The sequence below is a fragment of the Coregonus lavaretus genome (genome assembly GCF_964263955.1).
Source record: "Coregonus lavaretus genome assembly, chromosome: 13".
NCBI lineage: Eukaryota > Metazoa > Chordata > Actinopteri > Salmoniformes > Salmonidae > Coregonus > Coregonus lavaretus.
The window spans coordinates 6,598,471-6,742,649 of NC_140000.1; the positions used below are offsets into that span (position 1 = coordinate 6,598,471).

Here is a 144,179-nt window from a genome sequence, read left to right on the forward strand (position 1 = left end):
CTCCATCCCTGCGCCTACTACTCTCGTCGTCTTTCGTCTGCGGAGAGGAACTACGATGTGGGTAACCGGGAGCTTCTTGCGGTGAAGCTTGCCTTGGAGGAGTGGCGCCACTGGTTGGAGGGGGCGGAGCAACCGTTTATTGTCTGGACTGACCACAAGAATCTTGCTTACGTGCAATCGGCTAGACGTCTCAACTCCCGTCAGGCCAGGTGGTCTTTGTTTTTCGGACGCTTTAATTTTTCCCTGACGTTCCGACCTGGATCTAAGAACGGCAAGGCGGACGCCTTGTCCCGGATGTTCTCCAAGACGGAGGAGAGTGGGGCCAAGACCGAGACGATTCTTCCCCGGAACTGTGTCGTGGGAGCAGTTATGTGGAGGATTGAGGAGGAGGTTATGGCGGCCCTTCGGACGCAGCCCGGTCCCGGTAACGGTCCACCCGGTCGGTTGTTTGTGCCTGAGTCGGTTCGTTCTGCTGTCCTCCAATGGTCCCACGCCAGCAAGATGGCTTGTCACCCTGGCGTGGCTCGGACGATGGCGTTGCTTCGCAGACGATTTTGGTGGCCTGCCATGGGAGAGGATACTCGGAGGTTTGTTGCTGCCTGTCCAGTGTGTGCGCAGAATAAGAGTGCCAATCGGCCCAGCTCTGGACTACTTCACCCCCTCCCTATTCCCCGGCGACCATGGTCGCATCTGGCCCTGGACTTTGTCACTGGGTTGCCCTCTTCTGAGGGGAACACGGTCGTTCTGACTATCGTGGACAGATTCAGCAAGTTCGCCCACTTTGTGCCCATTTCCAAGCTTCCCTCTGCCTCTGAGACGTCCGAGATCCTGGTTAGGGAGGTTTTCAGGGTCCACGGGTTGCCCAGTGACATCGTTTCCGACCGTGGTCCTCAGTTTACCTCTGCTGTCTGGAAGTCCTTCTGTTTAGCCATTGGAGCTACAGTCAGTCTCACATCTGGTTTTCACCCCCAATCTAATGGTCAGGCGGAGAGAGCCAACCAGAAGATGGAATCCACGCTACGCTGCCTTGTCTCCTCCAACCCCACCTCCTGGGTCTCTCAGTTGCCTTGGTTTGAGTATGCCCACAATACTCTCCCTACATCTGCCACTGGGATGTCTCCCTTCCAGTGCCTGTATGGCTACCAACCTCCCTTGTTTCCTTCTCAGGAGAAGGATCTCTCAGTGCCCTCTGTTCAGGCCCACATTCGTCGTTGCCACCGGACCTGGCATCGGGCCAGAAAGGCCCTCCTTAGAGTTTCTGACCGGTATCAGCTCCAGGCGAATCGTCGCCGGATTCCCGCTCCCACCTATACCATCGGAGATAGGGTCTGGTTGGCCACACGGGATCTTCCTCTACGGACTGAGTCTAGGAAACTGTCACCGAAGTTCATTGGTCCGTTTGTGGTGGAGAAGGTGATCAATCCTGTTGCAGTTCGACTCAAGTTACCGAGAACGCTCAGAGTCCATCCCACCTTTCATGTCTCCTGCCTCAAGCCTGTTCTCCTCAGTCCTCTGTTGCCCCCTCCGCCTCCTCCTCCTCCCCCTCGGATGATCGGAGGTGGTCCTGCCTACACGGTGCGACGCATTATGGATTCCAGACGGCGGGGCCGGGGTTTCCAGTATCTCGTGGACTGGGAGGGGTATGGTCCTGAAGAGAGGAGTTGGATTCCTCGGCGACAGATCCTTGATGCTGACCTCCTTCGTGACTTCTACCGCCTCCATCCTGGCGCTCCGGGTAGTCCGCCCGGTGGCGTTCGTCGGAGGGGGGGTACTGTCATGAACCCTGCATCCTGAGTCGGTTCCTGCCTGTGTTGTCATTTTCTGCTCGGAATCTCCAGTTTCCTGAGGGTTCTGGAACGCTCCCTGCCTGGTTGCCGGGCGACGTTGCTAGGCGGGAGCTCTCCTGATTAACTGCACCTGCATCCCATCAGCGATCTGCACACCTGGTCCTGATCATCACCCTTTTTAAGCTCTGACCTGACATCCATTCCCTGCCGGATCGTTAGCCATGAACAGTATGTTTATCAGTGTATCAGCCTTAGAGCTTCTAGCGTTAGTTTTGTTGTTTTGCACCTTGTTGGCTTGCTGTGTACTTACCTCCGTTTTGTTCTATCTGCAGTCACTCACCCGGAACCTTCACCCAACCCCTGCCTGGTGGTCGGCGGCTGCCGAGCCATTATTGGACCTGCCACTGCACCCTCACCAACTCATCTCCGCCGCCCGCTCTGTTCCCTGGATTATTCAGCATCGCCTTTGAATCTGTTAAATAAACACTCACCTTCGTTTCAACTCACCTTGTCCTGGTCTGCTTCTGGGTTCTGGCTTTGTAACCCGTGACATATTAAGTGTTTACGTTCCCAGTGTTTCCAACACCATGATTTTAGATGTCCGGATCCGTATTAAGTGCTTAGAAGCTAAACTCTGATGTTCGTCACTCTCTTTCTCTACAGGGTGACCATGGTCCTACTGGTGACAGAGTAAGCTCTCATCGATCTTGTGGAGAGTAATAATGATTATAATAGTGTTTATAAACCATGTACACTACCGGTCAAAGTTTTAGAACACCTACTCATTCAAGGGGTTTTCTTTATTTTTACTATTTTCTACATGGTAGAATAATAGTAAAGACATCAAAACTATTAAATAACACACATGGAATCATGTAGTAACCAAAAAAGTGTTGTGTGTGCAAATCAAAATATATTTTATATTTGAGATTCTTCAAATAGCCACCCTTTGCCTTGATGACAGCTTTGCACACTCTTGGCACACTCTAGTCACCTGGAATGCATTTCAATTAACAGGTGTGCCTTCTTAAAAGTTAATTTGTGAATTTCTTTCCTTCTTAATGCGTTTGAGCCAATCAGTTGTGTTGTGACAAGGTGGTGGGGGGGGGGGGGGTATACAGAAGAGAACCCTATTTGGTAAAAGACCAAGTCCATATTATGGCAAGAACAGCTCAAATAAGCTAAGAGAAATGACAGTACATCATTACTTTAAGACATGAAGGTCAGTCAGTATGGAACATTTCAATAACTTTTAAAGTTTCTTCAAGTGCAGTCGCAAAAAGCATCAAGCGCTATGATGAAACTGGCTCTCTTGAGGACCGCCACAGGAATGGAAGACCCAGAGTTACCTCTGCTGCAGAGGATAAGTTCATTAGAGTTACCAGCCTCAGAAATTGTAGCCAAAATAAATGTGTCACAGAGTTCAAGTAACAGACACATCTCAACATCAACTGTTCAGAAGAGACTGTGTGAATCAGGCCTTCATGGTGGAATTGCTGCAAAGAAACCAGTACTAAAGGACACCAATAAGAAGAAGAGACCTGCTTGGGCCAAGAAACACGAGTAATGGACATTAGACCGGTGGAAATTTGTCCTTTGGTCTGGTGTCCATATTGGAGATTTTTGGTTCCAACCGCCGTGTCTTTGTGAAACGCGGTGTGGGTGAACGGATGATCTCCACATGTGTATTTCCCACCATAAATCATGGAGGAGGAAGTGTTATGGTGTGGAGGTGCTTTGCTGGTGACACTGTCTGTGATTTATTCGAGGCACACTTAACCAGCATGGCTACCACAGCATTCTGCAGTGATACACCATCCCATCTGGTTTGGGCTTAGTGGGACTATCATTTATTTTTCAACAGGACAATGACCCAAAACACCTCCAGGCTGTGTAAGGGCTATTTTACCAAGAAGGAGAGTGATAGAGTGCTGCATTAGATGACCTGGCCTCCACAATCCCCCGACCTCAACCAAATTGAGATGGTTTGGGATGAGTCGGACCGCAGAGTGAAGGAAAAGCAGCCAACAAGTGCTGAGCATATGTGGGAACTCCTTCAAGACTGTTGGAAAAGCATTCCAGGTGAAGCTGGTTGAGATAATGCCAAGGGTGTGCAAAGCTGTCATCAAGGCAAAGGGTGGCTATTTGAAGAATCTCAAATATAAAATATATTTTGATTTGTTTAACACTTTTTTGGTTACTACATGATTCCATATGTGTTATTTCATAGTTTTGATGTCTTCACTATAATTCTACAATGTAGAAAATAGAAAAAATAAAGAAAACTCCTTGAATGAGTAGGTGTTCTAAAACTTTTGACCGGTAGTGTAGTACGTGAGTATATATTGTACAAAGAATACATCACATCAAATCATCCAACAGCCATAGGTTCAGCTGTCAAACTTTATTTTGCTCAACCTACAGGGTCCAAGAGGACCATCTGGACAAAAGGTATGTTTTTTTATTTGATGCATCATTAATTAATTAATTAATTAATGTATCCATCCATCCATTTAGTCATGCACATGGTCACATACTCACCAATTTAACCAATTGCAGTGGTGGGAATTAAGTCATGTGACCAATGTGTTTCTGTGTCCTAGGGAGAGAAAGGAGCGGATGGAGTGGACGGGAAAGACGGCTTTGTGGTTTGTTTGTCTTCTAGCTCTTCTCTAACACACGGCCCCGCATTATTAAACATTTAACAAGGGTTTCACTCTGTAAACTTACAAACAGCAGCAAAACACGGCAATCAAGGCCTCATAAAGTGTGAGTGACCAAGTAAAAAGGGATTCAGGCTTCGTCCTCACGGGTCTCCTTTTATATACACTCATATTCCAGAATTATTAGAGGGGTTGAGATGAAAACAAGATGAGAATGAAATACAGGTGAATGATGGCTCAGCCCATGCTGAAGGCTGTTAGTGTTATGTAACACCTGTATCTTCTTCCATAGGTTCTGGACCTATTTCAGTTGAAGTCGGAAGTTTATATACACCTTAGCCAAATACATTTAAACTCAGTTTTTCACATTCCCTGTCTTAGGTCAGATATGATCACCACTTTATTTTAAGAATGTGAAATGTCAGAATAATAGTAGAGAGAATTATTTCTTTCAGCTTTTATTTCTTTCATCACATTCCCAGTGGGTCAGAAGTTTACATACACTCAATTAGTATTTGGTAGCATTGCCTTTAAATTGTTTAACTTGGATCAAACATTTCGGGTAGCCTTCCACAAGCTTCCCACAATAAGTTGGGTGAATTTTGGCCCATTCCTCCTGACAGAGCTGGTGTAACTGAGTCAGGTTTGTAGGCCTCCTTGCTCGCACACGCTTTTTCAGTTCTGCCCACACATTTTCTATAGGATTGAGGTCAGGGCTTTGTGATGGCCACTCCAATACCTTGACTTTGTTTTCCTTAAGCCATTTTGCCACAACTTTGGAAGTATTCTTGGGGTCATTTTGCATTTGGAAGACCCATTTGCGACCAAGCTTTAACTTCCTGACTGATGTCTTGAGATGTTGCTTCAATATATCCACATACTTTTCCTTCCTCATGATGCCATCTATTTTGTGAAGTGCACCAGTCCCTCCTGCAGCAAAGCACCCCCACAGCATGATGCTGCCACCCCCGTGCTTCACGGTTGGGATGGTGTTCTTCGGCTTGCAAGCGTACTGCCTTTTCCTCCAAACATAACAATGGTCATTATGGCCAAACAGTTCTATTTTTGTTTCATCAGACCAGAGGACATTTCTCCAAAAAGTACGATCTTTGTCCCCATGTGCAGTTGCAAACCGCAGTCTGGCTTTTTTATGGCGGTTTTGGAGCAGTGGCTTCTTTCTTGCTGAGGGGCCTTTCAGGTTATGTTGATATAGGACTTGTTTTACTGTGAATATAGATACTTTTGTACCTGTTTCCTCCAGCATCTTCACAAGGTCCTTTGCTGTTGTTCTGGGATTGATTTGCACTTTTCGCACCAAAGTACATTCATCTCTAGGAGACAGAACGCGTCTCCTATGACAGCTGAGTGGTCCCATGGTGTTTATACTTGCGTACTATTGTTTGTACAGATGAACGTGGTACATTCACGCATTTGGTAATGCTCCCAAGGATGAACCAGACTTGTGGAGGTCTACAATTCTTTTTCTGAGGTCTTGGCTGATTTCTTTTGCTTTTCACATTATGTCAAGCAAAGAGGCACTGAGTTTGAAGGTAGGCCTTGAAATACATCCACAGGTACACCTCCAATTGACTCAAATGATGTCAATTAGCCTACCAGAAGCTTCTAAAGCCATGACATCCATTTCTGGAATTTTCCAAGCTGTTTAAAGGTACAGTCAACTTAGTGTATGTAAACTTCTGAACCACTGGAATTGTGATACAGTGAATTATACGTGAAATAATCTGTCTGTAAACAATTGTTGGAAAATTACTTGTGTCATGCACAAAGTAGATGTCCTAACCGACTTGCCAAAACTATAGTTTGTTAACAAGAAATTGGTGGAGTGGTTGAAAAATGAGTTTTAATGACTCCAACCTAAGTGTATGTAAACTTCCGACTTCAACTGTATATAGTATAGCGCAATACTTTTGTCCAGCCACGTGAGGCACTATGTGGAGCATAACAAGGTGCCAAATAAAAATGGTCATATAACCGATCCAGGTGTATGGTGGTCTCCCGAGTGGCACAGTTGTCTAAGGCGCTGCATCGCAGTGCTAGCTGTGCCACTAGAGATCCTGGTTTGAATCCAGGCTCTGTAGCCAGCCGTGACCGGGAGACCCATGGGGCGGCGCACAATTGGCCTGGCGTCGTCCAGGGTAGGGGAGGGAATGGCTGGCAGGGATGTAGCTCAGTTGGTAGAGCATGGCGTTTGCAACGGCAGGATTGTGGGTTCGATTCCCAGTATGAAAAATAATGTATGCGCTCTGGATAAGAGAGTCTGCTAAATGACTAAAAATGTAAATGTAAAAAAAGGATATGAGCCAGATTGATCATATAGGTGTTTTATAGGCTAAGTGTACTCTCTTGTTTAGCACTAAAGCCTCATTGTCACATCCCTTTAGAATCACCCTGGGAGATTTGCCGTAAAGAATGTCCCACCCCCTCCTCCACAACCACAGCGGGTCCTGCATCACGGCATGTTTTTCAGAGCAGATCTACAGATGCAGATAACTGTGTAGTAGGCGCAGATTACGAAATACATTAGAGAGTTATTTTTCTCTGGAAACCTTCAGTTAGGTCACTCATGTTACTGTTATTCCTTGAAATGTCCAGTATGATGTCATCATTTCCCAGACTTTTTGCCCCAAAGCCAAGAACCACTTGGCAGCCAATAGCGCTCTATGAGCCAGGGCCAGTCACTAGACTGACATGTACTACAAACAGGGAGTAAGAGTAGTACACATTATCCCCATAACTCTGTCCTCAGCAGACTTCATTGTCATTCCATTTTGCTGTTAAAACAGTTGTGCTTCATTCTGCGGTTTAAAGCAATTCAATTAATTTGAGTGTGTTTTTTCTGGCATGGTTGGGGTAATTAGCCAGGCAGATAAGAACAACCACTTTGTTTGTTTATGTCTGAATGATGCATGAGTGGGAGTTTATTTGTTTGGGGTATTTTGGGGGTCTTTACAATACTCCCACTTGGATAGAATATTATTAGATAAATATAATTGATAATGATAGAGAAATGTTGTTAATTATATCTGAAGTATTCATATTTAAGTTCAGACTGGTTGATGTTAGTAATGACTGTTTCCTCTGATCTGAAGTATTCATATTTAAGTTCAGACTGGTTGATGTTAATAATGATTGCTTCCTCTGATAGGGGGAGACAGATCCTCTGGGACAGAAAGGAGATGCAGGATCTTATGGATTACCTGGACAAAAGGTAACTCTCTCATACCCAGCACCTTGATTGCCTGTTCTGCATTTAATGTGTGAGTGACTTAAGTTTCTATTTGACCTTCCTGTCCACAGGGAGAGATGGGACCACCTGGGGAGCTAGGGGTTCCTGGAATGTCTGGAGCCAATGGAGCCAAGGTAATCAATCAATTTATAGATTGATCAACCAATCAAATCAATTAGTTAATCAATTCATAATTCAATCATTTGATCATTCAATCTATCTATAGATCATTCCATCTATCACACAGGAGAGCTTTCCTATGTGGCTGTATTGTTTTCATCTGTTCCTGTAGGGGGAGCCTGGACCAATGGGAGGGCCTGGAAATAAGGGTGACCGAGGAGACGATGTAAGAACACCACCACCTCAATAACTCTATAGTCATTAAGTTGCAGTTTCTGATAACGGTTGTGATAAGTGCCCAAATGTATAGGTGTATTTTTAATAGTTGAATGGAGAAATGATGCCGTAACCAATAACAATTGGACAATGACCTCAGGTACCTGTCCACCTTTCTGTGTTTTACAGGGGGACTTTGGGCCATCTGCAGCGCCAGGCACAAAGGTTTGGAACTCAGCTAGTTCTCGAATCAGTGCAACACCAGGACCAGGACAAACACTGTCCAGATAATCTGACACAGGAAGACACATATCTTACTAGATCAGGGTTCCTCAACTAGCAGCCTGCGAGCCGAATTTGGCCCGGGGGTGGTTTTATTTGACCCCCCAAGTTTCGCGACAAAAAAAAGAGTGTATCTTTTAAATTGTTGGACATAGACTAAAAACACCAGGAAATCGTCTCCAAGTGATTTTAATTTAAGAAATCTGTTCCCAAGTATTCCCACACATAATAGAGAGAAATGTGATAGAATATACAGTTGAAGTCGGAAGTTTACAAAAACCTTTTACATTACATTTAAACTCAGTTTTTCACAATTCCTGACATTTAATCCTAGTAAACATTCCCTGTCTTAGGTCAGTTAGGATCACCACTATATTTTAAGAATGTGAAATGTCAGAATAATAGCAGAGAAAATGATTTATTTCAGCTTTTATTTTTTTCATCACATTCCCAGTGGGTCAGAAGTTTACATACCTCAATTAGTATTTGGTAGTATTGCCTTTAAATTGTTTAACTTGGGTCAAACGTTTCGGGTAGCCTTCCACAAGCTTCCCACAATAAATTGGGTGAATTTTGGCCCATTCCTCCTGACAAAGCTGGTGTAACTGAATCAGGTTTGTAGGCCTCCTTGCTCGCACACACTTTTTCAGTTCTGCTCACAAATGTTCTATAGGATTGAGGTCAGGGCTTTTTGATGGCCACTCCAATACCTCGACTTTGTTGTCCTTAAGCCATTTTGCCACAACTTTGGAAGTATTCTTGGGGTCATTGTCCATATGGAAGACCCATTTGCGACCAAGCTTTAACTTCCTGACTGATGTCTTGAGATGTTGCTTCAATATATCCACATACTTTTCCTTCCTCATGATGCCATCTATTTTGTGAAGTGCACCAGTCCCTCCTGCAGCAAAGCACCCCCACAGCATGATGCTGCCACACCCGTGCTTCACGGTTGGGATGGTGTTCTTCGGCTTGCAAGCGTACCCCCTTTTTCCTCCAAACATAACGATGGTCATTATGGCCAAACAGTTCTATTTTTGTTTCATCAGACCAGAGGACATTTCTCCAAAAAGTACAATCTTTGTCCCCATGTGCAGTTGCAAACCGTAGTCTGGCTTTTTTTATGGCGGTTTTGGAGCAGTGGCTTCTTCCTTGCTGAGCGGGCTTTCAGGTTATGTCGATATAGGACTCGTTTTACTGTGGATATAGATACTTTTGTACCTGTTTCCTCCAGCATCTTCACAAGGTCCTTTGCTGTTGTTCTGGGATTGATTTGCACTTTTCGCACCAAAGTACATTCATCTCTAGGAGACAGAAGGCGTCTCCTTCCTGAGCGGTATGACGGCTGCATGGTCCCATGGTGTTTATACTTGCGTACTATTGTTTGTACAGATGACCGTGGTACTTTCAGGCGTTTGGAAATTGCTCCCAAGGATGAACCAGACTTGTGGAGGTCTTCGCTGATTTCTTTTGATTTTCCCATGATGTCAAGCAAAGAGGCACTGAGTTTGAAGGTAGGCCTTGAAATACATCCACAGGTACTCCTACAATTGACTCAAATTATGTCAATTAGCCTATCAGAAGCTTCTAAATCATTTTCTGGAATTTTCCAAGCTGTTTAAAGGCACAGCCAACTTAGTGTATGTAAACTTCTGACCCACTGGAATTGTGATACAGTGAATTATAAGTGAAATAATCTGTTTGTAAACAATTGTGTATGTAAACTTCAGATTTCAACTGTAAATGTAAGCAAGGCTTTAAGTGATTGTTTTAGTCAAGCATTATATCTGTTTGGGTTTCTTGCGGTCAATTTCCTGACCATCTGCTCAAGAAAAAATTGGCAAAAAAGTTGGTTTAGCTTTTTGTAAACACTTTATTTGATGTTTACATTATGGTAAAATATCCTTGTTGACCAACGGGAAGTTGCTGTTTAGCTGAACATTGCTGTCATATCCAAGCTGGTGACCTCTCTCTCTCTCTCTCTCTCTCTCTCTCTCTCTCTCTCTCTCTCTCTCTCTCTCTCTCTCTCTCTCTCTCTCTCTCTCTCTCTCTCTCTCTCTCTCTCTCTCTCTGTCTCTCTCTCCTATTTCTCTATCCCTCTTCCTATTTGTCTCTCTTAAGGGTGAAGGGGGAGAGAGGGGACTGAGAGGTGCTCCAGGAGTAAGAGGTGGTCAAGGGGAGACGGGTGAGCACAGGGTCATGAAGGTCAGGCTGGAGACGTGGGTTCACAGGTGAGTGTCCTCTATTACTCGGTTCCACCAACACCTTCTCAGGGAACAGGCTAGGCTAGCTCTCTCATATAGGCTATTGCTAAATACGGGTTCATGTTTTCCCTCCAGTCATTTTCGCAACCCCTCTCTTCATTATTATATATTATTTTCATTTCTTTCCCCTGAAAGGGTCTGAGTGGAGTGTCTGGGCTCAAAGGGTACAGAGGAGAGCCAGGTTCTCACGGACCTGCGGTAAGATGGCCAGTCATTTAATGATTTCAATGATGACACAGCTATACCACGTGCTAACACATGCAAACTGTAGTACATGTTTTGACCAGGGTCTCCCCCCCAGGGTGTTAAGGGCCCCAGGGGGCCTCCAGGAGCCCCAGGAGATGCAGGGCCCATTGGGAAAAGGGTGAGGGACTTCTGGGGTATGGGAGGATAGAACGTTTGTATTGAAGAGGTTATCTGATTTATAATGAGGCTAATATTCTGAATACACAATATTATCTTAATTCTCACTTCAGGGTGATGATGGAACACAGGGAGAAGGCCAACCTGGATATCCAGGGTTCCAGGTCTGTATTTCTTCAGCAGTGAATTTCTGAACAATAAGTAGGCATTCATGTTTTTATTCTTAGTTGTAAGTATGATTTATCAACATTGTTTGGACCAAATATCCAGGGACCTCATTTGCCTATTTCAGATTTTTCTTTCATCTTCTTACAAGGGTACCCTGGTCTGAGGGACCTGCAGGTTTAAAGGTCTGTCTGTCTATCTGTCTATCTGTCTGTCTGTCTGTCTGTCTGTCTGTCTGTCTGTCTGTCTGTCTGGATACCCTGGTCTGAATGGACCTGCAGGTTTAAATGTCCGTCTGTCTGTCTGTCTGTCTGTCTGGATATCCTGGTCTGAGGGCACCTGCAGGTGTCCGTCTGTCAATCCCAACACTCTTACATTCCATATGTGTTAAAGCTGACAATCTGAACAGTCTGCTGCCAGTTAGGGCTGTCTGTCACTGGCAGGGAAGCTAGAGCTTCAGTATGTATGTGAGAGCACTATAGTAACTCCATAAGATTAAGTTCAGGTAAAGCTGAATCCCAATTATTCTTTTTTTGTAACTTTAGTCTGGACAAGGGTTTGTACCAAATTATTTTCCAATCGTTTCGTTCTGAACAGAAACACTATTATTTTCATTCCATTCCACTCTTCCGACCAGCAAAATAAAGTTATGAACCGGTTTAGCTCAGTAGATTACTTCATCAATCAGTGCGGATAGAGCAGGCAAGCTAGTTGTTTACATGAGTGGTGGACAAGTGTAGCCTATGACGACTAACATTTTGCGGGTGGGGAGACAGTGAGAGAAGGTTGAGGAGGAGGCTTGAAGTGCTAGGCATCTTGTTATGACATGTGTTATCTGAATTAGGTCCACAGAATTATACCTAGGAGGAGCGGCTTCTATGGAGGAACTTTGAATGTCCTTTGAGCTAGCTAGCTAACAAGCTTGTGTGTGCAGAGCGGCACCAGAATTAAAAACACGTCTTTCCTTTTTATAGTTAATATATCCAATGTGAAATGTGATAACTAGGCCTATAGAATCCTTGACTAGTGTCGTAGTAAATATAATTTGTTATAGATTGGTCTGACTAAAATGTTCTGTAAGACCCATTTGGAGCCTGTTTTCAATAAATGCTGTTCCAGGTCAGAGAACAAAAGGACAGAGAACACCTTATCTTCTCACCAGATGGCCTAGGAATGCGATAATAGGACAACATCCCCACCTCCGGCCATAGATCAACAGATACTCCTCAACGAGTTCCCTGGACACACACAGACATTTCACTGCACGCACACTCATTCTCAACTCCCCTGTCTACTGGTCGGGTGCCAAGGGCAGAGGACTCTGCCGTGCACCAATGGGGCTTCTACTCTGGACAGAGCAGACCCGCCTCCTACGCCTCGGGAACCAATCAAGGGACTAGAAGAAGGACCCCTTCCTTTATGTTAGATTGTATAAAGTAATGCTGAAAACTCTTTTTTATTCATCCCTTCTCAACTGTCTCCATAAGAGGCAATTGAATGGGTCCATGCATGTAGCTTGAACAGTACCAGCTATCTCTGTTTTAATAAACTGCCTTTTGCTTAAGCAAATTCCTCTCTGTCTAGCGTCGTTGGTTTTGTACTTCCTCTTTTAATTTTGTGTTCACCAACACTAGCATTGGAAAAGTTAATCCAATCTTCTCTAGCTAATTAAAAATCTCTCTCCCTATCTTCTGAATCATGCTTGTAACGTCGGTACAGTAGCTATGCTTTGGAGGGGGAGTGGCAGGTAGCCTAAACACGCACACACACTGGTAAAGATTTTCAGATTGCAGGTAGACACTGGAATACGTTTCTGAGTGACAGAGTGAGGGCTTTGGATTTGTAGGACTAGAAAAAAATACCTGGAACGTAATACTTTTAAAATAACAATTCTGTGACATCCAAACAACACTTGACCAGATGGGACCAGATGTGACCAGAGTTTCTAAGATGAGAAATTAGACGTTTCTTTGTAAGTGGCAGTTGGGGGGGGGGAAATAGCATTTGTATAGCATAAGTGTCAATGAGGAAGCTGTGACTCTGGCATATGTATAAAGTGAAACATATCTCCAGTTACTCAAGCTGTGTTGAAAACTTTTTAATCAAAGCTTCAAAGAGAGATTCAAGTTATTTTTAATATTGTCCTGCTGGTACTTAAAGAACCACATGATTCAAGAGAAATATGTGTTTGTTCCGGACTTCACTTCAAGACACATAACGCCCTGACTAGTCATATATCCACATACATCCTCAGGCATGTGTTGCAGATGTACAATTAAAAAACTGATGGATAGTGGTAAGAAGTTGCTGAGAACTCCTTGAGAACTTCCACTGAAATTATCTTTAATTTCTCTCACATGATAAACAGGAAAGTCCCAGCTCATCAATAAACACATTATGAAAAAACAAAGCAAGCGATTGATGTGTGCAATTATATTGGAAACATACTGGTGTGAAGTTTCCTTTGTAAGAGGCATTTGTCGTCAAACTGTGGGTTTTGTTTTTACTCTCTCTTTCTTCTCCCTCCCTCTGTCTCTGTCTCTGTCTCTGTCTCTCTCTCTCTCTCTCTCTCTCTCTCTCTCTCTCTCTCTCTCTCTCTCTCTCTCTCTCTCTCTCTCTCTCTCTCTCTCTCTCTCTCTCTCTCTCTCTCTCTCTCTCTCTGTCTCTCTCTCTCTCTCTCTCTCTCTCTCTCTCTCTCTAATAGGGTATCAGGGGATTCCCCGGCTGAAGGGTGATGTCGGCCTGCCAGGTGATCGCGGTGATGATGTAAGTTGACCTTAGATCACAAAGAGTTCAGTACTGTCCACTGCCACCAAAGGGCCAAACCAGGTGCATTGTAATCTCTCTGTATGGTATACATTTTATAGCCTAGCATGGCTAATACCTGTGTGCTCATTCATACTCCTTCCATATTGATTCCACAGAACGACCAGCCAGGGCGGGGAGGCCCCCGGGGGCCAAAAGGATACCCTGGTCTCACAGGAGAGAATGTAAGTTCCACAACAACACTGAGTTCACAGTAAATATTATGACATTACAGCTCTGAATACATAGTTGACATATTTTTCAACTTTATTATGACCTATGCTTTATGAATATGTTAAGTAGTACCTACTAAGTACCAATACAAATATGCTATCTGACTCATGGCTTCCTGTCCTTCCCTACAGGGATCACCAGGCCCAGTGGGCCACCTGGGGGCAGACGTGAGTAACTCTTAAATAATGGAGCAATTGTAGGTGATGGGAAGGAGCAGAAGTCAAACCCGCTTTTCATCCCTGGTTGTGTGTAATGGGGGAGTGCAGGAATAAGAGTTAAGGAAGGTTGGGGTTTGGCGCTCGTAGGGATGGGCGAGTGTGGGGTGGGCTGGTTTGATGAGGTTGGTCAGAGGTAAAAAAAAAAAAATGTGACCTCTCTGTTCCTCAGTCACAGGGGATGTGTACTAAACCTTATCATAGTGATTTGTGTCAAACAGGTCAGCAGTCAACACTGCTTACCCTGAATGACGACAGTGTATATTTCACTCCCTTAGATACCAGTCACAGACACACACACGCATGTACACACAAACATACACGGAAATGGACAGTCACAAGATTCTCCTAAATCTCCCTGTAATGCATTTATCTGTCTCAGGAATGTGAGATCCTGGAGGTCATTCAGAAACTCTGCTGTAAGTATATCAAGTGCTCAAAATTCAGTCATACCTTAATTTGAAGGGAGTGGTTATTTTCCAGATGAACATTGTGCTGTGCTGAACATGTTCTTGTAGTGAAACAAAACTTTACTCAACATAGATTTAGAAGACGTGTCAGTGAGACTGAACACAGTCCCTACCTCAACTGCTAGAAAATGCCCCTGCACTAGTCATCTGAACACGTCTCCTTTAAAGGCTAAAATACGACTAATGCATAGTTTATCTTCCTAGCTAAACAGTTCCTTTGAAGGATAATTTATCCTGGGTTGAGTTTGGGACAAACTTTGTGAAAGAGATGCAAAACGACACACACACAAACACTCACACACACACGCAGGCAGGAAGGCACACATGCACACACACACACACACACACACACACACACACACACTCACTCACACACACACACACACACACACACACACTCACTCACACACACACACACGCACACGCAGATACACACACACACTCAGGGGGACACATCATTGTGGCGGTAGCTGTGGATGTAATGTAGATATAAGAATTCTGTAGTTCAGTGTTGTGTATGTTTAGAATGCAAGTGTTTTTAAATGATGTGGCTGCGATCAAAGACATCAGTCAGGGTGGATCTTGATGTAATGTCTTTGTTTTTCTCTTGTAGCGTGCTGTGGTAAGTTCCTGGACCCATACAAAGTTTTAGCTCTTAACATTTACACATGGATTTATTTTACATCCTTAAATGACCTTCAATTAAAATTTTCAAGATTCAATTTTACTCTGTATGCCAGCGAGAGACTCTGAGAGACACCAACTGACATCCACAGTATGTATTGTAAATAGTCACATAGATATACAGATGTAGGATCTTAAATTGAGACAGTTTGCTACAGCAGGAAAATAATCCTGCAGCAACAGGGAATGTGAATTATTATGTGGATTATAGTTAATGGGCATTTTTTGTAGGGGTAGATACATTTTTAATTAGGGCAAATCAAGTCTGACATTTTAAAGTGGAAATTACAAACATTAGAAGCCTTTTTAAACCTTGAATACACTACAAGTTTGCATTTCCTGCTGTGCAGAAACATTCTCAGCAACAAAAGAGTGATCAAATTAAGATCCTTCATCTATACTATTCATATGGTGTATGATGCTGAGAATATATCATGATATTATTATAATGATAATGTAACTGGCATTCACAGTGTGCGAGTGTGGTCCGGTGAAGCTCCTCTTCGTACTGGACTGTTCAGAGAGCTTTGGGCTGCAGAACTTCACCCTGGAAAAAGAGTTCATAATTCGAATCATCAACAAGATTACCAAGTTCAGCAAAGACAAGGTGGGTGAACGTTTGTCCTGACTTCCCTGGGTGAGAGAGGGGCCTTAACTAAATTGTGTTTCTCTGTGTGTGTTTCTGTTTGCAGAAGGAGCTAGGATCACGAGTGGGTGTAGTTCAGTACAGCCATGATGGCACCCAGGAGCTGGTATCTATGGAGGACCCCAAGATCACCACAGTAGCACAGCTCAAAAGGTTAAAAACATAACCAGATAATAGTCAAAAGTCCAAAGTATAGCAGTTACCTGATATCAGTTGACTGACTAACTGTTGTGTTTGATGCCCCCTACTTGCAGTGCGGTGATAAACATGCGCTGGATTCCGGGTGGTACATACACGGGAGAGGCGCTGGATTTTGCCCGGCAGGCATTTGGCAGCTCCCAGCTGGACCGAAAGGTGGCCATAGTCTTGACGGACGGACGGTCGGACACCCGCCGGGACGCCAAACCGCTGTCCTCCCTCTGCTCTGTGCCAAATATAATGGTCAGGGATGGCAATGGGACTGGGCAATGGGATGGGGAGAGTGGGCATTGGGCTGAAGGACATGTTTAGGTTGGGGGTGAAGAGATGAATGCAGGACTAAGGGTCCATTTCATTAGACATAAAGATAACCATCTCTCGCTCCTCCAAGTCAGCCATTTTGTGTCAAAGCCTCAGTATGTCCTCCATCTTGGCTCCTCAGGTGGTGGGCATTGGCATTGGAGACATCTTCAGACGGGCGTCCTACGCCACCATGCTGGAGGAGATCACCTGTCTGGGCACAGCCTCACCTGGACTCTACCTGAAGATTACAGAACATGCGCAGCTGCTGGAGGACTCCTTCTTCAACAACGTTACTGGCTATATCTGCCAAGGTAGACTATGTACAGGCTAGCCCTAATTTATAATATCAAGAGCTAGCTACATGCTATGTTCCTTTGCTCTCAACTAAAGTCTGTGTTGTGTTTACAGATAAGAAATGTCTTGATTACAGCTGTCCAGGTAAGACTGCTCCTCTCCCTTGTTTTTATGGTCACAGTTTCCTATGCCTTACAATACGTTATTTATTTAGCATTCAGCCTAGTACTGCAATTGAAAGATTTAATGGAATGTATGTACATTTATCTGAACCCCAATTGTTGCCCTAAAATGGTCCACTCTTCCTCCAGCCAACTTCCAGGAGGCTACAGACATAGTCTTCATGTTGGACGGCTCCTCCAGTGTGGGCCAGGCCAACTTCTACAGAGCCAGAGAGTTTGTTGAGAGCATGGCCACCAAGCTGTTGTCTTCGGACCGGGGAGGGCTGCTCCGCCTGTCTGTCATGCAGTACAGCGATGGGCAGCAGCAGAGAGTGGAGGTGCCCTTCACTGCCAGGGTTGAAGATGTCCAAACGGGGCTAGCGGCTACGCGCTACATGGACGGGGCCACCGACTTACCGGCTGCCCTGGCATTCCTGTCCTCCACCCTCCAGAGGGAGGGCCGCTCCGTTGTTGCCAGGAAAGTGGTGGTGTTCACAGACGGCAGGTCTGTGGCCTCTGCCCGGGCTGCTATCCCCAGAGCCGCCGCCGCCGCCCTGGCAGAGAACACACAGCTGCTGGCCGTCACTGTGGGCGAGGGCTTTGATGAGGAGGGCGTGTGCCAGCTGGTGACGGGACAGGCGAACATGTTTGATTACCGCGTTGTGGATAGTCGTGTCCACCGAGTGGCGCTGTACAGTGACCTGGCCAGACGGGTTGTCATGCAGAGTCTGTCTAGAAAGCTCTCTAAAGCTCTCTGAAGCTCTCTAAAGCTTTCTGAAGCGCTCTAAAGCTCTGTAATGCTCTCTGACACTCTCTGAAGCTCTCTAAAGCTCTGTAAAGCTCACTGAAGCCCTCTGAAGCTCTTAAAGACCTCCCTGTTACTGAAATGTCTATGCATTGTCCTGTAGTGTCATGTATTAGACCCTTAAGAAATAAGATAGATATGGTGGGCATGTTATACTTTTTGTGTTTTCCTTCTGCCTTTGAGGGCCTCCTGCTTTGCATGTGAAATAAAATGAATATGTTTGTCATAAGAAGCACTTGGGTAGATTAATAAACATTACACTGTAAGTTTGGCGATAAGATTAACAGTTTTCTTTTGCTCAAATTTGCTGGATGTGTTGAAAAAGGTTTCAGAAAAGAAATCAAGGAAATATTGGACAAAAAACAAATTCTGAATACAAATCAATTTAGGATTTTAAAATACATGCAGGCCAGCAGGGCCATTTAGTGAAAGAATGACCCAGACATGTCAATAAAATGCACTAGAGGGCAGTAGAGCAAAGAGGTCTGAGTAGATGAGCTCTACCACATACAGTTGGAAAATACTGCTATTCTGTTAGTGATAGTTGTTGTAGAAGGACCTTTTACAGATCTGTCCAAAAAGACACTAGCCTTCCCCTCGTACTCTGTACTTATCTGAGGGTGTTGTGCTACTGACCTCAGGATGTACCCAACTTCAGCACCATGGACAGAGTTAGAAAACCACCTGTTTGAAATCCCAGACACCAATCAGTATACTCATTCATTCCTTTATGAAATAGCATGTATTTACTCTGAGAAAAACAAGAAGCAGGGATCATGAAAACATTTTATTTTCTATAGCTGTGTTTTGTTACCGTGAAAATGAATCTGTAATGATCTGAAAATAGGGATAATGATCTCAGTGACTGTAATGGTCAGTGGGGTCCTCTATCTCAGAGAGCCACTTCTGAATCTCTTCTTCTCTGTCTCCTCGCTGCTCTTCTTCTCTGTTTCCTCACTGCTCTTCTTCTCTGTCTCCTCGCTGCTCTTCTTCTCTGTCTCCTCACTGCTCTTCTTCTCTGTCTCCTCGCTGCTCTTCTTCTCTGTCTCCTCGCTGCTCTTCTTCTCTGTCTCCTCACTGCTCTTCTTCTCTGTCTCCTCACTGCTCTTCTTCTCTGTCTCCTCACTGCTCTTCTTCTCTGTCTCCTCACTGCTCTTCTTCTCTGTCTCCTCACTGCTCTTCTTCTCTGTTGCCTGGATCCTCTTCATGTCATCCCTGCAGCGCAGCTCCTTCAGCTTCCTGTAGTAGACCCTGCAGCTGAAGCCCTCCATAAAGCTCAGGGTGATGTGTGTCTGCAGAGAGGACAGGCTGGGGTAGTACCACAGGCAGCTGGCACACTTATACAGCAGCTCCCCATTGAACTTCTCCAGGGCAGAGGAGGCTCTGAGGAAGCGGAAGTCTAGGTGGTCCGTGACCGACGGCTCCTTGGGCGCCACTGACCTACTGCCTCCCTTCCTCACTGTGTGTCTGTAGGAGATGTCTGCTGGCTTCAGGGGAGGGCAGAGAGCGTGAGGGTGTTTTGAGCCAAGTATACTAGTGGGTTCTGCTGCTCTTATTGCCTGAGCGTGAGAAGGACTCCACTGAGTACCTGGTGTTAGAGATAGAATGGGGTCCTGCTGTCACACTATGGCAATCCTGATTCATATTTACTGCAAATCAAATGGGATGTAAATAAATGTCATGATAGTGCTACGTTTGACAAAAATACTTCAAAGCGCTTACCTGTTTTCTTCCTTAGCCTTTCAGAGACAAAAGGTTATCTTAAGAACATTTGTGAGGACTTCATGTTTTTACAATAAATGGACCATGGAACCATTGAATAGAACCTAGCCAAGTGAATGGGTCTTGTGGTTTTGCAAATGTTCTAGAAATGATTGGAATTCCAAATTCCAAAAGCAATGATGTCATAATGATTTCTTTGTGTATGATGATGAACTTCAATCCATTCATGGTTCTGTTGATGTTATTAATAATAATATAAAAATGTATTAAACTTTTATAGTGCTATTCATTACATAAATAAATATCAAAGCGTTGTGAAGCAACAACAAAAAACAAGCAATTTAAAAACAACAACATAATTAATCATCATGAGTAGATCGACATCAAGAGATGGTTTAGTTTAGTTTATTAGGATCCCCATTAGCTAGCTACTGTGATGAGGTGGTGTTGAAGGATTCAGGCGCAGGAGGGTAAATCACAGAATAACAGGCTTTAATCCGCAAAATACAGGTTTACGCAGAAATGTGTCAAACACACTCCAGGGCACAAAACAGGTGCACTGGAAAATACAAGGCACACAGGAAAATACTCCCATCGAACAAAATACACAAGCTCCAACGAGCTTCACTAACCTTCACAATAAACAATCACCCACAAGGACAAGCGGGCAGAGGGAACACTTATACACAGACTAATTATGGGATTAGAACCAGGTGTGTGATAATGAGACAAGACAATTGTGATGATGATTGGGGCGGCAGTGGTTAGTACTCCGGTGACGATGAAAGCCGACGCCTGCCCGAACAAGGAGGGGAGGCAGCCTCGGCCGAAGTCATGACAGTACCCCCTGAGGGGCAGATTCCGTGTCGAGAGCCAGACCCGATCCCCCGGTACGAAAACCGGGGCCTCACTGCGGTGACGGTCAGCATTGGCCTTCTGATGAAGCACGGCACAATGGAGGTGAACGTGGGCAGCGTCCCAAGTCTCCTCCGCGCGCTGAAACCAGTCATCCACCGCAGGAGCCTCGGTCTGGCTCTGGTGCCAGAACCGGTTGGTAACCTGAAACACATTGGAATGGTGTTAGGTTAGTAGAGGAGTGGCGGAGAGAGTTCTGGGCATATTCTGCCCATGGCAAGAGCACCGACCACTCCCCCGGCCGGTCCTGGCTGTAGGACCGCAGGAACCTACCCACATCCTGATTTACTCGTTCCACCTGCCCATTTGACTCGGGGTGGAACCCAGAGGTCAGGCTGACCGAGACCCCCAGATGTTCCATGAACGCCTTCCAAACCTTGGACATGAACTGGGGACCTCGGTCGGACACGATATCCTCTGGCACCCCGTAGTGCCAGAAGACGTGAGTAAACAGGGCCTCCGCAGTCTGCAGGGCCGTGGGGAGACCGGGCAGAGGAAGGAGGCGGCAGAACTTGGAGAAGCGATCCACAACGACCAGGATGGTGGTGTTACCTTGGGAGAGGGGAAGATCAGTCAGAAAATCAATACTAAGATGAGACCATGGTCGTTGTGGAACTGGTAATGGTTGTAGCTTACCCGTTGGGAGGTGCCTAGGGGCCTTACTCTGGGCGCACACCGAGCAGGAGGAGACGTACACCCTCACGTCCTTAGCCAAGGTAGGCCACCAGTACTTTCCGCTCAAGCAGCGCATTGTACGGCCGATACCTGGGTGACCAGAGGAGGGTGACGTGTGTGCCCAGAAGATCAGACGATCACGGATAAGAGCAGGCACGTACTGTAGCCCAGCTGGACACTGAGGTGGAGATGGATCTGTGCGTAATGCCTGCTCTATATCCGCGTCCATCGCCCATACTACCGGCGCCACAATGCAGGAGGCCGGTAGTATGGGGGTGTTGTCTCTGGGCCTCTCCTCTGTGTGATACAGCCGGGACAGTGCGTCTGCCTTCACGTTCTTCGTACCCGGAATGTATGATAGTGTAAAATCAAACCGGGTGAAGAATAGGGCCCACCTGGCCTGGCGAGGATTCAGCCTCCTCGCTGCCCGGATGTACTCCAGGTTACGGTGGTCCGTCCAGACGAGGAAAGGGTGTTTCGCCCCTTCGAGCCAATTCCTCCACACGGTCAAGGCTCGGACAACAGCCAACAGCTCCCGATCACCAACGTCGTAGTTCTGTTCCACCGGGCTGAGCTTCTTAGAGAAGAAGGCACAGGGGCGGAGCTTGGGTGGCGTACCAGAGCGTTGAGACAGGACAGCTCCTATCCCAACCTCAGACGCATCCACCTCCACTACAAATGGTAGTGATGAATCGGGGTGGGCCAGTACTGGGGCTGAGGTGAACAGACCCCGTAGTTTGCTGAAGGCCAGGTCAGCCTCAGCAGACCAGCGGAGCCGGGACGGCCCACCCTTCAACAGGGAGGTAATGGGAGCTGCGACCTTGCCAAAGCCCCTGATAAACCTCCGATAGTAGTTGGCAAAGCCAAGGAACCGCTGCACCTCCTTAACCGTGGTTGGAGTCGGCCAATTACACACGGCTGAAATGCAATCTCCCTCCATCTCCACACCTGAGGTGGAAATGCGGTATCCAAGGAAGGACACGGACTGCTGAAAAAACATACACTTCTCTGCCTTAGCATAAAGGTCATTTTCCAACAGTAGGGCCAGCACCTTGCAATTCCCACGGGGGGCCAGTATGAAAAATAAAAAAATTATGTATGCACTCACTAACTGTAAGTCGCTCTAGATAAGAGTGTCTGCTAAATGACTAAAATGTAAAATGTAACACTGACAGTTTGGTCCACTTTCCAAGATTATTCCGGTTAAAATATTGGTTTGGTGTGGGGGTTGTTTCAGACCCTAATCCACAATCTAGGGTTTAGATTATGGCTGTAGGCAGGAATCATGTACTGGTGACATCAAATCAAAAAATGTTGTAATTCTTTTTCTTTTTTTATGGGGGGTAGATCAGCTTAATATTGCAGATAGATTGTAACATCCATCAATGTAATTGTCTGCATCACTTCCAATCCCCCATGTTTTTATATACAGTGGGGAGAACAAGTATTTGACACACTGCCGATTTTGCAGGTTTTCCTACTTACAAAGCATGTAGAGGTCTGTAATTTTTAGCATGGGTACACTTCAACTGTGAGAGACAGAATCTAAAACAAAAATCCATAAAATCACATTGTATGATTTTTAAGTAATTAATTAGCATTTTATTGCATGACATAAGTATTTGATCACCTACCAACCAGTAAGAATTCCGGCTCTCACAGACCTGTTAGTTTTTCTTTAAGAAGCCCTCCTGTTCTCCACTCATTACCTGTATTAACTGCACCTGTTTGAACTCGTTACCTGTATAAAAGACACCTGTCCACACACTCAATCAAACAGACTCCAACCTCTCTGACTCCAGCTGTGTTAGGACATCCAGCTGTGTTAGGACATCAGGGATAAAATTGTAGACCTGCACAAGGCTGGGATGGGCTACAGGACAATAGGCAAGCAGCTTGGTGAGAAGGCAACAACTGTTGGTGCAATTATTAGAAAATGGAAGAAGTTCAAGATGACGTCAATCGCCCTCGGTCTGGGGCTCCATGCAAGATCTCACCTTGTGGGGCATTAATGATCATGAGGAAGGTGAGGGATCAGCCCAGAACTACACGGCAGGACCTGGTCAATGACCTGAAGAGAGCTGGGACCACAGTCTCAAAGAAAACCATTAGTATCACACTACGCCGTCATGGATTAAAATCCTGCAGCACACGCAAGGTCCCCCTGCTCAAGCCAGCGCATGTCCAGGCCTGTCTGAAGTTTGCCAATGACCATCTGGATGATCCAGAGGAGGAATGGGAGAAGGTCATGTGGTCTGATGAGACAAAAATAGAGCTTTTTGGTCTAAACCCCACTCGCCGTGTTTGGAGGAAGAAGAAGGATGAATACAACCCCAAGAACACCATCCCAACCGTGAAGCATGGAGGTGGAAACATCATTCTTTGGGGATACTTTTCTGCAAAGGGGACAGGACGACTGCACCGTATTGAGGGGAGGATGGATGGGGCCATGTATCACGAGATCTTGGCCAACAACCTCCTTCCCTCAGTAAGAGCATTAAAGATGGATCGTGGCTGGGTCTTCCAGCATGACAACGACCCGAAACACACAGCCAGGGCAACTAAGGAGTGGCTCCGTAAGAAGCATCTCAAGGTCCTGGAGTGGCCTAGCCAGTCTCCAGACCTGAACCCAATAGGAAATCTTTGGAGGAAGCTGAAAGTCCGTCTTGCCCAGCGACAGCCCCGAAACCTGAAGGATCTGGAGAAGGTCTGTATGGAGGAGTGGGCCAAAATCCCTGCTGCAGTGTGTGCAAACCTGGTCAAGACCTACAGGAAACGTATGATCTCTGTAATTGCAAACAAAGGTTTCTGTACCAAATATTAAGTTCTGCTTTTCTGATGTATCAAATACTTATGTCATGCAATAAAATGCAAATTAATTACTTAAAAATCATACAATGTGATTTTCTGGATTTTTGTTTTAGATTCCGTCTCTCACAGTTGAAGTGTACCTATGATAAAAATTACAGACCTCTACATGCTTTGTAAGTAGGAAAACCTGCAAAATCGACAGTGTATCAAATACTTGTTCTCCCCACTGTATATATATATATATATATATATATATATATATACATACATACATACATACATACATACATACATACATACATACATACATACACACATACATACATATACATATACATATACATATATATATATACATACACATATACACACATACACACACACATACAGTGGGGGAAAAAAGTATTTAGTCAGCCACGAATTGTGCAAGTTCTCCCACTTAAAAAGATGAGAAAGGCCTGTAATTTTCATCATAGGTACACGTCAACTATGACAGACAAAATGAGGAAAAAAAATCCAGAAAATCACATTGTAGGATTTTTTATGAATTTATTTGCAAATTATGGTGGAAAATAAGTAGTTGGTCAATAACAAAAGTTTCTCAATACTTTGTTATATACCCTTTGTTGGCAATGACAAAGGTCAAACGTTTTCTGTAAGTCTTCACAAGGTTTTCACACACTGTTGCTGGTATTTTGGCCCATTCCTCCATGCATATCTCCTCTAGAGCAGTGATGTTTTGGGGCTGTTGCTGGGCAACACAGACTTTCGACTCCCTCCAAAGATTTTCTATGGGGTTGAGATCTGGAGACTGGCTAGGCCACTCCAGGACCTTGAAATGCTTCTTACGAAGCCACCCCTTCGTTGCCCGGGCGGTGTGTTTGGGATCATTGTCATGCTGAAAGACCCAGCCACGTTTCATCTTCAATGCCCTTGCTGATGGAAGGAGGTTTTCACTCAAAATCTCACGATACATGGCCCCATTCATTCTTTCCTTTACACGGATCAGTCGCCCTGGTCCCTTTACAGAAAAACAGCCCCAAAGCATGATGTTTCCACCCCCATGCTTCACAGTAGGTATGGTGTTCTTTGGATGCAACTCAGCATTCTTTGTCCTCCAAACATGACGAGTTGAGTTTTTACCAAAAAGTTATATTTTGGTTTCATCTGACCATATGACATTCTCCCAATCCTCTTCTGGATCATCCAAATGCACTCTAGCAAACTTCAGACGGGCCTGGACATGTACTGGCTTAAGCAGGGGGACACGTCTGGCACTGCAGGATTTGAGTCCCTGGCAGCGTAGTGTGTTACTGATGGTAGGCTTTGTTACTTTGGTCCCAGCTCTCTGCAGGTCATTCACTAGGTCCCCCCGTGTGGTTCTGGGATTTTTGCTCACCGTTCTTGTGATCATTTTGACCCCACAGGGTGAGATCTTGCTTGGAGCCCCAGATCGAGGGAGATTATCAGTGGTCTTGTATGTCTTCCATTTCCTAATAATTGTTCCCACAGTTGATTTCTTCAAACCAAGCTGCTTACCTATTGCAGATTCAGTCTTCCCAGCCTGGTGCAGGTCTACAATTTTGTTTCTGGTGTCCTTTGACAGCTCTTTGGTCTTGGCCATAGTGGAGTTTGGAGTGTGACTGTTTGAGATTGTGGACAGGTGTCTTTTATACTGATAACAAGTTCAAACAGGTGCCATTAATACAGGTAACGAGTGGAGGACAGAGGAGCCTCTTAAAGAAGAAGTTACAGGTCTGTGAGAGCCAGAAATCTTGCTTGTTTGTAGGTGACCAAATACTTATTTTCCACCATAATTTGCAAATAAATTCATTAAAAATCCTACAATGTGATTTTCTTGAGAAAAAAAATCTCAATTTGTCTGTCATAGTTGACGTGTACCTATGATGAAAATTACAGGCCTCTCTCATCTTTTTAAGTGGGAGAACTTGCACAGTTGGTGGCTGACTAAATACTTTTTTCCCCCACTGTACATACATACACATACATATCCTTTAAAAATATATATATATTCCCCTTTATTACTTTCCAACCCCGCCACCCTTTCCCCACTTGGAGTAAACTAGTGAACAACAACGCCTAGGCCTCTACTTCCAGCCCATACCCACTATCAACATTTTATGGACACAGTCAATTTTACAGTAATTACATTTTGTTTGTTCTTTCTCCTGAACTTCTTCTACTCTCAACCTCTCCGATCATTTTCATGATGTCCATCCGGTTTGCTTCTATATGCCATATCTTTCTAACTGTGCTCCTTCAAAAAAGCTCCCAACCTACAACCCATACACTTATTATGGACACAGCGTGCCTACATTATTAGTTATCTTGTTATTGTTTGTTGTTAGTTGTTATTAGTCCCATCCTTCAATTCCATTCAACACCTCCCATCTATCTTTTAACACCATCCATATAGGATTTCTATTTGCCATATATATTTCAACTGTACTGTGATGTCTTACAAAAGTTCTGAACCTTTCTATTCTCATTGTTTCTACAGATTGTGAATTGAAAATAAACATTATTATGTTATTGATCGATTGACTATGACTTTTCAGATCACCCAGTAGTGCTATCTGCAGGGTTAGCTCCAGGTAAATATTGCAATCCTTTAGCCATTCCTGGACCTGTGTCCAAAAACAAGCTACAAATGGACAGTACCAAAACAAATGATCTAATGATTCTGTCTCTTCGCAGCAAAATCTGCAGAGCTGGGAAGATTGTATCCCCCATATAAATAACATTCTATTGGTAGCAAGAATTTTATATAAGAATTTAAATTGAAAGATTCTAAGTTTTGAATCCGGTGTCATTTTGCGTATCAGTTCATAAACAAATACAATTTTACATGACATCATTAAGAAGCAGTGGGCAGAGATATAATGTTATTTAATCTCCCCCTGGCTCCACCCATATGTAGGATGACAGCACTTTGTGTTAGAGGGACTGTCACACATTGTGACTCTGGTGAAGATACACAGCAGACAGCACAGCATGGCAGCTTTTGTCTCGGTGAGTTCCTCTCTTCCAGGCATTTACACAACTTTGTTGACTCTCAATGCTTTGATACAAGCATTGTTTGCGAGTTGATCATTTGGGAGTTTGGTAACAGATTGTTGAATTGTGCTAAGTAAAGAATGTATACTTCATTTTATCGTTTCCATGGTGAATTGTAGGATTGTTTGATAGAAGAGGAAAATAATTGAGGCCTAGTCTTATAATTTAGCAATGTTTTTCTCTTTCCACAGAGACAACATATTACTGTAGGCTACTGTAACATTTTCTGAATGTATCATGTTATTCTTGCTTTATTTGCATATGACACAAATACTATGCATAGAACCAAAACATATAGTTATTATAAAAACGTAAGTTATTGTTTAATATTTTTTATAAACTATGCTGAGGAAGAGTGAAACACTTTTCTCCGTAGAAATGTCATTTAAAAAATGGTGGCCAACGTAATGTGGTGATAGCCTTTAATCCAGTGTGCGACATACAGTGGGTTCATTTCATACCCCCCCCCCCCTCTAATTGACTTACTATGTTGTCCCACCTAGCTATCTTAAGATGATTGCACTAACTGTAAATCGTTCTGGATAAGAGTGTCTGCTAAATGACTAACATGTAAAATAAATAAGCGTGTCCTGGTTTAGAAGTAGGTCTATGATGCGCTTGATGCTCTCCAGACTCTAGAGAGCTGTCCTGATATCCTATTGGTGGAAGGAAGTAATTGACAGTTGGCTAGGGCCAACATGTGTGTTATCACTTCTGAATTTAGCATTGTGTTCTTTATGGAGAGAGGCCTCTAGGGTCTAGACCTTTAACCAGGTCTACTGGACTTTAATTTTTACAGGGAGGAGCGTGGCCAGCTTTTAGTTATTTGTTTATCATCCTCACCCACTTACTTTCCTCAACGTCCTTCTTTGAATGTCTTTGGGAACTGTCTCAGCATGTCTGTAATGTTGAATAGCTAACCCCTATGGCAGTCTCTTTTACATTGACCTCTACCCTTCCTTACCTCTCTCTCAGTTGGCCACGTGTCACCACTGCGGCGTATCTTCCAGACATGGCCTTGTCTACAGGGAGTCCATGGCGGCTCTATCCAGGAATGTCATGGCTCCCAGTTACACCAGGAGGCATAGTTCACTGGTTAGAACCCTGCCACTGAGAGCTAGGGGAAGACTTATCCCCCAGAGGCCTGTTGGGGAGGCCAAGCCTCACCCTAGAGCTCCAAGGTAAACCTCTTACTCTATTACCTAGTATTATAGAGATGTTTGGGTTTAATGGCGCATGTTTTGAATTGTTGAATTTAATAGAAGTCATTTACAGTGTATCTTTAATGTCACCGTTTTTTTTTGTCCGTCTTTAAAATGGCATCAAACTTTTAAACTCTCTCTTCAAAGGCCCAATCCTCCAGAGTTCATTGCCGTATCTTCCACCAAGCCAGTCAGCGTGAAACATTTTGTATTTGTGCACCTAAGGAAGCTCTTTTCATTGGGTGACACCCAGAGGCGCAGAAAGAGTGGTCTGAAGCTTTCCTCCTGAAGTATTGCAACTATAATTGGATGGTAAACATCAATTGGCTTGATGATCCACAAGGTGGCGCTCCAGTAATTCAGTTGGAAAAACAATTGGTGGAGGAGTCAGCAGGAAGATGCTCAACTGTCAAGACAAAGACATGCAGGTACTCAGACCTCTCTCACCTGAGAGGGATTGAAGTATGGTGACTGCTGGCAGTATGGTGACTGCTGGCAGTATGGTGACTGCTGGCAGTATGGTGACTGCTGGCAGTATGGTGACTGCTGGCAGTATGGTGACTGCTGGCAGAAGGTGACTGCAGGCCTATACCTTTGGCAGGAGTCTCCATGGCGACCAGTAGGCATTTGGGTGAGATGGTTCTGGCATTTTCTTGATGACCAACTAAGTGTTGGATGGAATGCAAGGCAATATTTTTGCAACACTTTAGCTTTCTATATATTTATTGTTCTGAGGTATGATGTGCAAAATCAGACATACTATTTCATTTAGTCACATGGTAGAACACTTTTATCAGTATCAACTTTTAATGTGATTACGTTTTTGAAATATAATTGAAAGTCTGTAGAGTCATATCATATTGTTGCCTCCAGCTCAGGCGAAGAAGAAGCCATTGCGTATCCTGTTTAACAGTAAATTGTATTGGATTAAAGTGTACGCTTAATGACTGTATTATTATTGTTGTCAAATGTTGAATGCAATGTTCAGCAGTATAATATACCCGCTTGTTTAGAAATAATTATGAAATCAGAGTTCTATGCAGAAACTCATCTAATAAAGACTTTAAAGCTATTTGGATAAAAATACATGTTTTAGATGCGTTTCAAGTTTTGTTTCAAATTATTACTGAACCTACTCAGACACTAGGGGGAGACATAGGATAGATGCTAAAACATTGATTTGGCTCAACCAAAAACATACGTGTTAAATGGTCCCCTGAGCCATGGCTGGCAGTTTTTCTTATTTTACTTGTCCAATAGCAATAAATATCTTCATTTTTACATGTTCAGAAATTATATTTAAAATTACATGTATTTTTAATTAAATGTTACAACCGGTGGCTGAAATATATTATCTCCCCAATTTCGTGATTACGATCTTGTCTCATTGCTGCAACTCCCCAATGGGCTCGGGAGAGGCGATGGTCGAGTTATGCGTCCTCCGAAACATGACCCACCAAACCGCGCTTCTTAACACTAGCTCACTTAACACGGAAGCCAGCCGCACCAATGTGTCGGAGGAAACACTGTTCAACTAACAATCGTTGTCAGCCTGCAGGTGCCCGCCCCGCCACAAGGAGTCGCTAGAGCACACTGAGCCAAGGAAAGCCCCCCCGGCCAAACCCTCCGCTAACCCAGACAATTGTGCGCCGCCCTATGGGACTCCCGGTCATAGCCAGTAATGACACAGCTTGGGATCGAACCCCAGGCTGTAGTGATGCCGCAACACTGCGATGCAGTGCCTTAGATCGTTGCGCCACTTGGGAGGCCCTTGAAATATAAATGTTGATCCAACTAAGGTCACCTTTGATGTTCAGAGAGAGAAGCAGGTATTAAGTCACCTCCTACCTGTAGGAAGAGAACCCCTAGTGAGCGTTTCTAATGCCACAGCATCACTTCCAGTAACTGGCTATAGAAATAACCTGATACCAAGTTAAGGGGATTACAATGTTTACAGACTCTGCACCTTTGGTCCCTAGAGGGTTGCCTCCCAGCATGTGGGGACCAATCTTATTAATCAGTAGACACGCACACAAACACGCATGCGCACGCACACACGCACACACACACACTTGTATTGCCATCCTGATTGATCATTGGGAATGCATGCGGCAGTGGACATCTACATCTGACACCTCTGAAGTGGTTTCCATATCAGTGGATAATCTAATGACATTCTTTTTCCTTATCTGTTGCAATGGAATGGAACCCTGCGCCACTCGCAGCGGTCTAAGGCACTGCATCTCAGCGCTTGAGGCGTCACTACAGACCCCCTGGTTAGATTCCAGGCTGTATCACAACCGGCCGTGTTTGGGAGTCCCATACTAAGGCACTGCATCTCAGCGCTTGAGGCGTCACTACAGACCCCCTGGTTCGATTCCAGGCTGTATCACAACCGGCCGTGATTGGGAGTCCCATAGGGCGGCGCACAATTGGCCCAGCGTCGTCCGGGTTTGGTCGGTGTAGGCCGTCATTGTAAATAAGTATTTGTTCTTAACTGACTTGCCAAGGTAAAATAAAAAAACTTTACAAAACTACTCTGTTTACATGGTCCACGAGATGATGATGATCAGAAGTAAACATGTATTTTCATGGGACTAAAAGTGCTCAGATGACTTTTATATGTAGGCCTGTTTTATGCACTTTATCTTTTGACTTTCTTAGAACAACTGTGCTTACTCTAAGAGGTGACACAGCGATTGATTGTTTCTTTTTTAAGCCACTATGAGCATATATTTCCGAACAGAGTTTTAAAAAATTGCTTTTCAATGACTATTTCTCAAATACAAACCCTGTTTGACTATTCTAAGGAGATTCAAACTCTAGCCTTGGGAACAATAATGATCTTGAAGTATTGAGGTAATCTGTCAGGATTATGCTGCCAACTCAAACATCAGGGGGCAAACTCTACATGAATATGAATCAGTTAATCTCTCATAAACTCCTTACAGGCACCAAATACATGTAGTTACTGATGACAGATTCCCACCATATGCACCTTGTTAGAGTGGCTTTAGGAAGCATACTTACAATAAATTCAACATCACTCTTGGAAAATGTATATAAAGTGCTGTTCAGATTTTCAAAGGTGGGGTCAAGTGTCTCAGAAAACCAATATGAGTTAGTGCTCACTATTTTGTGTTACAATCAGATGAACTCATGTGCCAAAAAGCTTGACAGTAAAACCAGAGATAGGCCATATAGCTAAATCAATAGCCTTGGCATGGCTTTGGTAAAACATTTTACATTTTAGTTATTTAGCAGACGCTCTTATCCAGAGCGACTTGTTCACAGATACAGCATCATACTTGTAGCACAATGTAATGACCAGACACTGAATCAACACAGCATCCTTGCTCTTTGTCACTAGCCCCTCCGGGATAGGCGTGTCGTACACGCTCATTTGTATTTTCCGCTCTTATCATTGGTCAAAGGAGACCGGCTAATGGATATGAAAGGAGAACATAAACTGCCAATCAAAATAGGGCGGGTTATGCTCTGAATGTAAAAATCGCAACGTTAGGTTAGTAAAAATGCCAGTCAGGCGTGTTAGTGGCCGTGACACGTCAAAAAGGGGTATTTCGGTATTCGATATTCAAATTCTCCCAGAGGATAGGGGACAGAAATTTGGACAAATGGAAGAAGAGGCAAGTGAACAGATGCGACCCCTCTTGACATCAGTAAGTACCAAGTTGTGGTCACGTTTTTTGTTTTGTTAACCTTTTCTAAAGTTTCTGGAAATGACTTGTTAGCTTGGTGGCTAGCAGTTCAGTTGAGGGCGCATTTCTCAAGAGAAAGGAATGGGCACGAAATGGGGGTGGGGGTTCATTTACGCTTTGCCACCAAGGCATATCGAGATGGAAGTGACACTAAACTTGTAGTTAGCTAACTTACAGTAGGAAACAACGTCCTTGCTGTTACTTCATACGTGGTATAAACGTGAGACATAGGTATGCAAATATGTTTTCCTTCGTAATTGTTGTTGGGTACCATGTGTGTGCCAGGAAGTAGCCTAGCTGTCGTCGGTCTCTCTAGCGGTGATTCAGAGGCAAAATATGTTGAAACGGAGAGAAAAACGTTTTATTATTATTATTATAAGGACATGTGCGCGCGCCCGGGGTGGTCAGAGGGTATCACCTCGTGGACTCTCAATCTCTCTCTGTCTCTCATGTCTTCCCCTCTCTCTACCGTAGCTACAGGACGTTTACTATAGATACAACTTATTATGGTACATTCAGTGTTTAAATCCACCGTTTCATCACTATTGGATCCCTGACCTCAAATTATTTCGTTGAAGATACTGAGTTATCTGAAAGGCAGTTTCCCATGCTGTCCCCACAGGGGGATATTTCCATGTTCTCCTCCTGACATAAGAGTTCAGCAGTGTCATATTAATTCATTATTTTCTGTTGCAAAATGTTTTGCTACAGTGTGCCCTAATGAATAAGACCCTGATGATTGTGTGCAGTTGGGAGAGATGGACCATATCCGGGCCAGAACTTGGTCGAGTTGACTGGACCACATCATAGTAGTCAGTTAACATTACCTTTATGAATTATGAAACCTTTGTGCTTTGTGTTTTTTTTTTTAATTACATGAATTCATCAAAATTCACAAAGATTGACATTAGCTGATTAATATTCTCATAGAACAAAACATATATAAGATCTCCTAAGCCTGTGTTTGCAACAGATCCTTATTTTCGGTGTTTATGCAAAAACCGCAATTAATTTCCCCTATAGACAAGTTTACGCGCTGTATCACGGGTGGCGCCATAACTCCACACAAATGCATTTCATTTCCGCCGGAAGTTGTTTACACAACGTCTGCCGGTGTAAACACAGCGATGTCGACGCTAGCTTGGGAACACGGTTCTACTACTTTGACTGGAGATGGCGTTACTCTCCTCCACCCGAATTCAGTGCAGAACTGGGAGGATAACATGACGACGTGGCCCAACATAACATACAGCAAGATTTGCTCCTACTTCGTGCAATCCATGGCAATAGATGGAAAAGCAATGGACAATCTGAAAGCCTCCGAGGCATATCAATATCTGCACAGCAACAAAGTCGGTTGTGTCATGTCATACAAACATGATCGTTTTGTTTATCTGAAAGCAAATGTAGAGCCTAGCCAGTGTTTGAACAATGCATGGCATAATGCTTGGGTGCTGGTAACTGAAGCTGGAGAAGTCAAAACTGCGGGATGTACGTGTGTTGCTGGACCAGGGAGATCTTGTTCCCACTCAGCTGCGATCCTGTGGAAGGTAATTATTTGACCATTGTAGCCTAGGCCTATGTCTTTTTTTCAAAACGCTATAAATCCATAAATTTGTTATTAAAAAAAAAACACTATTTTGTGTTTTAATTTTCGTGTTTGCATTTATGAGGAAAAAACAATGTTAGGCCTACGACAGTTCTCCATTACGGACGTGAGCGCTCTGAAAGCGGCACTAAAGACTTTCAAACTTTCACAGACACCTCAAAACAGAAAGAACAAAGCCTTTAAAGCGAATTTTGTTTTGTATTAATTGTATCTTAATTTTAATATAGCAGACAGACAATAGATAATGACAACATAAGGCTCCGGCCTGAACTGGAGCTTATGCATGAACCGAACACTTGTTTATGAATAAACAATTAAAATGTCTCATTGCAATATTTTACATATTCATAATCATTACTTTTGCTGGTTCTTTGAGACAGCTTTTAGGTGCCGTTTAGATAAGCGCGCTCATAATTGAATTGAATTATGATAATAACGCATTTTCTTCATATTCGTGTTACATCATATGACATGTGTGCAGTGAACCCATTATAATATCTATGCACTGTTTTTACTATATCTCTCTAGGTAGAAAATGCTGTGAGACAGGGGAAAACCGGGCGTGCCTGCACAGACGGACAATGCTCGGAGAGTGCGCATCACAGCGAGCACAGCTAGAAAGGTGCCCATTCGCTCAACCACGGCGCCTGACAAGTTTTTGTCAGAACACTTACACCCATCCTTCCGTGGCAATGCCGCAACCCGTCAAGGAGCGGAGGGGGAGGAACTTGCAAGGGACTATTTGGAAACTCTGGGCAACAGCATTGAAACCAAAGGCTTAGTGGTGTGCGAAAAGGAACCGTGGCTTGCAGCATCTCCCGATGGAGTGATAAACAACGACATTCTGTTGGAGATCAAATCACCTGTGATGGGAAACAAGTCACTTGCAGAATTTTTGGCAACAAAGAACTGCGAAATCACAACTGTGGCAAACGGAGATAGGGTAGATTACCATATTGCCTGCAATGGTCCAAAAGGCTACTACAAGCAGGTACAAATTGGGATGCACTGCACAGGGCTTCAGCACTCCAGGTTGGTGATCTGGAACAAAACTGAGCACCTAGAAATCGAAGTACCCTACGACCAAGGCTTTGTCCAGGGGCATATCATAAGGCTGCGCACATTCTACTTTGCCCACATGCTCCCGAAAATTGTTGATGATTTTGTTGAGGGAAGGTTACAGTTCTGCAGTAAATATCTCAGCATTTTAAAACCAAAATAAACTGCCTTATTTAGGTCATGCCCACAGGAGCCAACAGATGTCCATTGTTTACATGATCTCTTTATGCTGTGCAATATATCAGTGTGCCTACTGTTTGAGTGAAAATAAAGTTTGATGTAATTTCAATCCTTAGAGTGCTACAATTTATTTTAACACAGTTCATAATTCATAGTAAGCTCATACTGTACATAAATAACACTCGATTAATGAATTGTTTTGAGGAAACTAAACAAATGGCTTCAACAAGAAAGATTGTGTGTTTAATCTCAACAGGTATTAAAAAGTAAAATACAAAAGCAGCCCACACAATTACATCACTATGAAAATATTCATATATAATATTTAAAAATACAATGCACGCAGTATTTGTTGTGTTTATCTGTATTTAATGAACAACATGGCTGGGTGTTTGTAGACAGGGACATAGGGCAAGATTCTAAACCTCACTGATCAGTGGACTCTTCAGGTTAACTAGGCCAGCACAGATGGTTAAGATGTTGTCCAGTTTCGGTGCCATGCTGATGGGAACATTCTGGGATAAAATCTTAAACACCTTCAGTCTCTGGATTGCTCTTTCCACATGTATGCGGACATTGGCTACCCATTGGGTCTGGGCATCTCGAAATTTTGGTGTAGCAGGCTCGGCCTCACAGACAGGCTGACAGGTTTCTGGAGCATCTAAAAAGGGGAAGAGAAAACATGGATGGAGCAAAATTAATGCAGGCATAGAGTCCTCTCACTACAAACATCACAATGGAAAAATGTGTACTACAACATTGCACTCACACGCACACACACAATCATCATCACAACAGCCTGCCACCTTGCATTGTATTTATGATGTAGACTAAGGCACACGCAGGCAGGCACACACACACACACACACAATTAATGATGTAGCTATCGTGGGCATTGTTTGTCACATCTCCAAAACAATCAACTGCCTTAGCAAAATATCGGTAGCAATGTTAATGTATGACAACTTCTTCATAATTAACAGTATTGTCAGCTTCATAGCTAAAGTTGCTGAACTTACCCTCAGATTCAAGTCTGCGTTTCTTTATCTGGGAGGAGGCAGTGGTCCGCTGGGTGAGTTGACGCCTATTTGGCTGGGGAGGGCGATTGTATCCCAACCACAACTCTGGGAAAGGATTATCCTTGGTAGGTTTTTGGTCAACAAAGTGATAGGAACAAACAAAAACGTTGAGGGGTGGTTTCTTTAGATTCAATGCCTTCAGCCAGGTCCTTGATTCCGAGTCGGTATCAGGCTTGCGAAAAAATGTTAACAATGGAGCGTATGGTCATTGCCTCTTTGTAGCTGGTTTGTGGTCGTAGCACTCTCTATCTAACCACTCGTTCAGGTGCTTTCTCGAGTTTTTGCAACCAACTACCGCACACGTCGTTCCCGAACCAATTTTCTTCATGTTGTAATTGTAATTTTTATATCCTCTTTGTCACTGCGATATCAGTGCTTTGTCGGCACAACGGAGCTAGCTAGCAAAACAAACCCAGCCCGGCAGAACGGAACTGGATTGCATCGACGGGAGGAGTTCAGGAAGTAGAGCGGAAACGGCTCAAAAACTTGTCTATAGGCTTTGTCCAACGAACCAATGGCGGAGTTAGTGCCTACAGAAAGACGCAATTACTATTTCTCTCAGTACAGCCTCAAATGGGCTATAGACCAGAAAAGAGCCCAGCTGGTAACTTGGGGTTTTACCGCCACATAACCCCACTTGTACTAAGTAAGCCTAGGCCTAGATCATATGGTCTGTTGCAGACATGTCAAATCGCTAATAAAGAACAGGACCAGACTTGTTATAAACCTACACATAGCCTACACCTGGGTAAAAAAAATGCATTAAATTTTTTTTTTTTATTGTCACATACACGGTGCAATTACAGTGAAATGTGTTGTTTTCAGGGTCACCCATAGTAGTAGAGCGCCTCTGGAGCAAATTAGGCTTAAGTGCCTTGCTCAATGGCCCGTAGACAGATTTTTCATCTTGTCGGCTCGGGTATTCGAACTAGTGACCAACGCTCTAACCGCTAGGCTACCTGAGTAGGTGTGGTGGGAAATTATAACCCCATTTCCCACACTTTGCCATGTGAATGTATGACGCAGCACCTTTCCTCAGATCATATATTCACCTGGTTTGAATATAGGTTGCTATTGGTACAGTAGACCGTTGTATAGTAAAACGATGCTGCCGATTACATGTAGTTTGTGAATGAGTATTGGAATCCACTGTGTTCTGCCTCCTTGGTGATGCTTTCTGATTACGTTTGTGGGACTGCACTCTTGTGACAACCTTATCTCTAGTGGGTCATTTGGAGAGGGCGAAAGGACAATTGAAAACAAACAAGGCCTAAACTTAATGTTAGGTTTACACAAAGCAACTTTCACACCACCTGCTCTGATTCTCCTCACCTTAGCACACATGCACTCCCTCACGCATACACCGCCGCAACTGCTGCTACCAGAATCTTATTATGTTTGCTGAATACTGCACAATGTAAACACTTGCCCCCTTCCCAAAAACACGTGTAAATATTGGACTATAAATTGTGCCTTCCTGTATTATACTTATGCAACAAAACAAACAAGAAATTCTACTGAGCCATTTACTTTGTTTGTATTGATGTATTTTATTTCTTATTATTGTTGTTGCATTGTTGAGAAGGAACCTGCAAGTAAGCATTTTGTTGGAAGGTGTATACAAGCCTTTTACAAACGAGGGGTCGCGACCCCATGCGGGGTCGCCTGATATGAAAAGGGGGTCTCGTGAGAATTTAAACCCCCCCAAAATCGTCTTTGTATCTCAAAATCATAGTAATGTGCTTAACCTTACAAATCTAAATCAACCAGAGATTGCCCTTAGATCGTGGGAAAAGGCCACAATTGACCGCTGTGCTTGAATCGGAATGATTCAAGTGCAACAGTCAAGTAGGGCCTTTCGAGCTGTTGTGACCGAACGCTGCAGACGACGCATTCACGGGTCACTACGGAGGAGTTTTGGTTCCTGACTCAAAGGGAATAATACTCTGCCGTCTCCCTCAGCGCATTCAAACTCATGGTACCCTTCGCCAGCTCATATCTGTGTGAAGCTGGATTCAGCAGTGCTCTCGTTCATTAACACCACCAAATATCGATCCAGGTTGGATCGATCCAGAGATGAGGTGCTCACTGTTGACCACGGCCCCTGACTTTGAGAAGCTCTGACGCGACATGCATCAATAATAATAATAATAATATGCCATTTAGCAGACGCTTTTATCCAAAGCGACTTACAGTCATGCGTGCATACATTTTTTTTTTTTTGTGTATGGGTGGTCCCGGGGATCGAACCCACTACCTTGGCGTTATAAGCGCCGTGCTCTACCAGCTGAGCTACAGAGGACCACATCAAGCACACCCATCTCATTAGTGGTGGTGAGATAATGGTCCTTTCATGACAAGACAATTACATAATTATTTTCACATGGTTAGGGAATTTTCAGATATCAAAATGGGGTCGTGGACGAAAAAAGTTTTGGAACTCCTGGTATATACCATGTATATCCCGTGCATACGACTAGTAAAACTTGAAACTTGCATCCCTAATGAGTTTGGTCTGCCTCTGCTGCAGACCTGTTTGGCTGAGGTAAATACCATAGCAACCCAAAGACGCTTCCTTGCTGTGTAGACTCTGGGGCGTCAAAGCTTATCTTATTGCGTGTGGAACCTGACCTGACCTCTACACGACACACAACAACATGACAGTGTGTGTGGGGCATGTTATGTAGTATCACTGTGATTGTCTTTAAAGTTTGAAGTGCTCAATGCTGTCACGTTCAAGACAAGGTTCCATTACTGACGCTGTCTGGACTAGACATTGAATTATCAGACTAACTCGATGGTAACTGTGAGATTTTTAGTAGTCTCAATCTCTTAACGTTGTTGATATGCAGACTAGTTACTAGCTAATTACCAGGCTCAAGGCTGCTTTATTACAGTGGGCATCATCTGTGATTGCTAATCCCACACTACAAACTTTACCCTTTACAACTCTGATTTGGGTCAAAAGTGTTGCTGTAAATGGGTGGGTAAGTGGGCACATGTAAAGCCCTTCCTAAAGGGAGCTTTGACACCAGGAAGCATCATTGTGCCTGTCTGGACACTCAGCAGCTCTGGTGCTGGCAGGGCTGAGCAGACAAAGGCAGGGGTAAAGCCAGCTGACTGGCACCCACACACTGGGAAAGTCAGCACTCAGTCCCACACACACTGGGGACTGGTGGACACCGTCATGAGCTCAGCAGGTTGAGGCCTACTGCAGTCTGGTGCTCCATTCTTTTACTTTTAGGTAGTGTGTGTTGTGGTGAATTGTTAGATATACTGCACTGTTGGAGCTAGGAACACAAGCCTTTCGCTATAACATCTGCTAAACATGTGTATGTGACAATTAAAATTTGATTATTAGAATCTCAGGTGCGCTAGATTAGGGTTGAAGTGAACCTACAGGACGGGAGGGTTTAGAGCCCTGCTTTAGAGACCTTATTGGGACAAATCAAAACCAAATGTTAGTCTATTAAAAGAGGTGACAAAAAAGTTTTTTTTTACTTTCAGAAGAGGGTGAATTGCACAGAATGAATTCCACAATCACACCTTTCCTATCAGATGTAAATGGGGTCTCTAATGGACTTTCTATGACTCACACAGACCTGCCTCATTCAGGATGTCACTATGATTGGAGGCTCAGAAAACTGCCTCTACAGGGACCCCTTGACCTGTTATTACACTGTAGCTGAAGTGGACATGTTCGTTGTTTCATGGTCTATTGAGTTCCGTTTGGTGTATTAAGGTTAGGCTATGTTTCCCACGGCGGAGGCTGCTTTCTATCTGTCTCATTTGGTTCTTCCTCTGACTGTTTTCAGTTCCCTGTTGAGTACAGTGAGTCGTCATGCAAATTAGTCTTACTGACTTCCCCCTGTCGCAGACAGCATGCAAACACTTAGAACAAAGAGGGTGAGAGGGAGCAAGTGTAGGGTTTTCTGTACCACTCGTCAGCAAGTGTATGGTTTTCTGTACCACTCGTCAGCAAGTGTAGGGTTTTCTGTACCACTCGTCAGCAAGTGTAGGGTTTTCTGTACCACTCGTCAGCAAGTGTAGGGTTTTCTGTACCACTCGTCAGCAAGTGTAGGGTTTTCTGTACCACTCGTCAGCAAGTGACAGAACCTGTTAGTAGTCGATTCACACTATTTCAATTTAATCCTTTCCAGAAAAGTTTTTCTTTCAGGATGCATTGGCAGTGTTTAGACAGGCAGCTAATTCTGATCTTTTTTTCACTGATTGGTCTTTTGACTAATCAGATCTGAAAAAGATGTGAAAAGATCAGTGATTGGTCAAAGACCAATTAGTGGTGAAAAAAATCAGAATTGGGCTGCCTGTGTGAACGCAGCCATATTCACCCATGATATTTATTGCTCCTTTTTAAAAACATGTACTCTTTTACTTTTTCTGCATGGTGTTGAACGTCTCCCTCACACAGACTTAGTGCGTCCCTGCTATCAGGAACGGAATAATGAACCTATTGAGAGACTGGACCCTGAGGAACTCCATCTCTCTCTCTCTCTCTCTCTCCCTTTGCCTTCTTCCAAAGCCCCCCTCTTTTCATCTACCTCTTTAATGGCCAACCCCCGCCTTTATCTCTCCCTCTCTCTGAAGTGGAAAGACCGTGTGTGTAAGCCAGACTGAGATGGAGATTGGTTGATGGAGGACATTAGAATATCATAGAGCCTGACTGGATTGGTTGCTGAGCGAGCAGCCGGTTACTAGAGTGCATCGGTCTGTCTCCTTTTTTCCATGCACCTCTCACTCTTTCTTTCTCCACCTCTTCTCTCACTTGTGGGATGCTCTTTGGGAGATGCATAGATTCTGAAACGCACATAAGCACAGTGGAAGCTTAACACCTAGGATACATTTACATTCCTACCCATCCAGGGAGGGCAGGCAGTAAGAACAGAAGTAACCCTGCCTGCGGTGATTCTTCCCCGTTATGGAGAAGGGGGAAGGAGAGCATGTGCTGCAGACGGTAAGTCTATTTACGTCTGTGAGGAGAGAGGAAGAGCGATCGGGGGAGACAGGAAGCAAGAGAGGGGAAGATAAACAAAAGAGGTGGGTGGCAGTAGTGTGAAACGGAAAATAGTTTCTATTCAGCGTTTGGTAGGTTTTGCTACATCCTTGAGTCTACCTTTCACGGTTAATAAAATGCTTCACTACCTTTTTTTATTTAACATTTTATACTATGTGTGTGTGTGTTGTTTAACTATCCTTGTGAGTACCAGAAGTCATCACAAGGATAATAAAACAAGGACATTTTGCTGGTCCCCATGAGGAAAAATGCTATTTTAGGTATAGGGTTTAAGGTTAAGGGTTAGGTAAAGATTTAGGGAAATTAGGATTTTGGAGGGGAATCAATTCTTTGTTCCCCACAAGGATAGCAATACAAAACCGTGTGTGGCCTCAATGTATTACTATATAGGCCTAGATTGCAATCTACAAGTAGCCAGGAGTTTACACAGTGGGTTCATGTTGGGTTTGTATCAATTTCTCTTCAGCTGGCTGTCCTAAAATGGAACCGGGGATCGAGTGAGAACAAGAGAGAAGCAGTTTGAGTAACTTGGTTGGTTTACTGACTAGCATGATACAGCACTTGTTTCACAGTGAATGGTTCAATCTGAGCCTTTGAGGATATGACAGGTTGTGAGTGTTTGCGCTCGCCATTTGTTCATATTCTGATATCTCAGATGGCTTGGTGGTGATGGTGTGTTTGTCTTTGCATGCCTTTTATATAATTATCCTGATCAAAGCTAGGGTTCTCCACCTTGGGTAGGTGGAAGGTTCTCAGAACGTTCAGATTAGGCATCAGGAGACTGTCATCAGTAAAGGGAAGGGAAAAGGGAACACCTGGTCAGTTGGCCAACTCAATGCATTCAACCGAAATGTGTCTTCCACATTTAACCCAACCCCTCTGAATCAGAGAGGTGGTGGGGGGCTGCCTTAATCGACGTCCACGTCATCAGCGCCCGGGGAGCAGTTGTTGGTTAATTGCCTTGCTCAAGGGCAGAACGGCATATTTTTCCAGCTTGCCGGCTCGGGGATTCAAACCAGCAACCTTTCGGTTACTGGCCCAACACTCTTAACTAACAGCGTAGCAGTACAGTAGAACGACTTTCATGTTTTCTTCCGCTGTTATTTTTATCAGAGTGGTTTAGACCTCTTTAGTGTTATTGCGAAATGGGTGTGTGTAGGCCTACATGATTTGTGTATCACCCAGGCCTACCCAGAGCGAATAAAGTGTCAGCAATAGCAGCACCGGTGGGTCGTAGCCTGGAGACAGAGCTAAAGAAAGCCCCATGGGTTGTCCTTCTGACTGCTTGACTGAAACAGAATAAAGGGATCTCACAGGGGACAGTATCTCATTCATAGGGTGTTACATACTCTCATAATATATATATATATAAAAATACAAAACAGAAACCTTATTTACATAAGTATTAAGACCCTTTGTTATGAGACTTGAAATTGAGCTCCGGTGCATCCTGTTTCCATTGGTCATTTAACATTTAAGTCATTTAGCAGACGCTCTTATCCAGAGCGACTTACAAATTGGTCATCCTTGAGATGTTTCTACAACTTGATTGGAGTCCACCTGTGGTAAATTCAATTGATTGGACATGATTTGGAAAGGTGTGTGTGTGTGTGTGTGTGTGTGTGTGTGTGTTACCAGTCAAAAGTTTGGACACACCTACTCATTCAAGGGTTTTTCTTAATTTTTACTATTTTCTACATTGAAGAATAATAGTGAAGACATCAAAACGATGAAATAACACATATGGAATCATGTAGTAACCAAAAAAGTGTTAAACAAATCAAAATATATTTTAGATTCTTCAAAGTAGCCACCCTTTGCCTCAACCAGCTTCACCTGGAATGCAAGCCGATGTCCTATGAACGAGTGGCTGGTCCATTGAGTAACGTTAGCTACCTGTTGACACCCATTCTCAAACGGATACACCTCAACAGGGGCGGTACCACATCCTGAAATCGCTATGAATTCTGGATCTTGTGGTTTGCTTACAATCAGGGATTGTAGATGGTGAGATGCAGAAACGCTCGTATTTGCGTGTAATGAAGACATTAAAAAAAAAATCTGACGGATGTTAATAACATATTAATGGACATATACAGTGAAAGCGCAGGGGAGAAATGTCCCTTTAACACGGGGAGGCAATGGAACTATTATGTAGGCTATACCAACTTACGGGAACTAACAATAAATTGGCAGTTGAATATGTGTTAGTAGGTCTACTGACGGTCGCCAGTGATGTTGGCTAATATTTAACATGACAAAAATAAGAAACTGAAAGTCTGGGTAGCCTGTATTAAGACATTCGAGAGGGCCCATCCCTGCAAGTTGAAAGGCCTTACAATACAAATTTTGCATAATGGCACAGTGTTTCATACACTTTCCTGTGGGAAAGTTGATATGCTTCAGTTTGCTGCGATTTGACTGGTTTCACATTTAGTCTCCAGCGATTTATAAGGTAAAATATATCTAAAACAAGTGTTATTTATATTTAAAATTCCATTTATCCAAACAAATTACTCATTCACCAATGCTCTTATCAATGGCTCTTATCAAGTTGTAAATTACAGTGACTAAAGAATTGGTGTTATTTCTATTGGGGGGGAAAAATCTAATCTCCTCTCACCTTTTTCCTTCGCTTGTGGACTTCATTGCACAACACAACCGCTGTCTGTGACCAGGCGAAAAATATACTTTCCAAGCCAAACCTTCATACCATAATCGCTAACCACTACACACAGTCTACATCGTTGTCACCATATTAGCTAACGCCATAGTCAACATAGCTACTAGAACTAATGTGTTAGTAAACCTAATACAACCGTGCAGTTTAGCAGTTACACCAGCGGGCCCCGGGGGCATTAAATTAATAAAACCAAAAGCTTACCTTGACTCGGAAGAGTTCCATTGTTGGATAGCCAGCTAGCTAACATGGCACCCTCTCTGTTTGAGTAGGCTAAACTAGCTAGCTGCATTCGCTAGCTAACGAAGTGAAAATGAAAGAAATACAGCGAAATATATCTAGCTCTCTCTCTTGCGTCTCCTTCATTTTTGGAGAAATTAATTTGTTCAAATCTGTTTAAACTACTGTCTTAATCTCTACTTGAGTCAACTACTCACCTCATTTTATGCAGTGCTAGCTAGCTGTAGCTTATGCTTTCAGTGATCCTTAGATTGGGTGGACAACATCCTCCGGAAGTTGTCATAATTACTGTGCATGTCTATGGAAGGGGGTAAGAACCATGAGCCTCCTAGGTTTTGCATTGAAGTCAATGTACCCAGAGGAGGACGGAAGCTGTCCTCCGGCTACACCATGGTGCTACCCCAGAGAGTGCTGTTGAGGCTACTGTAGACCTTCATTGCAAAACAGTGTTTTTAATTAATTATTTGGTGATGTGAATACATTTTAGTATAGTTTTATCTAAAAAGGAGAACTTAATGTTTCACTATTTTTATTCGATCTCGACCCAAAACGAATAGCACGCTATTCTCATGCTTACGTTCAAGGTCAGAATACGCATAGAGAAAAGTGCATTAAAAAGGGCATTGCATTCCATTTACGCGCACTTAACTCAGGTCGGAATCGGGCCCTAACAGAATGACTGCAATTGAATTGGCTACAATGGGAATTCATAGTAGTCACAAACCAACTGTGGGTCACCTGCTACGGTCCTCCCTTCCACTGGCATACTGTTATGTTCAGCTCAACAGTTTTTTCTCTGTGTCTTGTGGTGGTCAAAGCACGAGTGTGAAAAACAGTCTGGACAACCTGTCTCTCTCTCGTTAATGTCACCTCTCCCGGCTCTTATTGACACCTACCCATGAGCCCCCCCCACCCCCCTTTCCATTTACTGTAACCAGCCCTCACCCACTGTGGACCGGATGTCCATGGATGTTGAAAAGTAGTTGAAATTTGGTCATTCCAAATCTCAACCAATCATATTTGTACAGTAGAGCACAAGACAGTAAATAAAAGTAGAGTCCAATTTACTGTACTGAACTACACTGAGTGTACAAAACACCATGCTCTTTCCATGAGACTGACCAGGTGAAAGCTATAAGCCCTTATTGATGTCACTTATTAAATCCACTTCAATCAGTGTAGATGAAGGGGAGGAGACAGTTTAAAGAAGGATTTTGTTAAGCCTTGAGTCAATTGAGACATGGATTGTGTATGTGTGCCATTCAGAGGGTGAATGGCCAAGACAAAATATTTAAGTGCCTTTGAACGGGGTATGGTAGGAGGTGCTAGGCGCACCGGTTTGTGTCAAGAAATGCAAGGTTGCTGGGTATTTCACGCTCAACAGTTTCCCCGTGTGTATCAAGAATGGTCCACCAACCAAAGGCCAATTTGACACAACTGTGGGAAGCATTGGAGTCAACATGGGCCAGCATCCCTGAGGAACGCTTTGGACACCCTTCTAGAGTCCATTCCCCAACGAATTGAGACTGTTCTGAGGGCAAAACGGGTGCAACTCAATATTATGAAGGTGTTCTTAATGTTTCGTACACTCTGTATACTCTACTGTAATGTACTGAACTATGCTGTGCTGTACTGTGAACGCCAAACTTAGACGTCTATGATTGGTACGGATTTGGTCCGAACCAACCAAATTTGGTCTTGTTTGGGGGCAGAGCTTATTAAAATAATAGCCAGTGTTTTCAATAATACCCAAACATGCAAAGGAGGATACTAAATTGTTCTACCTTTTTGTACCTATTAAGGATACATCCCCATGAAGAGAACGACAATTTATAATTCTGCTTTTCTGTATAGTACAGATCAGGGAGCCATGATGTCATTCTGTTACCGAGTGTTAATCCACTTCACTTACTGTAGTTATATTTAATCAAACTCAATGTGTCATATCATCGCTGACACCCCATTCTTTCTGCAGACGTCTTTTGAATATTAATTCAGAGTAGATATTTAACGTGAGTTTTAGGAAAAATAAACATTTTCAGTGGAATTTAGGGGTGTAACGGTACACGTATTCTTACCGAACCGTTCGGTACGGGGACCTCAGTTTGGTCCGCACTGTGAACCCGAATGAATACATACAAATGACTATTGAGTAAATCTGAGCTGAAAAAAACATTTCAGGCTATTCCATTAAAACAACTAGAGCCTATGCACATGTTGTAATCAAAATTCTAATCTTAATTTGCGCATTTCAAACTGTCCTTTCGTGAGGTGCAGCCGGGGACTAGTTCTGTACGATGGTGAGTGGTAGGGTATATTTAAACCTGAATTGGAGGATCCTCCATTGTTTAAATCACCAGTTTGGGAACATTTTGGTTGTAAACGTTAACAGTAAAATAATAAAACGTTAACAGTATCTTGTTAACCAGTAGCCACGCTCAACAAGACGAGCCTATGCAGCTGCCAACACCTTATACAGTGCATTCGGAAAGTATTCAGACCCCTTGAATATTCCAAATTTTGTTATGTTGCAGCCTTATTCTAAAATTGATTAAATAGTTTTTTCCCCTAATTAATCTACACACAACCCCATAATGACAAAGCAAAAAAAAATACAAGTCTGGGCTCAGGCTGGCTCCAATCAAGGACATTCCGAGACTTGTCCCGAAGCCACTCCTTCGTTGTCTTGGCTGTGTGCTTAGGGTCGTTGTCCTGTTGGAAGGTGAACCTTCACCCCAGTCTGAGGTCCTGGGCGCTCTGGAGCAGGATTTCATCAAGGATCTCTCTGTACTTTGCTCCGTTCATCTTTCCCTCGATCCTGAGTAGTCTCCCAGTCCCTGCTGCTGGAAAACATCCCCACAGCATGATGCTGCCACCACCATGCTTCACCGTAAGGATGGTGCCAGGATTCCTCCAGACGTGACGCTTGGCATTCAGGCCAAAGAGTTCAATCTTGGTTTCATTAGACCAGAGAATCTTGCTTTGTCATTATGGGGTAGTGTGGGGGTGTGTGTGTAGATTGCTGAAGATTTGTATTTATTTAATGCATTTTAGAATAAGGCTGTAACGTAACAAAATGTGGAAAAAGTCAAGGGGTCTGAATACTTTCCCAAGGCACTGTATGCCCAGTATACAGTGCCTTCAGTATTCCGGAGCAAGACGGAAACGCAAATACAACACAACATCGCCTCCCTTCTGCATTCAAGCAGCCCTTGGCAGCCTACTCTGACCGGGCCAAAGAAATTACAAGAGCGACAGGTAGGCTATGTTTATATTTTTTGTCTTTGGTTTATAGCTGTGGATATGCACCTCTGCGTTTGAGAATAGGGGGTTTCAGCACCTTGTGTAAGTGCTCGAGCAACGTTTACGAACTTCCCTCTTGCACCCATTTCAGCAAACGGGTAGGCCTAGTACCTGCTCTGTATAAGCAAGCCAAAGTTTTCAGTGAATTGGCCAATACCCCCCGGAGTGGGAGATGTACCGTGCTATATACACTCCCCCTTTATGACAGCCACAAGTGCGCATCTGGCACTAATGGAGGCAGTGACATGGTGCGTTTGTAACCAAGATGGAAGTGAGAATTTGCCACATACAACTGGGAAAAATTCACACTCGTAATTTACTTGTGTGAAACTCGTCTTTAATCCTGAGCACCCACTTACATTAACATTTTAGTCATTTAGCAGAAGCTCTTATCCAGAGCGACTTACAGTAGTTGAGTCCATACATTTTTATTACTTTTCTCCCACATGATGACCTCTGATGTCACCCACTAAGGAAATGGCCTCTATAACAGCATTTTTGGCAGTTAAATGCTAAAACAATTTAAAAAAATAAATAAAAAGCAATCTATTAATGTGGATTTTGAACTCTATAATTTGGTTACAATCATGATAGCTGTACTTTTTAGTTAATGATTGACGCAGCTTGTTAGCCATTAGCCAATCAGCGTTACTCAACAAGTTCAAATCACATGAATGCATCCAACTGGTATTTACGACTTCACAACTGGTAAATTCCCACATGGTTACAAACGTAGCGTCAGAGTGGAAACTTGAGGCCCACCATACAGTTGAAGTCGGAAGTTTACATACACCTTAGCCAAATACATTTAAACTCAGTTTTTCACAATTCCTGACATTTAATCCTAGCAAAAATTCCCTTTTTTTTTAGGTCAGTTAGGATCACCACTTTATTTTAAGAATGAGTGATTTATTTCAGCTTTTATTTCTTTCATCACATTCCCAGTGGGTCAGAAGTTTACATACACTCAATTAGTATTTGGTAGCATTGCCTTTTTTAAATTGTTTAACTTGGGTCAAATGTTTCGGTTAGCCTTCCACAAGCTTCCCACAATAAGTTGGGTGAATTGTGGCCCATTTCCTCCTGACAGAGCTGGTGTAACTGAGTCAGGTTTGTAGGCCGCCTTGCTCGCACACGCTTTTTCAGTTCTGCCCACAAATGTTCTATAGGATTGAGGTCAGGGCTTTGTGATGGCCACTCCAATACCTTGACTTTGTTGTCCTTAAGCCATTTTGCCACAACTTTGGAAGGATGCTTGGGGTCATTTTCCATTTGGAAGACCCATTTGCAACCAAGCTTTAACTTCCTGACTGATGTCTTGATGCTTCAATATATCCACATACTTTTCCTTCCTCATGATGCCATCTATTTTGTGAAGTGCACCAGTCCCTCCTGCAGCAAAGCTCCCCCACAGCATGATGCTGCCACCCCCGTGCTTCACGGTTGAGATGGTGTTCTTCGGCTTGCAAGGCATCGCCTTTTTCCTCCAAACATAACGATGGTCATTATGGCCAAACAGTTCTATTTCTGTTTCATCAGACCAGAGGACATTTCTCCAAAAAGTACGATATTTTCCCCATGTGCAGTTGCAAATCGTATTCTGGCTTTTTTATGGCGGTTTTGGAGCAGTGGACTCTTCCTTACTGAGCGGCCTTTCAGGTTATTTCGATATAGGACTTGTTTTACTGTGGATATAGATACTTTTGTACCTGTTTCCTCCAGCATCTTCACAAGGTCCTTTGCTGTTGTTCTGGGATTGATTTGCACTTTTCGCAGCAACGTACGTTCATCTCTAGGAGACAACGCATCTCCTTCTTGAGCGGTATGACGACTGTGTGGTCCCATGGAGTTTATACTTGCGTAATATTGTTTGTACAGATGAACGTGGTACCTTCAGGCATTTGGAAATTGCTCCCAAGGATGAACCAGACTTGTGGAGGTCTACAAAAAAAAATTCTGAGGACTCTTTAGATTTTCCCATGATGTCAAGCAAAGAGGCACTGAATTTGAAGGTAGGCCTTGAAATACATCCACAGTTACACCTCCAATTGACTCAAATGATGTCAATTAGCCTATCAGAAGCTTCTAAAGCCATGACATCATTTTCCAAGCTGTTTAAAGGCACAGTCAACTTAGTGTATGTAAACTTCTGACCCACTGGAATTGTGATACAGTGAAATAATCTGTCTGTAAACAATTGTTGGAAAAATTACTTGTGTCATGCACAAAATAGATGTCCTAACCGACTTGCCAAAACTATAGTTTGTTAACAAGAAATTTGTGGAGTGGTTGAAAAACGAGTTTTGACTCCAACCTAAGTGTATGTAAACTTCCGACTTCAACTAACAATCCTGTCACAACAGACAATGACAGGAACATTGTGAATGGCATTTAATTTTCCTGCTGTACTGAATCGAACCGTGACCCCAAAACCGCAATACGTACCTAACCGTGGGTTTGGTGAACTGTTACACCCTTAGTGGAAATTGTTAAAAGTAGTCCTTGTGAATAGTTGTATGGTTTGTTTAACTTTGCAATCAATGTACATTTTTTGGCATACTTTTTAAAGTAACAAATCTGAGTCTCTGTCGTTCTGTTACTGTGGAATTGCCCAGACCCAGACTTGTCAGCCCTCCAGACATTATTCCCAGAAGAATGCTCTGCTTCCTGGGCCCTCCCCCTCCTATGGATTGCCTCACTGTTTGTTTTAGGCTACCATGGAGCCTAAAAAGGTGTGTGTTTTTGTGTGAGAGTAATGAAATGAAATGAGAAATGTAAAACCGACTAATAGTCGTCTGCCTTGATTATCAAAGCCATCTGTTGTTTTGGAGCTGGACTGTTTCCTTCTACATTGTGTTCTCAGCATGGACGCCTTGGACGGTTATGTGTTTGGAGGATTACACCGAGATGTCAGCGTTGGGTCACAGGGCACATGAGGACACTTTGGTTTCTGACTGTAGCTTATTGCTTTCACTTTCTCCCATTCTTCTCTGCAGATCCTCTCAAGCTCTGTCAGGTTGGATGGGGAGCGTTCCTGCACAGCTATTTTCATGTCTCTCCAGAGATAATAATAATAATAATAATAATATGCCATTTAGCAGACTCTTTTATCCAAAGCGACTTACAGTCATGCGTGCATACATTTTTGTGTATGGGTGGTCCCGGGGATCGAACCCACTACCTTGGCGTTACAAGCGCTGTGCTCTACCAGCTGAGCTACAGAGGACCACAGGAGATGTTAGATCAGGTTCAAGTCCGGGCTCTGGCTGTGCCACTCAAGGACATTCAGAGACTTGTCCCGAAGCCTCTCCTGCGTTGTCTTGGCTGTGTGCTTAGGGTCATTGTCCTGTTGGAAGGTGAACCTTCGCCCCAGTCTGAGGTCCTGAGCGCTCTGGCGCAGGTTTTCATCAAGGATCTCTCTGTACTTTGCTCCGTTCATCTTTCCCTCGATCCTGACTAGTCCCCCAGTCCCTGCTGCTGAGAAACATCCCCACAGCATGATGCTACCACCATCATGCTTCACCGTAGGGATGGTGCCAGGTTTCCTCCAGACGTGACGCTTGGCATTCAGGCCAAAGAGTTCAATGTTGGTTTCATCAGACCAGAGAATCTTGTTGGCAAGCGGGCTGTCATGTGCATTTTACTGAGTGGCTTCAGTCTGGCCACTCTACCATAAAGGCCTGATTGCTGGAGTGCTGCAGAGATGGTTGTCCTTCTGGACGGTTCTCTCATCTCCACAGAGGAGCTCTGTCAGAGTGACCATCAGGTTCTTGGTCACCTCCCTGACCAAGGCCCTTCTCCCCCGATTGCTCAATTTGGCTGGGTGGCCAGCTCTAAGAAGAGTCTTGGTGGTTCCAAACTTCTTTCATTTAAGAATGATGGAGGCCACTGTGTTCTTGGGGACCTTCAATGCTGCAGAAATGTTTTGGTACCCTTCCCCAGATCTGTGCCTTGACACAATCCTGTCTCGGAGCTCTATGGACAATTCCTTCGACCTCATGGCTTGGTGTTTGCTTTGACATTCACTGTCAACTGAGGGACCTTATATAGACAGGTGTGTGCCTTTCCAAATCATGTCCAATCAATTGAATTTACCACAGGTGGACTCCAATAAAGTTGTAGAAACATTTCAAGGATGATCAATTGAACCAGTATGCACCTAAGCTCAATTTCGAGTATCATAGCAAAGGGTCTGAATACTTACGTAAATAAGGTATTTCTGTTTTATTTTTAGTACATTTTCTAAACCTGTTTTCGCTTTGTCATTATGGGGTATTATGTGTAGATTGCTGAAAAAAACTAAACTTTTAATCCATTGTAGAATAAGGCTGTAACAAAATGTGGAAAAAGTCAAGGGGCCTGAATACTTTCCGAAGTGCACACTCATTTTGATTCTGGCTAGTGGTCTACCAGACTAGCATAAAACACCCTAAATATCCCTCCACATTGGATTTGATAGGTACAAAACAGTTAACAATATCACAGTTACAGATGGCTCAAATGCAACAATCTATATCTTCCCGACGATTGCCTTACATTTTGGGTGCAACAACCTACATTTAGTATAACCTAATGTTCAAAATCCCATGTAGCCTACCTTTTTTTAACTGTAAAATTATTTATGGATTGATTTATTAGCACCCCAAACGTGGCACGTGGACTAATTTACTTCAGACCGGCTGCCCCCACAGTCGCCCCACATGCTGTTCATTTATATCACCCCCCCCAGCTCTCTCAGGACACACCCACAGCTAAAAATAAAAAATCATATTTGGAACACCCTCCTGAAAGCAGACGCAAATTGTGAACACACGTACTTGTACACACTCCACGCATTAGAGGACTATTTGGGCACCCACCCCATAGACTGTCTGCTCAGACCTGTAGGCCTATTTGTGTTCAATGCCACCTCGATTCCCTACTCAAACCACCCAGTCACCATCCAGTGATTTGAAGCAGGACTTGGGTGCTCTTTCGTTGTGGGGGGGGGGTTCCGCCACTCTGCGGAGTCTGCCAGCCATGGATTTCTGGGGAGATGTTGTCAATTTGAAGACCACCACAGCAGCCAAAGCTCCATGTGTGGTATGTGTGTTCTGGTCTGTATTGGGAATAGGCATGTGCTTTTTTCATAGTAGTGTGGTTTTTAAAAAAGTACTTAAGTTTTGAGAGCCTATTACTGTACCAGTGATGGAAGAGTAGGAACCCAAATAACAAGCAAACCATCTCCAAAAGTTAAACTCACTGAATTACTCAACCATCGTCTTTTAGCTATTTCAGTAGAAGCAGCACTTGCTAAATGGGTAGTTCTCTAGAAGTTCCCACCATATGGTTTAGCTACCAGGCCCAGCAACCGTACAACCGCTAAATGAAACTTTCCAGTTCATGAACTTGGCTATTAGGCCATATTGTTTCTATTCTCTACTGCAGAAAAATTCAACCTTTAGAAACCGTGGTGGTAGGAGGCTCCTACTGACTGGATTGTTGCTGCTTTCCAGAGCAGTAGCACTGGACCACATGGCATATTTCATCATCAGGAGGTAGCCTATCTGTCTATTTCACCCTGTGTGTCAAATTATATTTACAAGGCACTCCTTGGTTGTACAAAAACCTTTGGCAGCTATTTTAAAACTCTCATGTAGTGCCCTGAAATGGTGCACAGCGTCTAGACTAGCCCCGAACATGACTGGTCAGTCAGTGGCATATATCATATGTGACAGGAGGCTGATCTGCCTAGAAAGTTAGTGAAATGTTCCCAACTGCCACTTACTTTTTAATGTCGTCTGTTGAGTTGGTCTCTAATAAATAGACCTACTTCGGGTTCATTAGGCTCAGTCTAACTCCTCTTGGGTTCATGGTTGTTACAGAACAATTGTCCCTGGTTAGGAGGAGAATGCAGAGTGATGTAGAGACCGAGAGATAGCTAGAGAGAGGGAATGCAAGCTGGAGAGATGGATAACACAAACTTGTAAAGTATGGGTAACTCAAATCTAAACACTGTATGTGTCTGTGTCGTGCTACTAAGACAGCCTGTCTTTGGACTCGGGGCTTGCTGGCCTGTGCCCAACACAAATATTTACCTCAGCGCTCACCCCCGCAGGTGCTGTCCAGCCGCCTAGGCTTTATTCAGCAGGGACATCCCTCTGTCTGAGTCATTCCCCTTGGCTATAGCGTTCAAAGGCCTTTCTCCTGTTTAGGCTACAATGTCTCTTAGACTAGAGTAGGCTACAATGTCTCTTATAATTAACCTATCGTAGCAGGCGTAAGAGAAACACCTGAAACTAGATCCCCTACATACTAGTCTTGACAGGAAGAGAAAGGTTCTCTTCTGCACTGTTCAACCAATCCAGTAAATGTGGAGGAGTTAAGATGGGAGTGTCACCTTGTTAACGTCCAAAAAGCGGAAGTCTCGTCACAGGCTCTTTTTTGGTCCATTTCCCCTGAAAACCAGAACATCCAGTTGTTGGGGACTCGGCAGAAGCTACTTTTAATTGGAATTCTATCCAATGGTAATGGGATCTCCTATATCAACTGAACGATGACAGTTTGGAGTTGTTCTTGTACGTGGTGTAGTTAGCCTATAGTGTATGGAAAATGCAGGGTCTTTCCCATGACTGTTTTAAGAGGCTATCAGAATAGACCTATGATTAGCCTATAGGCCTATTTCTTTGTTAGGTCTAGTCTTGAAGCAGATGAAGCTCTACTATTACACTATTGCCTGTGTGGTCTTAGTGAGATGGCTGGATTAGGGAGTCCTATTGAATTTGACTGCTGTGTTAAAAGGTGTAACCTAATAGGAAGTGTAAAACCAAGAACAGGAAGTTAACTTCACACTGCTCCAACTGCCACCCAATGTGACCTGTATTACCCTCTTCCATTGTGTATCTCTGACGCTGTGCTTTGTGGTCAATAGGATTGACTACGTAGGCCCTTGTTTTTTTTTAAGAGCCTCATTATTTCCTTCCTACCCTCTAGTGTCTAGGGTGTGTTGTACAATTCTATCAATGCTTAAAGATGCACTATGCAGAAATCGCTCTGCCATTTCCTGGTTGTTAAAATTCTAATAGTTCGCCTAATTTCAGTTTATGTGACAAAACAAGCAAGTATAGTGTAGAGAATCATTGTACCATCTAAACCGCTGTGAAATATTTTCCATAACCAAAGGTATTGTGTTTGCAGCTGGTGTACAAAACCGAAAGTAAAAGACGCAAAAACGAAACTGAAGAACGGGAAGCATAGAAATAGTGCACGTAGAACAGATCTACCACTTCTTAGACTTGCTTTTAGTGAGAATAATAGATCTATATCTCACATTTCTATGCGAATTTTTTCAGGTCGCACAAAAAGTTACATATTGCAGCTTTAAAACAACTTGCTCTTTGGGAACTATGAAGATTTAGGCTATTGAATAAATATCCTTTCTCTCTGCATCTCCACCATATGTACATTCCGTTCTCTTTTTGTGTTTTGTTGAAATCTGTCCACTGATTTGTATTTCTCCTTGTCGTCTCCAGGGGAACGATGAGGCGGTGGTGGACCTGGGGAAGACGAGCTCCACCATTCACACCAACTTTGAGAAAGAGGAGCTAGAGAGTAAGTCTGATTTTAGTGTTTATATATACACACAAAGTATCACATGTGCCCGGATCCTATTCATGTTGACAGTATACACTGAGTCCACACAGAGCAGTATCAAGGAAGCCCATGTGGAATTACATTGTTATATGGCCATGGGACAGAGGGAATTCTACAAATGCATGCTCTCACATATACACACACACACGCCCGCACGTTTTTACTCATGCACTGTAATATCATGAAAAATCCAGAGTCACGTTTGTCTGGCTTGATCTGGTAATTGAGGTATGCATGATGTCCTCCCACATTCCACAGCTCTGACTGCAGTGGGGAAAAGAAAGGGGAAAAGCCCTGGCACAGTTTCTAGAGTTTATAGGGTCCACAATGGAATTTTAACAATTTATCTCCCACACACATTCATTTGCATGCATGCGCGCGCACACACACACACACACACACACTGTAGCTGCATCCCCTCCCAAGAAGCTGCTTGGGGAGACCAGGCTTTGTGAGGTGAACTTGAACACTAACTTGTAACCCCTGGCTAATGAGGTAGAGAACAGTGTAACTTGTAACCCCTGGCTAATGAGGTAGAGAACAGTGTAACTTGTAACCCCTGGCTAATGAGGTAGGGAACAGTGTAACTTGTAACCCCTGGCTAATGAGGTAGGGAACAGTGTAACTTGTAACCCCTGGCTAATGAGGTAGGGAACAGTGTAACTTGTAACCCCTGGCTAATGAGGTAGTGAACCGTGTAACTTGTAACCCCTGGCTAATGAGGTAGAGAACAGTGTAACTTGTAACCCCTGGCTAATGAGGTAGGGAACAGTGTAACTTATAACCCCTGGCTAATGAGGTAGGGAACAGTGTAACTTATAACCCCTGGCTAATGAGGTAGGGAACAGTGTAACTTGTAACCCCTGGCTAATGAGGTAGGGAACAGTGTAACTTGTAACCCCTGGCTAATGAGGTAGGGAACAGTGTAACTTGTAACCCCTGGCTAATGAGGTAGGGAACAGTGTAACTTGTAACCCCTGGCTAATGAGGTAGAGAACAGTGTAACTTGTAACCCCTGGCTAATGAGGTAGAGAACAGTGTAACTTGTAACCCCTGGCTAATGAGGTAGAGAACAGTGTAACTTGTAACCCCTGGCTAATGAGGTAGTGAACCGTGTGAGAATGTCATGCATTAGCTGCTCCTCCCCCCCACCCTAGTGCTAGCTCTAACAGCATTACTGTGGACTAGCCTGAAGCTCTGGCCTTCACTAATTTAATAGAGCCTGCTCTTTCACTCCCCCTTCATTCTCTCTCACTCTCTCTAGAACACTAGAACTCTATCTCACTCATTCACATAATCACACGGTTGGTACAGGCAGACCCAACCTCCATGTTCCCGTTCCGCTACTCTGTCCCTCTCTCCTCTCTCCTAACCTCCACACTTCTCTAAAGTTAATATCTGCTTGTGTTTTTTCTTATACATCATGATCAATGTTCCCCCCTAAGCTGTGTGCGGGTGCTCCGCTCCCCCAGGACGGCCTTGCAGAACAAATACCAGCCCGCGCAGAGACTCACGAGATTGAACTTCACTCTGCTAGTTTTCCCTGTTAGTTTACACCATCAATGTTTCCCTCTACTGTGGGAATTGTGACCAAATCAACATTTTTAAATGCAACATAACGAAACAAACCTAACTATGCAAGACCGTCTGTGATTGTTTTAGGCACATCGCATCAGAGGAGGATTCTATTGCATTGACCGGCACGAGTGGTCGTGAGTAGATGCGCTTGTTTTGAGATCAAAGTGAAGAGCCACGTGTGCACACAGTGCGTTATTAGCCCAGTTATAGCTATTTCTGGTCAGCAATGGGGAAGTGATAAGCGATTGCTTCCTACGAGCACAAAACGTATAAACATCTAGCCATCTTTGAAAAGCCAGTCGGGTAAAGAGTTTTATTATATCTTAATGGAGCAGTGATGTATTTTGAGACAGGCTTGAATAAGCTAAGTAGTCAATAGGCAGAGGGTAGCATACATTTTTGTCTGATTCTATGTTCAAATGTTATGGGATGCATTTTCTCCATAGTTTTTTTTTAATGCTCGGGCACTGTGACGATTGTCCTATGTACTCCGTCACATAATCTAAAGCTTTTGATAAAGGACCAGACATGATTTACAGTTTATGAGAAGGACATTTATTGATGATAATAATGTGGGGCAGCGATGTCCTTTTTGTTGGTTGATCACCTGTGAACGAGAAGTAACAAGTGTTTGAGTTGGGAGCACCGGCTATTGGTTTTTGTTGTGAGTCTTAATGTGAATATCGGCTCTTTCTGGTCATACTTTCAGTTATACGAAGTTCTAGCTACAATGTGATATTGTTTACTCATTTAAAACGTGAAGGTAGATAGTCAGAAATGTGTATGATTACCTTGTATGTCCTCGTTTTATTGACCAGGGTTCTGTTCATTTCCTGTTCAGAGAATTGACGGGGCAAATGGGGCTCGTTTGAGCGCATAGTTAATGAATGGTACGGGTGGTGCGGTAGGAGCTTAAACCCAGGGGACGTAAATTTCTATATCCCAGATAGTATTTATGCTCTAAAGCATGAGTTTAGCGCAGTTATTGATGTGTGCTGGTATAAATGCAAATGTTTATCTGAACATGTATGGTACTGTATTTAATGTGCTTTGAATGTTAATTGACCAGATATGTGTAAGGGTTTCCCATTGTTCCGTTGCATCATGCGTATTGCTATAAGAAGCCTGTCCTCTCATCTTTGTGGGACGGGACAGGGAACAGGTCGGCATGCTGCTGGGTTTTGTTTGAAGAGCTCTATTTGATCCAGTTTATTTTTGTAAATACTTGTGCATTTCGTCGGCTATTATCTTCACTTGCATGTAAAAAAAATCGGACTTGTTGCCTCTTCACTGTAAAATCCTACCGCCGGGTCTCTCAGAGCCACTCTGGTAGGCCTACATTATGATCAATGGCCACGGTAGCCTACTTGGCCACTGTTAAAACTGTAACTTAAAGCAGGTACAGCCTCAGTGTTCATAGTAAACGCATAACGTTCAAGTTTGCGCTCAGCAGACCTGAAATTCGCTCAGTGCCGGAAAGAATTTGAGGCAGCGAACATTGATCATGAGTCTGCATAAGAACCTAGTCTCACAAGTCAGACGATTGTTTCCGAAATATGAAAGACTGTAAATAGTGGATTTATTTGTTGTTGTTTTTTGGTCTCTACTGGTTGTCCATAGTTGGAGGTAACAGGTGTTGATGGCAAATCAAACATCTGTATTGGCCACATGCTACGTAGACAAGAGGTGTAGACTAACAGTGAAATGCTTAATTACAGGCCCTTCCCAACCATGCAGAGAAAATATAATATAAAAGTAATAAATACACTAAATAACGATAACTTGGCTATATTCAAGGGACACCAGTTCCGAGTAGATATGCATGGGTACGGGGAAGGCCTAAATGGGAATTGATGTGCACTATGTCTCAGTGGAGACCTTGACAGCCTGCAGGAGACCTGACCCCAGCCAGTGGCAGTGTTATGGAGACAATTGTTTATCTACTGTGTGTGTGTGGCCCAGGGACGACTCCTACTGCGCAGAACATTACAGCTGACAACCAGAGGTGCTAATGGAAACCACAGAGGAAAACCTCTGACCTGAATGTTATTTATTCCTAGGAATGTCCAGGGATACAATAAAGATGTTAGCTGGAAGCCTGGAACAATAAAGATGTTAGTTGTATTATTAGTGTTGTTGTGCATCTCTGTCATCCATGTAAACGAAAGGAACTAAGTACTTTTGGACAGGAAACCCTGCAGGGGTGTGCAGCTGAGTATCACAGTTGGACCTTTTTTAGATCATCCAGAGAGGAACTGGGTGGATTAGGTAGTGTTGTTCTCTATGTAATGCTCCCTAATGCTAGGCTCACAGCTCACCTTTAACACCCACAGCATGGGACACTTCATTTAGGGAGGTCACAACTTCTTAGGTCTTAGAGATTTATTACTGCTAAAAACTCCCCATGGCTAATAATAGGAAAAACATTTTAAGACGCAGGCCCCCACTCACAAATACTATGTTTTTGTAGTTTTTTTTTGGTATTAATTCTTTCCCCATTGGACTTAGTAGGCTATAACATATTACATGTCTGTAACAGGGGTGTGATGAAGACCCACCACGCTGTAGTCCTCACCTCCCTCCTGGTCCGTTTATCTGCTCTGTCCAGACTGACGTCAGTAGGATGCCATACAGACGGGTTTAACGTTCCCAGTGTGTTTATAAGCACAAAGAGCAGCCTGCAAGTCCTGCTCCTTCTTTAGCCTTCTCTCCTTTCCCCATGTCCTGACCACCAGCAGTGAGCAGGGAGCAGCGGGTCTTAGGCAGGGAGCAGCGGGTCTTAGGCAGTGAGCAGGGAGCAGCGGGTCTTAGGCAGTGAGCAGGGAGCAGCGGGTCTTAGGCAGTGAGCAGGGAGCAGCGGGTCTTAGGCAGTGAGCAGGGAGCAGCGGGTCTTAGGCAGTGAGCAGGGAGCAGCGGGTCTTAGGCAGTGAGCAGGGAGCAGCGGGTCTTAGGCAGTGAGCAGGGAGCAGCGGGTCTTAGGCAGTGAGCAGGGAGCAGCGGGTCTTAGGCAGTGAGCAGGGAGCAGCGGGTCTTAGGGAGGGAGCAGTGGGTCTTAGGCAGTGAGCAGGGAGCAGCGGGTCTTAGGCAGTGAGCAGTGGGTCTTAGGCAGTGAGCAGGGAGCAGCGGGTCTTAGGCAGTGAGCAGGGAGCAGCGGGTCTTAGGGAGGGAGCAGTGGGTCTTAGGCAGTGAGCAGGGAGCAGCGGGTCTTAGGCAGTGACTTCCTTTCTATCCATTCTTAGTTGCTGTCAAAATGGCACGTACTCATCCATTCATTTAACGCTTCAGGTATGGCCACTTGATACGACAGAAATTGAGAGGAGGATCAGAGGAAAGGTTTACCAGCATGTGTGACGCACGTAAACGACAAAGGGAATACTTTTTTTTTTTTGTGTGGGTGGGTTAGAGTAGGTTTCCATAATGTGGAGTCTGATGGTGACTCAGGAAGGCTGCAGTGTATGAAAACAACCACATTTGTCTCATGCAAGTTTGGGCCTGTGAAGAGAGGCGATCTAAAGATTGGAGAATGCTAAAATCGGACTATGTATGTTACGAATAACCATATTGACATTACCAATTTTTTAAATGCCGTGTGTATATACCCAGCCCTACTGCAGATAAGACTGTTAAACGTGATAGACTGTGATTGACCATGCCTCTCTCTACCCTGTCTCCAGGTCACAGAGCGGTCTATGTGGGTGTCCATGTTCCTCTGGGCAGAGAGACCAAACGGAGACACCACCGCCACCGCGGCAACAGACACCACCGCAAGAGGAGAGACCGCTCGGACCGTGAAGATGGACGAGAGTCTCCTTCTTATGGTAGCTAAGACTAGTTCCCTCTCCCACCTCAACGTCTGCTTTAGCTTCACTGTCCTCAGATCAGCTCTGTTGTCATATCTCCATTCTCCAGCCCTGTTTCCTATGCCAAACCTTTTCTGGGGTTTTTCTGCTGATATTCTCTTTGCTGTACTACCTTACCCATCTTCCACACCTGTACCCCTGTGTTCCAGACACCCCGTCCCAGCGGGTCCAGTTCATCCTGGGGACAGAGGATGATGATGAGGAACACATGCCCCACGACCTGTTCACTGAGCTGGACGAGCTGTTCTTCAGGGACGGACACGTCTACGAGTGGAGGGAGACAGCCAGGCACGAGACACAGCCTTCCTCACTACTCCTAGTGGATATTTCCTCATCAAACAGCTCCTTTAATCCTGTGTGTGTGTGTGTATAGGTGGTTAAAGTTTGAGGAAGACGTGGAGGATGGAGGGGAGCGTTGGAGTAAGCCCTACGTGGCCACGCTGTCTCTACACAGCCTCTTCGAGCTCCGCAGCTGCATCCTCAACGGCACTGTCATGTTGGACATGAGAGCTAACACTATTGAGGAGATCGCCGGTGAGCGTGTGTGTATGCATGTCTCTCTGCAGACATTTGACTGTTTTACTAGCTAGGTGTGTATGGTTGGGTGTGTGAATGAGAGAGTTTTGGCTATGAGTGAGTCTGAAAGTTGAATGTGTTGACCATGTAACAGTTGAATAAACCATGTAACAGTTGAATAAACCATGTAACAGTTGAATAAATCATGCGGTCTACCCTGTACCCCCCATAGACATGGTGATAGACAGCATGGTGGCGTCAGCTCAGCTGGAGGACGGGTTGAGGCAGAAGGTGAGGGAGGCCATGTTGAAGAGACACCACCACCAGAATGAGAAGAAGCTCAGCAACCGCATCCCTCTGGTGCGCTCCTTCGCTGACATCGGCAAGAAACAATCTGACCCACACCTGCTTGAGAGAAACGGTGAGAGCCCTCGCTGCACTTCTCCTTTTCTCTACTGCTCGCTATCCCCTCATTTCAGCTTTTCACTATTTTTTCTATTAAAGAATGTTTTATTTACACCCTTTTTTACTAAAGTTTAGCCATGTTTTGACAGATTTAATGTATGCACTATGGAGGTGTTTAAAAAATAAAAATAAAAAGTGGGTTGGGTCTTAAAAGAGCCATATGGTGTCAGTTGGCTGAGGTACAGAGTGACAAGACGATGGGCAGGCTCTGATTGGTGCATGGGTCTTTTGCTGGCATGTGATTTGCCCATTGTGACTGTTCTTGAACACTGCCGTGATAAGTCTGAGATGAGTTTGTTTTGTGCACTGGATTGTGTTTTCTCCTGGAAAGATGGTTTTGTGTTGAACTGTTGTAGTAGGCTAATAGTTAATAACTTATAACCAAAGTAAATCTGTGCACATGTCATCATGTAGCACTTAAATCACAGTTGAAGATTATTGGTCAACTTCCCCTTGCTTGTGATTGGTCCGTTTGAGTGACCTATAGTATATCCTTATTAAAGTGTGATATAACCGTGGGATTTATTTAGTTTTTGTAACATTGCACAATGGTTGCTAAACAGTGTTTTTGTATGTGTTCTGAACATGTTCGCTGCTGTTTGTGGGCGGTTGGCATTATGACAGATGTTAATTTGCCTTGACTTAATCTCTCCTGGTTTAGTGCGGCTACATGTACAGTACCAGTCAAATGTTTGGACACACCTACTCATTCCAGGGTTTATCTTTATTTTTACTATTTTCTACATTGTAGAATAATAGTGAAGACATCAACACTATGAAATAATACATATGGAATCATGTAGTAACCAAAAAAAGTGTTAAACAAATCCAAATATATTTGAGATTCTTCAAATAGCCACCAAATTATAGTCCCACTAAGCCCAAACCAGATGGGATGGCGTATCGCTGTAGAATGCTGTGGTAGCCATGCTGGTTAAGTGTGCCTTGAATTCTAAATAAATCACAGACAGTGTCACCAGCAAAGCACCCCCACACTATAACACTTCACCTCTGTGAAGCATTTATTTGGGCTGTAATTTCTGAGGCTGGTAACTCTAATGAACTTATCCTCTGCAGCAGAGGTAACTTCCATTCCTGTGGCGGACCTCATGAGAGCCAGTTTCATCATAGCGCTTGATGGTTTTTGCGACTGCACTTTTTGCGACTGACCTTCATGTCTTAAAGTAATGATGGACTGTAGTTTCTCTTTGCTTATTTGAGCTGTTCTTGCCATAATATGGACTTGGTGTTTTACCAAATAGGGCTATCTTCTGTATACCCCCCCCCCCCCCCCCCCCCCCCCCCACCTTGTCACAACACAACTGATTGGCTCAAACGCATTAAGAATGAAAGAAATTCCACAGATTAACTTTTTAAGAAGGCACACCTGTTAATTGAAATGCATTCCAGGTGACTACCTCATGAAGCTGGTTGAGAGAATGCTAAGAGTGTGCAAAGCTGTCATCAAGGCAAAGGGTGGCTATTTGAAGAATCTCAAATATAAAATATATTTTGATTTGTTTAACAATGCCTGGGCTTGTTAGCATGAAGAGCATCGTTCCCAACACACATTTAGGATTTCTACCCTTCTCACCTTGATTTATTTTTCCTCTCCTTCTTTCCTGCTTTCCTTTTTCCATCCTGTCTTATCTCTCATTTCCCCACTACCCTTGCCCCCTCTATAGGGAGTCTCTCCGCCTACTGCCCCTCCCTCCTGCGACACACCTCCACCACCCCTCCCTCCTCAAGGGAGTCCAGGGGGTCTCAGTTCCTCAACCACCTCAGCCGCCTCCTGCTCAGGGCCAGCACCCATTCCTCCCCCCTCAGCACCCCCCAGGACACCCCTCCCCTAGCCAGACACAGAGTCTTCACCCCTCCCTGCCCGTCCTCCACCCTTCCCTGCTCGTCCTCCACCCCTCCTCTGACTGACCCAGACCTAGACCCAGAGATTGGGTTGGCATCTGGGGAGGGCAAGAACTGGAGTATCCCCAGTGTGGTGGTCCATGCTCCAGATGGGGAGGAACTGAAGCTCCAGTCCTGTCTAGTCAATGACCACAAGGAGGAGTCTGAGGGTGCAGACCCCGCCCACCTGGTGCAGCTCCTCACCCCACCTCCAGCAGGTTCAATATCCTGCAAATAGCATGAAACCCTTCCTCACCTTACAAAATCTGACCCCTCTCCCTCTCGGTCCTTTACATTGTGTGTGTGTGTCTGTGTGTGTGATGACTTGTGAAGCACATATGTTTTAGGCTTAGTTATAGTGAAACACAGCAATTCTGGTCTTCATTTTGACAGTTCGTTGCAAAATAGATATATTTTGGTCTTTTAGTAGTAAATCTAGCTCTTTTTGCCCCCAGCGGTTCAACTCTACCATTGAAATCGTGATGTAGAGGCACCTTGAGAAGGTTCAAGGGAGGGTTTTGGTATGTGCTTGGTGGTACCACCTCAAGGCTTACTATAAAAACGGTGACAGCGTGCCTTATTTGGCAATGGTCTTGGTAAGTGGAGTGTGCCAATATATTTAGCATGAGGCTTCCTTGACTAGACTACTGACATTACACAAAATTAAAAAGGCAGTAAGGCACATTTCCGCATAAATCAAATCACATTTTATTTGTCACAATACAACAGGTGTAGACCTTAACGTGAAATGCTTACTTACAAGCCCTTAACCAACAATGCAGTTTTAAGAAAAATAGAGTTAATTCCAACGATTTTACTGAGTTACAGTTCATTTAAGGAAATCAGTCAATTAAAATAAAATACATTCAGGGCTTCCTGAGTGGCGCATTAGTCTAAGGCACTGCATCGCAGTGCGAGAGGCGTTACTACAGACCCGGGTTAATTCCCGGGCTGTGCCACAACCGGCCGTGGCCGGGAGTCCCATAGGACGGCGCACAATTGGCGCAGCGTCGTCCAGGTTAGGGGAGGGTTTAGCCGGTGGGGCTTTACTTGGCTCATCACGCTCTAGCGACTCCTTGTGGCGGGCCGGGTGCCAGTAGAATGGTGTTTCCTCCGACACATTGGTGCTTCCGGGTTAAGCTGTTTAAGGAGCATGGTTAGGCGGGTCATGTTTCGGAGGATGCATGACTCCACCTTCGCCTCTCCCGAGCCCGTTGGGGACTTGCAGTGATGAGACGATCGAAAAAGGGCACAAAAAAAAAGATACTAATTATGCCCTAATCTATGGATTTCATATGACTGGGCAGGGGCGCAGCCATAGGGGGCCTGGGCATAGGCCCACCCACTTGGGAGCCAAGCCTAGCCAATCAGAATGAGGTTTTCCCAAAAAAAGGGCTTTATTACAGACAGAAATACTCCTCAGTTTCATCAGCTGTCCGGGTGGCTGGTCTCAGACGATCCCGCAGGTGAAGAAGCCAGATGTGGAGGTCCTGGGCTGGCGTGGTCTGCGGTTATGAGGCCGGTTGGACGTACTGCCAAATTCTCTAAACGGTAGAGAAATTAACATTCAATTCTCTGGCAACCACTCTGGGGCACATTCCTGCAGTCAGCATGCCAATTTGCACGCTCCCTCAACTTGAGACATCTGTGGCATTGTGTTGTGTGACAAAACTGCACATTTTAGTGGACTTTTATTGTCCCCAGCACAAGGTGCACCTGTGTAATGACCATGCTGTTTAATCAGCTTCTTGATATGCCACAACTCTCAGGTGGATGGATTAACTTGGCAAAGGAGAAATGCTCACTAACAGGGATGTAAGCACATTTGTGCTCAAAATGTGAGATAAATAACATTTTGTGCGGTTCTCAGGAGCTGAAACATGGGACCAACACTTTACATGTTGCATTTATATTTTTGTGTGTGTACCCAAGACAAATCTGAGTTAATTTGACCAAGAGCTACTGCATACAGTGCATTCGGAACGTATTCAGATCCCTTCACTTTTTCCACATTTTGTTACGTTACAGCCTTATTCTAAAATTGAATAAATTATTTGTTTTCCTCAATCTACACACAATACCCATTTTAATGACAAAGCGAAAACAGGTTTTTAGAAATGTTTGCAAATTAAAAAATAAATAAAAACAGAAATACCTTATTTACATAGGGGATTTGAACTTACACCACAAGATGTCAGGAACTTGCCACCTTACCACTGTGCGCTAACTGTCCAGAGCCATATTTTCTCACGATGCACATTATTTTATTATCAGAGCATGCCAGTGGACTTCTAGTAAGTATGCTTTAGTGACAAAGTGTTGGGATCAGGTACAACTAAGTTTACCCACCCCCAAAAATGAATATTTATTTATTCCCCCGCCACCCACAACTTCTCACCTGTAAATGTGAAGGGTTTGGGCAAAGGCTGAAATTGGAGTTGAGAGATACCCTTTAACAAAGTTTGGTAACTATTTTACATTAAGTTGCCCCCATGTTATTGTAATCCGGCACTATTACCACTGGCTAATAAATGATGTCATGGTTAATATGAGGCATGCTCCGGTTTCACACACACACACACACACACACACACACACACACACATACACACACACACACAGACGCTGCACAGTATTACGCAGAGTGCGTTCTAGAGCAAGTCCTAGTTTCAGATGGCAAGGCTCATAGACTGTAAGACGACAGGAGGTCCAAATACGTTTTTATAGCAAGAGGATGACGTGTGTGTGTGTGTGTGTCAACAAGTGCGTGTGTTCAGTTCAGTTTTTCCCAGCTTTAAATGAGCTGTCTAAGTGTCTAACTGGACCATGTGGTGTATCTTGGCTGAGTGGGCTGACTGATTCAGTAAGATGCAGGGGTTTGACGCAGGCAGGCAGGGCCCCATTGGAACACATTCCACCATTAAAAACCTCTGAAACCGCTCTGTCCAACCACAACACTGAGAGGATGTCTATGGATGTCTACCTAATTTATCCCCCCACTGTTTTGTTATTTCTACCATCTCTAATGGCTTTGTGTTGCATAAGTGGAGTTTCTCACCCAGCATGTGCTGAGCAGCTGCATGTCTGAACAATCTCTCAAACTCACAGAGTCACACATACATAGCCCCCTTCTCAGACACATACAATTTGTAGACGTACACAATTATACCAATCCCCAATTCATATCGGCCATACACAGTTAATTTTTACTGTTCAATTGACCACTGGTTTCTTCTACCCCTCCCCCATCCTCCTCCTCCCCTTGGGCAGGCCTCCTGGCGTCCCCCCAATCAGCTCCTGGGAACCTGGAGAACAGTAAACCGAGTGAGAGCCGCATCAACGGAGGAAGCAGAGAGAACAGCACTGTGGACTTCAGCAAGGTAACGTCTCCTCTCCTCCCACTGCTGTGCCTTGTGTAGACCCACCGCCACGAGGACAGAGAAGTAGAGCTCTGTTACCCGACCCGGGCCCGACATTACATTTACATTTTAGTCATTTAGCAGACACTCTTATCCAGAGCGACTTACAGTTAGTCAGTGCATACATTTTCATACTGTAACAAGTATTGTAGTTAACAGTAATAACTCATAGTTACAATGTAATAACAAGATAAACCTGGTAGGAATTGCGGTCTGTAATTACAGAAGTATAACAGCGAATGCTTGTTACCATGCTTGTTACAAATGGGCAGGTTTCCACTAAGTTCACTAACTTATACAGTACATTACATCACCCATTCTGACAACCTGGCCCTCATTTTCAAGCTTCTGGAAGTGCGACCCAAGTGGAAGAATAAATACACTAGTACATGTAATATCTGCATAAGTACAATGTAATTACTAGGTGTTACACTTCATTTTAACTAGCCAAATCCTGTGTATCTTGAGGGGTACTTACTTGTAATTATAGTGTACCGATAGCCAGTGCTGGAAAAAGTACCCAATTGTCATACTTGAGTAAAAGTAAAGATACCTTAATAGAAAATGACTGAAGTAAAAGTGAAAGTCACCCAGTAAAATACTACTTGGTTTTAAATATACTTATGTGTAAAAGTATAAATCATTTTACAGTCCTTGTAAGTCGCTCTGGATAAGAGCGTCTGCTAAATGACGTAAATGTAAATGTAAATGTTATATTAACCAAACCAGACAGCACAATTGTATTTGTATTTGTGGATAGCCAGGGGCACACTCCTAAACTCAGACATAATTTACAAACAAAGCATTTGTGATTAGTGAGTCGGCCAGATCAGAGGCAGTAGGAATGACCAGGGATGTTATCTTGATAAGTGTATACATTGGGTACGGGCCGAGTAGGGCCTATTTATTTATTTATTTTTAATCAATAACTAGGGTTACGGGCAGGGCTCGTGTATCACTAAATTGATCACTAACATTTTGAAGCTGAGCCATAGTCCTATCTGACTAAGATCATAATGGTGCTTCAACCTCGTCAAATATAAGACATGAGAGATTATTTCACAGAAAATAATGTTCCTTGAGTTTTGTTAGCTGTTAGCTACTAATAATGTTCCTAGCTACTGTTAGCTACTACTCTAACTGCTGTCATGTCAGGTAGCTTAGTGGTTAAGAGCGTTGTGCCAGTAACCGAAAGGTCGCTGGTTCTAATCCCCGAGCCGACTAGGTGAAAAATATGTCTGTGCCCTTGAGCAAGGCTTCTTAACCCTAATTGCTCCTGTAAGTCGCTCTGGATAAGAGCGTCTGCTAAATGACTAAAATGTAAATGTCTCATCATTGACCTAGCAGAGCCGTTGCTATGGATACTCCCAGACTCGGAGCCACCGTGATCAGAGTGAGCTGCGTGCAGGGAGTGACTGACAGGAGCAGCTAATGGAGGAAGTTATTTCTGGTTTCGGTCAGGGCCGGGGCTTTAATTTGGTAAAAGCAATCGGGCCTGGGTAGGGCCTGAATGTCGACGCATAGGTAGGGCACGGGCTTAAAATTCATGCCCATGCAGGGCTCTACAGAGAAGTCAGACTGACTGCACAACCAGATGCAGCAGCTTTCACATGAAACGTATATTAAATAACCAATGATGTGTATAAACCCTGGATGACTGACAGGGGGCGCTGTTTTGAGACCACCTCGCAGCCATCTTGGTACTCCTCCATTTGTAAAAAATATTTTGGAAGGTATAGAAATGCATTTATTAATGTCTACATTAGTTTTGACATGTATATTCTATTATAGACTCCTTAATGCATACTTTTAAATGATATATTGAACTGAACATAATAATACAAATATACAGTACCAGTCAAAAGTTTGGACACACCTACTCATTCAAGGGTTTTTCTTAATTTGTACTATTTTCTACATTGTAGAATAATAGTGAAGACATCAAAACTATGAAATAACACATATGGAATCATGTAGTAACCCAAAATGTGTTAAACAAATCAAAATAGTAAAAATAAAAGAAAAACCCCTTGAATGAGTAGGTGTATATCTCTATCTCATTGGAAATAAAACATGGTGGCGCTGGAAACTGAACAAAGTGACTGGGTTCCATGGTTCCACTCCATGGGGGGGACTGATGGGTAGGTGAACAGTGTATTATGAGGATAGTGTTGTTATTATTAAAGGGGTGACATCGTGGATCCAGATTGTACCCCATGCTGAGTGTGTGAGCTGAGCTTGTGGTGTGATCTGAATTAAGTTGTGCCCCTGTCTGTATCCTGTTTGTCCCGCCCTCAGCAGACTTGCCACTGTAGTTGTGGTTCCCGGGGAGGGGGTGCCAGGAGGCCTGCAGTAAGTTGTGTTGTCCCTGGCTGTTCCATGAGACTGTTATACCGTGACGTGATTGTACATGACATGTTACTTGTCAGTGCCGTGTGTGTTAATGTGTGTGACCACAGTGCCGTGACTGTGTTGATCTATCTGTAGTGGTTTGACCGTGGTCCAGTGAGTCTGTTTTGATTCTCGTTTTTTGGCTTGTTTTTTGTGAAGCAGTACGGCTGTCAGAAGCACAGATATACAGTGCTATGAAAAAGTATTTGCCCCCTTTCTAATTTTCTCTACTTTTGCATATTTGTGATACTGAATGTTATCAGATCTTCAACCAAAACCTAATATTAGATCAAGGGAACATAAGTGAACAAATAACACAACAATTACATATTTATTTCATAAACAAAGTTATGCGACACCCAATTCCCCTGTGTGAAAAAGTAATTGCCCCCTTACACTCAACTGGTTGTGCCACCTTTTAGCTGCAATGACTCCAACCAAATGCTTCCTGTAGTTGTTGATCAGTCTCTCACGTCGCTGTAGAGGAATTTTGGCCCACTCTTCCATCCAGAACTGCTTTAACTCAGTGACGTGTGGGTTTTCAAGCATGAACTGCTCGTTTCAAGTCCTGCCACAACATCTCAATTGGGATTATGTCTGGACTTTGACTAGGCCATTCAAACTTCAAATGTGTTGCTTTTTAGCAATGTTCATGTAGACTTGATTGTGTGTTTTGGATCATTGTCTTGCTGCATGACCCAGCTGCGCTTCAGCTTCAGTTCGCAGACGGATGGTCTGACATTCTCCTGTAGAATTCTCTGATACAGAGCAGAATTCATGGTTCCTTCTATTAAGGCAAGTCGTCCAGGTCCTGAGGCAGAAAAGCATCCCCAAACCATCACACCACCACCACCATGCTTGACCTTTGGTATGATGGTCTTACTGTGGAGTTCTTACTGTGGAGTTTGGTTTTCGCCAGGCATTACTGGAACCATGTCATCCAAAAAGTTATAATTTTGAATCATCTGTCCATAGAACGTTCTTCCAAGAGTCTTGATGATCATCCAGGTGCTTTTTGGCAAACTTGAGTCAACTTTTTGGACGAGATGGGTCCCACTATGCCTGGCGAAAACCAAACTTTCCATTCCACAGTAAGAACATCATACCAAAGGTCAAGCATGGTGGTGGTGGTGTGATGGTGATCCAATGATCCAAAACAAGACAATGATCCAAAACACACAATCAAGTCTACATGAAAATTGCTAAAAAGCAACACATTTGAAGTTTTGGAATGGCCTAGTCAAAGTCCAGACCTAATCCCAATTGAGATGTTGTGGCAGTACTTGAAACGAGCATGTTTGAAAACCCACACGTCATTGAGTTAAACCAGTTCTGCATGGAAGAGTGGGCCAAAATTCCTCCACAGCGACGTGAGAGACTGATCAACAACTACAGGAAGCATTTGGTTGGAGTCATTGCAGCTAAATGTGGCACAACCAGTTATTGAGTGTAAGGGGGCAATTACTTTTTCACACAGGGGAATTGGGTGTTGCATAACTTTGTTTATGAAATAAATATGTAATTGTTGTGTTATTTGTTCCCTTGATCTAATATTAGGTTTTGGTTGAAGATCTGATAACATTCAGTATCACAAATATGCAAAAGTAGAGAAAATTAGAAAGGGGGCAAATACTTTTTCATAGCACTGTAGTTCCTGCAGCAGCAGCACACATCTATGTGATTTATTAGGCTATGTCCTGTGTGATGTAATAGTCCAACCCCCAACTACCCGTTTTCACACATATCCTCAGTAACTGACCATGTTACCAAAACACACAACTTATGTTTTTCCACAGTTTATAACATTTGAGAATTTTGTGGTAATTTGGCCCAATTTGGCAAACAATAGCATCATAATGCAGTCATAAAAATCCTGGAAAAGTCATGGAATTTACAATGGTGTTTTCCTGGCCTGGAAAAGTTTTGGAAAATGATCAAATCTGAAAAGTCATGGAAATGTATTTTAATAATCTCTGTTAATGTAATTTCTTTAGGCACAGTTTTTAAATATTTTATAAATCACCGAAAAATCTACATATCAGCCAGGATCGGAATATGACACTTTAGTGCATCTGTGTGTGTGCATGTGGGCCATTGCTCAAGGAGAGGTCTATAAAATATGATAGAGAACAGACTAACTAGGTAGCCAATTCAAAACATATCTTGTAGCCTAGCTAGTTATCGCTCTAGTTAACTGTTCAGTGTTTCCCCTATATGATCTTTGATATATTGAATGAGCAAATTATTTGATAAAGGCATAAAATATATTTGTTTGTAATGTTTTACATCAAGGGTGGTCAACCATCCTCCAGGAGAGCTAATGAGAGTGCAGGCTTTAATTCCTCTAACAACACATATTTTAGGAATGAGCTGCTGAACCGAACCTTGATAAACTGACTCTGACGTGTTTGAGCAGGGCTTGATCAAAAGCCTGCACACCCAGCAGCTCTCCAGACTGAGGGTTGACCACATGTGTTATACAGTTGCCTAACAGGGATTCTACTTTGTGGGGGGTTAAGTGCCTTGCACAACGACAGGAGATGGTAAATGGGATCAGAGAGCAGCCTCCCAGTGTTGATACCACATTTCTGCCCAAAAACATATACGCCACCAATTGTTGGTCATAGGAATTTGGTTTAAACAATACAATTCAACTTCAGGAACATCCAAGCAGGTATTCTTCCTGTTTAACCCTGTGACCTTCGACCTCCCAGGTGGACATGAACTTCATGAAGAAGATCCCTCCGGGGGCGGAGGCGTCCAATGTGCTGGTGGGAGAGGTGGAATTCCTGGAGCGACCAATCATAGCCTTCATCAGGCTGTCCCCCGCCGTGCTGCTCACTGGTCTCACTGAGGTCCCCGTACCCACCAGGTAACACAGTATGCACACACACACACAGAGGCGTACACACACACACACACACACTTATCTGAATCGTATGACAGGCAGTGAGTTATTTTGACAGTGAAGGAGTTATGGCAGTAGATGACAATTTTGGAAAAATATATTGTGTGTTGAGGGGGGTGTGTGCTTGGATGGACTCAGATTCTATCCTGCTCTCCTATTGGTCAGGTTCCTGTTCCTGCTGCTGGGTCCGTTTGGGAAGGGTCCTCAGTACCACGAGATTGGCCGCTCCATCGCCACGCTGATGACAGACGAGGTGAGGAGCACTACAACACAGCTCTGGATTGGTCCAATTTCAACCTTGGCCAATCACCAATTGGTTCCATTTGCTGTGGTGTCAGAAGCAGTGACATTTCGTTTGAGAGACTGCTGTTGTTGTCCTGTGCCAGATCTTCCATGATGTAGCGTACAAGGCCAAAGACCGGAACGATCTGCTGTCGGGGATAGATGAGTTTCTGGACCAGGTGACCGTCCTACCCCCAGGAGAGTGGGACCCTACGATACGAATCGAGCCCCCCAAGAGTGTCCCATCTCAGGTGAGAGTTCTGGAAGAAGATAGTGGTTGGCTGGTTGCTGACTGCTGTTGAACATGTGAGACATGCTGATAGGTAATATTGTAAGAGAACTGTTGTGGCCATGGTGTGTGTACAGTACGGATGGTTAGAAAGTTGAGGGCTGTGCAGTAACCTGGCCTGGCCTTTGGGGGGTGTTTCTCTACACAGGAGAAGAGGAAGATGCCTTCCGTGCCCAACGGCTCTGCCCATAATGAGTCCTTCAAAGAAGACCAACACCAAGCAGGACCAGAGCTACAGAGGACAGGGAGGTGGGTCACACACACACACACACACACACACACACACACACACACACACACACACAATGGGTTTTCTTTAAGTCCTTTTAGATGAAAAGGAGCTGCCAGACTGAGTGGTCACCTTGGCAGCTCATTATAAAAGCATTATAAACATGAGAGCTATTCAATAGAGGTTTGGAAAGCCTTTCATGTGTCTGCTGTAGAGGCTGAAGAGGTCTACTACAGCGTTTTCATCTAGCGCCACTTCACCAGTACTCCACAGCCCCACACCGTCTACACATCAAGCCAGAGCTAGTCACTAGTCACCAAGCAGGGTTAAACAGTCAGACCGTTCACTCTCCAATAATACTGAGACCACTCCATAGTGTATGTCTAGTTCATGAAAAATACAAAATATACTAGATTTCTTTCTGAATCCTTACTTTTACTAACTGGGCTTCAATTGTAGCTTATTTCATGGGAAAGTAGAGTTGTATATTATTGACCAGTAGATACTGTGTAATGTGGACCACTAGATACTGTGTAATGTAGACCACTAGATACTGTGTAATGTAGACCACTAGATACTGTGTAATGTGGACCACTAGATACTGTGTAATGTGGACCACTAGATACTGTGTAATGTGGACCACTAGATACTGTGTAATGTGGACCACTAGATACTGTGTAATGTGGACCACTAGTTACTGTGTAATGTGGACCACTAGTTACTGTGTAATGTGGACCACTAGATACTGTGTAATGTGGACCACTAGTTACTGTGTAATGTGGACCACTAGTTACACCGTGGTCCTCTAGCTCAGCTGGTAGAGCACGGCGCTTGTAACGCCAAGGTAGTGGGTTCGATCCCCGGGACCACCCATACACAAATTTTTTAAAAAAAAAAATAATGTATGCACGCATGACTGTAAGTCGCTTTGGATAAAAGCGTCTGCTAAATGGCATTATTATTATTATTATTATTATTATTATTATTATTATTATTATTATTATTATTACTGTGTAATGTGGAGTAATTACATTCTGCCCAGTGAAGAAGATAGAGTTAATAACTGTATGGCATTAAGGGTGACATCACTTTAAAGTGTTTATGTAGGCTTTGAACATGCTGTACTTGACCCCTCTGAAACATGACCTGAAGAGGTCTGTACTGGAGGTGTGTGTGTGTGCGCCCCCGTCCGTCCGTCCATATTCCACTTGCCTTCTACACATAGTCTGTCCAGTTTAGAGTTGTCCCCAATACTAAAGGTGCAGAGATGATATCACATCTCTCTAGCAATTAAACTATTATTAAAACTCCCCCACTGGCTTCCCCGCTCTCTGTTTTTAAACTGCTCTCTGACGTCTTCTCCCTCCCTCTCTCCTCCTCTGTCAGGATCTTTGGGGGCCTGGTGATGGATGTAAGAAGAAAAGCTCCGTTCCTGTGGAGAGATATTAGGGATGCTCTGAGCCTGCAGTGCCTGGCCTCTGTACTGTTCCTCTACTGCGCCTGCATGTCCCCTGTCATCACTTTCGGAGGCCTGCTGGGCGAGGCCACCAAGGGAAACATTGTGAGTGATGTCACCAAAAAACTAATGGGAAATATTGTGTATTTGTCAACAGTTATTGATGAGTTTGTGATAGAAATGTTTAATTACTCACCATCTTTGTCTAATCTCCCCTCCATTCCACTCCCTCTGTCTCTCTCCTCTCTCGCTCCCTTCCACACCCAGAGTGCGATCGAGTCGTTGTTCGGGGCGTCTCTGACGGGCGTGGCCTTCTCCATGTTTGCGGGCCAGCCACTCACCATCCTGGGCAGCACTGGGCCAGTCCTGGTCTTTGAGAAGATCCTCTTCAAATTCTGCAGGTGAGCGTCCAGGCTACTGCTGGAGCCGTGTCCCAACTGTCTCAAACACCTCCTCAGGGTTCGTATGGTCATGGAAATCCTGGAAAAGTCATAGAATTTTTAAATGGTGTTTTCCAGGTCTGGGAAAGTTTTGGAAAATGATCAAATCTGAAAATGTTTTTCAAACGTCATGGGAAAATTAATTTCTGTTAATGTAATTGTTTTAGGCACAGTTTTTAAGTATTTTATAAATCAAAAAAAAATCGACATATCAGCCAGGATCGGAATGACACTAGCGCATCGGTGTTTGCGAGCGTCACCTGCATAGTGCTAGACTAGTGGGCCGTTGCTCAAGAAGAGAGAGACTGTCGGACATTGCAGAAGCAGGTAGGCCTAGCCTATAAAATATGAGACAACAGATTAACTAGGTAGACAATTCAAAATATGTCTTGTATCCTCTAGTTAACTGTTTAGCTATTATTAGCATGTATTAATGTTTTAAAATATTTGTAGCCTACTATAGCCATTTGATCTTTTGATATATTGAATGAGCTAATTATTTCAAAAGGCATAAAATATATTTGTTTGTAATGTTTTACGTCAAGGGTGGTCAACCATCCTCCAGGAGAGCTAATGAGAGTGCAGGCTTTAATTCCTCTAACAACACATATTTTAGGAATGAGCTGCTGAACCGAACCTTGATAAACTGACTGAGATGTGTTTGAGCAGGGCTTGATCAAAATCCTGCACACCCAGCAGCTCTCCAGACTGAGGGTTGACCACAAGTGTTTTATACAGTTGCCTAACAGGGATTCTACTTTGTGGGGGGTTAAGTGCCTTGCACAACGACAGGAGATGGTACATGGGATGAGAGAGCAGCCTCCCAGTGTTGATACCACATTACGCTGACTTTTTTATACATGCATAGAGACACCGCCAATTGTTGGTCATGGAAATTTTGATAAAAGTCATGGAGAAGTCATGAAATTCCATGTGTCAAAATGTGTATGAACCCTGCCTCTTTCTCTCCTTTTCTTTCCTTCTCATGTCTCCTTTCCCTCCTAAGAACACCTTCTCTTGTCTCCTTTCCCTCCTAAGAACACCTTCTCTTGTCTCCTTTCCCTCCTAAGAACACCTTCTCTTGTCTCCTTTCCCTCCTAAGAACACCTTCTCTTGTCTCCTTTCCCTCCTAAGAACACCTTCTCTTGTCTCCTTTCCCTCCTAAGAACACCTTCTCTTTGCTCCTTTCCCTCCTAAGAACACCTTCTCTTGACTCCTTTCCTTCTTGTCTCCTTTCCTTCTTTCATCTGGAAGGATTTGATGAGCAATATGATGGAAACCTATCCAGCCCAGCACTAAAACATCAGATTCAACTGTGGTCAACAACTTGAAAGTCTGTCCACATTGTAAGGCTACAGGGCTGGTGGGCCATCCCACTGTAAACCAGATCTGGAAATGGTGTTACTATAGCGCCATCTGCTGGTAAGGAGAAGACTGACACCTACACTCAACTGAAATGGAAGAGGACCAACCGTCTGTAATGAAATTGCGGTGTATTATGGTATTAGGCCCTAGTGTTCAAAGAGGAAAGATCATCCCAAGAGTTAAGATAAATTATCTTTAATCTACTGGAAAATAACTTATGTTCCCACTGGAGGTAAAATAGTCATAAACGCCCAGTCTAATATGCGGAATAAGCAGTCGTTCACCTCAATGTTATTTTTAATTCAGTCAATGATTTAACAACAGTTGAAAACAGTGGAAAACAATGCTACTGTGTATGTACACCTATGTCTCTGGCTGCTCTGGCATGGGGAAGAGGAGGGATGAAGATATATGTCTCTGGCTGCTCTGGCATGGGGAAGAGGAGGGATGAAGATCTATGTCTCTGGCTGCTCTGGCATGGGGAAGAGGAGGGATGAAGATATATGTCTCTGGCTGCTCTGGCATGGGGAAGAGGAGGGATGAAGATATATGTCTCTGGCTGCTCTGGCATGGGGAAGAGGAGGGATGAAGATATATGTCTCTGGCTGCTCTGGCATGGGGAAGAGGAGGGATGAAGATGTATGTCTCTGGCTGCTCTGGCATGGGGAAGAGGAGGGATGAAGATCTATGTCTCTGGCTGCTCTGGCATGGGGAAGAGGAGGAAACCGCTGAAGGTGCTGTGGTGGTTGTCGTTGTCCCAGACCTGGGTGTTGGCCCACAGCACCATTTGCAGACTGTCTCCCTCCTCCAGCAGTAGAGCTGCTCCATAAGACGCCGTGTCGCTGCCCTCGCCGGACAGATTCTCATGAGCAGCCAGAATGACTTGGCCACCGTGCTTATACAGCATGGAGCTCAGGGTGAAGTCCGTGGGACCGTTGGCCGTGAACCGGATGTAGTAGACTCCACGAATCAGGGCCGTGAATTCACCTGAGAGAACAGGGTTGTTTTTAACAGGGGAAGAATGAGGAGAGGGTTCAAGTGTGTGTGTGTGTGTGTGTGTGTGTGTGTGTGTGTGTGTGTGTGTGTGTGTGTGTGTATTACCTGTCTCTACGTTGTATGCACCACCAACATTTGTCAAGACCTTTTTGTAGACCAGCTTTTTGTTGAAGTTGCCTGTCTTTTGGAGTCCATCGCCTCCCAGTGATACCGCGAACGCCACCTTAGGAATGTCTGTGGAATGCACATTTCATTCATTTATCAACACAATATTCCAAATCACACACCAGTGGTTCTCATTGTCTATGCGTCTACGCATGTGTGCAACCTCACCACATTCTTATCAGTTACAACACTCCACAGAACCGATGATGCATCTTTCTCACCTTTCAGTGCCTGCAGCTCTTTCTCCATGGATTCCATTCTCTCTTTCATAGCTAGAAACAATGAGAATACACTCACTTTCATTGTACAGAGATCTTTCTTTATACACACTCCCTCTCTTCCACTACACATGCATAGTGGCATTTCAGGCTTACACACACACACACACACACACACACACACACACACACACACAACCTAAATCGTCACAGCATAATTCATGTTTCCCAGGTCCATCTTACCGAGCACGCTGGCTGTTAGGTCAGACTTTTCCTTCAGCTCTGCCACAGTGTCCATGATCTGTCTGAACATGGAGGGTCCCCCCGGTGGGCTGAGCTGTGACCGACAGAGACAGGCAGGCCAGGGCCAGCAGTGGAAGGCTGCAGGGTGCCATTATCTCTCCCCTCTGTGTGTGATCAAAAGGGTCAGAGAGAAGAGGAAGACTGTAACCGGGTCCACTCTCCTGGGCTCTTTATAGAGACACACACACACACACACACACACACACACTGATGTTGCAAGCAAACAGATTCCCTGAGTCATTGCTTTTTCTAAACCTATTGCCGTTCTTCTATAAGGTAAATAGTGTATGTCTCCCCCCAGTATGGAAATCCAGACCTTGTTTACCTGGTCATGGTTCAAGGGTTGTTACTTATTCAGTTTTAGGATTCCTACTTCTGTAAGTTTGAAATTATTTCTCCTTTTTGTGACATATCAGGGTTGTGTAGGACCAATGCCAGTACTTTAAGTTGTCCATATTAGTTGTTTTAGTATTGTGTGTGGGTCTCCCTAACCCTCTGTCTCCCTCTCCCCTTGTCCAGTGACTATGACCTGTCCTACCTGTCCTTGAGGACCAGCATCGGCCTGTGGACGGCCTTCCTGTGCCTCGTCCTGGTTGCCACGGACGCCAGCTCCCTGGTCTGTTACATCACCCGCTTCACGGAGGAAGCCTTCGCAGCGCTCATTTGCATCATCTTCATCTATGAGGCCCTGGAGAAGCTGGTTCACCTGGGAGAACTCTACCCCATCAACATGAACAATGAGCTGAACAACCTCACCTTCTACACGTAAGAACACTGAGCTACAACCTCACCTTCTACACGTAAGAACACTGAGCTACAACCTCACCTTCTATATGTAAGAACACTGAGCTACAACCTCACCTTCTATATGTAAGAACACTGAGCTACAACCTCACCTTCTATATGTAAGAACACTGAGCTACAACCTCACCTTCTATATGTAAGAACACTGAGCTACAACCTCACCTTCTATATGTAAGAACACTGAGCTACAACCTCACCTTCTATATGTAAGAACACTGAGCTACAACCTCACCTTCTATATGTAAGAACACTGAGCTACAACCTCACCTTCTATATGTAAGAACACTGAGCTACAACCTCACCTTCTATATGTAAGAACACTGAGCTACAACCTCACCTTCTATATGTAAGAACACTGAGCTACAACCTCACCTTCTATATGTAAGAACACTGAGCTACAACCTTCTACATAGTTCAAAGGAAGTGTACTCTGCACATCCAAACTACCACAGGTGTTTAGTTAGAAGGTCAGTTCTAGAAGGTGAACGGTGTAGAGGTTAATGTTCCGTCTCTGTCTCAGGTGTCAATGTTCTCCGCCGGTTAATGCCACGCCTGAGATCCAGCAGGTCTGGAACCACAGCCAGGTCGCACCAGAATCAATTTCTTGGACCCAACTGGATGTCACAGTAAGTGGTGTGTGCAGGGGCGCAACATGTCCCCCCCCACCCAATGTTCTGAAATTACATTTTTGTCCCGCCCAGTTTTATCATTGAATGTGATACAAAACTAGGCAAAGGTGTGCTTTAGGACCATGCGGACGCCGCCGAGCGGTAGGGTAGGCTGTTTGGAGTGTTTATTCTACTGGATAAAACATTTAAAAATAATGATGTCCCCTCCCCCACTTCTAAAACCAAAGTTGCACCCCTGGGTGTGTGTGTGTTTGCGTGCACGTGCTTATGGGGGGCGTCCATGGTACATTTTTATTGTTGTAATCTGTCTCGTACTGTTTTCCCATTTCAATAGTAAAATGTATTGATGTTTTCATGCATGGACATAACATTTATTTGGATTTTGACAACCCTCAACTGTCCCTTCCCCCGGTCTCTGTGTTGTAGGAGTGTTCTAGGCTGCGTGGGGAGTTAGTTGGGCCAGCCTGCAGCCACCACGGTCCCTACATCCCTGACGTCCTCTTCTGGTCCGTCATCCTTTTCTTCACCACCTTCTTCCTCTCCTCCTTCCTCAAGCAGTTCAAGACCAAGCTCTACTTTCCCACCAAGGTTTGGCATTAGAGTAGGAATGGTGTGTGTCTGTCAGGGTTGTTTACTAGTGAGTTTAGGCCCGTACCACCTGCTCTTTCCCTTCGTTTGATCCTCTATACTTGAACCTTTACCTCGTTCTCACTCTCGGTCCTTCTGTGTTCCAGGTACGGTCGACCATCAGTGACTTTGCGGTCTTCCTGACCATCATGATCCTGGTCCTGGTAGACTACCTGGTGGGCATTCCCTCCCCCAAACTGAGTGTGCCTGACCGCTTTGAGGTACGTATTGGTTTCAAACAGTTAACTCTGAATTTTGTTTAGTTCGGGGCTTTAAATTTTTTTAAACTGTAAAAAAAAAAATCTAAATGGTTATACAGTGGGGAAAAAAAGTATTTAGTCAGCCACCAATTGTGCAAGTTCTCCCACTTAAAAAGATGAGAGAGGCCTGTAATTTTCATCATAGGTACACGTCAACTATGACAGACAAATTGAGAAATAAAAATCCTGAAAATCACATTGTAGGATTTTTAATGAATTTATTTGCAAATTGTGGTGGAAAATAAGTATTTGGTCACCTACAAACAAGCAAGATTTCTGGCTCTCACAGACCTGTAACTTCTTATTTAAGAGGCTCCTCTGTCCTCCACTCGTTACCTGTATTAATGGCACCTGTTTGAACTTGTTATCAGTATAAAAGACACCTGTCCACAACCTCAAACAGTCACACTCCAAACTCCACAATGGCCAAGACCAAAGTGCTGACAAAGGACACCAGAAACAAAATCGTAGACCTGCACCAGGCTGGGAAGACTGAATCTGCAATAGGTAAGCAGCTTGGTTTGAAGAAATCAACTGTGGGAGCAATTATTAGGAAATGGAAGACATACAAGACCACTGATAATCTCCCTCGATCTGGGGCTCCACGCAAGATCTCACCCCGTGGGGTCAAAATGATCACAAGAATGGTGAGCAAAAATCCCTGAACCACACGGGGGGACCTAGTGAATGACCTGCAGAGAGCTGGGACCAAAGTAACAAAGCCTACCATCAGTAACACACTACGCCGCCAGGGACTCAAATCCTGCAGTGCAGACGTGTCCCCCTGCTTAAGCCAGTACATGTCCAGGCCCGTCTGAAGTTTGCTAGAGTGCATTTGGATGATCCAGAAGAGGATTGGGAGAATGTCATATGTCATATGGTCAGATGAAACCAAAATAGAACTTGTCGTGTTTGGAGGACAAAGAATGCTGAGTTGCATCCAAAGAACACCATACCTACTGTGAAGCATGGGGGTGGAAACATCATGCTTTGGGGCTGTTTTTCTGCAAAGGGACCAGGACGACTGATCCGTGTAAAGGAAAGAATGAATGGGGCCATGTATCATGTGATTTTGAGTGAAAACCTCCTTCCATCAGCAAGGGCATTGAAGATGAAACGTGGCTGGGTCTTTCAGCATGACAATGATCCCAAACACACCACCCGGGCAACGAAGGAGTGGCTTTGTAAGAAGCATTTCAAGGTCCTGGAGTGGCCTAGCCAGTCTCCAGATCTCAACACCATAGAAAATCTTTGGAGGGAGTTGAAAGTCCGTGTTGCCCAGCGACAGCCCCAAAACATCACTGCTCTAGAGGAGATCTGCATGGAGGAATGGGCCAAAATACCAGCAACAGTGTGTGAAAACCTTGTGAAGACTTACAGAAAACGTTTGACCTGTGTCATTGCCAACAAAGGGTATATAACAAAGTATTGAGAAACTTTTGTTATTGACCAAATACTTATTTTCCACCATAATTTGCAAATAAATTCATAAAAAATCCTACAATGTGATTTTCTGGATTTTTTTTCCTCATTTTGTCTGTCATAGTTGACGTGTACCTATGATGAAAATTACAGGCCTCTCTCATCTTTTTAAGTGGGAGAACTTGCACAATTGGTGGCTGACTAAATACTTTTTTTCCCCACTGTATCTGAATATCTCAGATATTGGAAAAGGGTCCATTGAGAATTGCATACAGTACTCCTAGATACTGCTATTATTATTAGGGTGTTAGGTGACACGACAAACAATGGACGCTATGCGAGAATTGTAAAAAATAAGACTACATGTCAATGTGGTCATCAAAATACATCATAAATCATTTGAAAACATTAACATGGCAATTGTTAACCATGTCTAAAAATCACAATACTGAATGTGACATTTACGGGGTATAAGCCCAAATGTAAAGCAAGTGCCATGCTAAGAACGTTCAAATCTGTGGGACAGCCCATCTTGTGAATCCCGCGAAATCGGTGTGTTCATATTTGCTCTTGGTGGAAGGTATTCCTCAACCTATCAGAGTAAGATCGATGTTACATTGTATTGCTAAGAAGTATTGGAAAGTCCTGACTGTGTTTCATGGTCATCGGATGTATTTTCACTGAAATGTAAGGTAAAACGTTTTTCACTTCTGTCATTCAGCTGATTTCAGAGACATGGAAAAAAACATTGCAGGTTACAAAGTAGAGCTTCGTAGCTATGTTTATGGGTTGTCAGGGATTGGTCCAAATTAATGTTTTGCCGCCCCCATTTCCATGATTGCTAGCTGTGTGGGAATGCATGACTCAGTTTGCTGAGGCATTGAGCCATGTGAGAGGCAGCACTGCTCAGCAGTGGCTGTAATGTGCCAGTGGCAAATTTTGTGATTGGTTTTATTCTTTCAAGTAAAAACTCAGTGGCTACAGCCCGACAATCGATGAAAAACATAGTTAAATACCAGTGAATTAAAAATGTCCCATCTATCTTTCTATGCCTAGGCTAATTATTTTCTGCAGTTTATCTTCCCATCACCAAAGTAACTCATCAACACCAAGAATAACATTACAATGTAACCTAACTCCAGTGTAGGCCTACCTTTTTAGAAGTAAGCCATGTTATTACACTAGTAGCCTTCTGTGTTACAGTTCAGACTTAGTGTGTGTGTTGGTGGGGGTGCTGTGTGAGTATGAGGATGCTGAGAAGTGTTTGTCTATGTTAGGCTGAGTGTTGGGGTGGGTGTGTTAAGTATCTAATTTGCATAAAGTAATATAAAAAGTTGTATTATAATTTCATAAATGGTTTCAAATTGTTACTGTTTGCATAAAGCATTAAAATGTGTTAATAATATGACCATCCTACCTTCAATTATTGGGCTTAAATTACTGTAATTATGTATTCCTGCTAAATGACTAAAATGTAAAAAAAAAATGTATTCCGTATTGCCTAATTAGCATACAGTGAGGGGAAAAAAGTATTTGATCCCCTGCTGATTTTGTACGTTTGCCCACTGACAAAGACATGATCAGTCTATAATTTTAATGGTTTATTTGAACAGTGAGAGACAGAATAACAACAACAAAATCCAGAAAACGCATGTCAAAAATGTTATAAATTGATTTGCATTTTAATGAGGGAAATAAGTATTTGACCCCTCTGCAAAACATGACTTAGTACTTGGTGGCAAAACCCTTGTTGGCAATCACAGAGGTCAGACGTTTCTTGTAGTTGGCCACCAGGTTTGCACACATCTCAGGAGGGATTTTGTCCCACTCCTCTTTGCAGATCTTCTCCAAGTCATTAAGGTTTCGAGGCTGACGTTTGGCAACTCGAACCTTCAGCTCCCTCCACAGATTTTCTATGGGATTAAGGTCTGGAGACTGGCTAGGCCACTCCAGGACCTTAATGTGCTTCTTCTTGAGCCACTCCTTTGTTGCCTTGGCGGTGTGTTTTGGGTCATTGTCATGCTGGAATACCCATCCACAACCCATTTTTAATGCCCTGGCTGAGGGAAGGAGGTTCTCACCCAAGATTTGACGGTACATGGCCCCGTCCATCGTCCCTTTGATGTGGTGAAGTTGTCCTGTCCCCTTAGCAGAAAAACACCCCCAAAGCATAATGTTTCCACCTCCATGTTTGACGGTGGGGATGGTGTTCTTGGGGTCATAGGCAGCATTCCTCCTCCTCCAAACACGGCGAGTTGAGTTGATGCCAAAGAGCTCCATTTTGGTCTCATCTGACCACAACACTTTCACCCAGTTCTCCTCTGAATCATTCAGATGTTCATTGGCAAACTTCAGACGGGCCTGTATATGTGCTTTCTTGAGCAGGGGGACCTTGCGGGCGCTGCAGGATTTCAGTCCTTCACGGCGTAGTGTGTTACCAATTATTTTCTTGGTGACTATGGTCCCAGCTGCCTTGAGATCATTGACAAGATCCTCCCGTGTAGTTCTGGGCTGATTCCTCACAGTTCTCATGATCATTGCAACTCCACAAGGTGAGATCTTGCATGGAGCCCCAGGCCGAGGGAGATTGACAGTTCTTTTGTGTTTCTGCCATTTGCGAATAATCGCACCAACTGTTGTTACCTTCTCACCAAGCTGCTTGGCGATGGTCTTGTAGCCCATTCCAGCCTTGTAGGTCTACAATCTTGTCCCTGACATCCTTGGAGACCTCTTTGGTCTTGGCCATGGTGGAGAGTTTGGAATCTGATTGATTGCTTCTGTGGACAGGTGTTTTTTATACAGGTAACAAGCTGAGATTAGGAGCACTCCCTTTAAGAGTAATCTTTGATTGAGAGGGGGTCAAATAACTCATTAAAATGCAAATCATTTTATAACATTTTTGACATGCGTTTTTCTGGATATTTTGTTGTTTTTCTGTCTCTCACTGTTCAAATAAACCTACCATTTAAAATTATAGACTGATCATTTCTTTGTCAGTGAGCAAACGTACAAAATCAGCAGGGGATCAAATACTTTTTTCTCTCACTGTATTAAGTGCCTAATTTGCGTAATATAGCTTTTTACTTTTATTTGAATAATCTCTGTGTTCTACATCCGTCCTGAAAATGTCATTACAGTAGCTAGGTTTCCGTGGCGGCAGATTTTCATGCAAATATTCAAAAATCTGCAAAAGAAAATACGCACATTTTCCCACCAGTGGTGTTTGATGTGCGTGATGACGTAGTGCACACAAAATGTACCTTTTCCTTTTCATGTTCCGAATACAAATCTAAAGTTCAATGTGTTTCCATCGCATTTTCAACTCTACCGGTAGTTTTTCACAGAAACTGTCGCGTTAAATAGCAAATGTGCCTACTCTGGTCTTCGCACGTGTGCTCCAGCCAACAGCTCTGATACAGTATGGAAGGTAGTATTTGATACACCGCCGATTTTGCAGGTTTTCCTACATACAAAGCATGTAGAGGTCTGTAATTTTTATCATAGGTACACTTCAACTGTGAGAGACGGAATCTAAAACAAAAATCCAGAAAATCATATTGTATGATTTTTAAGTAATTAATTTGCATTTTATTGCATGACATAAGTATTTGATACATCAGAAAAGCAGAACTTAATATTTGGTACAGAAACCTTTGTTTGCAATTACAGAGATCATACGTTTCCTGTAGGTCTTGACCAGGTTTGCACACACTGCAGCAGGGATTTTGGCCCACTCCTCCATACAGACCTTCTCCAGATCCTTCAGGTTTCGGGGCTGTCGCTGGGCATACGGACTTTCAGCTCCCTCCAAAGATTTTCTATTGGGTTCAGGTTTGGAGACTGGCTAGGCCACTCCGGGACCTTGAGATGCTTCTTACGGAGCCACTCCTTAGTTGCCCTGGCTGTGTGTTTCGGGTCGTTGTCATGCTGGAAGACCCAGCCACGACCCATCTTCAATGCTCTTACTGAGGGAAGGAGGTTGTTGGCTCAGTAAGACCTCTACATGCTTTGTAAGTAGGAAAACCTGCAAAATCGGCAGTGTATCAAATACTTGTTCTCCCCAAAGTATGAGAGCAAGACCTGTTTTTATTTGCCAAACATTGACCATCATGTCACCAGAATAAGACCCCCGCTATTTATTGGAAATGAGCATCAAGCTCCTCACCGTGCACTTTCACCAACTTGTGAAGTTCATCCTAACTTATTTCATCTGTAGCCTAATAAACTGCATGGTTTCCTGAGTCGTAGTGGGAGGACCACACACCATCTCATCGCGACTCCCAAGTTTACTTCGATATGACGATTATTATATAAAAATTTGCACATAAACACGTTTCGACCCCCATTTCTCGCATAATTAATTTTACCGAAACAAAAAGATCCCACCATGTCGAACGAACAAATTATCTGTCGGCATTTATAAAATTGTACCAAAACTGTATAACACTAAAACCAAAGTTTCATTTAGTCCCCTAACAGCCTGCTATTATACTGTACGTCAGGTTACCAACTAGATCAGTTAGGTGTATGTGCCAAGTTCACTAAACTATAACAGGCAGGAGCCTGTGTGTGTCTTTGTGCTTATCTGGGTCAGAGTAGTTAGTTTAAAGTATTTGTGTTGGGGCTCTAACAAACCTTGACACTCTGAATAGATAAAGAATGTCCTATATAGACTAGATAAGATAAATAATCATGTCCTGATTATCAATGGATTTGATTGAGTGAGATCAAGGTAAGGAAAATATTAACTCATTTATTTTGTCAACTTCCAGTTATAAAAAAAGAGAAACCTGGATAGCACTGGCCTAATTTTAGAGTATTATCAACTTGTTATTAGAGACTCTCTGGTTTACTGTATGTGTTGTGACGTTCTTTCCTGACCATGCCTGCTCCTCTAGCCCACATCTAAGAACCGTGGCTGGCTGATCTCCCCGCTGGGTACCAACCCCTGGTGGACCATGCTGGCTGCAGCCATCCCTGCCCTGCTCTGCACAATCCTCATCTTCATGGACCAACAGATCACCGCCGTCATCATCAACAGGAAGGAGCACAAACTCAAGGTGAGAGACAAAGACTAGAAGACAGAAACTAATATGTAGAGAGCGAGAGGGGTTGTGACAGAGGAAGACAGGCTGATATTTAGAGAGGTGGGGGGGGGGGGGGGGGGGGGGTCTACTTGAACCATGACCAGGTACACAAGGTCTGGATTTCCAGACTGGGGTGAGGCCAACACTATTTACCTTAAATAACAACGATAGGTTTAGAAAAATCTATGATTTGCTTTCACCATCTGCGTGCGTTTCGAGAGAGTTTGAGCTGGGGAGATACTAGTATCATGGACATCCTTTGCTCTGTATTGTGTCCTGGTTGGCCTCTCCTGACTGTCTCACCCCCTCCCTGGTTGGCCTCTCTCCTGACTGTGCCCCCCCCCCCCACCTAACAGAAAGGCTGTGGCTACCACCTGGATCTTCTGGTGGTGTCTGTGATGCTGGGGGTGTGCTCCATCATGGGCCTGCCCTGGTTCGTAGCAGCCACTGTGCTCTCCATCTCCCACGTCAACAGTCTGAAGCTGGAGTCTGAGTGCTCGGCCCCCGGGGAACAGCCCAAGTTCCTGGGGATCAGAGAGCAGAGGGTCACCAGCTTCATGATCTTCATCCTCATGGGCTGCTCCGTCTTCATGACCTCTGTGCTCAAGGTGAGATGAGACTCTGTTATAGACTGGTAGGATGTTCCAAATCAAGATGAGACTCTGTTATAGGGATCATTCTTGAATTGCGGTGGTAAATGCTGTCCCTTGACTTTGGTACCATGTAGAAAGACTAAAATGACATTTTATATATATTTTAATGAGGGAAATAAGTATTTGACCCCCTCTCAATCAAAGATTTCTGGCTCCCAGGTGTCTTTTATACAGGTAACGAGCTGAGATTAGGGGCACACTCTTAAAGGGAGTGCTCCTAATCTCAGTTTTTAAAATAAATCACTGATTTATTAAGATATACAGTTGAAGTTGGAAGTTTACATACACCTTAGCCAAATACATTTAAACTCAGTTTCTCACAATTCCTGACATTTAATCCTAGTAAAAATTCCCTGTCTTAATTCAGTTAGGATCACCACTTTATTTTAAGAATGTGAAATGTCAGAATAATAGTGATTTATTTAAGCTTTTATTTCTTTCATCACATTCTCAGTGGGTCAGAAGTTTACATACACTCAATTAGTATTTGGTAGCATTGCCTTTAAATTGTTTAACTTGGGTCAAACGTTTCGGGTAGCCTTCCACAAGCTTCCCACAATAAGTTGGGTGAATTTTGTCCCATTCCTCCTGACAGAGCTGGTGTAACTGAGTCAGGTTTGTAGGCCTCCTTGCTCGCACACGCCTATTCAGTTCTGCCCACAAATCTTCTATAGGATTGAGGTCAGGGCTTTGTGATGGCCACTCCAATACCTTGACTTTGTTGTCCTTAAGCCATTATGCCACAACTTTGGAAGTATGCTTGGGGTCATTGTCCATTTGGAAGACCCATTTGCGACCAAGCTTTAACTTCCTGACTGATGTCTTGAGACGTTGCTTCAATATATCCACATAATTTTCCTTCCTCATGATGCCGTCTATTTTGTGAAGTGCACCAGTCCCTCCTGCAGCAAAGCACCCCCACACCATGATGCTGCCACCCCCGTGCTTCACGGTTGGGATGTTGTTCTTCGGCTTGCAAGCATCCCCCTTTTTCCTCCAAACATAACGATTTTCATTATGGCCAAACAGTTCTACAGTTCTATTTTCGGTATGACTGCTGCGTGGTCCCATGGTACAGATGAACGTGGTACCTTCAGGCGTTTGGAAATTGCTCCCAAGGATAAACCAGACTTGTGGAGTTTAAAAAAAATAAAAAATAATTCTGAGGTCTTGGCTGATTTCTTTTGATTTTCCCATGATGTCAAGCAAAGAGGCACTGAGTTTGAAGGTAGGCCTTGAAATACATCCACAGGTACACCTCCAATTGACTCAAATTATGTCAATTAGCCTATCAGAAGTTTTTTAAGCAATTACATAATTTTCTGGAATTTTCCAAGCTGTTTTAAGGCAGAGTCAACTTAGTGTATGTAAACTTCTGACCCACTGGAATTGTGATACAGTGAACTATAAGTGAAATAATCTGTCTGTAAACATTTGTTGGAAAAATGACTTGTGTCATGCACAAAGTAGATGTCCAAACCGACTTGCCAAAACTATAGTTTGTTAACAAGAAATTTGTGGAGTGGTTGAAAAACGAGTTTTAATGACTTCAACCTAAGTGTATGTAAACTTCCGACTTCAACTGTACAAGGACATTGAGCATTCCCTCTAGTGGCAAACTGCTATCAGGGGAGTGGTCTATATTCAAGAAAATTATTAGCCAATCGCACACACCCTTTTAGTATTATTGGTGTTACTACTCCAACTGGTGGCACAATGTTATCATAATGGTAAAAAATATTTAAAGTCATTAGTTTATTTAGAATTTTTTCCAAAATGCCATGCCCAAATGCCACCTTAATTCAAGAACAATCCATAGCCTAGAAGCTGGTGTCCAATTCTAAATCAAATCCTCAACATCCTTTCACTGTTTTGGAACATAATTTCCTTTCGATACCAGAAAGTGATGAGGAAAGGGAAGTATTATTTAGCACACTAGTGGTTTGTGGGTAAAGAAATTAGAAAAAGTTTAAAAAAAAAGTAGCTTCTGTCCCCTGTGTTGTCTTTCTAGTTCATGCCTATGCCAGTCCTAAAACGTAGCTTCTGTCCCCTGTGTTGTCTTTCTAGTTCATGCCTATGCCAGTCCTAAAACGTAGCTTCTGTCCCCTGTGTTGTCTTTCTAGTTAATCCCTATGCCAGTCCTCTACGGGGTGTTTCTCTACATGGGTGTGTCCTCACTCAAAGGCATCCAGGTCAGTCTGTGTGGTGTTATGCCATGTGATCAGTGAGGTAGGTTTGCACTGCAGTGTCGTCTCCCCCCCCCAGTTGTTTGATGCCATGTGTTTGATGCCATTCCATTCGCTCAGTTCCAGACATTATTATGAGCCGTCCTCCCCTCAGCAGCCTCCTGTGGTCTGAACATGGTTGTGTTGTGGTTGTCCTCTCCTGTAGTTCTTTGACCGTATCAAGCTGTTCTGCATGCCAGCCAAGCACCAGCCGGACCTGATCTACCTGCGCTACGTTCCCCTGTGGAAGGTCCATGTGTTCACCCTGGTGCAGCTCACCTGCCTGGTACTGCTGTGGGTCATCAAGGCGTCCGCAGCCGCCGTCGTCTTCCCCATGATGGTAAGAATACAAATATGCTGTTAGTAGGGGGCTTTCTTAGCTAAAAACAGAAGTAGAAACTGAAGACAGAGAGAATATGTCAAGCAAAAAGACGGCGCAGAACTAGATTGTCAGGATGACGCCATTTTAACTAAGAATTAAAAGTACAACTCACTGATTTATTTTGGTCTCTCTAGGTGTTGGCCCTGGTGTTTATACGGAAGCTGCTGGACTTCTGTTTCACCAACAGGGAGCTGAGCTGGCTGGACGACCTGATGCCTGAGAGCAAGAAGAAGAAGGAGGACGACAAGAAGAAGAAAGCCAAGGAGGTGTGTCCAACTGTTCTTATGGACTAATGCAGAGAGCCGCCGCCGACGGTCCCACTGACACTTTCCCTCTGTTTCCATGGTTACAGGAGGCCCAGCGCATGCTGGATGTGGAAGAGGGCATAGCACACCCCTACGACGGGCCGGGCGTCCTCAAGACCCTCAAAGTCAGGTTAGTGGTTGGGGACAATTTTTGATGCAGTATATCAATGTCCTTTATACTTGGAGAAAGTCACAGCCCATTAACCATAGCCCATCAGTACTGTTACTCACTGGTTCTGTAATGCATTGTTGGAGGACTATGGAGTAGTATATTCATGTAACAGTTACAAGGGAAAAGTAACCCCTTTTGAAGCCCTGACCCGTCTCTTCCAAAGCAGGTGTGACAGCCGTGAGTTCGACATGCCACACGACGCAGAGGAGAGAGCAGGGGTTGGTCTCTCAGTCAGTCTCACCATGCACCCCTCATACAGCCACTCTCCCACCTTATGGTTAACTGCCCATAACCTCCTCGGACCGGTTTCATTCCACACCACTGTTTCCTCCCCTCTGAAGAGCCTATGGGAGTGGACAGCCTTCTGGAATGAAATACAGCCCTCGTGTTTGATTTGTGTTGTTTAACATGTCCTTCATTATCACAGAGTGGATGCATGACCCCCCTGACCCTCAATCCCATAACAACCACAAAGACAACCACCAGAAAAACAACCAATCACAGACTGTCCTTGCAGTCAAGCAACTATTATACTAAGTTGCTAATTTCCCTTAGTATTGCAGTTTATAATGGTTATGATAGATCGTTTTTTTAAGGGTCCTCTGTAATACTGTGTTGACTGCAGCCAAGCAAAGATCATTCATGAGTTTATGTTTCAGAAATGAGACCCACACTGGGGGTGTGTGTGTAGTGTGTCCTTGAAAATGTGTGTTTGTGTACGCCAGCTGAGGGTGTTGTGATGTGTGTGTTTCCCCTGCAGTTTGGACCCCTCTATGGTAAACATTTCTGATGAAATGGCCAAAACCGCCAATTGGAAATCTGTCTCCATGAACTCTGACAGTGCCAAAGCTCTGAAACATAGTGCCAGGTAGCTATAACTCCTCCTCAGTATGGTTCAGGTGTTCATCCTTCCTCTTCCTCGCTGGCTGCTGGGGCCAAACCCAGAAACATGCTCCCATCCCGCTCAGAAAATCACACCATCTGATAATCATTTTTGACAAAATATTTAAACCAAAAAAGAAATACTTTTTCATTTAAATATTTTTGAAAATGCATTCTCAAACTATTTTAAATTTTACATTAATTTCATGCATGTCGATATGTCTCAATCACATGCTTTTAAGTGTGGAGGAATATTGATGAAACCTTGTATAAGGCTATTATTGCTTACTCTCAAGATTGGCGAGGGCCAGAGAAGGGAGCAAGTGTTCCCTTTTGGAATCCAGCCTCATGCTTCTATGCCTCCACCCTATTTTCCTATACAGTCCAGAAGTTGAACCCATACCTTTTCAATGACTGGAGAGCGTGAAGGCTAATTACAGTGAGGGAAAAAAGTATTTGATCCCCTGCTGATTTTGTACGTTTGCCCACTGACAAGGAAATGATCAGTCTATCATTTTAATGGTAGGTTTATTTGAACAGTGAGAGACAGAATAACAACAAAAAAATCCAGAAAACCGCATGTCAAAAATGTTATAAATTGATTTGCATTTTAATGAGGGAAATAATATTAAATAATAAAATGGTATTTGACCCCCTCTCAAGAAGCACATTAAGGTCCTGGAGTGGCCTAGCCAGTCTCCAAACCTTAATCCCATAGAAAATCTGTGGAGGGAGCTGAAGGTTCGAGTTGCCAAACGTCAGCCTCGAAACCTTAATGACTTGGAGAAGATCTGCAAAGAGGAGTGGGACAAAATCTCTCCTGAGATGTGTGCAAACCTGGTGGGCAACTACAAGAAACATCTGACCTCTGTGATTGCCAACAAGTGTTTTGCCACCAAGTACTAAGTCATGTTTTGCAGAGGGGTCAAATACTTATTTCCCTCATTAACATGCAAATTAATTTATAACATTTTTGACATGTTTTTCTGGATTTTTTTGTTATTCTGTCTCTCACTGTTCAAATAAACCTACCATTAAAATGATAGACTGATCATGTCTTTGTCAGTGGGCAAACGTACAAAATCAGCAGGTAACCAAATACTTTTTTCCCTCACTGTATAACCACTCCCACCCACAATATACATGCTATGAAGCACCAACTCGCAAATCAATAGTACTGTATGTATGGCAAATGTCTTAGAACTGCCAATATTTTCAAAGAAACCAAAGATAAGAGCATTTGGGTTCACCTGCGGTACGTTCAGTCTTACGATGTTGCATTTTAACAGTTTGCAACATTGCATGTTGTGTGGCAAAGGGGTTCATACTTAGTGTATTGGGTTGTCATTTGTTGAATGGGTTTGGAGGATTTAACTTACTGAAATTCAAGTTTAATTCATTAATTGTGAACAGATATCTTTAGATATAATTGGCATTTTTCAATGAATTAACTGAATTTCAGTGGTGGTGATGATGATGATGATGATGATGATGATGGAGTTGTTCTGTTCCCAGCCAGGCGACGGTGTCCTGTGTGAAGATAAACTTGGAGAACGACCAGGGGGAGATGTATGGGGATGCTGAGACCTCCTTATGAACGAGGGACAGGAGGAGCAGGGAGAGTGCCACGTCTGCCCCTAGCCCACCAGATGGCGTTGTCCTCCCACACAGCAGGGGGCAGTGTCCTTAATGGCCCTGCCCGCTGCCCTAACAGCTGCTACCATACCAACGCCAAGGGGGCAGACAGACACAAGCAGTTCCACTTAGCCATGTTTCTTTAGTTCTTATTGTGAAATTAGTCAGAGGGAAATTTGTCTTTTAATTTGATCATCGTTTTAAGGTGAAAAAACATTGACTTTATATTCAGGTGTGCCTTTTTAAGGAACCACTGGGTCTTATTGGAATGACTTTCATCAGGCTTTTTACCAACATGTCCATAGTCTGTCTCTGTGATATGTTGTACAGTCTGTGCTCGTAACACTTCCTTCGAGTGCAATGCATTACGAATGCATATAGTGGCCTCTATCGCCCTTAGTGCATTATATTATAAGAGTTGCTGTAAGCATTTAAAACCTGTCAACTGTCCCCAGGTGGTTCATAGGAAGCGGTAGGCCTAACTGCAGTCCAGTAGGCCTAACTGCAGTCCAGTAGGCCTAACTGCAGTCCATGCACTCAGGGTGGCTTGAGCACAACGACGGCACTCTTATCTGGCTCACTCTGAACAATAGACAGTTTGTTTTTAAATTACATTATGTTTGAGAAAGCAGGTGATGCTCAACAAAAGGTCCAAATACATTTAGAGCACATATTATATTTAATTTGTGTGTGTGTGTGTGTGTGTGTGTGTGTGTGTGTGTGTGTGTGTGTGTGTGTGTGTGTGTGTGTGTGTGCGCGCGCATGGGTGTGTACAGTAAAGTGTAAGAAACTGAAGAGCAGCTTAAGATGGCTTTTCACAATATCAGAGTCATGAAACCGTGATGTGTACGATGTGCTGTTGATTCAGATTATCAGTCATAGTAGGTTCAAAGGCTAAAATCTTCTGTCAAAATGAACATGACAGACCATAGCATAGCCCACAGTTTGCAGAATATTTCTTGAATTAATTGCCAAACATCTCTTACTAACCTTAAACAATCCCAAATTGGAAACGAACTATAATAAGATGAAGTTTCAAAAACAAAATGTTTTCACGTTTCTCGAAAGAGCGGTCTTGTTCTTTTGGAGTAATGGCGAGGGTGTTGCCTGCAGTGTCCATTTCCATACATACATAATGGTGGACTTGAAAGGAAGAAAATATGTATAGAGTAAGTTTATAAAACTGATGCCTTCTCCAGGGCAGGTTTAAAGCTGTTCAATAATGTTAGTGTACATGGCTGTGGTAGCCTGGGTTTAATCTAGTGTAGTGCACCTGCACCAAGGAAGTCTTACCGGAGCTGTAGCTACACTTGGTTATGATGACGAGGGGAAACCCACTTTTATCCTGTTAAACGGTTTACATCCAATGGAATATTTTCTGTTATGGGGTATATATTTTAGATTGTTTTATATTGTTGTTTTTTTTAGCATTTTTATCTATATCATTACAATATGTAATGCATTTAATTTATTTTGAATTGGTCAATGTTGCAGAGTTTGGAAGGGGGCAGGAGGAGACAGCAGGGTCGTTGTTTGTTGCTGGCCGGTAATTCATGTTCTTTATTTCCTGTATTTATATCTGTGCACTTTAGAAACGCCTGCCGGGGAGGGGGGCTATATGTACCTTTTTTATATAAATGTATCTATTTAGATCAGTCTCAGGAACCAATGGGCTCAATGAGGCCCTTGTCTCTCTCTCTGTGTCTCTGTTTGTCTCTGTTACTCTCTCTTTCTGTCTCGCCCTCTCTCTCTCCCACTCACTGTCTCTTTAATAATATAATATGCCATTTAGCAGACGCTTTTATCCAAAGCGACTTACAGTCATGTGTGCATACATTTTTGTGTATGGGTGGTCCCGGGGATCGAACCCACTACCCTGGTGTTACAAGCGCCGTGCTCTACCAGCTGAGCTACAGAGGACCACTCTTGCTCTCTCTCACTCACTGTCTCTCCCTCGCTCTCTCTCACTCACTGTCTCTCCCTCGCTCCCTCCCACTCACTGTCTCTCTCTTTCGCTCTCTCTTTCTCACTCACTGACTCCCTCATTGTCAATCTACTAGTGTTGCTAGAAGATGTTGCTGTGTTTCTCTCTGCCCCTCCCTTTCTTTCAGCTGTAAACCCTTGTCTCCTATTTGACACTGGACAACACTGTGATTGGTGGGTTTCTATACGCTCTTCTTCTATTGGCTGTTGTTCTGTTGTAGACAGATTTTTGTAAAAAAAAAAAAAAAAAAAAAAAAGTATAATCTTCAGTAATTTTTGTCCCGTGGATTTAGTGCTAATGAACAGCGATGCTTTTAGTTGATAATCCAATATGGATAGTGTTACTGGAGTCCTACTGGGAAAGGTGTCAATCTGCTGTTCATGGCTCTGGGATTTGAGTTTAATTCATCAGTTTGAATTATGTGAAATTACATTTGAATTAGTTTGACTTAAATCTATAGTGTTATACAAATATCCACGCAATGCCCCTCACTTGAATAGGTGTTACACACCAGGTTATGAAACATTGGGTGTAAGTCGTACGGGGTGCAAGAATTTGTTTTGACTTCAATAAAGAGAGGAGACTCCTCAATTTCAATAATTGTGATGACTGACAGTTTCCATCTAAACACCTTGATGACACAAAAAAGTAATTTCAAGAAAAGGTGCATCAGTTCTCGTCATAGTATCCTATGATACAGTTTAGAAATGAACAGCTTTAACAGCTGTTCTTTTGCCCTCTGGGTAATAATGGGCCCCATACGTATGAATGTTTTGAAATTGACGTACGTACTTGTTCTTTCTGACTTTGCGCTGGCTTGGTGTGCATGATCTCTTGATAGTTGAGTACTTAAGTAGGCTGGGACTAGGAAACAGCCTACTGGGGAGCTTGTTAAGAGCTGTCCAAGGTGCCTTTTCTCAGCATCTTCCCTACGCTGTACAACAATAGAACACAGAATAAACTGTGCTATAGTACTGTTATGTGAAACTCAGAAACCAGTGACGACCACTGAGGACAGGCGATCTTTCAGCACCATGTGACTAGACATTTAATTCCCCTATCAAGTGGATCTGATTGGCCTCATTTTGACATTTGGTTTGATATCAGTGAAGTTTTTAATGATTTGTTCTTAAACTGTACAACAAATAGTATCTGTACTATTCTGATGAGGTTGGGAGGGGGAAACCAGGGGATAACTCAAATTAACTTTTTTTTATGGAAATGAAGTTGTTAAAGGAAAGCAATAAAGGTTACTACATTGTAGCAGTATTTGTTGGCCTCAATCATTGACAAGTTGTTGTTGCTGCATTGCTTGGTGATAAACAGAAGTGTGATCTACACTAAAATTCCAACAAAACACAGCGCACATTGCAGACTGAAAGTCACCATTTTGAATTAAAGGGGCAATCTGCCATTGCCTCATCCATTTTTTGACTTTTTAAAATGAATATATCCATTGAGTCTTGAAGAATAACTTATAAATGCCTCATGCGCTTAGTTCAACGGTCATACCCCATCAGAAACCAAAAGCTTGTTTTAGTCCTTTGTTTGTAAACAATATAAATGTAACTGTTATAGCCTCAAAAGATGATTAAAACTATAATTTTGATATCATGGATGGTCAGTCCTTGTATCCATAGCTCTATCCATGAATTTGAGTGGTTGCATTTCTCCTGCCCCAATCCTCATTGAACAATAACAAACTGCAGATTGCCACTTTAAAATGCTGCAGCAGTCTGATTCCCTCTATTCTAGTGACTACATCTGGTTCCCCTTATTAATACCAAATAGGCTTCTCTGCACAGATTCAGATTTAAGTGTTCAGATGACAGTTTGGTTTGTGGTTCTTCTATGGAAATTGTGTGCACAATGATTTGAATGCTCATTTACTATTCAAAGTGACTGTTTGTGGTAAACTTTTTGGTGTTGATGGTAAGAAAGCCCTTAAAATAAAGCCCAATCACCACCATGTTATACTATAATATACTTCAACCTGGTAGACTAGGGGCACAAAAACGACAGTTGTGCCATGCATGATGAAGACAATGTTGCACAAGCATTTAAAACAGGTGGGATTGACTCCATTTCATTTTCAGTTATTTAAAATGATTTGAAACTGAATTTCAACATGATTTTTAAAGATATGTATTTCAACATCAGAGTGCCGGCATGTAGTAATGGCAATAAGCTATGAAATGGAATTGAATGTGTCATAGTGCAGGTTCTATGACCATTTTACTTAACAAAACCTACCCTTTCTGTCACCTTTCACCTTTCACCCACACACACATCCCAGTCTTCCAGGTCTCTGTCTGCTTCCAATGCAAAGAGTTGTCAAATGTCAAGAGTTTGACTGTGAAATGTGTCAGTGTTTCCAAGGAGGAAAAAGCAAGACAGAGTTTGACTAGACTCAGTAAATTGAGGGAAGGTGAAGAGTGTTTCTGCCTGAAGGTAAGAGGATACTTACTTTGTCTTTATGCTTCTACAAATGTAGCATACCAATGTTTGATAACTTTTTTTAAATAACTAAATCTTGTTAAATAACTATTGTGTATAAATCATCTGTAATAATGTTTTAAATAAAAAAATATAATTAAGAAAGATAGTATATGGAAAGGAATGAACAAGAGTGCTGCTTATGAAAATGTTTATTTCTGAAGAGATCCCCAGGGCCGGCTCATAAGTGGTCACTTAGGGTCCCCGAACTCAGTCGGGGTCACAACTTTTACTGTTGAGAGTTAGAATAGTAGAATACACAAGGTGCAAGCTCAAAATTTTGTTGTGCTTCAGCAGTTTTTCTCTTGTTTTGTCATTCAATTAGCCATGTCAGCTAACAATCTTTAGATTGGTAAGTTGGTCTAGCCAGCTATCTAAACTTGTAGTAATCATGGCCGAATACCGACCGGGCACGCAGGGCACATGCCCAGGGGTCCTGACCTCCAGGGGGCCCCCATTGATTTTGTTAGTCACTCTCACTCAGAAATCATTAACATGGCATAAATCATGGCAAAATGTGTAGAATTACAGGAAATTAGCTTTAAAACTGCTAAAAATACATCTCCACCCCATGGCAAAATGGGAAGAATTGCAGGAAATGTGCTTTAAAACTGAAGAAATGTCTCTGCTCCATGACAAAATTTAATAGAATTGCATGGAATTTCTTATAGAATTGCAGAATTGTCTCTCAGCCCCATGGCAAAATGTGTAGAATTGCAGGAAATGTACTTTAAAGCGTACATGTTTCACTCCGTTGTCAAGTGGTCCTCTGTAGCTCAGCTAGTAGAGCACGGCGCTTGTAATGGGTTCGGACCCCGGGACCAACCATACACAAAAATGTATGCACGCATGACTGTAAGTCGCTTTGGATAAAAGCTTCTGCTAAATGGCTTATTATTATTATTATTATTATTATTATTATTATTATTATTATTATTATTAAAAGGGGGGCCACTAAAACATTTTGCTCTCTTGGAGATACCTAAATATACACTGAGTGGACAAAACATTGGGACATCCAGCCAACTTGACACAACTGTGGGAAGCATTGTAATCAACATGGGCCAGCATCCCTGTCCATGCCCTGACAAATTGAGGCTGTTCTGAGGGCAAAAGGGGGTGCAACTCAATATTAGGAAGGTCTACCTAATGTTTTGTACACTCAGTGTATATACTGTATTAACTTTAGTATTTAATACCGTGAAAAAAATCTTTTTTAAATAGTCTGAGGAGTAAGGCTGGAATTCACTTGTCACAGATAAATTTAGGCTCAATCGTTTTCAGTCAAAGTATTTATGCTACTGCCTATTTATGTTGAAACTAGCCTTATCCATCAACTTTGGCTACACACCTTTCTCAAATGACAGGACCTGTCAGAGATGCAAATTACTTCCTGTCCTCACAGACCTGCAATGGTAACAACAGGAGTTAGCCTGCAGGCCTCCTGTTTCCAATGTTGTCTTTGCCAAAGCATATGGTCAAATTTGGGCTGAGGGAATTTGGTTGATATGTAAACAACCCACAGTGTGCCTAACCAAAGGTGCTACCTAAACGTACAGTACCTAAACAACCACAACCAACGGCCACATAAATATTAGATGACAGGACTGCTTTGCTATGTTTCTGAATTTGTAACACATTAACAAACAATTTGCCTGACAGACCTTCTTTCCATTCACAGCCCAGTTACCTGCCAAGCTCCACAACCCATCTGGCACACCCCCTGCCCCCATCTGGCTTTAGCGGCCCTGGCCCTCATCACAACCATGGGAGTGGTGCCAGTCATTCTCCTGGTCCTGGCAGCCTTTGACTCAGGTGAGCCAATCCCATACAGTATCTCTCTACACGACTGTGTTTTATGTCCTTTTACAAAGTTACTCTGTCATTAGATATGCTGTAAATGCTGAGGAAAATACAAACTGGGTGCATCTCAATAAATACATCTCATCCACCATATAGCTTTGACCTATCCTGTCCTTTCAGATTACTGCATCTACCATATAGCTTTCACCTACAGTGAGGGAAAAAAGTATTTGATTCCCCTGCTGATTTTGTATGTTTGCCCACTGACAGAGACATGATCAGTCTATAATTTTAATGGTAGGTTTATTTGAACAGTGAGAGACAGAATAACAACAACATAAATCCAGAAAAACGCATGTCAAAAATGTTATAAATTGATTTGCATTTTAATGAGGGAAATACGTTTTTGACCCCTCTGCAAAACATGACTTAGTACTTGGTGGCAAAACCCTTGTTGGCAATCACAGAGGTCAGACGTTTCTTGTAGTTGGCCACCAGGTTTGCACACATCTCAGGAGGGATTTTGTCCCACTCCTCTTTGCAGATCTTCTCCAAGTCATTAAGGTTTCGAGCCTGACGTTTGGCAACTCAAACCATTTTCTATGGGATTAAGGTCTGGAGACTGGCTAGGCCACTCCAGGACCTTAATGTGCTTCTTATTGAGCCACTCCTTTGTTGCCTTGGCCGTGAGTTTTGGGTCATTTTCATGCTGGAATACCCATCCACGACCATTTTCAATGCCCTGGCTGAGGGAAGGAGGTTCTCACCCAAGATTTGACGGTACATGGCCCCGTCCATCATCCCTTTGATGTGGTGAAGTTGTCCTGTCCCCTTAGCAGAAAAACACCCCCAAAGCATAATGTTTCCACCTCCATGTTTGACGGTGGGGATGGTGTTCTTGGGGTCATAGGCAGCATTCCTCCTCCTCCAAACATGGCGAGTTGAGTTGATGCCAAAGAGCTCAATTTTGGTCTCATCTGACCACAACACTTTCACCCAGTTCTCCTCTGAATCATTCAGATGTTCATTGGCAAACTTCAGACGGCCCTGTATATGTGCTTTCTTGAGCAGGGGGACCTTGCGGGCGCTGCAAGATTTCAGTCCTTCATGGCGTAGTGTGTTACCAATTGTTTTCTTGGTGACTATGGTCCCAACTGCCTTGAGATCATTGACAAGATCCTCCCGTGTAGTTCTGGGTTGATTCCTCACCGTTCTCATGATCATTGCAACTCCACGAGGGGAGATCTTGCATGGAGGCCAAGGCCGAGGGAGATTGACAGTTCTTTTGTGTTTCTTCCATTTGAGAATAATCGCACCAACTGTTGTCACCTTCTCACCAAGCTGCTTGGCAATGGTCTTGTAGCCCATTCCAGCCTTGTGTAGGTCTACAATCTTGTCCCTGACATCCTTGGAGATCTCTTTGGTCTTGGCCATGGTGGAGAGTTTGGAATCTGATTGATTGATCGCTTCTGTGGACAGGTGTCTTTTATACAGGTAACAAGCTGAGATTAGGAGCACTCCCTTTAAGAGTGTGCTCCTAATCTCAGCTCGTTACCTGTATAAAAGACACCTGGGAGCCAGAAATCTTTCTGATTGAGAGGGGGTCAAATACTTATTTCCCTCATTAAAATGCAAATCAATTTATAACATTTTTGACATGCATTTTTCTGGATTTTTTTGTTGTTATTCTGTCTCTCACTGTTCAAATAAACCTACCATTAAAAGTATAGACTGATCATTTCTTTGTCAGTGAGCAAACGTACAAAATCAGCAGGGGCTCAAATACTTTTTCCCCTCACTGTATCTTGTCCTTTCAGATTACTGCATCCACCGTATAGCTTTCACCTATCCTGTCCTTTCAGATTACTGCATCCACCATATAGCGTTCACCTATCCTGTCCTTTCAGATTACTGCATCCACCATATAGCTTTCACCTATCCTGTCCTTTCAGATTACTGCATCCACCGTATCACTTTCACCTATCTTGTCCTTTCAGATTACTGCATCCACCGTATAGCTTTCACCTATCCTGTCCTTTCAGATTACTGCATCCACCGTAAAGCTTTCACCTATCCTGTCCTTTCAGATTACTGCATCCACCGTATAGTTTTCACCTATCCTGTCCTTTCAGATTACTGCATCCACCGTATAGCTTTCACCTATCCTGTCCTTTCAGATTACTGCATCCACCGTATAGCTTTCACCTATCCTGTCCTTTCAGTTTACTGCATCCACCATATAGCTTTCACCTATCCTGTCTTTTCAGATTACTGCATCCACTGTATAGCTTTCACCTATCCTGTCCTTTCAGATTACTGCATCCACCGTATAGCTTTCACCTATCCTGTCCTTTCAGATTACTGCATCCACTGTATAGCTTTCACCTATCCTGTCCTTTCAGATTACTGCATCCACCATATAGCTTTCACCTATCCTGTCCTTTCAGATCAGTGCAGATGAAAGAAAGGAGAATAGGAGAGGAAGCCATTTTAGACTATTGAGATGAGCCTGTTGTGTTGAATGAAGGGAAAACAGACAGGCCGATCAGGCCTGTAGTACGCCCCGTCTGTCATCAACAGCACATAGTCACCTAAAATACAATTTCCTTTATTAGTTCAACAATATGGAACACAGACTCATAAGTCTTTTGACACATTTTAGGATTTTTGTTGATTAAATTATCTTATCCTGGAGCAGAATTGTTTTGATTGTATATGAAAATTGATGTTTCAGCTTTTTCTACCCCTCTTTAGCGTCCACAGCACTCTCTTTTCCTCATAGCTTTGGCAAAGAGTTCATCACTGCATTCCCGGAGAACATCGCCTTTTACCATCCCACTCAGCCTGACAACAGAGTTGTAATCACAGCCCTACATAGTGGCACCACGGTAACAGTTACCATAAAGGAACAGGGTTACACAGATACTAGGAACCTGAATGCAGGAGAGGAAGTTGTGTTTTACACAGGTTGGAGGAGTGCAGAACTCAAGAGGTCAAAGTTCTCCAACAACACAATCCAGGTGACCAGCAACAACAACATCAGTGTCCTTGCCATCAGCCAAAGAGGCGAAAGCATCCAGACCATGGTAGTCCCACCGGTGGAGAGCTTGGGTACAGAGTACCATGTCCCCCTTATACCTGAGATGAAGCCCACTCAGCCTCAAATAGACCCAGGGAACCATTTGTTTAGGCTCATCATCATAAACCATAAAAAAACTAACGAGGTCACCATCTCAGGGCAAGCAGGTGAGGACGAGACGGTCTCACTCCAGCCGTTCCAACTGGTTCAACTCTGGCACAATAGATCACTGCCAGAGCCACACGTGTCTGCCGACCACCCCGTGGCGGTTCTGTACAGCCACGCATGCGCTGTCGCAACTAACTGCACCTGCAGTTTTCTGTTCAACCCTCTGTACCCCGTCACAGCTTGGGGGTCAGAATACCTCGTCCACCCCTCTTTGGAGAATGGAGCTTTGAACGAAACTACCTTTCTGCTGACGACCAACCAAAATGTAAGTTTACTCAGCGGACCCCCCACAGAGCTCCTCCAGCTGCAGTCTTCCCACGAGCTGCCCTTCAATCCCTTCCTCCCTGATGGCTCCTCCCTGGTCAAGACCTCCAGTCCTGTCTCCCTCACCCTCCTCAGGCCAGGCCTGCTACTCAGCCTCATCCCAACGCATAGCTTCTCCTCCTGCTACCTCCTCCACTCCCTCAACGCCGTGAAGAACCAGGCCCTGCTAGTAGCCCCTACAGCCCAGACAGAGGGGGTGCATCAGGGGAACACCGCCCTGGACGTCACATGGACTCCCATGATGGGGACGGAGTACTCCTGGGCACTCGTTGACTTTGGAACAGAATACAGGAAGCATGTCATCTGGCATAGTTCCTCCAAAATGGCCGCTTACTACCTGGGAGAGGCAAACGGCATGTTTTTTGGGAATCCAGCTGCCAGCCTCAGCACAGATCCAGGTATGGTGTTGTAGAGGTTTCATTGAGTTGTATTGCTGTGAATTATGCATATCATTCATGTCTGTGTGTCTGTTGTATGCAAGTATTTTTCAAGTCATATATTAATCGCTCTCTCTCTCTCTCTCTCTCTCTCTCTCTCTCTCTCTCTCTCTCTCTCTCTCTCTCTCTCTCGCTCTCTCTCTCTGTGTGTGTGTGTGCGCGTTTGTATGTGTGTGTGTGTGTGTGTGTCTGTGTATGTGTGTACAGATTCTAAGGGCTGTCTGCTGAGGCCAGAGGTTGTGTCACTTGGGGATGAGCAGGGTGGCTGGCCAGAGTCTCTGAAGTACTGCCGAGACCAGGGCTACAGTCTGGTCAGCCTGAACACAGAAGACTTCCTACTTCACGTGACCAATAAACTGAGGGAGTCTGGGACCCAGGCTCAGGGACAGACACAGACACAGAGTCAGGGTCAGGTGTGGATAGGCCTCCGTAGGAGCTCACTGACAGGGCAGTGGTACTGGCTGAGCAAGGCTGCCGTGTCCTTCACTCACTGGGCCAAGGGCGAGCCAGGGACCCCCATGCAGGGCCAGTGTACCATGATGACACTGGACCCCCAGGGAAACTATACCTGGAGCGACCAGAGTTGCTGTGAAGCTCTCCCAGCCGTCTGCTACAGAGAGCCACTACACTTCCCCCTTGAGTAGAGCTCTATACTTGACCACTTCCCTTTCTGTAGGGCCCTTCATACATTATACTCACTAGATTCAAGCCCCCTTTATGAAGGGCATCGCATAATACATATTCTCTAGACAGCTATACTGTATGTCTCAATGCAGAATGATTTAAACTGAGAAGGAATAGTCTGGTGTTGATCTTTTCCATATTTGGAGTTGAGGCATATATCTGGATAAACTCATTCTGATGTCTCTGATCTAGGACTTCTTGCCAAATAAAAGGGAGATTGTTTTTACTTGTTATTCAAATTACAGGTCCAAACCTGATTGTATCAGAAATCTATGAAATAAAGCATATTTTTAATCTCTTGTTGTCTTATGTAAAGTCTTTGATAAGGTGTAACATATGAATTGAAATACTGAGGAGTTAACTAGATAAATGTTTTCCTTTTGCAAATGCTATAAATGGGTTGGTTGTTTAGCAGCAAAACCGACACGAAACAGACGTGGTTGGCTTAGACTCTTTGACAAAATGTAAACTATATTTAATGTCCAAATGTTTATAGCAAAACAAATACATTTGCACAATGAGCACTTGTCTCTCAAATACATTGTTACAGTTATTGGTTACCTAGATAGCGAATTTGAGCCATATTAGCATAGACAGGAAATCAGTCAAAACACCTCAAAACAAGACATGGTATCAAGAACAAGATAAAAACTTGCTCAACTACAGTACTATTCCCCACATGGCAGCTTCTTGTCCTTGTTGCTAGCTGTCTGACCATTCAGAATCATAACAAAGCACGGCTTCCGGCCACATCGACGCACGTGCATTTCCATGACGTTGTCAGCCAACCCATCTATGTCAATGGTGTTACATTAAATGTGGCATATTACATTAAATGACATTAAATGTGGCATATTTGTGTAAGAAGCTATGCTTCTGCTGTATTCTTTAAACCACCATAACCACAATAAATATACCCTCCTCACCTTTACATGTACAGCGGTTTTGTGTGTAGCCACCATTTTGAGGCTTGACAAATAGATTATCACAACATTTCAACTAATGAGTTAGATTCATAAACAATAAACTAATGATTTACAGTCTATTCATTACATATAAACCCTTGGTAGGGAATGAGGTGGGATCTAATTACACGCAAATGGGTCAAATAATGTATTGTTTATTGAAGGCAAATGGAAGAATGTATGAGAAGTTAAAACATTTGGATTAGTGTGTATGTGTGCGTGCGTGCATGCATATGCAAACAGTGTATCATTTGAAGCAGCATCTGAGCCATGCCGGGCCTCCTCCCTGTGGCAGCCAGACTACCATCCCCAGCAGCAGCAGCACCTTGAACCCCAGGGAGAGGGAGAGTAGGAGCAGAAGAGGAGGGGCCTCCCCAGAGACCTGCACCTGCCTGGGGGGCAGCACGTACAGGGTGACCTGGTCCTTCCCCAGGGGGTTGGAGGCACTGCAGGTGTACTGCTGCCCAGGGAGGACATCCCGGAGCTGGCTGGTGGTGTGGTGTTGCCCGGGGGACTCCTGGGAGAGGGGAGAGATGTCGGAGCCCTCCAGGAGCACGTCAGGCCCCAGCCACTGGACATCAGGTAGGGGGGAGCCCTGGACACGACACTGAGCCCTGTAGCCAGTGTCCTCACTACCCTCCACTGACAGCCCCAGGATCCGTGGGGCAGCTAACCATGAAAGCCATGGCAAACACAAACAGAGACACCCAATCATTACAATCATATCCATGAAATAAGCATGAATCCATCTACAATTAGACAAACGGACAAACACATATAGAATTGACATATTAGATTGCTTTTATGGTCTAAAACAAACTGTGTAGTACTACATTCTACAGTGTACTCATCATATACAGAATCCCCCTACCCTCCACTCTAAGCCGTGTGCCCATCTTATCCTCGTAGCTGCTGTGTGCGTGTCCGGGCACCTCCACGCGGCAGTAGTAGCGTCCGTTGTCCTGCAGGGCGGCACTGTTGATGCGCAGGGAGAGGTCGTGGTCTCGGGGGTTCCCCTCCATGCGGTAGCGCTGGTCCTGCTGGGGACTTGGCTGGCAGGTCCTGGCCCCGGTGGGAGAGGAGCAGTGGTAGAGCACCGTAGAGCCCTGGCCGTGGCCCAGCCGCCACACCACCTGCAGGGAGGAGTGCAGCGTGTGGTGGGGGTGGGTGAAGGAGCAAGGCAGCACCACCGGGTAGCCCTCCATGGCACGCACCTCCATCTGAACCTTCATGGACCAGCCGTCATCGTTAGAAGCAGCGCCCAGGGCTGGATGTGTCAGAACACATGCTATTAATGCTCAGGACAGATTGAGAACTGTAGTATGTTTAATCAAACTCAAACTACGGTTTAAAAACACATTCTGAAAACTGGAAGCATTCTGTATTCCTGTAAGCAAGATGTCAATCTGATAGTGGTGTCCAAATCGGTCATGCTTTGAAAATGAGGAAGGAATAACAGACTTAAAGAAAAAAGAAGTTCACTTTGATCTAACTTTGCTTTCTGTGTTCCATTCACTTCTGAAAAAAAGCAGTGCAAAATTGCTGTATCTCTGAAGAGTGTGACCCCACAGTTTGTCTGACAAATATTTGATCCACATATGCTGTAGTCGCGAGTCAATCAGTGGCTTACTTACCTTCCATGAAACACAATAGGAGATTCACCATTCTGCAGAGTGACCGGGTGTCCATGCTAAGACTGCTATGTTAAGGATAGAGTATACAGTGAGGATTCTATGTTTGTCTCCTCACCTGACTCACTGTTTCTCAGACACCCTGTCCTGTGACTGCCAGTCATTCCAGTACAGCTCATATGAGTTCCTATAGAGTATTTCCCTCATCTAGCACACTGTCCTATACACACAACACAGCATATACAGTGCCTTCACAAAGTATTCACACCCCTCGACTTTTTCCACATTTTGTGGTGTTACAAAGTGGGATTAAAATAGATTTCATTGTAATTGTTGGTCAACGATCTACACAAAATAATCTGCAATGTCAAAGTGGAAGAAAAATTGTAAAAAATACATTAATAAAAATAAATACTAATATATCTTGATTTGATAAGTATTCAAGCCCCTGAGTTAATACATGTTAGAATCACCTTTGGCAGCGATTACAGCTGTGAGTCTTTCTGGGTTTGAGTCTTTCTCTCTAAGAGCTTTGCACCTAGCAAGTTGGTTGTTGATCATTGCTAGACAGCCATTTTCAAGTCGATTTCAGTCAAAAACGGAACATTCAATGTCTTCTTGGTAAGCAACTCCAGTGTATATTTTGCCTTGTGTTTTAGGTTATTGTCCTGCTGAAAGGTGAATTTGTCCGTTGGAAAGGATTTTGCCTGTTTCTTTTTTTTTAATCATAAAACCTCCCTAGTCCTCATAACATGATGCAGCCACCACCATGATTGAACATATGAGGAGTGGTCCTGTCACGGTTCAGACAGACGACCAGAGGACCACAATTGCGTCACACCAGAAAGTTTATTAAACTTAAGGGAAAAGGGAAGTAGGGAGTGAATGAAGGCTCCAGGGGTAACAGGGATCCCGTCCAAAGCGCTGGGTCTGTGCCCCCCCTAGTGGCAGCGATGCGTCCTATGAAGCCGGTGGTGGGTGGTCCAGAAGTCCTGGGGGGGGGAGACACAGACACAACAGGGCGGAATGAAACCAGGCAGCAGTACAGTTCAAGGGAAATCCAAAATACGTAGTAGCAAGGCAGAAGGCTGGTCAGAGTTACCGGGATTGAAGAGTAGTCAGGAGTCGTAATGGCAGAAGCAGGTCTGGATCTCCTGAGGCAGAAGAGTATCCAAAAAACAGGCAGGTCCGGGGTCACAAAACCAGGGTGAGCCAGAAGCGCGAGCAAACAGGTTCCGGGTGTGAGCTTTGCAGACGATCTGACACCGGAGAGCTGAAAGACAGGGCCTTAAATACTGGGAGAGGTAGTGGGTAATGCAGCGCAGCTGGCAGAGTAATTAGAGCAGAGCAGAGCAGGGACAGGTGGAGCTAGTTAGGCTGAGTAGAGAGAGTGGTGAGCAGAGTGGAAGAAAATTAAGGTGGTAACCCGGTGGAGTGAGAGGCCCATGACAGAACCCCCCCCCCAAGGGACGGCCCCAGAAGTCCCAAGAGCAACACCACGCCGGGCGGGAGGAGGGGAGCCGGAGGAGGGCTAGAACTCCTCCGAACGGTCCGAGTGAACGTCCTCATCCTCGGAGGAAGCCGGAGGGCCGTGGTCGGGAGATGGGACAGGTCCCGAGACAGGATCAGGCACAGGACAGGAAGCCGAGCGGGCCGGACGGTTAGGGACCCCTCTGGGGCGGCCCCTACGGATTGCAGGTTGATCAGGATGCCGTTGGTGGAAAGCGGTGATGAGATTCCTATCCACAATCCGACTAGCTGGCACCCAGGTCCTTTCCTCAGGTCCATAGCCCTCCCAGTCAATGAGGTACTGGAGACCCCTACCCCTCCGTCTGGACCGAAGCAGGCGGCGGACGGTGTAAACCAGACCACCATCGACGAGCCGTGGAGGAGGAGGACCAGGCGCAGCAGGGACCAGCGGACTCTCATGGATGGGCTTAATCTTAGACACATGGAAAGTGGGGTGCACCCTCAGGGAATTAGGCAGTTGGAGCCGGACAGCAGTTGGGCAAGTAACCTCCTCTTCCTGGCTGGCAAATAGAGGAGGCTGGTATCCATAAACACATTGGAAAGGGGACATACCGATGGCAGAGCAGGTCAGAGAATTGTGTGCGTACTCCACCCATGTCAATTGCTGCGACCAGGAGTGGGGGTTGCGTGAAGTCATGCATCGCAGTGCCTTCTCGAGCTCCTGATTAGCCCGCTCTGACTGCCCATTGGATTGGGGATGGAATCCGGAAGTCAGACTGACTGTGGCTCCCAGCAGGTGACAGAACTCCTTCCAAAAAGCGGAGGAGAATTGTGGACCACGGTCAGAAACTACATCCTTTGGCAGTCCGTGGATCCGGAAGACGTGTTCCAGGACCACCTGGGCGGTCTCCTTGGCGGTTGGGAGCTTGGGGAGGGGAATGAAGTGTGCCATCTTGCTGAAACGGTCAACGATGGTGAGAATGACGGTCATGCCACTTGAAGGGGGCAGCCCCGTGACAAAGTCAAGGGCGATGTGAGACCAGGGACGTCTGGGCACAGGCAGGGGCTGCAGCAATCCGGCTGGGGGCTGGCAGGACGACTTGTGTTGGTTGCAGATGGGGCAGGCTTGGACGAATTCCCGTACATCCTTCCTCAGAGAGGGCCACCAGAACCTCTGGGCGAGCAGGTTGTAAGTGCGGGTGGAGCCAGGGTGACAAGCTAGGCGGGAGTCATGTCCCCACTGAACGACCTGGGACCTCAGGTCTTCGGGGACAAAAAGGCGGTCAGCTGGGCAAGTGCTGGGACCTGGCTGGTTACGGAGAGCCTCCAGCACCTGTTCCTCAACAGCCCAGGTCAGAGCTGCAACGATGCAGGGACTTGGCAGAATCGACACAGGGTCCTTGGAGGGGGTGTCATCCTTCTGGAATTGACGGGAGAGGGCGTCTGGCTTGGTGTTGCGTGATCCAGGCCGGTATGACAGAGTGAAATTAAACCTGGTGAAGAACAGGGCCCAGCGGGACTGCCTGGAGTTCAACCGTTTGGCCGTGCGGATGTACTCCAAGTTCTTATGATCGGTCCAAACGAGAAATGGAATGGTGGACCCCTCCAGCCAGTGACGCCACTCCTCCAAGGCAAGCTTCACAGCCAGCAGCTCACGGTTCCCTATGTCGTAATTGCACTCAGAGGGGGACAACCGACGTGAGAAAAAGGCACAGGGATGGAGCTTCCTATCCTCCGCAGCCCACTGAGAAATCACAGCACCAACTCCCACATCCGAGGCGTCCACCTCCACAATGAATTGCCGGTCCACATCCGGCATCTGGAGGATGGGAGCGGAGGTGAACCTCACCTTGAGGGTACTGAAGGCTTTGTCGGCTGCTGGGGTCCAGGTGAAGGGTTGCTTGGTGCTGGTTAGAGCAGTGAGAGGGGCAGCAACGGTACTGTAGTTCCGGATAAACTTCCTATAGAAGTTAGCAAACCCCAGAAACTGTTGCAGCTTCTTTCTGTTCTCCGGAACTGGCCATGAAGTGACTGCTGATACTTTGGCAGGATCCATTTGGATACTTCCCTCTGCCACTATGTACCCCAGGAAGGCCACTGTCTTGACGTGAAACTCACATTTCTCTGCCTTGGCGTAGAGGGAATTCTCCAGAAGACGATGAAGGACTTGCTGGACATGGCGGGTGTGTTCAGACAGGTTTCTGGAGTAGATTAAGATGTCATCCAGGTAAACGAAGACAAACTTGTTTAACATGTCCCGCAGTACATCATTCACTAGAGCCTGGAACACAGCAGGAGCATTGGTGAGGCCAAAAGGCATAACCAGATACTCGTAGTGGCCTGTTGGTGTATTGAATGCGGTTTTCCATTCATCTCCCTCCCGGATCCGCACTAGGTGGTAAGCGTTTCTGAGATCCAACTTGGTAAAAACAGTGGCTCCCTGGAGCAACTCAAAAGCAGAGGTGAGCAGAGGCAGAGGGTAACGGTTCTTCACTGTGATGTCGTTGAGTCCCCTGTAGTCGATGCAGGGGCGAAGAGATCCGTCCTTCTTCCCCACAAAGAAGAAGCCAGCACCAGCAGGAGATGAAGATGAACGGATTAATCCTGCGGACAGAGAGCCATTGATGTAGTCCTCCATGGACCTTCTTTCAGGAGCAGACAACGAATAAAGACGACCCTTTGGAGGAGCTGTTCCAGGGAGGAGGTCGATGGCACAGTCGTACGGTCGGTGAGGGGGCAGAGATGTGGCTCTTGCTTTGTTAAACACCTCTCTGAGACCATGGTAGCATTCTGGGACATTGGAGAGGTCAGGAGCGGAGTTAGTAGGTACTGGCCGAGGGGGTAGTGCGGCAGCAAGCAGGCAGGTTCGGTGGCAGTCCTCTCCCCACTCCCTGATCACCCCGGTCACCCAGTCGAGCTGAGGGTTGTGCCGGCGGAGCCATGGGTAACCCAGGATGAGGGGTTGGCCTGGAGAGGGGAGCAGGTGAAACTGGATAGTTTCTTGATGGTTTCCGGACAGACCCATCGAGACCGGGGCCGTGACATGAGTGACCGATCCGAGTAAGTGTCCGTCCAGTGCCCGGGCAGGAATAGGAGGTGTCAAACGGAGGTTCTCCAGTCCCAGTTGGCGTGCCAGCTTGATGTCCATTATGTTGGCTTCGGCGCCAGAATCCACCAGAGCAGCCAGGGTGTGAGTTGAGTCAGAGAGGCGGAGGTGAACTTGCAGCAGGGGTTTGCGGTCGGAGGACTGGATGGTCATTGAACTCAACCGGACTCCCCCTATGCCCGGTGAGCTTCGGCCCTTTAAAGGGCAGGTTACCACACGATGTCCATCACCTCCACAATAGAGGCAGAGGTTTGAGGTGAAGCGGCGCTGGCGCTCTGCAGGAGTGAGGGAGGCTCGCCCAATCTCCATAGGCTCAGACTGATCAAGCTGACCTGGGTGAGTGGCAGTAGATGACAGGAGCCCAGTCGGATCTCTCCGAATGCCGGTAGTAGGTGGACCTTGGCGCCCCCTCTCACGACGACGGGTCTGTATCCTTCTGTCGATCCTGACAGTCAGTGCGATGGCTTCATCAAGAGTGGAAGGCAGTTCATGGGAGACCAACTCGTCCTTGATATAGTCAGCCAAACTATGGAAGAACGCGTCCACCAACGATGGTGTGTTCCAAGAACTTCGTCTAGCCAGGGTTCGGAAGTCGATGGAATGGTCTGCGACTGTACGTCTGCCTTGTCGAATACTGAACAGTTCACGAGACGCCTCTGCGGTGGGTGAATCCAGGTCAAACACCTTCAGCATCTCCTCAGCAAACAGGTCGAAGGTTGCACATGCGGGGGTTTGACGTTCGAACTCTGCTGTTCCCCAGAGTCGAGCTCGGCCCGTCAGGTGAGTGATGGCATACCCAACTTTAGCCCCCTCCGTGGCGAAGGTCCTTGGCTGCAAGGAGAACTGAAGTCGGCAGCTAGTCAGGAATGGCCGGACCTGGGTTGAATCGCCGTTGAACCGCTCGGGGTTTCCAATCTTGGGTTCCGGAGCAGCGGCTGCAATGACCGGGGCAGGTAACTCGGGGGCTGGGCTGGTGGGCAGACTGGCTGGGGTAAGGTTGGTGAGGAGTTGAATGATCATGGCGAGTTGTTGTTGCTGCTGCTGGAACTGCTGCTCATGCTCATCGGTTTCCATGTCGGGGAAAGTGTGCGCTGAGTCCATAATGGTCAGATCGTACTGTCACGGTTCAGACAGACGACCAGAGGACCACAATTGCGTCACACCAGAAAGTTTATTAAACTTAAGGGAAAAGGGAAGTAGGGAGTGAATGAAGGCTCCAGGGGTAACAGGGATCCCGTCCAAAGCGCTGGGTCTGTGCCCCCCCCAGTGGCAGCGATGCGTCCTATGAAGCCGGTGGTGGGTGGTCCAGAAGTCCTGGGGGGGGGAGACACAGACACAACAGGGCGGAATGAAACCAGGCAGCAGTACAGTTCAAGGGAAATCCAAAATACGTAGTAGCAAGGCAGAAGGCTGGTCAGAGTTACCGGGATTGAAGAGTAGTCAGGAGTCGTAATGGCAGAAGCAGGTCTGGATCTCCTGAGGCAGAAGAGTATCCAAAAAACAGGCAGGTCCGGGGTCACAAAACCAGGGTGAGCCAGAAGCGCGAGCAAACAGGTTCCGGGTGTGAGCTTTGCAGACGATCTGACACCGGAGAGCTGAAAGACAGGGCCTTAAATACTGGGAGAGGTAGTGGGTAATGCAGCGCAGCTGGCAGAGTAATTAGAGCAGAGCAGAGCAGGGACAGGTGGAGCTAGTTAGGCTGAGTAGAGAGAGTGGTGAGCAGAGTGGAAGAAAATTAAGGTGGTAACCCGGTGGAGTGAGAGGCCCATGACAGGTCCTCAGTAATGTATTGTGTTGGATTTGCCCCAAACGTAACGCTTTGTATTCAGGACAAAGTTAATTTCTTTGCAGTTTTACTTTAGTGCCTTATTGCAAAAAGGATGCATGTTTTGGAATATTTTTGATCTGTACAGGCTTCCTTTTCACTCTGTCAATTAGGTTAGTATTGTGGAGTAACAACAATGTTGTTGATCCATCCTCAGTTTTCTCCTATCACAGGCCACTTTAATCACTGGCCACTTTAATAATGGAACACTAGTCACTTTAATAATGTTTACATACTGCTTTACTAATTCCATATGTATATACTGTATTCTATTCTACTGTATTTTAGTCTATGCCACTCCGACATTGCTTGTCCTAATATTTATATATTTCTTAATTCCATTCTTTTACTTTTAGATTTGTGTGTATTGTTGTGAATTGTTAGATACTACTGCACTGTTGGAGCTAGGAACACAAGCATTTCACTACACCCGCAATAACATCTGCTAAGTATGTGTTTGTGACCAATAAACTTTGATTTGATTTGATTTAAACTCTATAACTGTTTTAAAGTCACCATTGGCCTCATGGTGAAATCAGTGAGCGGTTTCCTTCCTCTCTAGCGACTGAGTTAGCAAGGACTCCTGTATCTTTGTAGTGACTGGGTGTATTGATACACCATCCGAAATGTAATTAATAACTTCACCATGCTCAAAGGGATATTCAATGTCTGCTTTTTCTTTATTTATACCCATCTACCAATAGGTGCCCTTCTTTGCGAGGCACTGGAAAACCTCCCTGGTCATTGTGGTTGAATCTATGTTTGAAATTCACTGCTCGACTGAGGGACCTTACAGATAATTGTATGTGTGGGGTACAGAGATTAGGTAGTCATTCAGAAATCATGTTAAACACTATTATTGCACACAGAGTGAATCCATGCAATTTACTATGTGACTTGTTAAGCACATTTTTACTCCTGAACTTATTTAAGCTTGTCATAACAAAGGGACTGAACACTGATTGACTCAAGACATTTCAGCTTCTCATTCTTAAGAATACTGAACAAAAATATAAACGCAACATGCAGCAATTTCAAAGATTTTACCGAATTACAGTTCATTTAAGGGAATTGGTCAATTTAAATAAATAAATTAGGCCCTAATCTATGGATTTCACATGACTGGGTATACAGATACTGTATGCATCTGTTGGTCACAGATACCTTAATTAAAAAGTAGGGGCGTAGATCAGAAAACTAGTCAGTATCTGGTGTGACCACCATTTGCCACATGCAAAGCGCGACACATCTCCTTCGCATAGAGTTGATCAGGCTGTTGATTGTGGCCTGTGGAATGTTGTCCCACTCTTCCATGGCTGTGCGAAGTTGCTGGATATTGGCGGGAACTCGAACACGTAATCGTACACGTCGATCCAGAGCATCCCAAAACATGCTCAATGGATGACATGTCTGGTGAGTATGCAGGCCATGGAACAACTTGGAAATGTTCAGCTTCCAGGAATTATGTACAGATCCTTGCGACATGGGGCAGTGCATTATCATGCTGAAACATGAGGTGATGGCGGAGGATGAATGGCACGACAATGGGCCTCAGGATCTCATCACGGTATCTCTGTGCATTCAAATTGACATCAATAAAATGCAACTGTGTTCGCTTTCCATAGCTTATGCCTGCCCATACCATAACCCCACCGCCACTGCACTGTTGGAGCTAGGAACACAAGCATTTCACTACACCCGCAATAACATCTGCTAAGTATGTGTTTGTGACCAATAAACTTTGATTTGATTTGATTTAAACTCTATAACTGTTTTAAAGTCACCATTGGCCTCATGGTGAAATCAGTGAGCGGTTTCCTTCCTCTCTAGCGACTGAGTTAGCAAGGACTCCTGTATCTTTGTAGTGACTGGGTGTATTGATACACCATCCGAAATGTAATTAATAACTTCACCATGCTCAAAGGGATATTCAATGTCTGCTTTTTCTTTATTTATACCCATCTACCAATAGGTGCCCTTCTTTGCGAGGCACTGGAAAACCTCCCTGGTCATTGTGGTTGAATCTATGTTTGAAATTCACTGCTCGACTGAGGGACCTTACAGATAATTGTATGTGTGGGGTACAGAGATTAGGTAGTCATTCAGAAATCATGTTAAACACTATTATTGCACACAGAGTGAATCCATGCAATTTACTATGTGACTTGTTAAGCACATTTTTACTCCTGAACTTATTTAAGCTTGTCATAACAAAGGGACTGAACACTGATTGACTCAAGACATTTCAGCTTCTCATTCTTAAGAATACTGAACAAGAATATAAACGCAACATGCAGCAATTTCAAAGATTTTACCGAATTACAGTTCATTTAAGGGAATTGGTCAATTTAAATAAATAAATTAGGCCCTAATCTATGGATTTCACATGACTGGGTATACAGATACTGTATGCATCTGTTGGTCACAGATACCTTAATTAAAAAGTAGGGGCGTAGATCAGAAAACTAGTCAGTATCTGGTGTGACCACCATTTGCCACATGCAAAGCGCGACACATCTCCTTCGCATAGAGTTGATCAGGCTGTTGATTGTGGCCTGTGGAATGTTGTCCCACTCTTCCATGGCTGTGCGAAGTTGCTGGATATTGGCGGGAACTCGAACACGTAATCGTACACGTCGATCCAGAGCATCCCAAAACATGCTCAATGGATGACATGTCTGGTGAGTATGCAGGCCATGGAACAACTTGGAAATGTTCAGCTTCCAGGAATTATGTACAGATCCTTGCGACATGGGGCAGTGCATTATCATGCTGAAACATGAGGTGATGGCGGAGGATGAATGGCACGACAATGGGCCTCAGGATCTCATCACGGTATCTCTGTGCATTCAAATTGACATCAATAAAATGCAACTGTGTTCGCTTTCCATAGCTTATGCCTGCCCATACCATAACCCCACCGCCACCATGGGGCACTTTGTTCACAACGTTGACATCAGTAAACCACTCGCCCACACGACGCCATAAACGTGGTCTGCTGTTGTGAGGCCGGTTGGACATACTGTACTGCCAAATTCTCTAAAATGACGTTGGAGGCAGCTTATGGTAAAGAAATGAACATTCATTTCTCTGGCAACAGCTCTGGTGGACATTCCTGCAGTCAGCATGCCAATTACATGCTCCCTCAACTTAAGACATCTGTGGCGTTGTGTGACAAAACTGCACATTTTAGAGGGGCCTTTTATTGTCCCCAGCACAAAGTGCACCTGTGTAATGATCATGCTATTTAATAAGCTTCTTGATATGCCACACCTGTCAGGTGGATGGATTATCTTGGCAAAGGAGAAATGCTCACTAACAGGGATGTAAACAGATGTGTGTGTATGGAACATTTCTGGGATCTTTGATTTCAGCTCATGAAACATGGGACCAACACGTTACATGTTGCGTTTATATTGTTGTTCAGTGTATTTTGTAAAAATTTACATTATGGAGTATTGTGTGTAGGCCAGTAACGCAACATCTCAATTTAATCAATTTTAAATTCAGGCTGTAACACAACAAAATGTGGAAAAAGTACTTTCTAAAGGCACTGTAGACCTATTATATTTCTCAATTCTCACTACGCTAAACGGAGGTCCTCAATTGTTCCAGTCTTAATGCTTGCTACAATAGATAGCAAGTAAAGAGGCTCAGGAAAAATATCTTCAATTCACAGATAGGCTTAAATAAATAATACACTTGCATGTTTAATGCAGTTTTGCTCAGCCAAGCCCTCATTCTTATTTCACAGTAAGCACTTTTGTAGCTAAACAGGAAATGGCTATTCTCATGTCTTACATTTCACAACTCTGTTATCTGATTTGAGGCATTGTGGTGGTAGAAATTCCTCTGTGTGACTTCTCTTTCTTTCTCTCCAGTGCTAGTGGGCTACGTATATTTGATTACCTTTAGGATGTTGCTGGCTCAACTCTTCTCTCTCTTCTCTGTCATTACAGGTAGGCTAAACTCCTGTTTCAGGTATTTACATTCAGATTCAGTTTTTCATTTTGGTGAAACTTTCCTATTTAAGCTTTATCATTCTTGAATAGAAGTCAGTAATTCGGGAATAAAGGAATTATCCCTCTTTTTTATTTTAATATTGATGATTATATGTTTATACAGTTTCATAAGAGATCCTTTGTTGATCCTTTGGTTTCTGAAGTTTGTTTAAATAAAGTGCAACAGAATATCAACAAGGAGCAATATATTGCCAGTTGAACCAATTAGAATGCAATATATTGCCAGTTGAACCAATTAGAATACAATATATTGCCAGTTGAACCAATTAGAATACAAGTTTTTAAAAAACACTTGAGACCATCAGAAAAACAAACATGAAATATCCTTAATATGGTTGATTTCTATCATTTCTCTAACCATTTGTTAACTAATACTCCTTCCACTAGGCACCCTCTCACATCAGTGGTCCATGACAGTGCCCCCTGTAGTGAATGGCACCATAGGAGGAGATGTGGTCCTACCCTGCTCCTTCACCCATCCCCAGCAACAAGACTACTCCAAAGACATCACAGTTCAGTGGATTGCCAGACAATTCCATGATATGACCTTCTTCCAGTGCAAGGTGACAAATGTTACTAATGGGGGACTTAATGAATGTTCAGTCGCTGACCAATCCCAGCGCTTCTCAGTCAAAGGAGACCCTAAGCAGAGGGATCTCTCTCTCCTCATCAGAGATTTGGCGGTCACAGACAATGGAGTATACTTCTGCAGAGTGGAGCTGGACTTTTACTGGCTTAGTGGAAAATGGCAGACTCCCAGCGGCACACAGCTCAATATCGTGGGTAATGGGTCTCACTATGTTGTCAGCAATAAAATATTTTTTATTGAGGGTCTAGGAAAATGAAACGCTTTACCACAATGATACTCATGCAAGGTTTGTGCTTTGTCCCTAGCTAAGGCCCAGATTATCAGCCTGTTTTGGGTAGAGGCGTCCTCCGGCCCAGGCAACGGGAGCCTCAGGTGTGTAGTTGAGGGGAACCCACCACCCACCATCACCTGGTTCTCCTCCTCTAAAAGCAAAATAGACCCTGGCGTCAGCACCATAGAAACCCACCCATTTCAGTGGACCAGTTGTATCCCCTATTTCGCCCAGGAAGTGTACACCTGCATGGCAGAGAACAGCCTGGGGAGGGCAGAGAGACGGTTCCCCCCTGGACCCACTGCTCTGACTGTAGCCCTCTCTGTGTGTGGGGTCCTGCTTCTGCTGCTGCTCCTTGGGGTGGCTTTATTTTGCCTGAGAAAAAGAGGTAGGTGATTGATCCCTGTACAAAAATAAATACTAGTAAAGATATATTAAGATATTATATTTTAGGAGTATTTACAGATTCATGTACTATCCCTGGTCTTTTCCTAAAGGATACCTGAGATTCTGCAATTCAGAAAAGAATAAGCAGCAATCTGAGTTGTGCACAGATCCTGCTATAGGTAAGGGTTCTTACTCTTTTCTAGACTATCTGAGTCTTTGAATAGTATTTCTGATCTGTAATTATTTTTCCTCAGATGAAAGGGCGGGGTTTGAGTTGAAAGCCAGTTTTAAGTGGTAGGCTATTCAGAACATTTTTACATTTGAGTAATTACGCAGACGCTCTTATCCAGAGCGACTTACAGGAGCAATTAGAGCCTTGCTCAAGAGCACATCGACAGATTTTTCACCTAGTTGGCTCATGGATTCGAACTGGCCCAACACTCAATCGCTAGAATACCTGCAGCCCCGTTGTTCACTGTCTCCACACATATGCTTCCCTATGTACCACTCCATCAACTTGACTTGTTTCTGTCTACCGCCCACTCATTGACTATCCATTCTACACCCTCTTCTCGCGTATCCTTCAATCCCTGCCTGCTGTCTCAGCTATACCTCTGTAGAAGTGGGCAACAAAGATCGGGTCCAGTATCGAGTCTGAGCATAGCTCTTCATATCCTCTCATTCAGTCATAAACGTAGTGCGTCACAGCAGTTTACATTTGTACTTTTTACTTCCCTGTTTCTAAAGCTGTGGTCAGTGAATCCTCTATCTACGCCAATGTCTCAGAAATGGGTGAGTGGACAAGACCGTAAAATATTTGCTGATGGTTCAGATCTGTAATGTGTCACAGTTTCTTACTGTCGTTCTCTGCACAAACAGAAAGCCGACAGTCGTTGTATAAACATGATTCACCAGAGGATGGCGACGTGGAGCTAAATATGGTATACTCAACCATTCAACTGAACAACACCACTCAATGTAAGTACTCAATTATTGCAATTTTGCACCATGAATTCCATAGGTATACCACTTGAATGATCATACAAGCTCAGTCTGCTGAAGTGAAATTGCCCTGTTTTATTTTTAAGCGCCCCAAAGAAGCTCTCGGGTCCCCATACCAGATGAAGGTGAAAACGTTATATTCTTGACATAGTGCTTTTCTTGAAGTGACACAAGAAAGCATCATATTGCATAATACAGCTGAGACAGCACTGTCCAGCACTGTCCTTAACATGACATAACATGACATAACATGACATGACATAACATGACATAACATAACATAACATAACATGACATAACATGACATAACATGATATAATGCCAGTGTCATTCCATTATTCTGATTATACTGTCCTTTGTCGTTTTAGGTGTCCACTATGCTATTGTGAACATAGGGTAAACAGCCGAGGCACAACAAGCAGTATGTAACTCTAGAGGTATGTCATACTGAAACTGACCTCCCTCATTCTGACAGACATTTCCCAAGACACCTTCAAAAGTAATCAATGAGAGTTTGGCAGTCAATCTTATTGCCATTGTTCGCAACATTGGGACAATTTGGTAGATTCCGTTTTTCTATTGTTATTCTTATGGAGGTGCAATTACATAATTGCACAAAAATTGTTATTGTAATTGTGTTGTTACTGTAATTGTACAAAAATTGTTACTCAGTCACAATTGTTATTGTTCTGGAGCGCAATTACATCATTATACTTCTGGGTTTCCTTTTACCAAAAAGTCAAGCGTTCCTTTTAAACACAAGTCACATGAACCCCAAGAGGAACGCAAGTGCAGTCACTCACCTCAACCACCACAGAACCAGCTGATACTATCTGGGCAAAACCTGAGTGTAGCTGTGGTTGATTGTAGTCAACCACCGGCTCTGCAAAGAACTCTGTAATCAAACTACTGAAGAGTTTTCTCATGTTGGTGTATAATAATCATAATAATACATAGTATTTATATAGCATTTTTCAAGGACCCAAAGTCGCTTGGGTCCATGTCCGTGTTCTTACCATGTGGTGCATCACATGGTTTACTAACCTCTGAAACTAAACGTCCCTGCAGGACCATGAAGCAGAAAGAGTGTGGTGCGTTTGTACTTGTAAATGTATTGGTTTCCTTTGGCTGCAGAGTGTTTATGATGTTCTCCAAGTGTCATGGAGGATCTAGTTCCTCTGGACCACATGCACAGAGTAACTCATTCAGGTTCTTAAGATTGTACAGCTGATGCATAAGACTGTTTGGCTCACCATGGTAATGTCCTTTTAGGGTGTGGTTTGGTCTCCATATCTGGCCTCACTTGCTCGAATGGAGACTAGGCCTACTGGTATGCGCAAGATAAATCTGCCACCTCAGTCAGAGAGTGTGTGTGTGTGTGTGAGTGGGTGGGTGTGCCTTTATGTGGTAAGGTTTTCTAAGCACTCTTTCCCATTCTGCTCTGTAGCAGTCGCAGGACCTGGTGACAGAGAAGAGCATCCTGCCCTCGTCTCCGTGGTAACAGATGTTTATGGATGGGGTGTGTCAGAAACAAAACCCTACTGCTGCAAAGCATCGAATAATGAAAAACTGCTTTCCTGATGGGGTTCAGTCTTGCTTCATCTCTATCCATTTTGTTACGTAACTTCATTGACTTGAGGATTTTTGTTGTTGTTGCAAGAACCAAATGGCCTAACATCTGTACTTAGTTGGTTATTTTTCATAAGTGTCTGTGGGTGCTCTTTTTTAACAGCTAATTTATAATGTATTCACATGAACAGATAGTGTGTATTTGAGGTTACAACATACTGTATATCGATGGAGGAATCATTTAAAACCAGCTACTTGTCACTAAAGTTATATGATAGTTTTATTTTTTTATTTTTTTTATACTTTGTTTATTGAATTTTCAGTACCAGCATTTAGTAAATAATTGCACTTGAAAGTTATTTGGTATGAATATGGAACAACAGTTTGAAGACAACGATACAGCAAAACATAGAGAGACAGACATGAAAGAAAAAATAGACATTAAATACATAAATAAGATAAAACACAACAAAAAAAAAAAAAAAAAAAAAGGAAAAATATCTGTTTTGATCCAGTTGTTATAGGTCAGCTAGCACAGTTATTACCGTCCTTAACATCCGAGATGTCGTATATGCACATACCAGGCTTCTTACATCACCAATATATAAATATACATCACTCTGGAACTGCAGGGAAATGTATTCTTTTAACATAAGAAAAGAAGGGAGCCCACTTTGCATAGAATTTGTCTACAGACCCATTGAGTGTCTGTTTTATTTTCTCCAACTTTATGCAATTCAAAATAGATTTAATCCAAAGAGCATGAGAAGGGGCTGCAGAGGATTTCCATCTAAGTAAAATTAATCGTCTCGCTAACAACGTGACAAAGGCAATTACATCCTTATTCATTTTGGTTAATTGTATTGTGGGTAAGGAAACTCCAAATAATGCAATGAGAGGGTCTGGCTCGATCTGTGTGCCGCTTAATTCTGAGAGTGTGTTAAAGATGTCTTTCCAGAAACCAACAAGAGATGGGCAGCACCAAAACATGTGCACATGATTAGCAGGGGACTGGTTACATCGAACACAATTAGGGTTCACATCCTTGTAAATTTTTGATAGTCTTGCTTTGGTCCAGTGGGCCCTATGAATGAGTTTGCATTGGATGAGGCCGTGTCGAGCGCAAATAGAAGAGCTATGTACCCTTTTGAGTGCCCCTTCCCATAGTTCATCAGATATTTCCTCACCCAGTTCCTCCTCCCAAGAGGATTTGATATTGTTTAATGAGATGGCTTGTAGTGAGCAAATTTGACTATAGATTATTGACAATGTGCCTTTCTGATTAGGAAGTGGGGTGAGAAATGTGTCGAACTGTGTTCCACCAGAAAGGTTGGGGAATCCTGGATCTATGCTGCGGACATAACTCCGGACTTGTAAGAACCTAAAAAAATGATGTCTGGGGAGACCAAATTTAGCTGATAATTGTTGAAACGTACTAAATGTATTGTTAGTATACAGATCTCTGAATATTTTAATACCGAGATTAGACCATGTTGAGAAAGCACCATCAATCATAGATGGGGGAAAAGCTGGGTTTGAGGCTACCGGAGCCAAGGAAGAGGTTGTTTGAAACCCAAAGTGGCGTCTAAATTGATTCCAGATCTTCAATGTTGTTTTGACACATATATTATTGGTGAAGGAGGAGTAAGGGCCTGTAATAGAGGAGTGAGCGAGGGAAGACAATGATGCCGGTGTAGACGAGGCAGCCTCCATCTCCAGCCAAGTTGGGGGTGGGAATATCACTCTGCTCTGCAACCAGTACTGAATGATCCTAAGGTTAGCGGCCCAATAATAGAATCTGAAATCTGGTAGAGCTAGACCGCCGTCTGGTTTGGGCCTCTGCAAGAGCTGTTTTCGCATCCTAGGAGGCTTTTTGTCCCATATAAAGGGTAGAATTAGGCCGTCGATCTTTTTGAAAAATGTATTGGGTAGAAATATTGGGAGGCACGGATAGAGGTATAAGAATTTAGGGAGAGTATTCATTTTAATAGAGTTAATTCTAGCAACTAAGGAGAGGTGTAGCAAAGACCACCGTTCCAAATCGTCCTTAGTACGGGTTAAGAGAGGAGCAAAGTTGGCTTGAAAAAGGTTTTCAAACCTAATTGTGACATGTACCCCGAGATAAATAAAACTACTGTGAGCTATTTTAAATGGCAAGTTATGTAAAGGGGATTTTTTTGCAGCCATGTTAAGTGGCATCAATTCACTTTTACTGAGATTTAGTTTATACCCTGATAAGTGACCGAAGGATGCGAAAGTGGCAAGGGCAGCAGGGACAGAGACAGAAAGATTGGATGTGTATATTAATAAATCATCTGCATATAAAGACAGTTTGTGTTCGTGCCCGTATCTGACTATGCCTTTGATGAGGGGGTTGGAGCGAAGTGCTATTGCAAGTGGCTCTATGGCGAGGGCAAACAGTAAGGGACTTAAAGGGCAACCCTGACGTGTCGATCTTTGCAAAGGGAAGCGATCTGATTGAGTGTTATTAGTCCTGACAGAGGCTTGGGGGGATGAGTACAGAAGTTTTATCCAGGTCATGAATTTGGAGCCAAAGCCAAATTTATTTAGAGTGTAAAAAAGGTATTTCCATTCCACCCGATCAAACGCTTTCTCCGCGTCCAGGGATATAATGGCTTCAGAGGTATTGTCGATAGAAGGATTGTATATAATATTAAATAATCTTCGGAGATTGAAGAATGAGTGTCTATTTTTTATAAATCCTGTTTGATCCGGAGAGATAATTGATGGGAGGACTGTTTCTAGCCGCGTTGCCAGAATTTTGGCTAGAATTTTATAGTCCACATTTAGCAAGCTAATTGGACGGTATGATGCACAGTCAAGAGGGTCTTTGTTTTTTTAAAGAATAACACAAATGGTTGCTTGAGTGAGAGTATGTGGGAGAGCACCATTTACAAATGCATCATTGTACATTTCAATTAGAATAGGGGCTATTTTGGTGATAAACTTTTTATAAAACTCTGTCGGGTAGCCATCAGGCCCTGGGCTTCTCCCAGATTGAAGGGATTTGACAGCGTTAGACAGTTCTTCAACAGTGATCGGCTGCTCTAATTTTTTAACCAAATCCCGGCCGACCGAAGGCACAGAAAGTGAGTGGAAGAAATCATCCAATTCCAGTGTATCCGCTTTACTTTCAGAGGTATATAGAGACTGGTAAAATCTCTTGAACTCCTCATTGATCCCCCCAGGATCTAATGATATCCCAGATGATGTACGAATTTTTGTAATCTGAGATGATGATGATAGTTGACGTAACTTGTGAGCTAATAATTTACTGGCTTTATCTCCTTGTTCATAGTAAGTGCTCCTAGACTTGACAAGCATTTCAGTAACCTGGTCTGTTAATAGTGTGTCAAATTCTGCTTGCAGAGTTAAACGTTCCTTATAAATATCCGGGGATGGTGAAACGGCATAAATGTCATCTAATTGGGCAATACAGCGTGTTAACATAGATAACCTATTCCTTTTCAATTTGTTCTCATGTGCGGTGTAGGAGATAATTTCACCTCTGATATAAGCTTTCAACGTTTCCCAGAGAGTAGACGCAGAGATGTTTGGGGTTCTATTTGTAATCATGAAAAAGTCGATTTGACTCAAAACAAAATTGACAAAGTGTTCATTACTGAGCAGTTGAGTTTTTAGTCGCCAAGGCGGTCGCTGATTGTCAACATTTTGAAAAGCTACTTCCATAGTAACAGGGGCGTGGTCAGATACAACAATTGGGTTATATGAACATGAAGATATGGAGTGGAGGAGCCGGTCATCAACAAGGAAGTAGTCTATGCGCGTAAAAGTGTGGTGGACCGATGAGAAAAAAGAGTATGCTTTCCCAGCTGGATTAACCATTCTCCAAGGATCTGAGATTGCGAATTCAGACATAAAGGTTCGAACAACTCTAGCTGAGGTTGATAAGGTGGTAGGTTTAGTGGAGGATCGATCCAATTGTGGGTCTAACCAACAGTTAAAGTCACCTCCTAAAATCAACATATGGGTGGACATATCTGGGAGTGTAGAGAAAACCGATTTGAAAAAATCACCATTGTCCCAATTAGGAGCATAGATATTAACAAGAAGAACCTTTGTATTGAGCAGCCTACCACTGACAATTATATATCTACCATGGGGATCTGCGATCACCTTAGAACATGTAAAAGGTACCGATCTGTGAAGTAAAATAGCCACCCCTCTCGCCTTACTCTGAAATGAGGAATGGAACACCTGACCCACCCATCTGCACCTAAGACTTGAGTGTTGTGATACCTTCAGATGAGTTTCTTGGAGAAAGATGATGTGAGCTTTCAAATGATGAAGATGGTGTAGCACCTTACTACGTTTAACTGGGTTATTTATGCCCCTGCAGTTCCAAGTAAGAAAATTAAAGCCATTCCCTCCAGCAGTATGGGCTACACTAGGCTGAGTCATATCTTAAGAGAGAGAGAGGATGTGTAAAGGACAAGGTACAATGTAAACTGAAGATCTTAGTTGAACCTAAAAGCGCAAATGTAAAAAACAAAAACAAGCGAAGAGGCACAAAAAACATATACAAACTATATACAAATAGAGAGTGAACAAACCCTTCCCTCACACCCGCCCTTGCCGAAGCATCTCCCCAAATGAGATGCAAGCAAAACCCTAAATACAAAGAAAGTTTAGAGCTAAGCATGATAACTCTTACTCTGTGCTACCTAAGATTAGTGACCATTTAACTAGAGTAAGCCAAACATGGATAGAATGGTCCCCAACAGAGTCTAAGGAAAACTATCCTCGATTAAGAAAGGTTTAACCTCGACGCAGATGGTAAATGATCAAACTGAAACAGCCATGCAGACCCCCAGATATTGGCATTAGAGGCGGCAAACCTGGGCTGGAAATAAAGAGATAAAAAAGAGAATGACATTCATATGTCGATGAACCCAGCAAAGATGGCTTCGTTAGTCACCCATTCGGCCTGCTAACTAGCCTGCTAGGAAGACCAGCCAGCCAACCATTTGTTACACACCATGCGGTACAACAGCCGCTTTCACGTTCTTGTTGATGAAATCTGCCGCTATAGCCGGGTCCTCGAATCTGTGCATGGAGCCGTCCGGTAAAGTCAGTCTCAAAACCGCAGGGTAGATGAGGCCGAACTTCACGCCCGGGCAGGCGTGTAGTTGGCGTTTCGCAGCTCCAAAGCTAGCCCGCCTCTTAGCCACAGCTGTTGTGTAGTCCGCAAATATCGAGACTCTTTTACCCTTATGTAGAAGAGGGGATGCTTCTCCCGATCTTCTCAGTATGTCGTTGCGGACGTGAAAGAAATGCACCCTGATGACAAATGGTCGTGGGGGTTCTCCATCCCTGGGTCGGCTACGCAGAGTGCGGTGAGCCCGGTCTAGCAATGGCTTCTCCTCTAGCCCGAGCAGCTCCTGAAGTAGCTGGGCCATGTACTCCGTGGGCCTTGGGCCCTCCACTCCCTCCGGTATTCCCAGTAGACGAATGTTGTTCCTCCGCATTCTACTTTCCATATCTTCGCATCTATTATCGAGGAATGCCACCCTAGTTGTCAATGAGCCGACGTTAGCCTCTAGCTCGCTAATGCGAGTGCTGTGGTCTGTAGCACCTCGCTCCAAATCCGATAAAGTCACCCCATGTGCGTCGAGCTTATTCTGTATACTCTCGATAGATTTTTTAAGCTCGTCTTTGATCGTTGATATCTCTGACCTGAGATTGGTAGAGAGACAGTCAATTTTTCCGAAAATGTCGGTTTTGAGGGTGCCTATCACGGATTGCAGCATCTCCACAGTCAGTGTTTCCGTGGGGCCGGCATTGGTAGCGTTCGGTGGCGGGGGTGAGTCGGGAGAAGTTGCAGGCTTGTTGCGGCCTGCTCTTGCAGACTCTGTAAGTCGCTCTGGATAAGAGCGTCTGCTAAATGACCAATTTATTTATTTTATTTACTCTGTTTTTGGCCGGGTTGATGTCATTACGAATTTAAATTTATTAAACTTGAACTGAGTTGTTTATGGGTCTCTTCAGACGCCTGGGCAAACAGAAATGTATGCAATTTTGCAAAGTTAAATATATAAATTTGGTCACTAACTCAGGAGCGATAGGGAGACGCGTGCTACATCCTTGGCTTCCAACAGCGCCCCCCCCCCATATGATAGTTTTCTATATACGTCAGTGTTGTGGGTCTGGGGTCTAATTAAGCAATAAGGCCCGAGGGGGTGTGGCATATGGCCCATATACCATGGCTAAGAGCTGTTCTTATGCACAACGCAACGCGGAGTGCCTGAATACAGCCCTTAGCCGCTGCGGAGTGTGTGGATACAGCACTTAGCCGTGGTATATTGGCCATATACCACTAACCCCTGAGGTGCCGTATTGCTATTTTAACCTGGTTACCAACGTAGTTAGAAAGTACAAATACATGTTCTGTCATACCCATGGTATATGGTCTGATATACCAACGGCTTTCAGCCAATCGGCATTCAGGGCTTGAACAACCCAGTTTATAATGATGTTTAAAGTATGAAGATGTAAATAATACACTACACTGAATCTATTTTAGCATGGCATGGGGTAGTCCCATTAGTGCAGTCCCCTTGGGATAGGATGGTGGGCCTATAGTTCAACACCTGTTAACATTTACATTTACGTCATTTAGCAGACGCTCTTATCCAGAACGACTTATAAATTGGTGCATTCACCTTATGATAGCCAGTGGGACAACCACTTTACAATTTTTATTTTTATTTTTTATATATATTTTTCTAATTATTATTATTATTATATTAACCCCACATGGTTATATTTTATATGAACCCCACATGGTTATATTTTATATTAACCCCACATGGTTATATTTTATATTAACCCCACATGGTTATATTTTATATTAACCCCACATGGTTATATTTTATATTAACCCCACATGGTTATATTTTATATGAACCCCACATGGTTATATTTTATATTAACCCCACATGGTTATATTTTATATTAACCCCACATGGTTATATTTTATATTAACCCCACATGGTTATATTTTATATTAACCCCACATGGTTACCAATTCAACTGCAAAACCAGCTCTGGAACAGTTGTTAATCAGACATTAGGTTTGACTTTTAAAGTAATGTGAGCTTCTTGCTTGCTTGTGCAATATGGGTGGAAAAGTGTTTAAATTAACCTGGGACAAATACAATTCAGCTGTCTATGTAGTAAGGTGGTCTAATGGGTATGGGTCTATGGTGCAGGCTACAATGATATAGGGCCTAAAGTGTCGTTAACAATAGTAGGCCTAAGTCTGATGAATTTCAAACATATTCAGATTGATAGCCACATGCTTAATCTACAGATCAACTTCAACCATCATGTGAACACTATTTAGGTGGAGATTTTAAATGCTTCATTATTAACATCCATAACACACGCGGTGCCGCATGCGGCTAGAAATGCGACCAATCGTGCGTGAGTGATTTGCGGACAATACGTGTTTTGATAGCCCTTTCTCTTGCAGTCAATAGTTATTTGCAGTCAATGGGCGAGTTCACATGTTAGTCCATTCCATTGGTCCTTAAGTGAAATCACCACTCACCCGGGGCCATGCAAAACGAACTGGCCCATTGAGTAAAAGTACAATTGTAGCTGTTGAAGTTGAAAAATTGTACTGTTTCCGGAAAACCCCACCCCAACTGAATCTCACCCTCAATGAAGTAGGGTTACCACAGCGGCAAAGTCCAAATTGGCTATATCGTAAAAACCCTACAATTGTGCTTTTTGGTCTTAATTTAAGGTTACGGTTAGGCATAAGGTTAGCAGTGTGGTTAGGGTTAGGTTTTAAATAATATTTTAAGAAGATAATTTGTAGAAACAGGCGGGGTTATGACATTGTGGCTGTGATAACTAGTGACGACCATGAAGTAGACGAAGCCCAGTAGTAGCAGTTGCCTGTGTTTCGTGGACCACGGTAAACTGTAGTCTAGACTATTTACACTGTATTTGATTTATTTATACATATCAAAATGTCTCATACTGTTGTTACGACCACCACCACGACGACATCGTCTTCAGGCGGAGGTTTCTTAAACTTGGGCTATACTCGCTCTGGACAAGGATTACTGAAAATCGCCCAATTGGTAAGAGTTTTGGATCCGATATTTATACTGATATACTGCGCAGAATTATACTATTTTTTGTACGTTTTTATTTTTTATGTTGGGTTTGGATTGTATTTTATATTGCTTACTGTCAGCTATCTTCGTGATCTTTAATCACAGTAATTGTTTAATCCAAAATGTGGAGAATGCACACAGAAGTTGAAGGTAAAGTGGAGCGAGGTGCGTAACAGAAACTCTGATTCATTCATATCCTAGGTGGCTTTCTCTGACTGGTAGCCTACGACTAGGCTATTACACAAAACATTAACATGCAAAACATGAATGAGGCCAATAATAGTGGAACCCAATAGCCTTTATAACATGAATTAGGCCTATACCAGTGGAAACCAATAGCCTTTATAAAAACTACAAGTTTAATGGACTATTAAAATATTTTAAATGACTGAGACAAGAATCTACACTGGGAGCTCCTCCCAAAGATTGACCTGTGCATTATCTCTCCATGAGGCAAAATGGCAAGTGGGAGGGTGATAACGGCTACAGTCAGATCAACATCCAGTTTTGACTGAGATGTCCTGTAATTGTTTGAAATAGTGGATGCAGGAACTTGTCCCACTGTGTATGGTGATGTCATATTGCTGTCATCTCTCAGAATGTCAGAATTTCGTAATTAATTACACACTTTATTACACCTTCATAACAAAGGTTGTGAAATCAGGGGTTTTATAACTTTGTCTGTTCTCCCCTCTTTAAATCTGTGTTTGGCACAGTAGAATACAGTAATTCAAATTATCTGGTTTGCATCTTCACTACTCTTATGTTACAGGCTTGCTTATTTATAGTCACCATCATCACCACAGCAATGATGTTGGTGTTTCAGAGGAAAGATGGAGGAAGCTGGTAATGGGTGTTATTTCCTATTTTCACGAAGTGTTTAATGGCTTTTAGCCTTAACGTCAATGTTGTTCCAAATACCCTGCAACTGCCCTACAATATGAAGCAATAAAGCATATTTAACAGCATGTGAAGGTGACATTTTGTGATAACTTTGAACATTAGCCATGTGAGAGCTGGGTTGTGTTGAAAACTTGGTACTGACGCCATAGATTCTGGATCTGGACCAATCTACTGGTACCAGAATTGCAGACCAGGATTCATTTTTAACACAGGAGTTGCAGTGTTGATGTGGTGCCAAAATGCTCCAGGATTCGAATCATACTGGGTCATGAAACCAACTTGTTATGTGTCTGTGTGTTTGCAGGTAGCCCTCCTGATTGCGTTCCTGTGTGTATACTGTGCACGAGGTTGGACTGATTACTCAGCCTTTCGGTACTTTGAGGTGGTGACGCTATGGTTCCTCATAGCCTTCCTCATCTTCTACCTCATGTATGTGTTCAGACTGCAGAGTAAGATCCCCTGTATCAACTGGACAATGACGGTGAGTGGCCCTGCAAACGACACACACACTGATACACACACACATTTACATGCAGACTCTCTTATCCAGAGAGACTTACAGTAGTGTGCATAATCTTTTAAAACTTTTTTTGTACTTTTTCCACAGACACACATATACACACACGCTTTACAACACTTATCTATACCTTTCATTGTTTCAGGAGTTCCTGCATTATGGCGTTGGGACCATCCTGGTCTTCATTGCCTCTGTTGTTGCAGCTGTTAAGAATGGAGGTGTGTCTGAACTAGTAGCTGGTTCGGTGAGTAACAGTTTTCTGGTGCTCCTTTCCAGAGCTGAGGAATGTTCATTCATTTTATCTATCCTAGTATCGCAGCATTTAGCTGTAGATATAATTGAGAGGCCCTGTTTGAAAAAATGGAACCTTATATCTAAGCTCTCCATTGTTTATTTCTGTTTGTTATGTGGCGGGTGTGTGGGATTCCCCTTTAAAGCAGACCAAATGGCTATTAAAGGGGAATGGAAACACTAGGCTTTAGAACACCAGCTAACTGTAACTGTAAATCGCCATATTGGCATTGTTGCATCACTGGCAGGATTTCCCAAAAAAGGCTGAATCCCAAAACTGTCTGAAAGACCATGAGCTCTGCGTGCATTAATGAGCTAAATTTGCTGGTTTCAAACCATATACGAAAACATGATACATATTTTGAAAGCTGAGAAACAGGCCTTACAAATTATATTACATACAATAGCACCACATCAATCAAATGGTAATCAGTTAAGAAAAATCTTATGAAAATCTATGTTTTTCCCCCAAACAACTGCCATTTACACAACTTCCTAATGAAGATAGAGAAAAATTAGAGCATATTGAGTCTTCTTTATTTAGTAACGATTGAAAAACTGAAATCAGAATAGTAATATGTTCTACTGTGAATGAGTTACAACCGTTTTAGTGAACAGTGTTATTTTTCTAGAATTCTATGGAATGTTCTGTTATCAGACACTTTCTTATATGGATTGTATATTAAACACAGATGTGCACCAAAACATATTACAAATGGCATTTAGTCTTACATATGATAAGCAGACATACACAAGTAATATAATATGAATAAATCAATATTGAAAAAACAATTGGAATTACAAAATATGATAAGAATACGGAATATAATAACAATAATTGGCTTTGAAAACTTCAATTTCTTCTGCACATACATTCCACTTGGCCTATAGTCTAATACAGGAAGAGTCAGAATGGGAACAAATTAAAAGCATGCAAGAGAAGAGAAATGACCAGTGACCATCTGAGCTACTGGGTGAAGACTAGGAGTCCCTTAACTAGTGGCTATGTCTGCAATGAATCACACTCACTGGAGTACCACAACCTAAAATAATTTTGCCTCCTACGACGCATAACTGCTTGCCCTTGCATTCTGGTGCAACACAAACAAATCACGTCATATCCTCCTTTCTATCTTTCCTGTAACAAATCCAACCATTTCTACAGTAGTCCTCCAGGACAATGAAGTTCACCTAGGCTGTGAGGGGGAGGGTGTGATTGTCCCTCGGCCCTGTCTGCAGCCTAAGCAGCATGTTGTCCAGTCTCTCCAGCCCCTATCTGGCCTTGACACTTGTCTAGCTAGCAAGCTACAAATCAAATCGGACACTAGCCAGTTGATTTTAGCTCTTAGCTAATGCCAATGACAAATGCTCTTCAAATTGTCAATATGAGCATTTTATTTTGTACAGTTTGCGAAGACAACATTAACATGAAAAAGACAAGAGAAGAGCTAGCTAAATCAACAAGTTAGCTAGCTAGTTGCCTCGGTTTGGCTGACTGTCTACTCGGCTTGTTATCAAAAGTTAATTTCACAGATTCCTTTTATCAATAGAAAAAAATACTCTAAAATGTAAATATAATAATTACCAACATAAAAATGAATTGCATACAGTTTCTTACCTTCATATTTTTGTCCTGATCTCAATGACAAAGCTATCAAAATGTTGAGAAACCTTTCAGGTCCAGTGGAGACAAGGCGCCTCCTGGTGTCAGCATTCACTTTCATCAGCTTGGGGACTTACAGCTGTCCCCTCAATGCTTGACAGATCACCAACATGTAGGTTTTTTATAGGGGGATAATAAGGCATCTTTCTTGTTGTCCTTTACAGGTATTTGGCTTCATCGCCACATTCCTACTGGCTGTCAGCATATGGACATCCTATAAGGTCACATGTGGTTCCCAGCCAACCAGTAAGTCTGAAATTCTTTGAAATCCTTATTGTGTTTTCCCTCAGACCACAGTTGCCTAGCGGCATGTACCGAGCCTTTGAAAGAAAGACGCTCAATTGAAAGTGATTCAAATATAGCCTGTATTCAAATCATGAAATAGGTCCCCTTTTTACACTGGTGAATGATACAGTGGGGAAAAAAAGTATTTAGTCAGCCACCAATTGTGCAAGTTCTCCCACTTAAAAAGATGAGAGAGGCCTGTAATTTTCATCATAGGTACACGTCAACTATGACAGACAAAATGAGGAAAAAAATTCCAGAAAATCACATTGTAGGATTTTTAATGAATTTATTGGCAAATGATGGTGGAAAATAAGTATTTGGTCAATAACAAAAGTTTCTCAATACTTTGTTATATACCCTTTGTTGGCAATGACACAGGTCAAACGTTTTCTGTAAGTCTTCACAAGGTTTTCACACACTGTTGCTTGTATTTTGGCCCATTCCTCCATGCAGATCTCCTCTAGAGCAGTGATGTTTTGGGGCTGTCGCTGGGCAACACAGACTTTCAACTCCCTCCAAAGATTTTCTATGGGGTTGAGATCTGGAGACTGGCTAGGCCACTCCAGGACCTTGAAATGCTTCTTACGAAGCCACTCCTTCGTTGCCCGGGCGGTGTGTTTGGGATCATTGTCATGCTGAAAGACCCAGCCACGTTTCATCTTCAATGCCCTTGCTGATGGAAGGAGGTTTTCACTCAAAATCTCACGATACATGGCCCCATTCATTCTTTCCTTTACACGGATCAGTCGTCCTGGTCCCTTTGCAGAAAAACAGCCCAAAAGCATGATGTTTCCACCCCCATGCTTCACAGTAGGTATGGTGTTCTTTGGATGCAACTCAGCATTCTTTGTCCTCCAAACATGACGAGTTGAGTTTTTACCAAAAAGTTATATTTTGGTTTCATCTGACCATATGACATTCTCCCAATCCTCTTCTGGATCATCCAAATGCACTTCAGACGGGCCTGGACATGTACTGGCTTAAGCAGGGGGACACGTCTCGCACTGCAGGATTTGAGTCCCTGGCGGCGTAGTGTGTTACTGATGGTAGGCTTTGTTACTTTGGTCCCAGCTCTCTGCAGGTCATTCACTAGGTCCCCCCGTGTGGTTCTGGGATTTTTGCTCACCGTTCTTGTGATCATTTTGACCCCACGGGGTGAGATCTTGCGTGGAGCCCCAGATTGAGGGAGATTATCAGTGGTCTTGTATGTCTTCCATTTCCTAATAAATGCTCCCACAGTTGATTTCTTCAAACCAAGCTGCTTACCTATTGCAGATTCAGTCTTCCCAGCCTGGTGCAAGTCTACAATTTTGTTTCTGGTGTCCTTTGACAGCTCTTTGGTCTTGGCCATTGTGGAGTTTGGAGTGTGGCTGTTTGAGGTTGTGGACAGGTGTCTTTTATACTGATAACAAGTTCAAACAGGTGCCATTAATACAGGTAACGAGTGGAGGACAGAGGAGCCTCTTAAAGAAGAAGTTACAGGTCTGTGAGAGCCAGAAATCTTGCTTGTTTGTAGGTGACCAAATACTTATTTTCCACCATAATTTGCAAATAAATTCATAAAAAATCCTACAATGGGATTTTCTGGATTTTTTTTCTCAATTTGTCTGTCATAGTTGACGTGTACCTATGATGAAAATTACAGGCCTCTCTCATCTTTTTAAGTGGGAGAACTTGCACAATTGGTGGCTGACTAAATACTTTTTTTCCCCACTGTATATAACTTTGCATATTTGCTACAGTGGAGCTTTCTTTTGCAACGCAGATCAGGAGTTAATTCAGTTGCATTTCCTGTGCTGCCGGCTATTACAAGGGCTAGGAAGGGTTTTTGTTCTTAGTTGACTAAACTTTCGTTAACTAGTGTTTCCTCTTTCCCCATCTCTCACACTTCCTCTAACTGTAGGTGCTTCTGTGTAAAACGGATCTATCATTTCTTCCCCTGAAGTACCAAGATGACTCCATTGTCAGTGTGCTGTGCGACAGTCACTTCTTACCCTAACAACTGGCCCAGGGCCCTTTTAACAAATGTTGAACAATCAAAACTTCAGTTTAGCCTGAGACTGGTTTCACTTCAGGATAGTTACAAGTTAGCCAGTTAACTTTGCTAAACACTCAATTTTGTACAGTTTACAATAAAGCTTAAAGTAATTTCTCCTTCTTTGAGATACACCATCCTGACGACCGGTCAGTTGTTAGGGGTAAGAAGTCACCTGTGTGTGCTGTGAATAGCAAGCAGCTGTTGTTTCAGATAAGTGCCTCCAAAGTGTTTAAACTAAGGGCTAGGCTGAGACCCAGGCCAAACCATCCCTCCATCTTGAATGGTCGGTATTTGAATGTTTTGAAATCAAAAGAGGTCATATGCTGTTTTTCAGTGTTGCCCTGAAGCTTTTTAGAGTTAGATATGTCAATGCCACCCTGTTTACATTATTTATTTGAGAGCAAATGTTTTATGATGATAAAGTTTTGTGCTTTTATGTTCAAGCTTACTACTGTATGTCTGTCACAGTATTATAGGCTGCTTATGAGAATAATATAATCATAAAAAGGTCAACCTTTATACAGCCTCACAGTATCACTTGTATTTAAACATCTCTTCTTTATTTGATGTGTTTCAGTTTGTATATGGGTTTATATTTGAAACGTGCTTTTGTTTGACTGAAGTAAAAGGTAAACTCAACAGCATCCAAGTCTCTGAATCCTTGTTTGTTGAACATAAGACATTGAGACCATTGGAGGCTCCTTAGAGGAGAAAGGGGAGGACCATCCTCCTCAGTGAATTTCATAAAAAATAAAAATAGTGAAACATTAAAATGTATTTTTTTGTTGTTGATAAAACCTATACTAAATATATTCACGTCACCAAAAAAATTGATTAAAACACACTGTTTTGCAATGAAGATCTACAGTAGCCTCAACAGCACTTTGTAGGGTAGCACCAACTTTCAACTTCTTAACTTGTCTAAAATGCTAAAATGTCCAAAAATAGTCCAAATTGGTGAAGTGAAATGAAAAGAATTCAAAAAACTAAATAACGGAAAAGTGGTGCATGCATATGTATTCACCCCCTTTGCGATGAAACCTTCCATAGACTTCCATAGTAATTATGACAACTTCTGGAGGACGTCCTCCAACCTATCAGAGCTCTTGCACGATGAACTGACATGTTGTCCACCCAATCAAAGGATAAGAGAATTAATCTAGTACTGCAAACATAAGCTACAGCTAGCTAGCACTGTGGTGAGTAGTTGACTCAAAGAGAGAGAAAGGCAATAGTTGAACAGTTTTGAACAAATCGATTTCTTCAAAAATAAAGGAGAAGCAAGAGCGAGAGAGAGCTAGCTATATTTCATATTTTTTTATCTTTCACTTACTTAGCAAATGCAGCTAGCTAGTTTAGCCTACTCAAACACCCGGCTCAAACAGAGAGAGATGCTATGTTACCTAGCTGGCTATCCAACACTGGAACTCTTCCAAGTCAAGGTAAGCTTTTGGTTTTATTAATGTATTGCCACCGGGGCCCGTCAGTATAACTGCTAAAATGCTTGCTGACTGTACACTGTACTGCAGGTTTACTAACGCATTAGTTCTAGTAGCTATGTTGACTTGACGTTAGCTAATATGGTGAAAACTATGTAGGCTGTGTGTAGCGGTTATGATATGAAGGTTTAGCTTGGAAAAGTTTTTTCGCCTGGTCACAGACAGCTGATGTGTTGTGCACTGAAGTATAAAAAGCAAAGGAAAAAGGTGAGAGGAGAACGCGTAGATGCGAGAAGGAATTATCCAACGATAATGCTGTTTATATGTGGCTGTTATGAAAGTGAACTGTGTTTTCGTGTGATCAGGTGTGTATTAATTCTGCCAATTCTGTTGATTATTTTTTTGTCCAATAGAAACTCATTTGCAACTGTTGGACTAATGATTACACCCTAGATCAGCTAGATGCAGGCAAGATTGTGCAAGACGGTATTGAATGTGACAATGTCTGTCACCTTGATTACTCAAATTTATCTCGACCTGTGCACCTACAGTATGTTGTAAACTTTCATTCATAGGCTAGGTTGTAGCAACCTCATGATGGGTATAGGGAAAATGTGAGTATCATGTAGTAGCCTAAACCTATCGATGTTACATTGAGCTGGGTGAATGGAATATGAATGACAGTCATCCAATATGCTGTAATAGAAATAAGGCCATGCTCCTAAATTTTTTTGCGTCCTCCCTCATCTTAAATGGCACCAACCGCCACTGGTTGAGAAGTTGTTGAACATAAGAAGTTTTCTCTCAGAGTTGTTGATACGAATAGTAGAACCTGATCCTTGACCTTCATGCACATGACTGTTTCTTATAGGATACTGTGTGTGTGTGTGTACAGTGAGGGAAAAAAAGTATTTGATCCCCTGCTGATTTTGTACGTTTGCCCACTGACAAAGACATGATCAGTCTATAATTTTAATGGTAGGTTTATTTGAACAGTGAGAGACAGAATAACAACAAAATAATCCAGAAAAACGCATGTAAAAAATGTTATAAATTGATTTGCATTTTAATGAGGGAAATAAGTATTTGACCCCTCTGCAAAACATTACTTAGTACTTGGTGGCAAAACCCTTATTGGCAATCACAGAAGTCAGACGTTTCTTGTAGTTGGCCACCAGGTTTCCACACATCTCAGGAGGGATTTTGTTCCACTCCTCTTTGCAGATCTTCTCCAAGTCATTAAGGTTTCGAGGCTGACGTTTGGCAACTCGAACCTTCAGCTCACTCCACAGATTTTCTATGGGATTAAGGTCTGGAAACTAGCTAGGCCACTCCAGGACCTTAATGTGCTTCTTATTGAGCCACTCCTTTGTTGCCTTGGCCGTGTATTTTGGGTCATTATCATGCTGGAATACCCATCCACTACCCATTTTCAATGCCTTGGCTGAGGGAAGGAGGTTCTAGCCCAAGATTTGACGGTACATGGCCCCGTCCATCGTCCCTTTGATGCGGTGAAGTTGTCCTGTCCCCTTAGCAGAAAAACACCCCCAAAGCATAATGTTTCCACCTCCATGTTTGACAGTGGGGATGGTGTTCTTGGGGTCATAGGCAGCATTCCTCCTCCTCCAAACACGGCGAGTTGAGTTGATACCAAAGAGCTCGATTTTGGTCTCATCTGACCACAACACTTTCACCCAGTTCTCCTCTGAATCATTCAGATGTTCATTGGCAAACTTCAGACGGCCCTGTATATGTGCTTTCTTGAGCAGGGGGACCTTGCGGTCGCTGCAGGATTTCAGTCCTTCACGGCGTAGTGTGTTACCAATTGTTATCTTGGTCACTATGGTCCCAGCTGCCTTGAGATAATTGACAAGATCCTCCCGTGTAGTTCTGGGCTGATTCCTCACCGTTCTCATGATCATTGCAACTCCACGAGGTGAGATCTTGCATGGAGCCCCAGGCCGAGGGAGATTGACAGTTATTTTGTGTTTCTTCCATTTGCGAATAATCGCACCAACTGTTGTCACCTTCTCACCAAGCTGCTTGGCGATGGTCTTGTAGCCCATTCCAGCCTTGTGTAGGTCTACAATCTTGTCCCTGACATCCTTTGAGAGCTCTTTGGTCTTGGCCATGGTGGAGAGTTTTTAATCTGATTGATTGATTGCTTCTGTGGACAGGTGTCTTTTATATAGGTAATAAACTGAGATTATGACCACTCCCTTTAAGAGTGTGCTCCTAATCTCAGCTCGTTACCTGTATAAAAGACACCTGGGAGCCAGAAATCTTTCTGATTGAGAGGGGGTCAAATACTTATTTCCCTCATTAAAATGAAAATCAATTTGTAACATTTTTGCCATGCGTATTTCTGGATTATGTTGTTGTTATTCTGTCTCTCACTGTTCAAATAAACCTACCATAAAAATTATTGACTGATAATTTCTTTGTCAGTGGGCAAACGAACAAAATCAGCAGGGGATCAAATACTTTTTTCCCTCACTGTATATAAATACAGTGGGGGAAAAAAGTATTAAGTCAGCCACCAATTGTGCAAGTTCTCCCACTTAAAAAGATGAGAGAGGCCTGTAATTTTCATCATAGGTACACGTCAACTATGACAGACAAAATGAGAAAAAAAAATCCAGAAAATCACATTGTAGGATTTTTAATGAATTTATTTGCAAATTATGGTGGAAAATAAGTAGTTGGTCAATAAGAAAAGTTTCTCAATACTTTGTTATACAGTAATCCCTCGTTTATCGCGGGGGTTACGTTCCGAAAATGACCCGCGATAAGTGAAATCCGCGAAATAGAAAACTTTTTTTTTTTTACAATTAGCAACTATTACATGTATACAAATACAGTGACTCACGTGTAGGCCGTTTCGTCGACATTATGGGTTTAGAAGATGTTCGAAATTACAAGATAATTTGGCCAACTTAATGTAAATTTGCCAAGCTGTTTTATGTACGTACACATAACTGCACGAGACGACAAAATGATAGCACAATTCGTAGCATGTTTTGATACAAGAAGCGGGAGTGAGTTTTTAGCGAATCAGAATGCAGAGCACAATGCACCAAAAAAAAAAAAAAAATGCATTATGAAAATCCGCGAAATAGCGAATCCGCGATAAGTGAACCGCGAAGTGGCGAGGGATCACTGTATACCCTTTGTTGGCAATGACACAGGTCAAACGTTTTCTGTAAGTCTTCGCAAGGTTTTCACACACTGTTGCTGGTATTTTGGCCCATTCCTCCATGCAGATCTCCTCTAGAGCAGTGATGTTTTGGGGCTGTCGCTGGGCAACACAGACTTTCAACTCCCTCCAAAGATTTTCTATGGGGTTGAGATCTGGAGACTGGCTAGGCCACTCCAGGACCTTGAAATGCTTCTTACGAAGCCACTCCTTCGTTGCCCGGGCGGTGTGTTTGGGATCATTGTCATGCTGAAAGACCCAGCCACGTTTCATCTTCAATGCCCTTGCTGATGGAAGGAGGTTTTCACTCAAAATCTCACGATACATGGCCCCGGATCAGTCGTCCTGGTCCCTTTGCAGAAAAACAGCCCCAAAGCATGATGTTTCCACCCCCATGCTTCACAGTAGGTATGGTGTTCTTTGGATGCAACTCAGCATTCTTTGTCCTCCAAACACGACGAGTTGAGTTTTTACCAAAAAGTTCTATTTTGGTTTCATCTGACCATATGACATTCTCCCAATCCTCTTCTGGATCATCCTAATGCACTCTAGCAAACTTCAGATGGGCCTGGACATGTACTGGTTTAAGCAGGGGGACACGTCTGGCACTGCAGGATTTGAGTCCCTGGCGGCGTAGTGTGTTACTGATGGTAGGCTTTGTTACTTTGGTCCCAGCTCTCTGCAGGTCATTCACTAGGTCCCCCCGTGTGGTTCTGGGATTTTTGCTCACCGTTCTTGTGATCATTTTGACCCCACGGGGTGAGATCTTGCGTGGAGCCCCAGATCGAGGGAGATTATCAGTGGTCTTGTATGTCATCCATTTCCTAATAATTGCTCCCACAGTTGATTTCTTCAAACCAAGCTGCTTACCTATTGCAGATTCAGTCTTCCCAGCCTGGTGCAGGTCTACAATTTTGTTTCTGGTGTCCTTTGACAGTTCTTTGGTCTTGGCCATAGTGGAGTTTGGAGTGTGACTGTTTGAGGTTGTGGACAGGTGTCTTTTATACTGATAACAAGTTCAAACAGGTGCCATTAATACAGGTAACGAGTGGAGGACAGAGGAGCCTCTTAAAGAAGAAGTTACAGGTCTGTGAGAGCCAGAAATCTTGCTTGTTTGTAGGTGACCAAATACTTATTTTCCACCATAATTTGCAAATAAATTCATTAAAAATCCTACAATGTGATTTTCTGGAATTTTATTTCTCAATTTGTCTGTCATAGTTGACGTGTACCTATGATGAAAATTACAGGCCTTTCTCATCTTTTTAAGTGGGAGAACTTGCACAATTGGTGGCTGACTAAATACTTTTTTCCCCCACTGTGTATATATATATATATATATATATATATATATATATATACACAATGTCCCCTTCCCCTATTCAAGTGTACAGAATTCCCAGCTGAAAATGTCCATACACTTCCATTAATGACCTGGGAAAGGTCCAAGTATGATAGACATTCCTGTGTTGCTGGGTGGGACATTGCCTAAACACAGGGAAATACTGATTAGTACCTCCTCCTCACTATTGCTGGTGAAGGAGGCAAGGGAATACACTTTATAAAGTACACACTCTTAGAAAGGGTTCTGCGTCTGTCCCCATAGGAGAACCCTTTTTGGTTCCAGGTAGATCTCTTTTGGGTTACATGTAGAACCGTCTGTGGAAAGGGTTGTACACTCTTTTTCTAAGAGGGTGGATGGTATTATTACAGTTATGTTGTTGACAAAATCATGTTGTCTTCCCGAGTTTCAGGCTAATGTATGTTACTAATGTAAATGGAGGTGATATTTTAGATATTTTAAAAAGCTGTGCTGCTGCCCAAACATCTGGTCTCATGACGATCTGATATCAACCTACTCTATTGGCACAGAGAGCCCTGGTACAGAGAGGCCTGGCACAGAGAGGCCTGGTACAGAGAGGCCTGGTACAGAGAGGCCTGGCACAGAGAGGCCTGCCAGGAATATGGCAGCAGAGCCATTATGTGTGAGAGTCAGAGGCATGAGCACCACTACCCCCCTGCAATATGGTGTCCATTACTGGCCTGTTGATCAAACCCTCCATGAAAAGCTCTGTTTCGGTTTCAGCTACATACACTTCAGGAGAAGGCAGACTAGTCCAGTCTGAGAAGGGAGATGGAAGGGCAGATGGGAGGGAGGGAGCAGTGGAAGAAGTGAGAGGTCTGTGGAGACATTGTTTGGGTTTGAGATGGGAGGGAAGGCTAGTAGGGGAACATTACTCACCCTGTGCTGGCTCCAGCAGCCCTGCTCTCCCTGGGGCCTCATTTGTTTACTTTTAGCAGCCCAAAGAAGCAGCTTCCTGTTCACCAACTGCATTTATTCTGATGTGCGTAGCTGACGGCTTCTATGAGCTTTATAGCTCCATTATCTGCCTCTCACAATATAAGCAGAGGGAATAAATTATTGTTATTTCATGTTATTCACAGTTTCATTAGTGGAGGTCATTTACATAATTCAAATAAGCATAAAGGACAATACTAATGCTGGGTTTAGGAGCTGGGGATAAAATACGTGGCAGGACTTTGGTCTCTACCCACCCATATAATACAGTATATTGTGACATTTTTATACAAAATGTGTAAAACTGCATTTAAATGATAATAGGCTTTGGATTTAGAATAGCAAAAATGACCTCAGGGACAATCATTTTATGAATATCTTTAAGTGGTTGACCACTCCTTAAAAACGGTTTCTATAATGGTTGGGATTCCCTGAGCAATTCCTGTTGTCTCCTGAGTAACGTGCGCCCCCTTGTGGACTAACTGAATTCACACGCACGTTGAGGGGTCGGACTGTACAACACTTGAAAACAGAATTATCTCTGATACAGTAGAATTAATACAAGGGCTAAATAAGAGCACAGATATAGCTAGATATAGCACACTAGCTACATCGAGGATATGTACAGATAAAGCTCTTAACCAGTAATCCCATGAAACGAAATACTTCAGAAAAGTGATGGCATTTATTCCATGGCGAATTATTAACACAATATAGATTTTTTTTTTTATTACAAAAAATGAACGCATAAAACATTGGCATCTATGAATATTACTAGTCATTATTAAGGCACAGGTTTAGATAAGGGACCAGATATGTCCAATTCCAAGTCAAACCCTCAACTCTAGCTATTTAATGTACTGTATATCTGATAGGATTTTTAAAATAGTGCACTAGTGTCACATTGCTTTCATCGACAACACCACATGAATTCAACATGAACCTTTTACAGTATTTGTCCTGAGTAAACACTGTTATTGTACTGTACTTGGATGGGAATGTCTTGCTTATAAGGGCTTTGTCAGTCAGGGGTCAACACTGATTATAACAGCTGTCACTTCTCAATTTATTTAACCTTTATTTAACTAGGCAAGTCAGTTAAGAACAAATTCTTATTTACAATGACGGCCTACACCGGCCACACCCGGACGACGCTGGGCCAATTGTGCGCCGCCCTATGGGACTCCCAGTCACGGTCGGTTGTGATACAGCCTGGAATCGAACCAGGGGGGCTGTAGTGACGCCTCAAGCACTGAGATGCAGTGTCTTAGACCGCTGCGCCACTCGGGAGCCCATACTAATGTCTTATTATAGATTTCTACCCTATTACTTTAAACTAAACTATCACCTAAGACATTTCAGATCAGCCGCTGGATGAATCCAGCATATCATTTGTCTCACTGTTGATTGACTCAGATTGCGTTTAAGACATTTCTGACCCTATCCAAAATAACATGCTATTTATCAAGTAAGTAATTAATTGGCCAATCAAAAGAGGTCTCCATCAGTACAATCCCAAGATATTCTCTGAAACATATCGCTGACCTTACCTTTAAGTTTGCTGTAGAGTAGGCTACACAATAAGGTTGACTAAAATATGAACCTTGAGGTCTCATTCTAACCTGAAAGTCACTTAATTCAAGGTCACATGATTGAACAGAAGAAAAACTGAAAGCATAAAATCCATCCAGGACAATAAATAGTATATTTCCAATCTTCCATAACCCTGACCCCTCCCTACCACCAAGTTTACTTCTGAAATAAAGAAAAACACATACTACTAAAATACAAACTGCTGTTGAAAAGGCATACATCATTTAAAAACATTACAGATAGTCAATTACAGTTAAAGTTTCATTGATTGCTATATTTAAAATGTATCTATATAGTATGAACACCAATAAGGCACGTGGAGTTGGACTCGCATAGACATACTGGGGAGTTTTCTTGCATGGACTGAAAGTTTGAAACCATAGAAATCAATGACTTTTGGGGAGAAATAAGTCTGTAAAATAAAATTACAGACATAGGGGCCCATTAAAAAAGTTTCTGGCATGACTGTTCCCATTCCCTATTAAAAAGTTTAAATTGAAACATTTTTCCATTTGATTGTCATTCCTTAAAACTGGCTAATATATTATGTCCAGCCTTAAATACTGTAACTGTACTATCCGAAATGGATATGAATGTGTTGGGTTTGACTGTAAATAACTAGATAAAATATTGTTTTTTTTTTGTGTGTGAGAAATTAGATACAGCATTTTGCATAGCTGGAGCCATCTTGACAAGATTAAGAAAAATATTACAGATAGTACAGATAGGTGCTCATCCCAGTAATGACAGTGAGTGGTAAGGCAATACAGTGATCTTATAATCTCATATTAGTCTATTACAGGGCTCTCCAACCCTGTTCCCGGAGAGCTACAGTCATGTAGGTTTTCGCTCCAACCCTAATCTAGCACACCTGATTCTAATAAGTAGCTGGTTGATCAGGTTAGTTACAACTGGGGTTGGAGTGAAAACCTACAGGAGGATAGATCTCCAAGAACAGGGTTGGAGAGCCATGGTCTATTTTAATCAATGAGTGGTCCCATTCCAAGCAGGTCCATAGTCCAAGGGAATGAAATGTATACAGCACAGGCCAAGTCTCCAACAAAAATGGTCCCACTGCTAAGAATAAAACCTTTAAATCATATCTTTAAAATGCTGGAGATTTCTTTCCTGCTTTTAAGCAGATATAAGGTGGTCCTCTGATGGTCTTAGTGTGTTGCCTGTTTGCGTGTGTGTGTGTGAGAAAGAGATACCAGTGTTACACTCGTTTAGGTATCCTTGGGCCTAG

The 144,179-nt window shown here is 43.6% G+C and overlaps 6 protein-coding genes and 1 pseudogene across 9 annotated transcripts in view; 4 read left to right on the forward strand and 3 right to left on the reverse strand.

Moving 5' to 3' along the window:
* Positions 1 to 17,875, forward strand: part of LOC311139322 (collagen alpha-1(VI) chain-like) — a 30,944-nt pseudogene extending 13,069 nt beyond the window's left edge. The window contains exons 11-33 of the transcript in view: positions 2,451 to 2,477; positions 4,212 to 4,238; positions 4,391 to 4,435; positions 7,617 to 7,679; positions 7,769 to 7,831; positions 7,990 to 8,043; positions 8,223 to 8,258; positions 10,437 to 10,546; positions 10,715 to 10,777; positions 10,881 to 10,943; positions 11,056 to 11,106; positions 11,361 to 11,396; positions 13,812 to 13,873; positions 14,032 to 14,097; positions 14,278 to 14,313; positions 14,744 to 14,780; positions 15,445 to 15,453; positions 15,989 to 16,122; positions 16,208 to 16,314; positions 16,416 to 16,602; positions 16,802 to 16,973; positions 17,071 to 17,100; positions 17,268 to 17,875. The product of the transcript in view is annotated as a collagen alpha-1(VI) chain-like (transcript). The remainder of the gene's footprint in view (positions 1 to 2,450; positions 2,478 to 4,211; positions 4,239 to 4,390; positions 4,436 to 7,616; positions 7,680 to 7,768; positions 7,832 to 7,989; positions 8,044 to 8,222; positions 8,259 to 10,436; positions 10,547 to 10,714; positions 10,778 to 10,880; positions 10,944 to 11,055; positions 11,107 to 11,360; positions 11,397 to 13,811; positions 13,874 to 14,031; positions 14,098 to 14,277; positions 14,314 to 14,743; positions 14,781 to 15,444; positions 15,454 to 15,988; positions 16,123 to 16,207; positions 16,315 to 16,415; positions 16,603 to 16,801; positions 16,974 to 17,070; positions 17,101 to 17,267) is intronic.
* Positions 17,876 to 31,858: 13,983 nt separating this feature from the next.
* Positions 31,859 to 95,970, forward strand: LOC311140404 (sodium bicarbonate cotransporter 3-like; the record flags this gene model as incomplete). 2 transcript variants are annotated; one of them, XM_084175443.1, is made up of 25 exons in its annotated part: positions 31,859 to 32,005; positions 54,738 to 54,816; positions 60,111 to 60,254; positions 60,446 to 60,584; positions 60,670 to 60,830; positions 61,045 to 61,233; positions 66,450 to 66,559; positions 71,704 to 71,861; positions 72,063 to 72,150; positions 72,284 to 72,430; positions 72,617 to 72,717; positions 74,084 to 74,258; positions 74,421 to 74,554; positions 78,160 to 78,405; positions 78,965 to 79,070; positions 79,500 to 79,661; positions 79,808 to 79,921; positions 86,281 to 86,442; positions 86,826 to 87,077; positions 89,246 to 89,314; positions 89,514 to 89,687; positions 89,864 to 89,995; positions 90,082 to 90,164; positions 90,967 to 91,074; positions 92,604 to 95,970. In XM_084175443.1, the coding sequence occupies 25 exons, from the start codon at positions 31,859 to 31,861 to the stop codon at positions 92,683 to 92,685; spliced, it is 3,462 nt and encodes a 1,153-aa protein (XP_084031569.1). The 2 variants fall into 2 exon arrangements, with proteins under 2 accessions (XP_084031569.1, XP_084031568.1); XM_084175442.1 differs by lacking the exon at positions 92,604 to 95,970 and having other exon boundaries at positions 90,967 to 91,078.
* On the reverse strand, positions 76,644 to 77,650 carry LOC311139220 (complement C1q-like protein 2; the record flags this gene model as incomplete). The annotated part of the gene is made up of 4 exons (XM_084174125.1): positions 76,644 to 76,945; positions 77,060 to 77,188; positions 77,341 to 77,391; positions 77,581 to 77,650. The coding sequence occupies 4 exons, from the start codon at positions 77,648 to 77,650 to the stop codon at positions 76,644 to 76,646; spliced, it is 552 nt and encodes a 183-aa protein (XP_084030251.1).
* An 8,940-nt stretch (positions 95,971 to 104,910) lies between the features above and the next one.
* LOC311139554 (sialic acid-binding Ig-like lectin 15) lies at positions 104,911 to 106,352 on the reverse strand (the record flags this gene model as incomplete). The annotated part of the gene is made up of 3 exons (XM_084174443.1): positions 104,911 to 105,332; positions 105,535 to 105,930; positions 106,298 to 106,352. The coding sequence occupies 3 exons, from the start codon at positions 106,350 to 106,352 to the stop codon at positions 104,911 to 104,913; spliced, it is 873 nt and encodes a 290-aa protein (XP_084030569.1).
* Positions 106,353 to 116,576: 10,224 nt separating this feature from the next.
* On the forward strand, positions 116,577 to 120,764 carry LOC311139081 (sialic acid-binding Ig-like lectin 15). The gene is made up of 9 exons (XM_084173961.1): positions 116,577 to 116,654; positions 117,105 to 117,500; positions 117,612 to 117,965; positions 118,075 to 118,143; positions 118,712 to 118,756; positions 118,844 to 118,942; positions 119,053 to 119,091; positions 119,335 to 119,403; positions 120,414 to 120,764. The coding sequence occupies exons 1-8, from the start codon at positions 116,612 to 116,614 to the stop codon at positions 119,364 to 119,366; spliced, it is 1,077 nt and encodes a 358-aa protein (XP_084030087.1). The 5' UTR covers positions 116,577 to 116,611; the 3' UTR covers positions 119,367 to 119,403; positions 120,414 to 120,764.
* Positions 120,765 to 128,218: 7,454 nt separating this feature from the next.
* LOC311139134 (CKLF-like MARVEL transmembrane domain-containing protein 7) lies at positions 128,219 to 135,050 on the forward strand. Of its 2 annotated transcripts, none has more exons than XM_084174023.1 (5): positions 128,219 to 128,670; positions 129,914 to 130,090; positions 130,272 to 130,370; positions 132,245 to 132,326; positions 134,272 to 135,050. In XM_084174023.1, the coding sequence occupies exons 1-5, from the start codon at positions 128,557 to 128,559 to the stop codon at positions 134,283 to 134,285; spliced, it is 486 nt and encodes a 161-aa protein (XP_084030149.1). In that variant the 5' UTR covers positions 128,219 to 128,556; the 3' UTR covers positions 134,286 to 135,050. The 2 variants fall into 2 exon arrangements, with proteins under 2 accessions (XP_084030149.1, XP_084030150.1); XM_084174024.1 differs by having other exon boundaries at positions 128,443 to 128,670; positions 129,479 to 130,090.
* A 6,953-nt stretch (positions 135,051 to 142,003) lies between these two features.
* Positions 142,004 to 144,179, reverse strand: part of LOC311140320 (CKLF-like MARVEL transmembrane domain-containing protein 6) — an 8,268-nt gene continuing 6,092 nt past the window's right edge. Inside the window, exon 5 of the mRNA XM_084175332.1 lies at positions 142,004 to 144,179. This exon is cut by the window's right edge and continues 161 nt beyond it. Within this exon, the coding sequence (XP_084031458.1) occupies positions 144,176 to 144,179 (4 nt within the window). The 3' untranslated portion in view covers positions 142,004 to 144,175.

Excerpts from the sequence above, each read along its gene's own strand:
- LOC311139081 (XM_084173961.1), top strand. The coding sequence starts at position 116,612 with ATGTTGCTGGCTCAACTCTTCTCTCTCTTCTCTGTCATTACAG. Across the intron at positions 117,501-117,611 it reads CACACAGCTCAATATCGTGG|CTAAGGCCCAGATTATCAGC; the intron begins GTAATGGGTCTC and ends CTTTGTCCCTAG. Across the intron at positions 117,966-118,074 it reads ATTTTGCCTGAGAAAAAGAG|GATACCTGAGATTCTGCAAT; the intron begins GTAGGTGATTGA and ends CTTTTCCTAAAG.
- LOC311139134 (XM_084174023.1), top strand. The coding sequence starts at position 128,557 with ATGTCTCATACTGTTGTTACGACCACCACCACGACGACATCGTCTTCA. Across the intron at positions 128,671-129,913 it reads TACTGAAAATCGCCCAATTG|GTAGCCCTCCTGATTGCGTT; the intron begins GTAAGAGTTTTG and ends GTGTGTTTGCAG. Across the intron at positions 130,091-130,271 it reads GTATCAACTGGACAATGACG|GAGTTCCTGCATTATGGCGT; the intron begins GTGAGTGGCCCT and ends TCATTGTTTCAG.